General features: G+C 44.8%; 1 protein-coding gene and 1 non-coding gene across 24 annotated transcripts; one reads left to right on the forward strand and one right to left on the reverse strand.

The window, feature by feature from the left end:
* Window positions 1–14,243: 14,243 nt before the first annotated feature.
* IRF2 (interferon regulatory factor 2) lies at window positions 14,244–100,284 on the reverse strand. Of its 23 annotated transcripts, none has more exons than XR_010587098.2 (11): window positions 100,113–100,284; window positions 82,036–82,137; window positions 54,958–55,050; window positions 45,483–45,582; window positions 44,546–44,722; window positions 44,181–44,227; window positions 34,215–34,332; window positions 25,054–25,218; window positions 18,976–20,117; window positions 17,201–17,247; window positions 14,244–15,569 (listed from the first exon to the last, which is right to left on the reverse strand). XR_010587098.2 is itself a non-coding variant. In XM_074040807.1 (11 exons), exons 3-11 carry the CDS (start codon window positions 78,777–78,779, stop codon window positions 15,261–15,263), a joined length of 1,071 nt encoding a protein of 356 aa, XP_073896908.1. In that variant the 5' UTR covers window positions 78,780–78,957; window positions 79,613–79,839; window positions 79,975–81,452; the 3' UTR covers window positions 14,244–15,260. The 23 variants fall into 23 exon arrangements, 18 of the variants coding, with proteins under 18 accessions (XP_073896908.1, XP_065401803.1, XP_065401802.1 ...); XR_012435264.1 differs by lacking the exon at window positions 82,036–82,137 and adding an exon at window positions 99,844–99,991; XM_074040807.1 differs by lacking the exons at window positions 18,976–20,117; window positions 82,036–82,137; window positions 100,113–100,284 and adding exons at window positions 78,765–78,957; window positions 79,613–79,839; window positions 79,975–81,452.
* Window positions 57,881–57,964, forward strand: LOC123573781 (small nucleolar RNA SNORD79). Its single transcript, XR_006698515.1, has one exon. It is a non-coding gene; the product is annotated as a small nucleolar RNA SNORD79 (small nucleolar RNA).
* Window positions 100,285–124,408: the final 24,124 nt, after the last annotated feature.

A 124,408-nucleotide genomic window follows, 5' to 3' on the forward strand; every position in this document is an offset into this window, starting at 1 on the left:
GCAGAAAGCATCCAGCACAGGAGAAAGATGTAGGCTGGGAGGCTAAGCCAGTCTAGTCTTTTCATGTTTTTCTACCTGCTTTTATCCTAGCTGTGCTGACAGCTGATTAGACTGTGCCCACCACAGATTAAGGGTGGGTCTGCCTTCCCCAGCCCACTGACTCAAATGTTAATCTCCTTTGGCAACACCCTGATAGACACACCCAGGAGCAATACTTTGCATCCTTCAATCCAATCAAGTTGATGCTCAGTATTAGCCATCACATATACTTTATAATAAACGACATAACCGTTGTAGCAGAAGCAGCAGTACTTCTGTATGCTCTGTGGAAGGACTGCTCAGCTTTTCTTTTCTGCACTTATTTCATATGCAACTAACCTATCATGTCTCGTGTTTCCCACTGACCCTGCCGAAAAGCCATGTGATGACATCGTACATCTCGCAGGCCATAGCACAGAACACACAGCCCAGCTGACTGGCACGCCAAATGGCTTGCAGGAGAAGCAGCATCAAATATTAATACCTTTCCAACTAGGCCTGCAGACGTGAAGGAGTTATCCATCCCTTGACACTTGTATGTGAAAGCACATTTTATTTGCAATCATCCCACATCCTGTGCTTAAAAAGGAGATACTCATTATGCTATGTCTGGAAAAGGTCAGAGAGAAGAACAGCATTACTTGTCAACTTTTGGATTTAATCACACATTGAAGTGAGAACTGTTTTTCTTGCACATGCAACTCAGACTATACTAGAAAAGACCATGGCAGAAGTTAGAGTAAAAGCAGAGGTCTACCAAGCCTATCCAGGTTAATTTAATGCAACCATAAATACAAATATATGATGAATTTTCTTTTTAAGATAGGGTCTCACTCTGTTGCCCAGGCTAATCATGCAATGCGTGATCACAGATCACTGCAGTCTCAACCTCCTGGGCTCAAGCTATCCTCCTACCTCAGCCTCCCGAATAGCTGGGACTGCAGATGCACACCACCACACCTGGCTAATTTTTGTGTTTTTTTTGTAGAGTGAAGGTCCCACTATATTGGCAGTCTTGAACTCCTAGGCTTAGGTGATCCTCCCACTTTGGCCTCCCAAAGTGCTGGGATTACAGATGTAAGCCACCATACCTGGCCTTATATGGCCAATTTTTCAAAATGATCATGTATATTTGAAAAGAAAATACATTCTCTATTATTAGGGCACAGTGTTGAATATGCGTAAGGTCTACTTTATTATTAAGCTATTTAAACAACTTTATTTTCTTCCCATTCAATCTGCCTTGTACTGGCTGTGATGTTAAAGTATCCTATCAATGTGTTTAATATTCTATTCCTATTCTCACTTTGTGTGATTTCTGTTTTATATTGGTGGTTGCTGTGTTATTCAGTGCATAGATAGTCATAATTATTGTACATGAACTGTGAAACCTGGTTTTCAGTATTGCATAGTACATTCCATTGTCTCATTTAAGGCTTTTTGGCCTGAATTAACTCATCTGATGTAATAACCACTATCCTATCTTCTTATTGTTTGTATTTTTCTGGTATATCTTTACCAGTTTTTTATATTTTTGGCCTTTTGAATCATCATGTTTGATATATGTCTATTAAATATAGCATGAGGTCAGGTTTTGCTTTGTGGGCCAATTTGAGAATGGGCTTATTCATCACTATAACAAGAAAAGAGAGGAAACCAGTAAAGCCCAATCCGTTTATTGGTATGACTCATATATTTGGTCTCAAGTATCATATTATTTTATAATTACTCCATGTGTCATACTTACCATATTTCCTTCTTTAATTGCCATATTTTATTTGCTATTTTTTTTTCATTTCTTTTGGCATTTCAGAATGTTTGTGTGTTTGTTCCAGTGGTTGTATTTATTCCATTTTCATCCCTTTTAACTTCCTTTTCTTCTTACTGAACATTCTACTGTCTGGTATGACCATTTATACTCTTCTCCTTCCCCCTTTATCTATGTAACTATTAATTCTACTTCTCTGCTTTCTCCTTTCTTTCTCTCTTCCCCTCTCTTTTCTTTTTGATTGCATAATTTTTGCTTTTCAGAACACATAATATATGTATACTACTCTTTAATCCCTGTCCTCGCCTGTGTTTTAGCTATACAATTAAAAATATTAAATTTTCACCACACAATATACTCCACTGTATTAGTTCATTTCATGCTGTTACGAAGAAATACTTAAGACTGGGTAATTTATAAAGGAAAGAAGTCTAATTGACTCACAGTTCCACATGGCTGGTGAGGCCTCAGGAAACTTACAGTCATGGCAGAAGGGGAAGCGAACATGTCCTTCCTGACATGGTGGCAGGAGAGAGAGAAGTGTCAAGCAAAGTGGGAAAAGTCCCTTATAAAAGCATCAGATCTCATGAGAACTCACTCACTATCACAAGAACAGCATGGGGGAACTGTCCCCATGACCTAATCACCTGCCAGGAGCTCCCTCCCCAAACATGTGGGGATTACAATTTGGATTGCCATTCAAGATGAGATTTGGGTGAGACACAGAACCAGACCATATCAACCACAAAATATATTTTCACCACCAGTCCTGTTGCTAAAATTTTTCTACTTTTGCTCAAACAAAGCTCATTCTCTAGGAGAGCCCTAGTGTACATGTGTACAGTATCCCTCAGTTATTGTATGTTGAAACTGTTTTACTTTAATCTTGATATTTGAAAGAGCCTGGCTGGATATAAAAACAGTGGCTCACACTCTGTTCATAAGTCCTTTAAAAGGCTGTTCCATTATTGACTTGCTTTGTCTGTTGCTTACGAGAAGTGTGATGCCAGTTTAGTATTCTTATCCTTTTAAGTAATTTGAGCTCTTTGCCTGGAGGCCCTGTAATGGATTGAATAATGGCCTTAAAAAGATATGTTTATGTCTAGGTCCCTGCAACTTGTGAATCTTACCTTATTTGATAAACCAGTCTCTGCAGATGCCATTAAGTTAAGGATCTTGAGACGAGATCATCATGGATTATCCAGGCGGGCCCTAATTTCAATGACAAGTATTCCTATAAGAGAAAGGCACAGGGGGGATTTGAGAGAGACAATAGAGGAAAGAGACAGGGATAAAGAGGAAAAGTGCATGTGAAGACAGAGGTGGAGTTTGGAGTCAGGCACTCACAAGTCAAAAGAACACCTGGAGCCACTGGAAGCTGGAAAAGGCAAGGAGGGATCCTTCCCTGGAGCCTTCGGAGGGGACATAACCCTGCTGACACTTTGATTTTGGACTTCTGGCCAAAAGTGAAATAATACATTTCTGTTGTTTTAAGCCACCAAGTTTGCGGTCATTTGTTACAGCAGCCACAGGAAACTAACATAGGCCCTGAGGATTATCTGTGTGTGTGCGTGTGTGTGTGTGTGTGTGTGTGTGTGTATCTTTAAAGCCTCATAGTTTACTAAAAATATCTCAGTTATTCTCTCTAGGTCAGTTTTTCTAGATATACAGTGGGCCTCTTCAATATGTAAATTATATTTTCTCTTCTTTCTGGAAAGTTTTCTTGAATTACAGTTCCATTCCATTGCTTTGCTTTTCTTCTCCAGGAGCTCCTATTATATGTATGTTGGATCTTATTTGCCCATCCTCCATTCCAATCACTTGTGTTTAACCCTGTTTATATCATTCTTTATTCTCTTTGTTATTTTACTGCCCCCTTTTCAATGCTGAAATTGTTCAATGTTCAAATCTATTATCCTTCAGTACCTTGTAATCTATTCTTCATTTTTGAAATGATTTTGTATTTTTCTTGAATTTCATTCCATAGCTCAATCAACTCATTGCATGTCTTCCTATTTTGTGCTCATTATGGCCTTAGTTATAAAATTTCTGATTCTGGGTTTCTTTTTTTTCCTAAATATATCCCATTGTTTGAAGATAACTACTTCAGTTTGGAATGTTGGGTTACACTTTTCTTCTGCTCTTTGGTTGGTTTTGGTTAAGAATTCTCATCAGTTAAACTGTGATGATTCTCATTTTTGCGTGTATGTGTTCTTCTAATAGCAACTCTTAATGGAATTAGGTTGATTTTTTAAATTTAAAGTTTTTTGGACAGGTTTCTAATTCAAGAATATCCTCTCCTGTCAGTGCAGTGCAGAAATGGGTAGTAAAATGGGATAGTGGGCCATCATGTCTTATTTCTCTCTACTTTCTGCAAGGTCCTCCATTTTTCCCTCTTAGTTCCTTCTTTCTCATCACTGTCAAGTCTCTAAGGGGCACTACTCTTTCTTAGTTTATCTGATTCTCCCCAAGAAGCAATGCTTCTTTGAAGTTGCTATTTCTGGTTCTGCTTATTTTCAATCCCCTTCCCTTTAACTGTGCTGTGAATGTGTCACTTAGCAGTGAAACTTTTACTTTCTGGAGGTGATTTTGTTTATGCTATGTCTAAGTTTTCCCTGCCTCTTTACTCTTTTTCCTGGGGATTTTAAGTCTTCTTTCTCCCACTCTCTGCACACAGCTTACAGTGGGTATAAGTGATGGGAGTTCATTTGGAATATGGCGTTTGTTTCTCTACTTATTGGTCACTTAACATTTGTGGTATCCTCCATCTTCCACTAATGCTGAAGGCATGGACCATAGGTGATTATCTTGTGCTTCTGTTGAATTTAAGGGTTTTGTGAGGAGGTCCAAATTAGATGGCCACAATTATTCTGGAAGCTCCCTTGGATTAGTGTTTCTTAACCTTTTTGAATCCATTTTCTCTTCATCAGCATAAAAATCACATACACTACTGTCATTTTTATAAAATTCAAAATAGATGAAATATTATAACTAAAAACAAATCAAACCAATGAGACAAAATACCATTTTCTTTCTAGACACACATTCTCCCCTCCACAGATTCTGATGTGTAAACATTTCTTTACCCTCTTCTCCAAATCACTGAACTGAATAATTTTCATAGGCATAATACTGAATCAGTAAAATTTTGCCATAGTTGTTTTGATGCATAAATATTTCAATACCTCTGAATGTATATATTTTATGATACCTTTGTCTTTTTTTCTTCACTTTTTACTGTCCTGTTCATTTTAAGTGGTGTAATTTAACTCACAACCAATACCTATAAAATTGTAAACAATATTGTTTTACTTTCCCTCTTCTTCTGTATTATTTAGTTGCATTCTTTCTACTTGGTGAGAACATATCATATTTACTTAGTATAATTCCAACTATGTTCCCGTTTTAGTCTTAGTTATATAATCAAATACAGCAAATTTTCATCAACAGTCTTTTTGCTGAAGTTTCCCAGTAATCTTTTGTTGGATGAAGCTCGTTCATTAGGGGAGTCTTTGGAAGGGCATGTAAGGATGGTATTTATTCGGTGTGGGGGCTTTGATGTGAGCAAAGGCGAAAGCCTCAGAGAAGCATTCCTTCTCGGAGGAGAATCAGATTCAAAGAAAAGGGGTGGTACTTCTTACAGAGTTGGCAATGAAGAGAAAGATGAAAGCAAGTTGGGGGGAATGTTAAGAATTTCTTGATGAAATGAAGGAGATACAGCTTTACATCACAGTGGTCACGTCACAAGGAAAAAACTCTGTTTTTATTATCCAGTTGTAATTTCAGTGTCCCAGGGCTTCCCAACCTGTAGGTACACATGATGTCATATTACTACTATATGAGCTGTCCTAAACATTCAAGTCCTAACCTTGAGAGCCCAGCCTATGAAACCTCAGGAAATCAATAGCAGCACCCCCTGCCGCTACCTCTTTTTTTTTTTTTTTTTTTTTTTTTTTTGGTCTCACTCTATTGCCCAGGCTGGAGTGCAATGGTGCAATCTCGGCTCATTGCAACATCTGCCTGCTGGGTTCAAGCGAGTCTCCTGCCTCAGCCTGTTGAGTAGCTGGGATTACAGGCACCTGCCACCACGCCTGGCTAATTGTTGTATTTTTAGTAGAGATGGGGTTTCACCATGTTGGCCAGGCTGGTCTCAAACTCCTGACCTCAGGTGATCTGTCCACCTTGGCCTCTCAAAGTGCTGAGAATATAGGTGTGAGCCACTGCACCCAGCCTCCACTACCATTTTTGAGGTCCCTTCCACCTTTAGTATCCAGGGTTCTCTGCTTTTGTGTGTCAATCCACTAAGTACACTTCTGCCCTCCCTAGCCCTGGAGCTGCCACTGCCTGGGCCAGCGGCCTACCTACTGCGTTTCTGCTTTTAGGCAATTTTCATTCCTTAGCTAAGGCTTCTGCTTTCCCTACTGTCTTAGTCAGTTTGGGCTACTATAACAAAATACCTCAGACTTGGTAATTCATAAGCAATAGAAATTTATTTCTCACAGTTCTGGTGGCTGGGAAGTCCAAGATCAAGGCATAAGCAGATTCGGTGTCTGGGGAGGACCTATTCCTCATAAATGGCACCTTCTATCTGTCCTCACATGGTGAAAGGGGCAAACAAGCTTCCTCAGGCCTTTTTAATAAGGGCATTAACCCATTCATAAGGGTGGAGTCCTCATGACCTAATCATCTCTCAAAGGCCCCACCTCTTAATACTATTGCATTGGAGATTGTGTTTCAACATATGAATTTCGAGGGGACATAAACATTCAGACCATAGCATCTACTGATGCAGTCCTATTCCAGGATGTCTAGGAACTTTTACTGGGACACATGCCTCTGTCATTACTGGGGAAGTTCTCATCTTCTACTTAATCTGCCACCCAGGCTCAGGCCACTGAGAAATAGCCATGGAAACCTCTGCTTAATAAAGGTGATATGGTTTGGCTCTGTGTCTCCACCCAAATCTCATCTCATGTTGTAATCCCCATAATCCCCACTGTTGAGGAAGGGACCTGGTGGGAGGTGATTAGATCATAGGGGTGGTTTCTGCATGTTGTCCACGAGATAATGAGTGAGTTCTGACAACATCTGATGGTTTTGTAAGTGTCTGACAGTTCTGCCTTCACTGGCTTCTCTCACCTGCCACCATGTAAGACATGCCTGCTTCCTCTTCTGCCATGATTGTAAGTTTCCCGAGGCCTCCCCACCCATGCGGAACTGTGAGTCAATTAAACTTCTTTCCTTTATAAATTACCCAGTCTTGGGTATTTCTTTATAGTAGTATAAAAACGGGCTAATACAAAGGATAACCGGGACCGGAAGTGGCAGTTTTACACTCCCAGCCATTCTCTCTTCAAGGTATGCACACCCCTTGAAGCAGGCAGGTGTCTTCACAGGTTCAGGCAGCAGTCAAGACACTGTACCAAGAACACCTCCTACCACCTTCAGAGCCTAATTGGCCCCAGCTGGTCACATCCTCAGGCTAGATTCTTTTCCTGGGATCCATTCTCTGCACGCTCTTCTAGCTCTTTTCCCAGGAGCCTCCTCAGCCCCTATGTTAATCTGTTTATGCAAACAGATAACACAGAAGGCCTGGCCCTGCCCTCATGTCTGGCACAGGTTAGGCTCTGACAAAGCACCTGCCATGTAAGCTCCCTCATTCTGTCCTGAGTGTGGGTAAGATTCTAGCATAGGGTAGAAAGATACCAAGAAAGCACAAGAGCTTAATGTTTGTGGCTCTGTTTTATGAATATGTTGAAATATTCCCAGTTTTAAAATTGTTGAGTCAAAATGTCATGAATCCCAGCATCTAGTGGGAATTATAATGCCAACTGGTCCAAAGGGAAACTGTATCAATGGCCAGAATGAAGCAAATCAGAATCACTTCAATAATCAAAAGTTAATGTAATTCCACTGGGTGGCTTTATGAAGCTTAAAAAGTTTGTTTGAATCTATGTTGTTTAAAAAATAAAATTGGCCAGCCATGGTGGCTCACACCTGTAATCCCAGCACTTTGTGAGGCTGAGGCGGGTGGATCACTTGAGCTCAGGAGTTTGAGATAAGCCTGGGCAACATGGTGAAAATCTGTCTGTACAGAAAACACACACAAAAAAAACTAGCTGGGCATGGTGGCATGCACCTGTATTCCCAGCTACTACTCAGGAGGCTGAGGTGGGAGGATGGCTTGAGCCCAGGAGGCAGAGGTTGCTGTAGGCCGGCACTCCAGCCTGGGTGACAGAACAAGACCCTGTCTTAAAAAACAAAAATCAAATTAAATTAACTGCCAGCAGGTTTATATCCCCTTCAACTTCTACCAGAAAGGAATAAATTCTCAGCTCCTTCTATGCCACTTGACAACAGAATTAGTCTTGCTCAAAAAAAGGATAGCTCAGAGAAGGAAAGACTAATTTTAGCTATATAGAAATTGGGGTCACATGTCTGAGCTCTGAGATCCTCAGTGGTCAAATCTTGAATTCATGTAAGTCTGAGAGAGGATAGGTAGCTTGGAATCAGTGCTCTAAAATATGGATCTTAGCTATTTTATATGCAGATGGTGTGGCTGATATAACTGAGTGCTTATAATGTACTTCGTACTTCAAACTTTACATTATCTTATCTAATTCTCACCTTGCAAGTAAGGTGTTAATATCCCCATTTTATATGTGAAGAACCTTTTTCTCATAGATACAAAGAGATTTTCCCAAAGTCGTCCGCAAATAAGAGCAGACTGAACCCAGGTTTATCTGATTTCAAAAAACGTATTCTCTTCCCACTACATACGTTGCTTTCCCATCTACGCTGGAAGGTATGGGATGCAGATTTCATTCTCTGGATATTCTTAACTTGGATTTTTCACTCCCTTTGTTTCCTGGCAGGTTTCCTGAGGTGTGACAGACATCCTGAAGAGGCACTCAGCACCCATTCTCAACTCCTTCTGGAGTCTCTTCCTGTACTGCAGAGGCGGGAACTCTGAGGGCCATTTCTCCAGTCTCACTTGCAGCTGGGGTTCTAACTGTGAATTAGGTTCAACCAATTATATGCAAGAGATTTGGAAGTCAGAATGGAGGCAGAAGCCACCTCCTCCTGATTGACTGTAAACACTGGCAAGCATGATTGTGGTAACACTGGGGCTTTCTGAAGCCATGTCTCAAAGTTCAGCCACTGATTGCATGGGTGTTGAGAGACAGTTAAAGTGGTGGTGACAGAACTTTCTAATAAGCAGCTTTCAGCTAAGACAATGTGTCTTCAGAGTCACTATTTCCAGCCACAGGCTCCTGATTTCCTCCCTTTACGGTGGTGGCAGATGTGGAAGCACCCGCAAGCCGGCTCCTCCAGCCTTCCCAACAAAGTTGTAAACACCTGCTTCTCTCTAGACAATGCCTTTCTGCTTAAAATAGCTGGCGTGGTTTTTGTTTCCTGCAACTAAGCCCCATTGATATATGCTGTTTTCCTTCTTTCCCTCTAACTGCTGGTTTTCACAACCGCCAACCCTGCAATCAATCCTTTAAGCTCTAAAATGAAAGCGTTGAATATCTTCATCACTCCATATTCTGCTTTGTTTTTCTCCATAGAGTTGATTGTCACCCAAAGATTATTTTTATTATTTGTTGACGGTCCACCTTACTAGAATTTAAACTCCATTAGAACAAAGACTTTGTTTTGTTCACTTCTGTAACAATTCTCTGACATTTAGAACAGGACTAGAAAATAGTGGGAATTCAGCACATAGGGTTGAATGAACGAAATCTACTTTTTTTTTTTTTTAACAAAACACTACTTTAAATTAATGCATGAATAGGGTCATCAACAAGATATTCTCAAGAACACCTCCTCATGAAACACTTACCTGGGTTTTAAAAATCTTCCAAAAACAGAAAATATCATTTGTGCTGTGTAACTCAGCATTACATTTAGGCGACATCCCCTCCCAGTTTGCCTGAGACGTTCCTGGTTTTAGCACTAAAAGCCCCAGATCCTGAGAATCCCCTCAGTTCTGGGCAAACGAAGATGATTGGTTACCCTAATTAAATATGTTAGTTGCTGAGAGAGGCACTGTAATTACATTACTTCAGATCAATTTTGCAAATAAAAGTTTGAAAACACAAATCCACCTGTGGTCTCCTTCCCATATCAGCTGTGTTGCACAGGATCCCTGGAACCATCAGGTAAAATCCAAGCAATGGCTTTGGGCTGTATTTTATGATTTTTACTACAATGTCTATTGCTTGTACCCTGAGTATTGCAGAGCTGAGCCTGTGACATCTTTCCTGCATCTCAGTTACATTCAAAACATGAGCTTCCCAGAGAAAAGATACTGCAGCATAAAGATATGCTCTAGAGTCCCAGCACTGGGCAAGTCCCCTTGGGAGACAGCAGAGTGAACTCGGCAAGAATATGGATCAATGTTAATTCTGGGGATGAATAAAGGCTTAGTCATCACCTTCCCCCAATTAAGGAACTCACTCCCATCTCGCTGCTAACATTATCCTGAAACTTCAGGCAGTCAGTTCCGGTGCCATGTGTGGATTTGAAAATGTCAATGCCTTTGAACTGGCACATTAGAGAAAATTTGGAGCATAAGAGTATTCTCAGATACACAACCCAAGCTGCCAGAACATCTTGGATATCCTCTCCCTGATGATTCACGTGGAGAGATATTTGTATTTTAAAATGTGCTTCTCAACCAAAAGTGAAACTTAAAGCTGCTATCACTGTGGAGTTATTTTGCACCTGCAGGAAAAAAAAAAAAAGTTGCGTTTTTTAAATTAACTGTTTTCGCAACACAGGCTGTTGCACGTGATATTGCTGTTTCTCCGGCCACGCATGTAAGGGGTTAACTGGGCAGCAGTTGCACGATCCCAGTGCACTACATTCCACAGCACCAGCAACCTCTGTCTGGACGTGTTTATAAAGCAGATATGGGGAAACCGACCAAACCTCCAAAGGGCAGTGTGCTTACAGGAACTGAAGCACACACACTGCTTTCCTTCTGAAGAAACCTGGTCAGACTCCAGAGCGTGCTCTTTTCAGACTATGTGAACTCTGAAATGTGCTACATCTTGATCCTTCCACAGCACAACCCAGGTTCTTGGACAGACTTAACATTTTTGCTAAAACCAGCTATTAGGCCTGACCACTTCCTTCCTTCCAGGCACTATTTTCGGAAGCAGAGACACAGTGCCTCTGCACCTGCTGTTCATGTGGCCACAGAAGAAAACCCTCTACAAAACCCTCATTTGTCTGCACAGCAGGACCAGTGATGCCCAAGCCCAGACAGGGAATGGGGAAGGTACCAGTGTCCCATGGGGCCAGTGGGGACCCAGAGGCCAGGCAGCCTCACAAGAAATCATCTCCCCGACTCCTGCCAGCTTCCTGCATCTCCTGACCTGAGACCTGACGGCTTCGCACAGCTGGGCTCTCATCTCCAGGCCTGTGGTTAGACACATTCCTAAGGGGTGAAGCCAAGAGTCCCAGTCCTGTTCTTTTGACACCAGGATGGTGGGGCTCAGGGAAGGAGGAGATCCCGGGTATGACAGCCTAGTAGTACCCAACCTTGATTCACATGTTGGGGTGCAAATGAGATTGAGAAACAGCCTCAAGAAGCTGATGGTGTCACCCAACTGCCCTTGGGAGGGGTCCACTGCAGCCTGGGGACAGAGGGAGGTCAGGGTCATGTCCTGCCAGCTCTGATCACTCTGGTCCCGGGCATGTCACTGTGCTGTGGGATGGAGTTTCAGGGTGAGGGAGGTGGCTGAACAGTACCACATAAAAACCAGTTTCTGCCTCCAAACCACACTGGTACTCAGCCATTAGCTGTTTGACCCCTGAATGCCAGGAACTCATCTTGGCCACCTGTGTGTAAACCTTTCCCTAGCTTTTGTCTTTTATCAGGAGAAATCGGGCAGAACAGTGGGGTTCTTTTTTTTCACCTTTGATCTGGGCTTATTTGTCCATAACTACAATAGCAGGGGCCTTTACAGCCTAATGAACGCAGTGCTGCAGAGTGGCCTCAAGCAGAAGGAATGTCTCATGTTCCATCTCTCGGAATTAGGGGCAGGAGGCCATTTGGGGCTTACCATCTTTTCATTCATATGCAAAGTACTTCCAAAAGCACAAGTTTGAAAACTCAGACTCCTGAAATCAAATCACTCATCTTCTTCACTTCTAAAATCTGTCTCAGTGGTGGCTACATGATAGCATGGTACACTTTGGATTCAGGTGGGGAAAGGGTGTTGTGTTAGGGTTTTGATGTCTCAAGAATCTGTGTTCCACAGCCATGTCTCTCTCTTCTTTTTTACAAATCCTTTTCAATAGACTCAATATCACCTTTGGCGGTGGTTCATCAAAACACGGACAAAACGGTGCGGTTGAGGGTGGATTTATTTAGATACGCAAATGGCATACCAGAAGCCCCTTTGGTCAAGGCATGTGGATGTGCTGGGTGCTGGCAATCTCAAGGCTGGGCAGACGTACACGTCCCTGAATTCACAGTTCACAGCTGTACAGCGAGCCCGTTATCAAGGGAGTGACCCAGGAACTGGCTGCAGAGAATGGAAACTATTGTTCCAAAGGCAGTTACACTGAACTTGAACTTGCTGTTAAGTGCACACGTGCACACACACACCCAAGCCCATCATAAAAGCCTATCAGCTCGCACAAATACCAACCAGAAGCATGTGTCCCTGGTACTTCCTCTAAGTGACGACAAGGTCTGAGGCTTGGGTCCATGAGCTGCTCTATCGCCTTTTTCTTCCTGTCAACCCTAGGCACCCTGAGACTAGCTTGTTTTCCTACGTTGCTCACAAGGATCACTTAGAAACAATATAGGCTTTCTCAGAAGTATTTTAAACATGATTCTGTTTTTCATGGCCTTATTGGCAATGGAGTATCATCTCTGGAGCTTAAATGATGCATTTTCAAGTCCTGAATTTTATTCCACTTGATGGGGTTTGAGAAGTCTGGTTACACTACAGAAGCAGGGGGAGGGCGGCAGGAATGGCATTTGGGACCTGAGATGCAGGAAGAAGCCCTGAGCCTGTGTTGGGAAGAAGGAAGGGGGAGGAGGGGGAGAAGACCTGAGCCACCTTAAACCCGTTGATAACCAGGTCATGTGACTCAGGGCAACCTTCCATTACTGTTTTGTTAATTTATTTAAGAACAGGATGACTCAGCAAAAGGTTTTAGATGTAAGTCTCAAAGTGAACTCCTCCATTTAGGACCTGGGGGAAAAGCAGGTCTTCACTGAAAAGCAGGGTGCCAAGGAGCCAGGGAGCATCCCTTTCCTCCTGGTAACTCCCCTTTCACTAAGAAACTGAGACAGTCAACGAAGGTGCTCTTTCCCGAAGCAGCCCTGCCTGTGTGTGTGGCATTTCCACTACAACGCATCCGCCAGGAAAATGCTCCAGTCGATTTCCATTCAGGGCTGGATAACTTTATGGCCGCTAATTATATCTGCTGCCACACATGGAGAGAGGCACAGCAATAGCCTTTTGTCCTTTCATTAAAGGAACCTCTTCAAATATTAACTTAGCAATCTCCTCCACAACCCCCCAGAGGTAGTAGGCAGGTAGCGAAGGTTTCATATTCTGATTTTACAGAATAAGATACTGGGGATGCAGGGGAGGCTGCTGCTGTGGCTTTCTCCAGGCCAAGACTATACCTTCAAACACCAAGTGGATGATAAAGACTGGTGTTCGTGAAGTCACCCCTTTTATTCCACAAGACAGACCCCAAGTTTTGAGGGCAGGGTCTATGTGCAAGGCCTTGGGTCCTAGGAAGAATAGCGACGGACATGGTGTTGGAGCCCAACACATAATTCCTGTTGTGGAAAATGTCTTATCCATGCACCCCTCTAAGCGACATAAACACAAAACGTCCGTCGTACGTGTAAGCCTAAGGATGAAAACAGGAAAGACACAGAGGTGGGTGAACCTCGCTCACAGCAGAGAAGGTAACCAGTGGAGTAGCTAAAACACTCCCCTCCCTAGGGAACGCTCCCAACACAAAGGAAGACAGACACTTGAGATAACAGATATGCTTACAAGAAAAAAGACCCCCTTCAGAGCACAGGGAATTGGGCTCAACTTGTGCCCAACTTGTGCCTTTGCCTCTTAGTGCCACTGTGAGCCGAGTAAAGGCATCTTTGCGTTGTCTTCATTTCCTCCACGTGAAACGGAGATGAATGCCTATTCTACAGCACGAGTGTGATGAATGAAGACGGGAACTCATGGAAAACGCTCAGCACAGGCCCCTGCTCAGGCGAGCACTCAAGAGAAGTCATCTGCGGCCTCACAGTAGGAACCTCCAGGGTTTCTTGTGGTCAACAAGGGAAAACATTTTGGTCCCCAAAAAGAAACAATACTTTGTCAGTCCTATTCCGTGATTGTGCTCTTTTAAAGCAGACACAGACAAAGCCAGGAGTGATGCCCCTTAAAAATTTAACTATATATCATATTCATTTATTATCAATCCACAGGATAATCTGATTGCTACATGAGCTCATAAAAGCTTTTCTCACCTTTACAAAATTAAAAAAAAAAAAAATGTGCCACAAGGATGTAATAACAACTGCTGATAAACAAGAAAAGGAATCTTAAAATTATAAATTTGCTGTAGAAAAGATAAAAAACAATTATATTTTATTTAGAATTTTACCTTGAATAAAATATTCCCCTGTATAAAAAATAAAAAAGCTTGCTCTGGTTAGAATTAGAGTATTTTTGTCTTCAAATCTGGGAATTTGCATAATATTTCCATGATAGTTTTTCCTTTGTACCGCGTGGCATTCAAGCATAGCAGATTAGAAGGATTTTTTTTAAAGCAGTCTTAAAATGGGACATCTGTAGAGAAATTCATTTCCTTCTTCTCCTCCGGATGTGGAATGGAAGCTTTGAGGGAAGGAAAAGTAGGAAAAGAGTGGGATGGGATGGGTCGGGATGGGATAGGAAGAGAGGCTGGGGAATGGGCAGAGAAGGGGGTGCTGAGTGTGCTGTGAAACAGAGCAAGATCACAAGAAGGCCTATCTGTAAGTGCTTTAAGATAAGGTGCAGAAGCAGACTGCAATGTCGCTAGTGCTGCCTATGTACATATTCACAAGAATAAAAAATTCCAGCTAGTTCACATTATCTCGTCCATTCTGAGGCATCCACTCCACCTTGCTGGCCGTGACCGCAGGCAATGCAGCACCTCCACTGCCCTTGTTGGTCCTTGAACTTGAGCGAGTAGCCCTGGGAGAGCCAGCAGGCTCTAGAAACACACGTCTACCAATGGGCTGGAGTCCTGAGTTTAAGAGAAGCTCCAGTACTGGAGTTGGACACAGCAATCAATGTTCTATTGTCAAGGCTTTTTCCCTTAGATTTGTCTAAAATAGGTGTCAGAGAGAAAAAAATAAAATACAAACAAACAACAAAACAAAGCCAAGAAGCCCCAATAACCACCGGGGAGAGTCAGAGGCTTAACAGCTCTTGACGCGGGCCTGGGTGATATCCGATGTTTTCTTGATGACACTGGCCCGGGTCTCCCGGTCTGGCCGACTGCTGCTGGATGCTGGGGTCATGGAGGAAGAAAGGGGGAGGTCTTGAAAAGGGGGCCAGGAGCTGTTGTAAGGCACCGGATTGCTCTCCTCTTTGATGGTGACCTGGAGGTCCGGTTTGTTGGAAGTGACGAAGGACGCCATGCCGGGCAGCAGGTAGGAGCCTCGAGTCCCCATGTTGCTGAGGTACTGTTTGCCTTCAATATTCCTCTTCCGCCAGTGTGGCCGCCCCTTTAAAGAAAGTAATTAAGATATGTATTTCCTTCTCCTTCTATTGGATGGCTTTTTAAAAAATGCATCACTGGCCAGGTGTGGTAGCTCATCCCTGTAATCCCAGCACTTTGGGAGGCTGAGGCTGGAGGATCACTTAAGCTCAGGAGTTTGAAACCAGCCTGGGCAATGTAGTGAGTCCTCATCTCTACAAAACATATTAGTTAGGCATGGTGGTGCACACCTTTAGCCCCAGCTACTCGGGAGGCTAAGGTGGGAGGATCACTGGAGCCCAGGAAGTCAAGGCTTCAGTGAGTTATGATTACGCCACTGCACTCCAGCCTGGGCAACAGAATGAGACCTTGTCTCAAAACAGCAACCCACAAATAAAATTTAAAAATGAAAAATGTGTCACTGTTTCCATGTGTTGGTGCTTTAGCTGAATTTTTTAAGAACTGCAGAATGAACAAAGGCTTAGCACTTCTATATCCTTCAAGTGAAATCTATTGCACCCAGCTATTCACATGCCAAGTAATGGTTTTTCTTCCCTTTTCTTTTTTTTTTTAAAATCAATTCCCATTTGCTACCTCCCAGAAATACTTTCCAGACTACTCTATGAAGGCAAGAAAAGAAGGCAGCAGCTTGGTTTCTGGTTCCCGTATGCTCTGCCGCTCGGCCCGATTACTCGATAGGTTTCAGGTCACCACAGCCAGTGTGGCACAGTGACTCAGTCCCTCAGAGCTGGCCCAGTCAACCTGAGCCAACCTGCATTTGCAGAGAAAAGGTAGTGAGGAACTTAGTGATTTGCAATGTATGCTCCTTGACTGCTTTCAAATGGGGGTGGTTTAGAGCTCCACAGTGTGGAGCTCTGAATGAAGGGCTGGTTTCATTCAGAGAAGGGACTAGACCTGCAACCTTGAAGAAATCAGGCCAGGGTGTATGTAAGTGTGTACATCTGTCTTTTCAGAATGCCTGCACTTTTTCTGAAAGTGTTTAGTACATGGGAAACCACTAATTCAAACAACCATGAGCTTCCCTCTCTCTTTCTCCTTCCCTCTTGCTCTCTCTCATTCACTCAAGCACAGACCCCCAGCAGGTGGCCAGCATGCTTTCCATCTCCATTCCAGCCACTCTCTGCCATTGTGCATGCCCCATCTACGGGAGGGAGAGGGGATGGGACCCACTCGGAATCAAGATGGGGCACACAACCAGCTCTGGGCATGGGTCACAGAGGGAGGGAACCCACGCACACGTGGAAGAGGCTTTTGCTTAGCATTTTCTGACGTGTACTGGTCACTGCTTTTGGCTGGGAAGGCTGTTCTATTTTTGCCAGTGAAGTAGGATGTTTAAGTGGTAAGAGCATCAGCATTTCCTGGCCTCCACTTCATTCCCTTTTCCTGCCATCACAGCTTCTCTACCTGATGGTAACATTTAACTCCCTTTCCTCCCATTCAGTTCCAACATCGAATTTTATAACCCCAAACCCAAAAGTATGGTAAATTTTAGGTGATGCATATTTCACCACACAAGAAAATCCCAAAGTGAAGCTTGTGATCTGAAGGAAAGGTGTGTAACCAGCAGCAAGGAAAGCCCGGAGCTGGTGGGGAGGCTTTTCCTCGGCAGAATCGTAGGCAGTCAGGGCAGCGGCTTACCTCAGCGCTCTCTTCATCGCTGGGCACACTATCAGTCGTTTCGCTTTCTGTTCACAGAGAGAAAAACACAGGGCCATCATTCCTGTCCCTCAAGCCATGCCCAGGCTCGGGCAGTGTTTATAAAAAGGAGACTGAGTAACTAAACTCATCACCTCCTCCCTTTGTAAAGTCAAACATTCTACATGGAAGAAGCTACAGTGAATTTCCACTCTGTAATCTTCAGAGAACCAGGCTTGAGAGCTGCGAGGAGGCTCCCTTGGCCAGGGCCGGGCTGTGTCTACACTGGGCACTACCTCCCAGGAAGGGGCACTGGTCCCTGGGGCCCTCCTCACTGCAGCTCTGTCCACAATGCCCACACGGGTCCTGTCTTCCAATCCATGCCAACCAATTCATTTAAGTTCCAATGCAGAGTTGACCATTTTGAAAAGGTTGTCCTACATTATCCCCATCACACTCAGATCCTTCCTTTACCTCTCACCCCTTCAGGACTTAGATCCTGGATTTCTAGAGTTGCATCTGCCATGTGGGTTACCGTAGGTGGACAGACCTGGGGTGCTCCCCATGATCCTCACCTCCTCGGGTTCACTTTCTTTGGGATTGCCTCCCTTGAGTGTGGATGGAATGTGTGTCTGCTTCTAATAAATAAGATGCAGCAAAGGGGATGGAATGGATGTGATCCTGTGTCCATGATCATGTTACATAACACAGAAACCTGTTGGGAGAGGAAACACTCTGCCTTGCTGGCCTTGCTGAAGCCAACAACCATGTTGGGAAGGCTCCCATGGCAAAGAAGTAAGGACTGCTTCCAGCCAACAGCCAGCAAGAGACTGAGGTCCTTGGTCCAACAACCTGCAAGAAACGAAATTTTGCCAAAACCACGTGAGCTTGGAAGTGGACCCTTCCCCAGTTGAGCCTCAGATGAGACAGCAGCCCTAGCCAACACCTCCATGGCAGGTTTGCAAGACTCTGCAGCAGAGGACACAGCTAAACTACGCCTGGATTCCTGACTCACAGAAACTGTAAGATCCAAATGTGTGTTGCTTCAAGCCACTAAGTTTGTGGTTTCATGGTTATGGCAGCCAATCAGTTACCATCCCCATTTGGCCTGCCAGCTGTGAGACACTGGGCAAGTTTCTCAACTTCACTGAGCTGCAGTTTTCTCCTCTGTAAAATGAGGGCACTGCCACCTGCTAAGAGGATTACATGGAGAGTGAGTGAGAGGGTACATGGAAAAGGCCTAGCAAGGGCCTGGCACACAGCACACACTCCGTACATCAGCACTGCTTAACCCTGGATTTGCACAACAGGCTGGATTAATGAAATTGAAGTCTAGTGATTATACACAACCTATGCTTATAAAAATATTTTTAAACATAAAAACATTTTGATTTTGTAAAATAAAATATCAATGGTGTGCTATTTTTCCAGTGTCCATAACCACTGAGAAATAAAATCACAGAGGGCAGAGCTTGTGCAATATTTAGGCATTTAGAGATCACTTAACCTGAGCCATTCACTGTACAGACAAGGCCTAAAGAGTAACTGCAATAGCTTCTCTTCCTGATGGTAACCCTTAACTGCCTTTCCTCCCATTTAGTTCCAACTCTGAATTTAATAACCCCATACCCAAAAGTATGGTAAATTTTAGGTGACGTATATTTCAAAACACGAGAAAATCCAAAAGTGAAGCTCATGTTCTAAAGGAAGCGAACATTCTAAAAGAGGGGAGCACTACGGGTCAATGCCATGCCACAGGCTTTGCATGCAGGTCTCACAGGGGTCCTACGTCAGGAAGCAGCTGCTCTTATCCCCCGTTATGCAGAAGAGCTCTTATGCTCCAGTGCCTTCCAGCTTTCCACCTGGTCCCTGCTGAGGGGCTGGCTTCTGTCTCACATCTTCCTGGTGGCAGCGCTGGGATGAGATGGCTCCAGCCCAGATAGAGCCCTTTCTTCCACCGAGAGCATTAGCCCCAGACCAGGCTGTCTATCAATTAAAGGCAAAAGAACAAATGGACAAACTGTGCCACAGGTGCATTCCTTAAACAAGGAAAGTAAGAACGTGGACTCCACTGGTCCCAGCCTGGAGTCTCTGGGCCTGTTTGTCAGCCACTGTTCTCCAGTGACTTCACACAAGCCTGAGTGATCGCGGGGGGCTGGCCATGAGCATGCAGAAGGCAGATCTCTCCACTCCTCGGACTGGGCATGTTTCCCCAAAACATCCCATGCTGGGAGCCACAGAGGCCCAGAGAAGCCCTCAGCCTCAGCTGACGAAGATCCCAGCTATGAAGATGAGCTGACAGTGCTAAGCACAAGAACTGTTTCCACGCAGAAACACATGAAAAACAACAGAAAACAGAATTCCCCTCCTCACAGAACTCTCGTGTTGGCTCAGTATCCCGAGGAGGCAGGAATCGGAACAGCCACTCCCAAGAAGAAAAATGAGGAACAGAGATGTTGAGAAACTTGCCAGAGTTGCCAACTGAGACAGCACAGAGGAGAGAAAACAAAACCGGACTTCTGACTCCGGGGCCTGCACACTGCACACAGCAGCCCTGCTTCCCTGCTCTTCTGGCCTCTGACGAAATTTCAAGATCCGCTTTCCATTTTATGCTGAGCTTTCTTTGTGCTCCAAAGCCAAGGTTTCTCTTCCTTTCATATGGGTTCAGAGGCTCTTCACTCCTAATGACTTTCCATAAATATCACGGTCTTCTTTCCTTTCCCCTCCAAATACAAACAAAGAAACGCCACCAAGCATGCTTTGGGGGCTGGGATTCCAGCACAGCCCAAGTCGCAGGTGCAGGAAGGGCTGGAAGTCAGATCCTGGGGTAAGGCTCCTGGGCGAGACCTTGCACAGCCCATGAATGTGACTGGGATGCTAACTTCCTTTAAGTACCCAGTTTTCAGCTTCAGGGAAATAGCTGCAGATAAGAAAAGATACACACGCTCTGAACTTCTGTTTTCAGCTGACACAAATGCGAGTTAAAGAGTGTCATGTCTAGATTAAGGTCCACAGCATCTGAAGTCGTCAGGAAGATGCGCCATATTAGGACACCGACAGTTTTAAAAAGGGGCCTTGAGTACCTTAGGAGCAGAGAACCCTGAACCTCCCGCTGAGGGCAGCAGTTCTCTCTGCGACCCCAGAATCAGTGACTCAAAGTGCTTTGGTGGATGCACCGCGCCCCATGTCCTCTGTTTCCTTGGTTTGACTCCACCACTCCCACTTCCACGCTGACTTCTTACACAAGGCAGCTGACTGCAGCTGTGCCTCCAGATCAGTGCTACTATGGAACTATCAACCTAAGTTGTTATTTCATTTTCCCTTTTGATTAGTTTGAATTTCCTTTTGCTTTTTGTTTATTACTTACTTCAAATATAATGGAATAAAGAAGTCTGGAGTTGCCTCTCTAGCAACTCCAAACAAGCTGAATAAGCTGAAGGTGTTTACACGGCACCAACAGGCACATGAGTAATTCACTTAACCTTTCTGGTCTCAGTTTTCCTGAAAGCATCTGGGCTGGGAGGGAAGGGGAGTATTTGGATTAGATGATCTCCAAAGCTCTTCCAGTTCTAGGGTGACGCTGGTTGTAGTTAACTCTCTATTCCAGACCAGTTTTTAATGCCTCCCTGAGAACACACATATTGTCTAACCATCTCAGGAATACTGCTGGAAGGGAGATGATACATTTTTACCTGAAAGCCTTTTTGCCCTCTGACATTCTGCTACATTTTCTGGAAGGCTCTTGTTCAACAAGTTTGATTTGAATGTCTTTCTATTGATCATATTCTCAATTACTTTTACCAGGAGTAAATTATTTTCAAATCGGAGTACTCTTAATCTCAAAGCTATTGTGTCTTTGCTCCGCCCAACAAAATGCAAGCCTGGTGTTGTTTCCCGAAGGATTCAAAGCCTTTACTGATGGCTGCCGGTCAGTAGAAGATCTCCACTCTCTCATTATAGCCAGTGAGTCCTTCAGATGATGCTTTCTTCTCGAGTCTACTCTCCAGCCCCTCTTACCCATCCTCCCCCATTATTCTACTGTGGTTTTCTTTTATTAAACCATCAACCACCTAATACAATTCTGATGCCACAGATCAGGCAAGCGGTCCCTTTGTGATGGATCTTTAAACATGACATGTCTCTCCGCCAGAGCTTCCCAAAGTGGCACTTTGAAATGTCCCTCCCTAGTACGAAAGGTTTACGAATCACACTAGAAGTGTATGTTGTCTTAAAACATCCAATGCAAGTACTGTCTCTTCTCTTTCTCACCATAATATTTAGACCATAGAGGAGAAGACAGACTTGCAAAACTGAATGTGGTTTTCTACTATACTACTGGGATTATAGTTCAATGAATAGTAGAGGGGAAAACGAGCAAACAGCAGCCTCTAAATACCAGTTTCCCAAACAGATGAATAAAGATGGTCAGAGGAGGTTGACATGCAGATGAACAGCCCAAACAAAGGAACTCCATCATGAAAAACAGGCAAATGGCCGGCTCTACTGGAGAACACAAAGCAAGAAAGGTGAATACACGCAGAAAGCCGCCTTTCCTGGCAGCACGCTATGCAATTTCTGACGGAGGAACTAAAATTAGCCACAGTCAGTAACGGGGAAATGTTTTATATCAGTGTGCGCTCTAGAAAAGCAGCAGCGACGGAACACTGTGGTCCCATCCAGTAAGCCTCCCTCCACAAGGTTCTGGAGAATCCAGACAATGAAAACAACGGAGAGAACCCAAGGCCAGGCTGAAAAGCCAGGCTCCAGCCAAACCTCCTGTTGACGGCCATCCTGGCACTGAAAGCCTTCCTTTCAAATCTATGCAAATGTCCTGAAGACAGTAACAAAATTTTCATTTCTCTGCATGGATCTGCTGTTCTCCGGATTCTTTTGCTTGAGCAAATGCCACTGCTGGCAGAACGGCAAGAAGAGGCCTTTCCAGAATCCCCAAGAAGACCTCAGAGAAGTCTTACTCAACAGATAAACATAGAAGTCTATTCTAAAGCTCCAACCCCCTAAAAAAAGAAGAGAAAAAGAAAACCACATGGAGCGTAACGATGCCTGCAGCGGCAGGATACAGAAGAAAGTCATGGGTTTTTAGCCATAACTATGTAAATATAAGTGAAGTGGCTGAGTGTTTCACGCTTCAGTTAGCTCTACTGTAAAATTAAGGCATAAACATTCGGCTTTGCCTCCTTCGGTGGGTCCTTGTGAAAATCAAATGAGATCACGGGATGTGGCTGTGTTCTGAATGGCAGAGCCCGTGCAGCTGTCCAGGGCAGCAACACAGGCTGGGGGGTTAAGGATCAGCCTTTGGCATCAACGGCTCATGGGTTCTAGCTGTGCTCCCAATCGTTCCTCCCTCAGACACACAGCTTTACCTACGACAGCCGTAGATCCATATATATATATATGGTTTTTAAAGACAGGATCTCACTCTGTCTCCCAGGCTGGGGTGCAATGGTGCAATCAGGGCTCACTGAAGCCTTGAACTCCTGGGCTCAAGTGATGCTCCTGCCTCAGCCTCCCAAGTGGCTGGGACTACAGGCACAGGCCACCACACCCAGCTAACTTTATTTTTTGTAGAAGTGGGGTCTCACTATGTTGCCCAGGCTGGTCTCTGATTTCTGGGCTCAAGTGATCCTCCCATTTCAGCCTTCCAGTGCGGGGATTACAGATGTGAGCCATCACACCCAGCCAGATTCATCACTTTTAAAAAGGGGATGATGATGATACCTGGCTGACAGGGTTACTCTAATTATAATTAAACAAGTCAACTTGTTTATACCAGGCTTGGCAGCTCAGGCCTGTAATCCCAGCACTTTGGGAGGCTGAGGTGAGCGGATCACTTGAGCCCAGGAGTTCTAGACCAGCCTGGGCAACATGGCAGAACCCTATTTCTATTAACAACAATAACAACAACAAATAGTCCCCTGTCCCGAAGCACTGAGCATGGTTCCCAGGGCATGATAAACTTGCAACAAATGGTGGTTCTTGTGACTGAATACTGGCAAGGACCAAATAGGGACTGGCACGTATAAGAGTTCAAAATGCATTTGCTGAATAAATCACTGATGACAAGCTTATCCTGTTTGACAGATTATAGTCTTCCTGTAGCCAAGGTTTATTCTCACATCCCACTTACGTTCGTTCCTAGCATAAATGTACACTAGAACCTATGCTAAGTGAAGTAAGCCAGTCACCAAACAATAAACACCATGATTCCACTCATATGAGGTACCTAGAATGGCCAAATTCATTGAGATAGAAAATAGGTAGGAGGTTGCCAGGGGCTAGGGTGGAGGAGGGAAAAGAGGACTTAGTGTTTAATGCGGACAGAGTTTCAGTTTTGCAAGATGAGAAACGTTCTGGTGGTGGCTGCCGGTGACAGCTGCACAACATTAATGCCCTTAACGCTACTAAACTTTGCACTTCAAAATGGCTAAAATGGAAATTTTATGTTAATGTATTTTACCACAATTTTTAAAAGTGAAAAAAAAGAAAAAACAAGAAAGTTGGCATTCAGGGAAAATGAGATTAGATTTAGTGGCTGATAATTCACAAACAACGGTCCTTAATTCCAGCGCGGGTCTGAGCCAGTGTTGGGGGTGGCACCTACTGGAGGACACCCCATTTGGCAGCGTGTAAAGAGCACAGGGAAGAATCCCTGAACAATTTACTAGAACTGAACTGCAGTTTCCTAGGATGGGGCCTCTGCTTTTTATTTTTAATATCTGCAAGCAGTAACACTGACTCAGGATTTATATTTCCTAATTATGGTTGATTTCCACAAAGTTAAACGGAGATCATCAGGAAGAGAGGAGAAGATGAAGTCATGCCGGTGAACAAGAGGAGCCGTCCTTTTACTCTGTAAGAATCAAGAACCAACTGGATCTGTTCCTTCTCCTGTGACTCTGCCCGGGCCAACTCCTGTCATTATGTCGCCAGTTCCCTGGGGAATTGGCAATGGGCTCAGTCATCTGGCCTAATTAGAACCTGTACTAGATATAAAAAGAAAGAGAAAATATGTGGAAAGGACAAGTACGCTTGCTGGAATGGAATGGATCTAGCAATGAGCTTGGGGTCTGAAGGTTGAGGTCAAGTCCTGGCCCAGACACGTGCTGACTGTAGGACCCCGAGTAAGTCCCTTCCCTTTCAGAAATGAAGGAACAGGAAGAGATCACCTCTAAGGTCCTATCCAGTCTGCTCAAACTGAGAATCCATTAAAGCACTGCCAAATTTCTAGTAACTTGGACTAACAAATTAGACTCTGATGAACCACTGCCCTAAAGAAATCTTATCTGTTAACAATACATGAAAATGTTATGGGAGGCCAGGCACGGTGGCTCAAGCCTGTAATCCCAGCACTCTGGGAGGCCAAGGCGGGCAGATCACCTAAGGTCAGGAGCTCGAGACCAGCCTGGCCAACATGGTGAAACCCCAACTCTACTAAAAATACAAAACTTAGCTGGAGTGGTGGTGTGTGCCTGTAATCCCAGCTACTCAGGAGGCTGAGGCAAGAGAATCGCTTGAACCTGGGAGGCAGAGGTTACAGTGAGCCGAGATCATCCCACTGCACTCCAGCCTAGGCGACATAGCGAGACTCCGTCTCAAAAAGAAAAAAAAAAAATGTTATGGCCAACGGAGTAAAGAAATGTTGTGATCCTGTCCTCTACCTGAGAACAAAAGTGTCCAAGAAGATGCTGATCAAGATAATTAAAGTATGAAAAACTCCAGGAAGAATAACTCCTAGGACAGAGGAGAGATGCTCCGTGGAGTGGTGAGATGGGTGACCCTAGACCAAAGCACTGCGCAGCCGGTTTCCAGGCCTCCCAGAGCCTCCCGCTGTTGCTCACCTGCATAGGAAGACACGGGGGAGATCTGCAGAGGGTAGAGCTCGCTCATGCTGACCGGCTGCTCGTCGCTCTCCGTGGTCACCTCTACGACTTGGCAAATGTCCGGCGGATTGGTGACAATCTCCTGATCCTCAATGTTGCTGTCCAGATGGGACTGTCCTACAACTTCAAAGAAAAGACAGCCATCATGCAAAGTCTCCTGACCTCACAATTCTAGCACACTTTCTCAAGAAAGAAAGTCTTCCCCAAAAGAGCCAGGTTGCCAGGCTCCCATCACTATCTGTCCCCCGCCATGGGGCTGAAGAACAAGCCTGAGCTCTGTAGCTCTGAGGTGATGTCTCCCAGGGAGCAGCCGGCCAGCACTTGGCTCCCCAGGTCTGTCTCCAGCATGCCTGCCAATGGCATGCACCGTAACCATGTCCTATCCAGCTCAGCAGAATTCCACACTCAACCCCGTCACAGCCAAGGCCACAGGACCAGAGGGAGCATCCAGCCCCAGCCCCAGGGCCAGACATGACAGTATTTTGAACCTGACCGATTTCTGCTCCCTGCACTTGCTCCAAAAGAAGGCGCTGTGCTGATTTTCTGGATTCTATGATCCAGGGAGACATTATCAAACCTTACCAAAGAGGAAGGACCATGAAAATCACCCAATTGTGTCACATCTAGCTGTGGGGTGCTCTGCTTACGCTCCCAGCTCCCTTCCTGCTCTGCAGGCAACATGTCCAACTGGCTGAAATATCAGCACAGTGGAATAGAGTCAGATTTCCAATTCTGGCAAACATTAGCAGCATCAGCTCCCCGGAACACTGGTAAGACGGAATCTGACAACCCTAGCTCTGAAATCTGCCTCAATTTTTAAAATTATATTGTTTATTTCGAGATCATTGTAAACTCACATACAGTTGTAAGAAATAATACAGAGAGATCCTGTGTGCCTGTTACTCATTTTCTTCCAATGGTTATATCCTGCAAAGCTAGAATACAATATTGCAACCAGAGTATTGACATTAATAACAATCCACCCATATTGTTCTGATTTCCTCAGTTTTACTTGCACTCTTTTGCGTGAGTGTGTACCTGCGCCAGGACTAAGTGGTTTTATCACACATGAAGTTTCATGTACCTACCACCACTGTCAAAACACCAAACAGTTCCATCACCACCAGTCTCTCTCATGTGACTCTTTGTAACCATAGCCACCTTCCTTCAGTAGCTCCCCATCCATCTCTTTGTCCAGGACCCCTGGGCAACTATTAATCTGTTCCCCGTTTCATTAATTTGTTCATTTCAAGGATGTTATATTAATGGACTCATACAGCAACCTTTTGGGGCTGGCTTTTACTCAGCAGAATTCACTGCAGAGTCACCCAAGTTGTGCGTGTCAGTCATTGGTTCCTTTTCTATTGCCGAGTAGTATTCCACGGTATAGACGTACCAGTGTGTTTATTCTCCCCCGAAGGATGTCTGAGTTGATACAAGTCTTTGACTATTACAAATAAAGCTGCTATGAATGTTTGTGTTCAGGTTTTGTATGAACATCAAGTTTCCACTTCTTTGGGATAAATGCCCAAGAATGCAATTGCTGAGTCATATGGTAATTTCATGTTTAATTTTACAAGAAATTGCCAAACTGCTTCCCGGAGTGACCGTGCCATTTTACATTCCCACCAGCAATGTCTGAGTGATGAGATTTCTCCATAGCCCCGGCAGCGTTTCATGTTGTCACTGTTTATTTATTTTGGCCATTCTCATAGGTAAGTAATGATATTTCATTGCCATTTCAATTTGAAGATCCCTAAGGTCCTGCCCTAATTTTAAACGAAACTGACCTCATACCACTGTCAGTTGGATGAAATGTCCCTGAAAATTAGCTTCAAGAAATAAAGGTGAAGAAATAATTCCCAAGGTCCTCGTATATGTTATTTTAACATTTTATCCCACAAGGATGACAGAGAAAGCAGCGTTATCCTGTTATAGATGAAGAAACTCAGGCACAGAGAGGGAGAGTGACTTGTCCAAACTCACACAGCTTGGAGTATATGCGGTGCTCTATGTTGCTGACATTTTCTCACCAATCGGCAAAGTATTCAGGTTAGAATGCATTCCAGTCTCCTTGAGACGCCAGGCGTCATGGAGAGGCTCCTGTTTTAATCACTCCAAGTATTTTATTTTCTGAAGTATTCTTGTTCATAAACAGGTTCCTGTTTTAATTGCTTTCTGTGGAGTGATAAGCACATTATCTGATTGCTACGCAGGGAAGGTTTTAGAGGGCAGTGGCCATTCATAGGTTCTTTAATAAAGAAAGCAAAGGCACAGAAGAGGCTCAGAAAGGGGATTTGGGGCTGTGATAAGAGTCCAAAAGCCACAGCATACAGAATGGAAGGAAACCGGATCCTGTTTAGGTTTTCCGGGGGGGGATAAAATTAAAGAAAAGGCAGGCAGGCTCTATATGGCAGGCAGATCCCAAGCCTGTTTATTTCATCCTTTGGACTATCCTATTTGAGGGTGAGGACATCAATTATGCAGGTCACTAGACACAGACTGACGTTGACCTACACTGACCTCTCTCAAGTTTCTTCTGCCTCTTCCCTCCAAGTAAAATAAAATGGCAGGAAAACAAGATGATGTCCTGCCCTAGCCCAAGTCCTAAGAAGCAGCTGGTGGGTGGAGGTAGAACCCAAATGGGTGAGTTTGAGGAGGGAGGGCACAGTGATGCTTTGCATACTAAGGCAATGAAGGCCTTAGATAAATGTGACTTAAGGCGAAGCCATTTAAACTTCCAATACTTCAAAACTCATCTCTCCTTTGCATGTTGCTCCTAATAGAAAGACAGCAAGCTAGCTGGGACTACAAACAATGGCAGCAGCTCAAGTATCCCCCTAGTCAGATCCCTTTGTTCCAACCAGGAATTCTTTCTCTCACTGCTTTTCCCCATGACATCCAAGTCGGTTATTCAACTAACAGAGATTTATGGAACACCTGCTTTGCACCTCCTGGCCTCCCAGGGCTAGAAGGAGCAGCGGAAGATCGATGCAGTCAAGCATCCGGCTTGTAAGAAGTTCATAAACATGGCTATAGGCCAGCGACTAACCATCTAGAGAGTAAGTTTAAGGCCGTGAACACAGAAAAGAAAGAAAAGAAAAAGAAGGGGGCCATACGATGGAAGCTAGAGAAGTGGGGTGTTTTTTCTAGTTGGAGGAATCAAAGACTTCAGTGAGGCAGTGGCACAGGGGTGGGGGTTGAGCAAAAGGCAGCATGCACCATGCCCCTGACTTCTGGAGTCCCTTCCTGACCCGCCAGCACAGACCGGCCTCTGTCCCCTGGGTGCCTCTCACTCACTGTCCCCGTCGCTCGGCCGAAACTACAACGGGGCGTGACCTTGCGACACTTCTGGACTTCCGGCCTTGTGTTGCTGGTTAATTCTATATACCCGTATGGAACTTTGAACTGGTCAATGGCATCTCTCCTCAATGAAAGCATGAACTTTCTGTGTCGTCATGACACACACTCACAACTCCCACCAGGGAGGCACTCAGGGACTCTCCCCTGAGTAAATGGACACGTGAAGGGGCCGAGGCTCACTGACTGGAGCCAGAGAATGGACACATGAATGGGCTGAGGCTCACTGACTGGAGCCAGAGAATGGACACATGAATGGGCTGAGGCTCACTGACTGGAGCCAGAGTCGAGTCCTGCAGGAGACTGTGACAATCTGCAATTACGAGATGTGACGATTAATGTTTTCTAGACAATGTCAAGACTTCTGGCAAGCGGACTCTTGAAGCCTTTGGGAAGTGATAAAGACAGCCGGCTGCGGGTGCGAGGGCTAGGGGCCAGGGAGGAAACGTGCTGGGGTGATGACAATGTTCTGTCTTGAGTATGGTGGTAGTTACATCACTGAGTGCATCTGTCAACATTTATAGGACTGTATGCCTTAAAAGGGGTGACTTCTACCGTATTTCACTTAATACACATGACCTGGGATAAAAAGTAGATAAGCATGTCCACGCAGATTTTAGGTGTATCCTGAATGCGGGTGACCAGGACAGAAAAGTCAATCTTTGTTTTCTGGGCTAGGATCTGGATACCAAGTTAATATAATGATGTTATCTCTCAGGCCAAATTTCCCCACAGGCGTGTGCTGTTTGATGCCCTGGTAAAGGACAATGGCTTCTCTCCATCCAAACATCCTGGGTACTTTAGAAACTTTCCAGCTCCCGAGTGAAAGCCCATGAGAGAAGCAGGGAAACCCCAGTATCGAAATGCTCTCTAGATGAGCATCAACACTATCACTAACCAGTCTCTATCTGTCTCTCTCTCTGTCTCCTGCCATGTGAACTGATTTCCCTGAACCGCTCACAGCAACACTGACTCCTGACAGCTGAAAAGACACATGAATAACAAACTTACCTGCTACAGCAAAGAGAGTCAGAAGTGGCACTCCTCTGGGTACTCAAGAGTGTCCTGACTGATAATAATGACAAAACCTGACTTTCTGAGCACCTATCTTTGCCTCTACCTACCACCTCCCAAGACCTCACAGCCCATGAGGAAGGCACAATAGTGATCCCCATTCCAGACATGCTGAAAGAACCGGACAAGACATAACCACATAACTAATTCAAGGTCAGACAGCCAATCAGCAGCAGAACCGGGAGTCAATGTTAGCCTTACCTGACTCCAAATTTCAACTCTTTATAATATGCTCTCCCTAACAGAGAGAGTTAATGAAGTCCGAACTGAGCTACTGTTGGCTTTCTTAGCCCCTATCAGCATAAAAAACTTTTGAATCTCACCTTAGTGAGTCTTCAGGCTCATAACTAATAGTGACATTTCTTTTCAACAGTTCTCTGTTGTGTGCTAGGAAAACTCTCAGTTAGAAGAAGGAGAAATCCACCAAGTTTCTCCAGTTTATTGAAGTCAGCACATCTGAAAAGAGTCACCCACAGGAATGCAATTTTAACTGAATCTAGTTGCTGAGAATTATAACAATATTATTTATGGCTGGTTACCGATGAACCAGTTTGATTCCTTAAAAGGTCATTCTTACTTTATTAGCCATTGTTGACTTAATGTAGGTCTCCACCTGAGAAAGCAGCTTGCTCCCACGCCTCAGAGAAAGTGCTTAAAAGCAGATTATTAGAAACAGAGGGGTCCTTGGAGGGGGTTTGGTCCTACCATTTTACAGCTGAAAAAAGCTGAAACCCAGAAGTCAGGTAGATTGCTAAGGTCACCCAAGTAGCTGCAGAGTCAAGAATGAAATTGATTAGCACGCATATAAAATCAGGCCATCAGCAGGGCCTCACGCAGGGAACTTCCCCCCGCCCTTCTGAAGGTTTCAGGAGTTAAACTTCACACCCGCCCTGATGACACAGCACAGATGGAGGCTACTTTCTTAATCAAATGTATTTTAATATGATTTTGGTAATATCATAATCATATCATTTTACCCCCTTCTAGCCCCAGAGTGATGTATCTGTACATTTCACTTCATCCTCACAGTAACTCTGTGAGATGGGCCAGATCCGTATGATTATTTCCATTTTCTATATAATTTTAAATTTTTCCATTTTATAAATAATTATATATTATTTCCAATCTATCTAGACATTGAATTTCAAAAGATTAAGGAGTTTGCCCAAAATCACATGGTAAATAAAAAACTTCAGAAGCAGGTCTAGAACCCACATCTTTTGACTTCCAATCTCGTGCTCTTTTGGTATAAAATACAGCCATGATTTGATTTAGGCACTCGAGAGCCATGGTGGGAGAGACAGTCACCGTGGGGTCGGTGATTCAGAGACAGGGATCTGTAGGTGCCTGGGCCATGCTGTCCCATGCACACACCTCACCAGGGTGACAGAGTGCAGTAGTAGGCAACAGTAGGACAGGGCACCGTGCACCCTGCACCCCGTGAGAAAACAGCATCTCAGGCTACTACACGAAGGGAAGCACAGGATGTATCCCAGTAAAAACTCAGTAGAGGCCAGGCGCGGTGGCTCACACCTGTAATCCCAGCACTTTGGAAGGCCGAGGCAGGTGGATCATTTGAGGTCAGCAGTTTGAGACGAGCCTGATCAACATGGTGAAACTCCGTCTCTACTAAATACAAAAAAAATTACCCAGGCATGGCGGCACATCCCTGTAATCCCAGCCACCTGGGAGGCTGAGGCAGGGGAATCGCCTGAACCCGGGAGGCGGAGGTTGCAGTGAGCCGAGATCGCGCCACTGCACTCCAGCTTGGACAACAGAGTGAAACTCAGTCTCAAAAAAAAAAAAAAAAAAAAAAATCTCAGTAGAGGTAACCAGTGTCTCAAGGGTCAATGTCTCAAAGGGAGCAGAAGTGTGGATGAGACGTGTTGGGCTAGAGCTACACCTCCTGTTGGAACTGCCACATGTCCACTCCTCACTGTGCCCTGTGGACAAAGCCTTTGCAGCTGCTCCACCAGAAAGAGGCCCACCGCCAACCTCACTGTCTCCATGAGCAGCCACAGGGAGCTGAACTTGTTCAGAGTAATTCAAGTTCAAAGACAGGTATGAAAGCGGTGGGCAGGGCCCAGGTTATGCCAGACCGCGGGGACCTGGGGGAACTCAACTCCTTTTCTTGGGGTCAGTGGTGACATGATGACACTGGCATTCTTTATTCTGTGAGAAGAATAAATGGGGGGCAGAATGGAAGCAGAGCCCAGCTGACAGCCAAGGCAGGCCCACACACAGTGTCTGCAACAGAAGGGATGGACTTGAGAAGTACGGTGAGGGAAGACAGGAGGAGGTGACAGTTAATTATAAACGAGGTGGTGGCAGCCAGGGAGAGAAGGAAGAAGAAAACAATATATAGCATCACAAAAAGATGACAGCTTTCTTGAGTAAATAAAAACTTCTTAAGGCTGAAAACACAGCAGCCCAACTCCACTGCCCAGGTCTCTCGGTTGGCACCTGGTGACTGAGGAGCGGCCCCACAGTCTCACCTCAGTGCCCAGGCGCTCCAGGTCCAATACAGCCAAGAATAAAGTATGTTGTTGTGGGTTCTGTGTCTGGGCATATTGCAATGTAAGGGTTCACATCTCATATGGTGTTTCATCTTGCTAAGAGCGTTCTAGGGGTGTGGATAAAATCGAATGCCTTGTCTCAGGCCCCTTCTCCTAAGGGGTGAACAACTCAGCTTGCAGGAAGAAGGCATGGGCATGGCTGACAGCATAGGTGATCTCTTAGAGGGGGTGCCCTCCATCTAAAGACTCACCCAGAGTTACTTTTTAATCTTTGTTTTTTTGGCAGTCTCCCTCTATCACCCAGGCTGGAGTGCAGTGGTGCCATCTCGGCTCAGTGCAACCTCCACCTCCTGGGTTCAAGCGATTCTCCTACCTCAGCCTCCTGAGTAGCTGGGACTACAGGCACCTGCCACCATGTCCAGTTAATTTTTATATATTTAGTAGAGACAGGGTTTCACCATGTTGACCAGGATGGTCTTGATCTGCTGACCTCGTGATCCACCCACCTCGGCCTCCCAAAGTGCTGGGATTACAGGCGTGAGCCACTGTGCCCGGCCCCAGAGCTACTTTTTATCTTATAAATAAAATTTCTATCTGAAGCATAATAAAACATGGCAAAAATAAGGGGAAACAAAGGATATGGGAAGAGATGAAGACCCAGTGCCACAGCCCTGTGTCACCTCTGGCCATCCTGAAACCATGGCAAGTGCTGGGGCCAGAGTCTGCCAACCTTGAGTTCAACTGGGTGGCCCTCACAGGGACCCTAACACTGGCCAGTAAGCTGTGGATCTGCTCTCCTGCGCCTTCAGGAGCCCATGTTGATACTTGGGTTTGCAGGCCTGCCTTAAAAAGCTGCTTGAGTTTTACTGTAGATAACGACAGGCAAGCTTGGAAACAATCACCAAAAAAAGAATATCCTATGGGGGCACTTTGGGCAGCCAAAATTAAGACAAAAATCCCAACTCCGTGACTTCCTAATTGCCATATGTCTAGTCCCTACAGACTGCTCTATTTACTCCAGAGTAATGAACAGACTCTCTGGTTTCATAGCAATCTTTGCTTTATTAAAGGGTGGGGCTGTGTTTTATCGTGAAACACAACAGGGTTACAGAGCACTGCCTAGGCCGGTCAGACAGAATGTCCGCACCTGCAAACTTTTTACACTGCCGGGGAGATGGTTTCAATACAAAAAAGCACTGCTAACCTCGGCAAGAGGCCAGCGGAGGCCTGTCAGACAATCCAGTATGCTGCTGGCTTCTTCCGTTTCCTAAAAACAGAAGTCGCCACGCACACAACAAAAATTCAATGCTAAAAGAAAGTAAAAATAAAAAGGAGTTTTTTCTTCTCCTTCCCCTTAAAGGGAAAGCAGGCTGAGGTCTTTTGGGCACCACACCTGTGCATTTGGCCACACGGGAGAGAAGGAACATCATTGTAAAGACCCTGCCCTCCTCGGGGGTGGGCACAGCTAGCTACATCTGGAGGTTGTTCAACTGTCACGAAGGAGGGAAAACACTGCTCCTCTGAGACCTCCAATCTAAATTTGGTGCCTTGGTTTTTCCCTCTCCTTTCTTTTCTTTTGCAGTATCTACCACACATGGTAACACTGCAGTTATCTGTGGGTGTCTTTGTTTACTATCTGCATCCCTCCATGAAAAAAGAAATCGGGCCTCCTCCATCTATTTCCTGCTCCTAGTACTGAGTCTGATATACAGAAGGTGCTCAAAAACATCTGCTGAACTAGAGTGGGCCCTTTGGCAACACGTCTCTGTGCCTCAGTTTCTCTGTCTGCCAGGAAGCAGCTGCCGAGAGGACTCGTGAGGACCGTCTTCCCTCTCCTTGGTTCCCGAGTTAAAGAAATACTCTTTTGTCCATGTGAACCAAATAGTGAAAGACTGGGATTGCTAGCCACGAGCCGCCGGGAAACAAACATTTCTCCTGGGAGGTCACCCCAGCTTTCTTCCACGGAGACTGACCCGTCTCAGTTCCTTTATCTGATCCTCAAAAGCCTTCGTTTCTCAGCCTTGAAATCCGGGGGCTGGAACTTGCATTCTGAGATGATTCCAAGACCTCCTCCCCCTGACTATGTTATTTGAAGTTCACTGTTTTACAAATTTTAGGCCCCAGGGGGCTGCTCGTATGTATAAAAAATGAGATGTCAAAACAGTTTACCTATGATGTTCACCGTACTATCCACTTCATTTTTTATAGTTGAAGTCAGGACCGCACACTCAGGAGAAAGATCACTTACTCCATTACTAAGCCCCAGAGATGACTCAACTGGTTCTTGCTAGGAAGAAGAAAAGAAAAAAGAATTGAGAACACTTCCTTTCCCCTCCCTTCTCTTAGCTGAAATTCTACCCTCGGCCTACTTTCTTTAATGCTAGGGTCATTCATGTTCAGCTGCCGAATACACTCATTCCCTGCTTCTTTAAGCTGGCCTGTTTTAAAGCACATTTCTGCACACGGTACACTGCTGGGTATTCAGCTCCTTCCATTTTCCTTCAAGGAAACGGTACCGGCCCATCTGGCTCGCCTTTAGGAAGTGCTTCCACCTGCAGACAACAGCTTTGGGGCTGCGCAGAGCTGCATCGCCGTCTCTGTAAAATGCCGCACTGTGTGGATTCCACATTCTCCTCCTCTGAGGGAGTGCTCAAAAGAATCAATGCCTGGCTTTCTCCTAAGGGGGGAATCATGCCACCTCTTTCACAGTTATTTCTTAGGAAAAGCTCTGCCCCAATGACTGGCCCAAGAACAGGAGCCTAGGGGAAGTTGTAGATGAATTCTCTGCAGATAAGTTTTGCCATGGCCTCCGGCCACCTGAGGCCCTGCACTGGATGGTTGGCTGATCACAAGGGCCGTACCCTGGCCTGAGCCCAGCCAGGCTACCCCATACCATGGGGTTTACGTAACTGCCCTTCAGGTGGCTGAATATCCCATCCAGCCCAAGAATTTTGCGCGCGCACTAATGAAATAATGAGAACAAATTCCTTCCCCTTATTGGAGCTCTGAATGTGTGCTTTTTTCAAGTGCACCAGAACCCTCCATTCCCTTGTACTAAACAGCTCTGCAAAAGCCAGCCCTGAGGTGCCTGTTGCCGTTCAGCTCTCAAGGTAAGCTTGCCTCTGCTGCTACGATAGCAATCAAGTCAGACAAAAGCCACGCAGGACAACACCCAAGGAATCCAAAGCGGAAGAAGAGGGTGGAGAGCAGAAGGAACACAGGACTGGAAGCAGAGGATCATGCAAGTAGATGTGACTGCGTTTGGAAAAGTCAACAGTGGTCGGCTCTGAAACATGGTGGGTGTTCTCATCAGTTTATTTATACACTAGCTGGAATCAATCCCCCCAAAATCCTCAAAAAGTCACTAACGGAAGGAGGGGAAATAACCTCCTCCTTCATAATCCCACCTGGCAAACTCCCACCTCAATAACATGACTTCAAAGGCATCGCTCCACTGTATAGCTCGGTTTTTAAATAAACGATACGCTGCCTGCTTTACCAGATGTCCCGAAGGTCCAACGTAAGGGCAGGCCCAGAACATCCATCCCTACCGGGCACGATTTTTACTCCTTCCTCCCCCAGCATCTTGCATCTCTTCTCTTACAAGTTCTAAAGAAGAAGTCTGCCCTTTCTTGGGTCAAGCACGGTGGCTCACCCTGGAATCTCAGCACTTTGGGAGGCCGAGGCTGGAGGATCGTTTCAGCCCAGGAGTTGGAGACCAGCCAGGGCAACATAGCAAGACCCTGTCTCTACAAAAAATAAAAGCATTGGCCGGGTGTGGTGGTGCATGCCTCTTGTCCCGGATACTTGGGAAACTGCCGTGTTGGGAGGATCTCTTAAGCCCAGGAGTTCGAGGATGCAGTGAGCTATGATTATGTCACTGCACTCCAGCCTGGGTGACAGAGTGAGAGCCTGATTCTTAAGGGGAAAAAAAAGCCTGCCCTTTCTGGGAAAAAAACAAAAAAAAAAACAAAAAAACAAAAAAACACTTGCCTGTGACGTGGGTGAGTCAGCAGGTTTTCCCTTCCTTCACGGCCAAACTTCCGATCCCCCGTCTGCCTTTCCGGACTTGGCCTCTCCACCTGGGCCCCCATTAGTTCCTGCGGTCTCGCTTCCCCTCCACCTCCAGAATCAAGCTCCCAGCGGGTCTTGAGAGCTCAGGCTTTGGAATCAGAAGGGCCTGGGGCAAAGTCTGGCACCTCCCCTCCTCACTAGCTGCGGCTCCTTATCGAACCTCTGTAAGCCACCCTAGGGCACCGCGGACAGTTGTAAACTGAGGACAATAATAGGACCCACGTCATAGGGATAAGGTGAAGATTAAATGAGCTAACCATGTACATGGCACTTATTAGTAAATAAGTACTCACCATTACCAAAGGTCACCGACAAAACTCTGCTCTCCCAAATCCAATGGCCTTTTCTCAAATCCCTTCCCCCGGCCCCATACTCTGACCTCTGATGGACCGTGCTGTCCCTCCATGGCCGCCTGGACAGACACTGCTGCAATTCTCCACTTCTCCGACAGCAGCCTCCTTTCTCAATGGCGTCCTCAATGACCCTGGTCAGTTTCCCTCCCCCAAGTCATGCCCCACCTTTCACTCTTCCACCTCCATTTCTTCAACTCCCTCTAAAAGAACTAAGCACAGGCCTCTGAAGAAGTGACGAGAGAATTGCTCATTTGTATGGGTTTCCTTTGCTGTCTGACCTTATTTTTTTATTCATTCTGTTTCTAGGTTTCTTATAAAACTAATGAGGCAGTCAGGCTTGCATATATTTAAAAAGCTAAATTAATTCTGATTTCTCCATTGAAGACCTCTAAATGTTACACATTATCTACAGTTTAATTAGTGACAAGTGATACTTTTATCACTTGAGAAAACGATGACTCAGAGTCTAAATTAGTTTTCCAAGATCATGCTACTTTTAGCCTGCAGAGACACCGGAACTGAACTCTGTCCTTGGTCACGAAATATGGTTCAATTCCAGGAGCTTTCTGTCTTAAGAAGCCCTTGTATCCTGCCCTAATTCCAGTGGAGACTGAGACACTCTTTTAAACAGTGTTCTACTCTCTCCATACTTTTTTCTTTTTTTCTTTTTTTTGAGACGGGAGTCACACTGTCACCTGGGCTGGAGTGCAATGGCGCAATCATGGCTCACTGCAACCTCCACCTCCCGGGTTCAAGAGATTCTCCTGCCTCAGCCTCCCAAGTAGCTGGGATTACAGTTGCCTGCCACCATGTCTGGCTAATTTTTTTGTATTTTTAGTAGAGATGGGGTTTCACCACATTGGCCAGGCTGGTCTCGAATTCCTGACCTTAGGTGATCTGCCAGCCTCGGCCTCCCAAAGTGCTGGGATGATAGGCATGAACCACTGCACTTCTACTCTCTCCATTCTTACCCTGTATCCTGCACTGACCACTTCTATAATGGCATCATATATTCCACCGATGGAGGCTGGGAGAGACTATTCCAAACACTGTGTTACTCCCTTCACCCCACTTCAAAAGAAACCGTCATTTCAAAGCTATCATCTCACTGATACTGTCACTCTGGACGGACAGTACAGTCAATGGCACAGTAAAATGGAGCCAGCACCTCCTGAAACGCCTCCATCCAGAGTGCAGAACAGGCCCAGGAGAGAAGGATCTTCACGAAACAGGGTCAAAATTTTTGACATGATTGGAGGTAGAAACATCTAAATCTAAGCTATATTAAAAATCCAAGGATCTCAAATGAAGAAAAGGGGTGTGGAGTTCTGTATGTAAAATGAACATAGAGATCCTGCAGCCCCTGAACAGCCTTCACCCGCAGCCTCTCCTGGACCCCCGATGCCCCACTCCTGCCCTGGCTCAACTGCCTCCTGCTTTGCTGCACCATAACCTGGCCTGGTGAATCCTGGCCAGGATTCATGTCTCCTCTTTCTGCTCCCTTTCTCACTTTAGATAGAGGCTCTTCTGTAAATCAAGTAACCCATAGCTTTCTTGACTTTTAATTTTCTCAACTTACTCCAAAGATTAAAAAAAATTAAAAATAAAAAAAGAAAGAAAAGACCCTGCTTGGGTCCAGACTGCTCCACGGTGCATAAACGCCGCCAAACATTTATGTTCAAAACCTTTGCTCTAACTATAGAATCCAAGGTTTGGTCTACACGGGGGCATGAACTCTGCCAAACACTGACGCTCAAGAACCTTTGCTGTAATTACAGAATCCAAGGTTTGGTCTATGGTTTAAGGGATTTTAAGCAGAAGCAAACTGGCAAAAGAGAGAGTTCAGGGGCAGGAGCACGCTTCTTTAGACCTGTAAAATAATACACCTTTAGTTGGTCTTGAAGCTACACAAGCTGAATGGGCTTGGGGATGGACCAGAGTTAGAGGACAGCAGAGGGACTCCCCTCTGCTCCAAGCCTATGCCGTCTCAACCCTGTGCTAATGCCCCTTGTCCCTGAAGCCCTGTTTAATGGGCCTCCAGCCCACCTCCCACCTTCCAAAATGCTCTAATTCATCTGTGCAAAGCCAATCTCTTTGAAGCCAGATTTAAGAACATCAAATTTAAGGGCATCTCTAGGTCTCTGCTAACAGAACATGTAGGCTGAGAGCTGGACTTCACAAGTAGGTCAGGGAACTGGACCCTGGCGAGTGCACGCACCCAGCACAGAGGCTGCAACGCCGCTGAGAACAGAAGCTCTCGTAAGACAGGCTGGGGCCTCCTGCCCGGTCCCAGAACCACCTTCCTTCCACTCCTTCCTTAGAATGAGGCCATCGTCATTCTCTTTCTCCCTTCTCTCACTGCAGCTTCCCCCTTGACTTTCTCCTTAGCTCGCTTTTCTCTGCCTCTTCTCTGCAGGCCTTTGTCTGCATCTCACACAGCTTCTCTCCTGGAGAAGCCATCAGGTCCAAAGCTACCAACGCCATTCTCAAGTAAATGACCACACGTCTGCCCATGGGGCACTCACTCAAGTGCTACGCTCTCCAGCTTTCTAGCTGGCATTTACTTTCAGGGCTCTCTGTCACTTCAAAGGCAGCATGTCCAAAGCGAAACACCCTCTCCACAAAACGACCTCCATTCCCAACACTCCCGTCTGAAGGTGCAAGACGCAGGGACCTCCTCTTTAGGCCACTCTTATCTGCATCCTCCGTACCCTCTTCCACTTTCTGGAGAAACGTCTCCTCCCTCCATGCCAGTAGCACCAGCTACTGCCTTTCCACAGCAGTGTCTCCGCCCCCACTCCTTCCTATCCTGGTGAGAAAGGCCTCCCTTACACACCAGTTCCCTCCTGCTCTAAGTGTGCTCGAAGGAGTTCAACTGCGTCTCATCCCATAAAACTTTTCAAATTGGGCTCGGAGGTCCCGTTCTGAGCCACCACTGGGAAGGGAGGATCCCGGGCAGGCAGAATAAGCCTGATAACCCGCTTCACCCAGGGCATCTCTCATCTTATCTGTTTTTCAAGTGAGTTGCTGGCGTGTGTTTTCATTTGATTACAATTTAAAAACTGAAGACCTCTTCCAACCAGTGAAGGGAACACTCCAGTAGCAGCCCTGCCAGGGAGTGTCCCGTGTTTTAATCCAGCTCATGTCACTGTTAGAGCCAACAACTCTATGAGAAAGAGCAGCCGAACCCCTATCTGCTTTTCTATAACTTCCGCCCATAGGTCTGCGCTCAGAACGAATACAGACCAGGCCTAATCTTTTCCAAGCGACTTTGGCAGCCCTTCCCAATTCTGTCTCCTTCATTACACTAACACTTTGATCTGGAAGCACTTTGCAGTTTCAAGGTACGTATGTTTCAGCCACAAACAACCCTCCGAAGCAGGAAGTACCCATTTCTATTCGCCTCACCTACACGCCTGTATTTCCCATTGTCCCCTCGCACAAACTTCTGCTCTAATTAAGCCAGTTTCCTGTCTCATCCAGGAAAGACAAACCAACTCTAATCTCCAGGCCTTCATTCTTGATGCCCCTAGTGTGGGGGAAGGACCATGGTTTGACCCTGTCCACCCCTCAAGGCCTGGCTTAGGCCCCAAAGGCTACAAGGCACCCGGTGGACAAACCTGGACTCAAATCTCAGCTCTGTAAAGCAATGCAGCCTTGGGAAAATGAATCAGCTTCTCTGTGCATCCATTTCCTAAATGTCTACAAGGGAAACGACCTGCCCATCACAGGGAGAACTCAATGAGACAATAATCATAGCTGGGAACTTGGAATCAGCTGAAAAATATCAACGAGCACCCCTCTGTTTTAACTACTTCTGTCCTTATTGTTCTTGGCCTTGTGTGAAGTCTCACAGAGCAAACCATTCCATGATATTTTCTGAAACATATGTATGCACTGATGATGTAGCATCCAGGATTTCTCACTATTGTTTTTCTTTCTTTTTTGAGGTGGGGAAGGGGTCCTGCTCTGTTGCCCAGGCTGGAGTGCGGTGGTGCAATCATGGTTCACTGCAGCCTCGAACTCCTGGGCTCAAGCCATCCTCCTACACCTCAGCCTCCTGAGCAGCTGGGACTACAGGCATGTACCACTGTACCCAGCTGTTTTTCTTGTTTTCACTTCCTTAGATATCCAGTTACTGCCGCACAGGTGGGGCTTAGCTCAAGGAAAACATGGTTCACTGAGTATGCAGGGATATGCTCACAAAAGGAAATGTCAGAGGATGCTGAGGCCATTTCTGCACATACCACATGGCTACTGGGCCTTGGGTCTCCCAGTCTCGGGGAGACTATTTGTTGGGGGACATACAGCATGGAGATGAATCATGAGTGACCCCAAGAAAATTCTAACACTTGGCCTACATGTCGTAAACAGTTTGCTAATTAAAACTTCAACTTGAATTGAAGATTGGGAAGAGCTTGCTTCAACAGCAAATTTTCATACCTAGTTACCACATGAAAGACAAATTTCCTCAGAAGAAACCTGCTTAGTGTATCCGGTTACATATTTGGATAGACTAAGTAGGTTTAGTATATTTGCACAGGGTGTATTAACTCAGTCCCTGGGTGTTTTGATATACAATTAAAAGGTAATATATTAACAGCTAGTAATTGTCCTCTGACTTTCCAATTCCAGACGCCCTGGGGAGTTCACTTTTCAAACACTCTGCAGAGACAGAGTCCACACGATGGCTTGAACAGCCAGGAAGCACAGAACTCGGGAAGCCCACTGGCCTCTTCCGAGCTTCCCTGCTTTACCGTACAGCACAATGCAAGTAGATCGAAATTCCGAAGTTAGGCTGTGTGTAGGCCTAATGAATCACCTGCCTTCTTCAAAAGAAAAGTTTCAGGTGTCAATCCTATCCTCATGGCACAAGGATTTCATGAAACACACTTGGCTAAGGTGGCTCTTGACCCACATGGCTGCACATAAGGGGATCTCTCACTTACTTCCCTGGGCCAGGATGGTCAAGCCCACCTAGGACTGTACCTTCCACAACTTGCTCATTTTAGGGCCATGTGAAGACACTGCTGGTGCCGATGTGGCTGCAGAGATCCCGGACGAACGGGACCACCACGTGGCAGGAACTACTAAGACGGACATTTCCTCGCATTGCCACATCCCTGAAAGAGGACGTGCCTTTCAATCCAGTATGTGTCCTGGTTTCATTGGAAGCAATTTTTCTAAGAGATACACAAAATAACAGTGCATCTTAGCATCATTGGCATCTGGCGTTCGATGGAATACAGTGGATGCATGTGAGCAACGTGTGCTGAAAAGGCAACATATTTCTTCATTAACTGTGATTCGGAAATTAAATCTGCATCCTAATGGAAAACCCCTCACTCCCACCCCACATATCCTACTTATTTATGCATCTATTTAGTCAACAAACGCTGATGCATCTATTCAGTAATCAAATACATATTAGTGGTCTGTTCCGGGCCAGACACCGAGCTAGATGATGGGAAAACAGTAGTAAATACGATTCAGTCACACTTGAAATTGTAGCAAATTCTCACACATTGGTGAGAAAGGTGTACTTTTCTGACTAAATAACATGAATCAAAATGTAGGCCTTAAAAATACTAAGTCAGCCAGGCTCACACTTGTAATTCCAACATTTTGGGAAGCCAAGGCAAGAGGATCACTTGAGGCCAGGAGTTTGAGACCAGCCTGGGCAACAGAGTGAGATCTCACCTCTATAAAAAAATTTTTTTAATTATCCATGCTTAGTGGCACACACCTGTAGACCCGACTACTAGAGCGAGGCTGAGGTGAGAGGATCACCTGAGCCCGGGATGTTGGGGCTGCAGTGAACCATGATCGCGTCACTGCACTCCAGCCTGGGTGACAGAGTAAGACCTTGTCTCAAAAAAAAAAAAAAAAAAAAAGATCTGTGAGAAATGATATGGCTAACAACTAGGTTTGTTCAATTGTAAAAATATATATATATATTTATATATATATATACACTTAAAAAATATATATATATATATACACTTAAAAAATACTTAAAAGACATTCAAAAACCACATGTGAATTGTATATGGGTCTTAAGTAAACAAACCACATGAAAATTATAACATGTATGAAAAAACTGAAACTCTGAACACTGGCTGGATATTCACTGATACTGAGAAATTACCGTGCACTATTTCAGGTACAATAATGACATCATGGTATTTTTACAGAGCACTTATCTTTTAAATATATATACTGAACTATTATGGAAGAAATGCTATGAGATTTGGGATTTGCTTCAAACATTATATTAAGCTGAACTATAAAGAATTGTTTTTGGGCCGAGTGCTGTGGCTCCCGCCTGTATTCCCAACACTTTGGGAGGCTGAGGTGGGAGAATCGTTTAAGGTCAGAGGTTCAAGACCAGCCTGGCCAACATGGTGAAACCCCATCTCTACTAAAAATACAAAAACTAGCCAGGCGTGGTGGCGTGCGTTTGTAGTCCCAGCTACTCGGGAGGCTGAGGCAGGAGAATCGTTTGAACCCGGGAGGCAGAGGTTGCAGTGAGCCAAGATCGCACCACTGCACTCCAGCCTGTGCCAACAGAGTAAAACTCTGTCTCAATTAAAAAAGAAAATAAATAAATAAATACACAAATTATTTTTGTAAGTCAAAAATGGTTGAAGGGCTGCAATTTCATGTTAGAAGTCAGGAAATGGGAAGAGGTATTGATGAAGCAAAACTGGCCGGGAGCTGATTAAGGTTAAAATTAACCTGAATGATGGCCTATGGAGTAAATTTTACTCATTTGTCTCCTTTCTATGTGCATAAAATCTTTCCACAATGAAAAGTTAAAGCACAATCAGGCCTTTAATACAGTGCAATATTTAAATTTAGTTAAAAATAAAAAATAGTGAAAGTGAAACTGAAAGTATCAGTGCAGAAATACGCTGCCTAAATTTCTTCATCTGCAAACGGAGGCCAGCGAGCTAGACAATCTCTCTGAGATCCCTGGGTCTGTGGCTGCAGTGTCTGCTCTCTGCTCAGCCACTGAGGTTTGTCCCCAGTTTTGCGGGGCATATTCGGCTCTTCTCTCACTGTTTACCAAGGGCCACCTCATCTGTGCACAGAGACCCTCAGACCGCAGGGGACTTCAGACCACACAGCCTCGTGAGAACTCACACACACACGCACATCCCACGGGAAACCCTTGTGGGGTGCGAGCGATGCAGGGGGCAGAAGGCAGTCATTGAGAGCTGTGCTGATGGAGCGCTGAAGCTAACCACTGGTCCCCCACCGAAGGGCCCGTGACGGATGTCTGTAACATACAGTTCACACATTTTATAGAGGTAGAGAACATTCAGTACATACTAACGTATATTTAATAGCCTGAAAATATGCTTAATAGTATGAGCCACAAGCTGTTGTGGAGCTTAGCTGGCACAGAATGACCGCTGGCAACGGCCGTGGTGGCCAGATGGAGGCCGCAGCCTGCCGAGCACAGTGAGAATCTCTGACTTCATTCATAAATTTCCCAGGGAAACGGGATGAGGCAGGGCCCTGTGTACCTATGTCTGCAAGTGGATACATGCCGAAGAGCAAACATGTAAAGCGCAGAAGACACAAGCAAAGGAAGAAAGATGACACACTCCGCAGAGGTCCTGTGACTCGTCTTTACGAGGCAGAGTATGAGTCATTAATAGGAACCCAACTTTGGCTTTCTCTCTGAAACACCCAAGATTACCTTGATGTGCTTAACTTTGTCTTCTTTTTCTGTCTTTGGTTTCTTTCCTGTGGCAACAAAAATGTAGTTTTGTATTAATTCATGAAGGGCCTCCAGAGAAACATTTCCCTCAAATTAAATTCTTTCTGAAACTCTCAATGAACTTGTTGCTTTACTCTGTACATGATCAAAATTCCACATGTATCTTTTACTGCCTTTGGTGAATTGAGAGTCTTGTTTCCAAGCCAGGTAGGGGCGGAATGATCCCCCACAGCATGAACAGGCTATTCTACCTGCGAAGTGACTGCAGATGTAGAAATGAAGAGGTCACGAAGGCACGATGACATAAATTGAGTGATCTTGTTTTAGTCTGTAAATGCCTTTACCTTTCTTAGAAGGCCGCTCCGATAGGGGCAGCATTCGGTAGACCCTGAAGGCATTGTTTCCTTTCTTTATGCTTTTATCCTTGACTTCTTCAATATCAGGCAAGGAATTCATGGCACATCTGAAATTCGCCTTCCATGTTTTGGGATCAGGTTTATCTACTCCTGGTTGATGCTTTCCTAACAAAAAAGATAAAGATTAAGAAAGAGAGAGAAAACATTAGATACAGAGGAAGAAATTTCTGGAAACACAGTATTGCTGGTCAGGCAGTATGAGGAAACCTTTTCACTCCAGGCTATACCTCCAGTGACCAATCGTCCTGGTGTACCTGGGGGTGAGAAGGTTCTTGGGATGTGGGAATTTTGTTTTTAAAACTTGAACAGTTCCAGACAAACTGGGACAAGCTGGTCACCCTGGTTCTACTGAACAGCTTGAGGAAACTATAAATGCTGGAAGAATGGAGCACCAGCGTAAGAAAAATACAGAAGACCGAGAGGCTGCAAAGTCAACAGGCAGAGGGAACCTGAGTGCCTCTTTTTCATCTGACGCTCCAATAGAGTCCATTCCTGTAAATAGCTCCCTATGTAAATGTTGTAATAAATAAATGTATTTCTGACTACCTTTTGTAGGGTAGATAAATTGGATCAAAGTTTATAGCATCAGAACAAATGAGTTTCTATTCCCCTGGTAACACCTAGGGAACTTCTTAGAATACCACATTTATAGGAAATTGAAGGACTAAGAGTCTACGAGATGAGGGAAGCATTACTTCTGACGGCTGTAGTTTGCACCCCATGTGTCCTGGATGTGCCTAGCAACAAGTCACAGGTTTTTCACAGCCATCTTCATGAGGTCATAAGCCAGGATATTTTATGTGTAATAAAAACAAAACTAAGCAAGAGTGCCCGCCTCTATAAACGCCGCAGGGAGTTTTAGTACCTGTATGGATTGCCCAGTTTCTAAAGAGTGGTGCGTCCTTTTCCACGTCCCACCCATGTCTAGCCGCGTGCATCCAGGGGATCTGAAAAATCTTCTTTTCCTGAAGGGAAAAAAAAAAGGTAAAGAACAACCGCAGTCACGGGTTTTGACCCCACCACTGCAAAAGGTTGTGAAGGTCTAGCCAGCAAGATTCCCCACCAAGCATCACTGAATGTGTTGACTGTTGACAAGAAAATCTACCGTAAACCAAACCCACTTCCCCCGCTGGATCCCAAATCCTGACAGCCTACCCCAAGTGACAGTCAGTCCCATGAAGTCTTGCAGAGCAGGAATGTTTTCCAAGGTCAAAGGTGATGATTTGGGATATGCCAGTGTGTTCCATTATTTGTGCCACTTTTCTGTTTTTTAATTTTCTTTTTGGAGACAGAGTCTCGCTCTGTTGCCCAGGCTGGAGTGCAATGGCACGATATTGGCTCACTACAACCTCCATCTCCCGGGTTCAAGAGATTCTCCCACCTCAGCCTCCTGAGTAGCTAGGATTACTGGCATGCGCCACTACACCTGGTCACTTTTTGTATTTTTAGTAGAGACAGGGTTTCACCACGCTGGCCAGACTGGTCTCGAACTCCTGACCTCAAGTGATCTGCCCGCCTCAGGCTTCCAAACTGCTGGGATTACAGGTGTGAGCCACCACACCCGACCCTGTGCCTCTTTTTATAAAACCACAGAAAAATGGCCACCTACTGAAACTTCTAATGCTTATTCTTATAATTTATTCTCATCATTTGGTAAATAGTAACTCCAGCTATCTTCAGTAAATTAAAAATGAGACAACTTTCCAAAACCCTTGATGCTGCTACAGAGAAGTCGGGTGTATCTGGGCCACTGTCGCAGAAACCGAGTATCTCCATTTGCCTATGCATCCAACAGAAATAGAAAGTAATGCTGGAATCCCCACGGGTCCACCGCCTGCAGGAAATAGCAAGGAGTGCAAACAAAGAGGTAGCGGTTATGAGATGACACATTTTCTGGAGAAACATCTCTCAATACAATCCTTATATCAGACTATCTCTACATCTCTCTCAATGTAACTGAGGTTTGTAATTCAAAACTGCCTCAAGCAACCCTGAAAAACAAATGATTGGAAATTGGAAACGCATGGTTTACTAAGAAAGCCATCTTCTGAGTGAAGCTACAGATGAGGAACCTGGCCCAAGCAGCTCCTGTGGCGGTAGCGGCAGGTGCTAAGGTCCCACTGGCACTGTGCATCTGCCTACACGTCCACATGGACCTCAGGTACTAAGGTCCCACTGGCACTGTGCATCTGCCTACACGTCCACATGGACCTCAGCTTTGTTTTCCTCCTACAGCCTCCTGAGCGAGGTATATGTTACGATTTCCATTTTACAGCTGAAGAAACCGAGAAGCAGATTTTAACTATTTGGTCAAGGAACTTGCAGGGTAGTAAGTGTCTAAGTTCAAACTCCAGGTCATGCAACTCCATATACTATTACTTAATCACCCACTCATTATCTCCCAGCTTTTAGATTTGGAAGAGTCCCTGTCCTATGACAGACCGGTTGAGACCTGGATTCTGTAGATTAAAGCCCAGGAGGCCGTACTCTTTTAAAGCTCTCAAGGCAGTTCTGGTAATTGCCAGGTATGCGGGTCCCCACACTAGACGCTGAGGAAGGAGAGGAAATGTCAGCAGGGGTTTCCACCTCTTCGGTCTCACAGTGACATGCAGAAAGGGTCCAGCTGTCCCCAAAGAGACTCAGCACCTCTCCACAGAACCAATCACAAAGCCAGAACTAAGACTATTTCAGAACATTGGAGAGTTTCCCAAAACCTGTTAAAAGGAAAATTCTACCATCTTCTAAAAAGTCAGTTATTAAAGGAGAACTGAAAGTGAGAGACTCTTCCAGAAATTCCCTGGTGTTCATTCTGTACCATCCACAGAGAGGGCTCCAGGTTAGCCAATTTCAAAAGACAGTGATCAGAAAGGGGCTGAGTAACATCTGATGCTTTAATGTAGATGAAATCGACAGCAAAATCACTTAATGCCATTTATTGATGTTCACATGAAAATGAATACAAGTGAAAATTGATTTCAGTGAAAGAACTTTTCCTGAAGTGCATGCCCAGAATCTAAAGCTTTATGCTTAAACACCAAGATTCTTAAGAATTTGCTGTTGCACTTTTTTCTAGATCAAAGGAGTTCTAGGGTGACACAATCTGAAATCTAACTTGCAAGACACAAAATTGATACCGATAAAGTAGATCTTTTTAAGCATCTGCACGCATGCATGCATATACATACACACACACACAACCAAACCTAGTCCCACAGAAACCGCAAAAGTCTTGCAACTACAAAAGCACTGACCGAACCTAGCAATTACCCACTATGGATCCTCCTGAAATGTGTGACAGGCCTGAGTAGACTGGAAGAGTTCGGATGTTTGTCCCCTCGAAATCTTGTGTTAAAATGTGATCGCTAGTGTTGGAGGTGGGGCCTGGTGGGTGGTGTTTGGGTCATGGGGCAGGATCCCTCATGAATGGCTTGGTGTCGCTTTTATGGTAATGAGTAAGCTCTCGCTCCATTAGCTCTGTGAGAGCTGATTATTCAAAAGAGCCTGGCGCCTGCACCTTTCTCTCTTCCTCCCTCTCTTGCCATGTAATGCCCTTTGTCTCCCATCCTGAGGCCTTATTAGAGGCAGATGCCAAGGTCATGCTTCTTGTACAGCCTAGAACCCTGACCCAAAGAAACCTCTTTTCTTTATAAATTACCCAGCCCCAGGTAGTCCTTTATAGCAACATAAAACAGACTAACCCATAGACATGTCTCCAAAAACAGATACACAAATAACAAACACTGGTGAGGATGTGGAGAAACTGGAATCCTCATACATTGCTGTGCGAATGCAAAACAGTGCAGCCAACTCTGCAGAAAAAGTCTGGCCATTCCTCAAGAAAGTGAAACACAGAATTACCTGATGACCCAGTAATTTTACACCTGGATATACACCCAAAGAATTCTAAGCCAACATTCAAACCAAAACTTATACACAAATGCTCATAGCAGCACTACTCACAAGAGCCGAAAGAGAAACAACCCGAGTGGTCCATCAGCTGACGAATGCACAAACAAAATGTGGTATATCCATACAATGGAATATTATTCAGCCACAAAAATGAATAGAGTATTGACACATGCTACCATGTAGATGAACCTTGAAAACATTATGCTGGGTGAAAGAAGCCAGACACAAAAGGCCAAATATTGAATGATTCCATTTACATGAAATATCCAGAAAAGGCAAATCCATAGAGACAGAGAAGAGATTAGTGGTTGCCACAAGCTAGCGGGGAGGGAAATGGGAAGTGACTGCTTAATGGATATAGCATTTCCTTTTGGAGGGATAAAATGTTCTGTAACTGGACAGTGGTGATGGCTGCATATTTTTTAAACTACATGTCACTTTTCACTAGTTTTTCATATTTCAGGAAAAAAAAGAAAAGACTAATAAACTTATCAGAAATATCTTTAAAATCGTATCACAGATTCTTTTTTTTGAAGAAGACCATATGAAAAGGTAAGAGAAAGCATGATTCATCTTAAAACTGAAAGAGATTCTGACCAGCAAACATTCTGGTCACAAGCTGTGTGTTCCACGGGACATGACGGTGTTGCTATGTGTGTGTAGATCCTATGACGTCAGTACGTGCTAGGTGTCCCATCCCCGAGTGACCAGTCCTGCACATGTGGTGGTGGTACACGCTGTGCATGGATACACGCCCCATGCCAGGGCCCACCATTTGTACATGTGTGCAGAACTCTGCCCATCTGAAGGAAGGCAGGAGAGATGAGCACTGCTTGACTTCAGAAAAGCATCTGAGATTATCTTGAGCAATGTAGAACAAAAATGTTCCTTGGCCCCACATGGAAACTAGTTCTGTTATCTCCTCTGCCTCTTCTTCCCCCCAGCATTTGCAAGATGTTCCAATTACTGTGCTGTTTTTGTTTGGACTCCTTACCTCAGTCAGAGACAGCCTGATGTTTACACAAACACAAGTCTACTTTCAAAGTGAAAACAAGGGAAAGGTCTGATGATTCCCCTGCCTTAGTGCATGGATCCAGGAGGATCTCCCCCAGGAAATAAGAAATCAATAACCCCACCAGTGTTGGGGGTCACACGGAGCTGTGAGAGAAACTGGGACCCCGGATGTGGCTGCCTCCTTCCTTCCTCAAGAAATGGCCCAGGGAACCACAAGCAAGCACGTGGACAAACCCAAAACTAACCTGGTCTCGACAAGTCAATGGCAAGAAGGAAAAAAACAGAGGGTGCCCACAGTCAGCAGAGACGTAGAGTCATAAACACGAAACACAGCCTGTGGACAGCCTTTGAATTCTGATTTGAACAAATCAACTGTAACAAGATTATTTGGGAATACTCAAGGCATTTTGAATATGAATGGAGCAGTGATGATATTAAACAGTATTAATTTTGTCCAATTAACAATGGTATATTGTGGATATATAAGAAAATGTCCTTATGTCTTACAATGTACACTGTCAGGGAGTTGCTTTAAAATATCACACAGATACACACAGACACACACACACACACACACACAGATAAGGCAAAATATTCATACATCTAGATGCAGGCATATGAAAATTTGCTGTCCTATTCTTTTTTTTTTGGTCATTGGGCTACTCAAATATGCTATGCACATTTGCAAATACCTATAACCAAAGGCAAATGGCCCAGCCAAGGCCTCATTCATAAGCTGGTTATAAAGCACTTTTCCAAACTTCCTCGCTGTTCCTTCAGAGGAATCCAAGGGACCCATTCCATTCCCACCCTCCTTCAAACTTATTAAAAGTAGGTGCTATGGCTTGAATATTTGCCCCCTACGAAACTTATATTGACATTTAATCCCCCATGTGGCATGACTGAGAGGTGGGGCCTTTAAGAGGTGATTGAGTCACGAGGGCCCTGCCCTCATGAATGGATTAATCCATTCAGGGATTAATGGATTAATGAGCTGTCATGGGGGTAGGATTGTGGCTTTTTAAGGGGAAGAGAGACCTGTGTTCGCACACTCGTCCCCCGCACCAGGTGACATCCTGCACTGCCTCAGGACTCTGCAGAGGGTCCCCACCAGCAAGAAGGCCCTCAACCAGATGCAGCCCCTCAACCTTGGACTTCTCAGCCTCCATAACTGTAAGAAATAAATTCCTTTTCTTTACAAACTATCCAGAGTCAGGTATTCTGTTATAAGCAACAGGGAACAGACTAAGACAATAGGGGATGGAAACAAATGTAAGGCATTAACGAACCAACTCTTTCTCTCGTACTAAAAATGGAGTAGGTTGAACGGACTTTCTGAGAGCCATGTGACAACTGCCAACCCAGTGTCCATAAATCTGATTATCTTAACAGAACAAAAATACCACCAACGTTGCTCCCCTTCAAGACCACGACATTCATCTGCGTATTCCCAGAACAATTTTGACAGAGGGCCTCCCACTTACCAGGCACTAGGCCTGGCCCTGAGCACGCAGACACGATAAAGACGGCCAAGGCACCAGTGCATGCGGCTTCCAGCCTGGAGCACTTCACGGTAAACACAAACACATCCTGAATGCCGACTGAAGCAGAAGTGAGTCCCACAGCCCCAGGGACAGTGTTTTCTAACAGTCACAACAGTCTTCAGTGGCAAAAGGTATCTTGGAATGATCTCAAACCACTCAAAATATAAACAAGGATTTCCAGGCAGAATGCTTGTGAATGGGAGGGAAGAACATTAGGCTCTCCGTTAAGTATTTATATGGACGGATGAATGCCAACAAGCCTAAGTTAGCGGAAACCTATAAAAAGACGCCCTGTGGGAGTGTAGGTATGGAGAGAAGAGATCCTGACCCCAGCCGAGGTCTGCAGTGACAGTGATGGCTGTGCCCATGTGCACGAGCAGCACACGTGCCCACTCTGGCTAGGCCTCAGCAGGATGCAGCTTGACAGGGCCTCGGGGCCACAGTGCAGGCCTTGGCCTCTGTGCCAGGGCGGTGCTGAGAGGCGGCATGGGCCGGCAGCCACGGGCACGCTCTTCTTCATCAGCCTGGCTCACATCCAGCTCTAGCGGAGGAGCCCAGTGAGATGACAGAGGTCTCCTTTCCTTCCCTGCCTCGGGAAGAGAACTCTCGAGCCAAGAGTCAGATGAGCGACGCTCCGCAGGGAAGGGCTGCCTGAAAGGAGCCAAGTGTTCATTTGCACAAAGAGAAATCCATTTGCCTTCTGGTCCTGTACCAGAAAAACACGGACAAAATAGATGGAAGAGAAGGCATCTCAACCGAGAGTCCCAGTAAGGAGGTGACCCTTAGAGGGTGCATCAATCTCCTAAGACTGTCGTGAAAAATTACACAAAATGGGTGGCTTACAGCAGCAGCAATGTATTCCATCACAGTCCTGAAGGCCAGAAGTCCAAAATCAAGGTGTCTGCAGGGCTCACTCCTTTTATTTATTTATTTATTTATTTTTGAGACGGAGTCTTGCTCTGTTGCCCAGGTTGGAGTGCAGTGGCACAATCTCAGCTCACTGCAACCTCAACCGCCTGGGTTCAAGCGATTCTCTTGCCTCAGCCTCCCAAGTAGCTGGGATTATACGCACCCCCCACCACACCCAGCTAATTTTTGTGTTTGTAGAGATGGAGTTTCACCATGTTGGTCAGGCTGGTCTCAAACTCCTGACCTCAGGTGATCTGCCCACCTCGGCCTTCCAAAGTGCTGGGATTACAGGCGTGAGCCACCGTGCCCAGCCAGGGCTCACTCCTTTCAGAGGCTCTGGGAAGATTCCTTCCTCGCCTCTTTTTGGATTCCTTCGGCTGTGGCTGCCTATTTCTAGTCTCTGCCTCAGTCCTCACGCCCCTCTCCTCTGTGTGTGCCTTCTCCTCTTCCGTGTGTTATAAAGGCACTCCTCATTGGAGTTAGGGCCCACCCAGAAAATCCAGGATGATCTCATGTCAAGGTCTTTCACCATATCTGCAAAAACCCTTTTTCCAAATGAGGTGACATCCACAGGTTCTGGGGGTGAGGATGTGGGCATATCTTCTCGGGGAGCCACAGTTCCATCCACTACCGCACCAAGAAGGGACTAATGGTTAGTCTAAACCAATCACAGAGGTCAACATACCAGGCACCTGTGCAACACGATTGGTGTGAGACACTGTCTGTTCTCCACTGCATCAAGCCAACCAAAACTGGTGCAGGTATTTTTAAAAAAGGAAAAGCAAAAACAGACAACTTACTTCTCTTTAGAACACAGGAGCATAGGCTTTCCTCTTCCACTCCACATCAAACAGTGATGCTACCTGTTCCTCAAGACAGAATCCTACCTAACCTCTCTGTGCCTCGGTTTCCTTGTCTGTAAAATGGAAAATATTAACTGTACCTACCCCGTGGTGGCAGAAGGTGAGTTAATGCATGTACCTTGCTTAGAAGGGTGCCTGGCACACAGTAAGTGCTGAGTACTCGTCAGCTTTCATTCAGTGTCATTTGCTACCCTGGCTCCCCAGCTCCCCTTTACTCTGGTCCCCGCTTCCTTATACCTCCATGGCACCCCTGCTAACTGAGCTGACCAAGGAGCACCTCCATTTCTTGTTTCTTTGGAAGAAGCTGATTACACATGTAAATCTAAAACACTATAGATAGAGCAACTCTAGAAAAACACATTGTTTGCGTTAAGACCTTGAGATATGTGACAGGTCACAGGGAATAAGCATATGGTTTCTTCATTTCTATTTACTTAGTGCCCCACCTTGTTTCAGAAAGGCTCAAACAGAGCTATTCAACACAGTAACATTAAATTCAAAATAAGGCTGGGCACTGTGGCTCATGCCTGTAATCCCAGCACTTTGGAAGGCCAAGGCAGGCAGATCACTTGAGTCCTGGAGTTCCAGACCAGTCTGGGCAACATAGTGAAACCCCATCTCTACAAAAAAAATTCAAAAATTATCCAGGAGTGCACCTGTGGTCCCAGCTACTTGGGAGACAAAGGTGGGAGGACTGCTTGAGCCCGGAGGCAGAGGTTACAGTGAGCTGAGATCGTGCCACTGCACTCCAGCCTAGGCGACAGAGGGAGAACTTGTTTAAAGAAAAAAAAAAAAATCTAAATAAGTGGATAAAAGGAAAAGGACAAAAAGAAATAAGATTTAAAAGATATCTGAAAAGACCCAATAAGGCCAGGAATGATATTAGTTAAAAAAAATTATACTGCAATATCCTGTTCCCTTGTTGGAAGCAAGCTACAAACTGCAATCTGGCTCTAAGCTCTTGCACCTGATACAAAGATAAAGCCTGGCCAGCTAAATTATTCATTGTGTCCTTAAGATTAAAAAAGAAAAGGGGAGGGAGTGGAGAAGAGGAAAAAGGCATTTACTCAGAAGTGTCCCTGGTAGGAGAGGAACTTCTCTCCTGGGCCTCCTTAAAGAAGGCATGATATATATTTAGTTGTTTTTCTAGATTATATAGTTCTAGAAGTTTTTCATTTTTACCTACATTATCTCTTTCTGATTCACCCCTAATAGCTAGGATCAATTAAATTCAGAGTGTTTAGGTTAGCAAAGTAAGGGAGGGTTTGTGCATGGAAGGGGCAGGTTGTAAAGGACTGGCTGCTTTTTCAGGAAAGGTGGGCACACAGATGGGCTTCATTACAGAGGTAAAAAGAAGGTTTTTTCTTAAAGACAAAAACAAGCTTTCTTTAAATAGAGAACATTGAAAAGGAAATGCTCCATTCCTAATATAAAACCCTGGAGTTCCCATGTCCTCTAGTCCTAAAAGGCCAGGAGAAGCAAAAAAAAGGAATTTGGAGAAGGAAGAGGGTAAGAATCCTCAAAGAACAACACAGCAAGGAGCTTTCCATAGGCAGTCAGCCAAGACACCAAAGGTGAGCAGACACTGGAGACTCCAGGCTGAGGCTATAGTCGGAGAGGATACAAATCCTTTTGCGACCGGGTTCAGTGGCTCATGCCTGTAATCCCCACACTTTGGGAGGCTGAAGTGGGAGGATCACTTCAGCCCAGGAGTTCAAGACCATCCTGGGCAACATGGTGAGACCTCAGCTCTACAAAAAAAAAATACAAAAATTAGCCAGGTGTGGTGGCGTTTACCTGTAGTTCCAGCTACTCTGGAGGCTGAGGTGGGAGGATGACTCGAACCCAAGAGGTCGAGGCTGCAGTGAGTCACAATCGCACCACTGCACTCCAGCGTGGGCAATATAGTGAGACCCTGTCTCTAAAAGAAAAAAAGCCTTTGAGATGATAACTTGATGTTTTATGATCATTTTGCATTGGCTGTTTTTTGTCATGAATGAGCCTAAGATTTTGAACACAAACAATTTTACTTTCGGCAGTCTGCTTGGGCGTGCTTCAGCCAGGACCTCTCTCACACATACACCCATCCTGATCCACTCACCTTGTTAAGCCACTTGAGCCCTGGGATCGTGTTGGAGTTTATCTGCTCCTCCAGCCACGGGCGCATGCGCATCCTTTCCACCGGCATGGTGCCCTTGCGGGAGAGAAACACAGCATCAGGCGTTGGTGCCACTCAATGTGGTGTCCGCGCTGCAGAGTTCTACACCCCGCCTGACCCTTTCCTTCTCTCCTTTCCTGGGGTGGGGACTGGCGAACTGGGGGGTTGGTGTACTCAGGGGCTGTGTCCTAGAGCCACCTGTGCAAGCCCAGCCCTCGTGCTGGCCAGGAAGCTATCTGGGGACACAGGGCGGTCCAGGCCTGCCCTCCACTGGGAAGGTCCTATGGACATTGGAGACGAGGACCGGCACTCCTCCCCGGGACTTTGCCTCGAGGGGGGCTTTATCCCCACTACCCTGGCCGTATTTTGAGGCTTCAGTTGCTCGGAGGCCCCAATGCCTTTGGGGATTATCCTTCCAAGAGCCAGGGGTGGGCAGAGCAAAGCAGTTGTGGGAAAGCACTGACAGTCAAGCCATTCCTTTTGAGAATCTGGGTTATACAAACGCTTTCAACCCCCAATATTAACATTTAAAGCTCGAAAGGAATCAGTTAATTTGGCTTTCCCAAAGTTTTCCACCAATTACCCATCCCTCCCAACTTTATTTCCAGAGCCCCCGGCACCCTGCACAGGTATCTCCTTTGGTTTTGCTTTTACCCGAGTGCAATCTCTCACCCAAGTGTCTTTCTTCAATGCCAGCCTCCCCTCTGACCTGACATCACCCCCTTTTCCTTTAACTTACTTTCCCTTTGAAAATCATTCTCCTAGTCTGACCGCCATTCCTCCGCCAGCCCACACAATGCCCCCCGCTGCTTCCAGATGCCTTTCTAAGATAGACTTCCCCTTGTCCATCGGAATAGATCCAGAGGGGAATCACTAACAAAGTACCTTCCACACTGCCCCCCACCCATCTTCACCCTATCTATGCCTGCATTTACTTCTAATCTGGGGTCCAAAAGTGAAGACGGTTCCGGTGCAAGCCTCCATTCTATAGGACCTCACGGACAGTGTGACACTGTAATCCTCTTCTCAATCCTGATGCGTCCCTTCCTTCTTTGGTTCATTTCCTCCAAAACTGAGCTCTGAAAATTCTATTCATTGGCATTTGGGCTGATGTCTCAATAACTCTCCTTTCCAGCTTGCCATGAACTTCCTCTCTCCTCTATTCCCTGTGCCCTGAACATGCCAGAGTTACAAGCATCCTTCCATGACCCCCCCCCGGCCTCACCCCGGGCCTGCAGGAGTCCACAGCCTTTTCCTTGTACGCCTCCCGCAGTCGGGCCCACTGAATACTGCAGACACCTCCTGCTCCGTGCTCATCCCATGCCCTCTGCTCTTCATTCCCTGGCCTTGCAGGTCCTTATCCGCCCTCTAAGACCCAGCCTCCTCCTCCACAGGGGCTTCCGAGACCACTCCTGCCTAAAGCAGTCCCTCTGCCTCCAGCTCCTACGATACTCACTAATCCTACACTGCTCCTCTGAAAAATCAAACATTGCTTTAGGGCAGTTGTTTTAAGTGAAGTCTTTCATCTTATCCCTTGCTTTACCTATATACTTCTCAGCTGTGTACACTCCACTCTCTTTTCCTAACCAAATTTAAGTTCTACATAGCAAGAACATCACCTTCTTTTGTTCTGGAGGCTGGGTCTCACTCTGTCACCCAGATGGGAGTGCAGTGGCATGATCACGGCTCACTGCAGCCTCAACCTCCTGGGTTCAAGCGATTTTCCCACCTCAGCCTCCCGAGCAGCTGGGACCACAGGTGTGAGCCACCACGCCCAGCTAATTATTTTTAAATTTTTGTAGAGATGGGGTCTCAACTCCTGGGCTCAAGCAATTCTCCCACCTTGGCCTCCCAAAGTGCTGAGATTACAGACATGAGCTCCCATGCTCCGCCTTCTTCTAGGTCTTTTACTAGTCCTACAAAGCCCAAATGTTGCCACAGGAAACACTCACTACAAGGCTCAGGCCAGCTCTGAAGATCGCTATGACAGCCTAGGTGGGGTGCCGTCAGAGGCTGGCCTCATCCACTCATATGGAGGCTCCAGCCACCAATCTTTGAGACACAAACAGGAACCTTAGAGACACTTCACGAGGACATGGAATGGCCGCAAGGAGTTGCAGATACTGCTGCTCTTGGTCTCATTCATTCATTTGTTCCATTCATTCATTTGTTCACCCACTCATTCAAAGATCATGTATTGAGAATGATGCTCCAGGAACGGGGAAAGATGACATTCCCTACCGTCTAGGCACTCCCGATCTAACAGGACACTGGAAAGAAGGGAGGTACCATGCTCCACGAAGACTCCTGGCTACAAGATGATAAAGAGTTTCAGAAAAGTCTGGGGAGTGCTGGGGAAAGCTGTGCACAGACGAGTGCACTGGCGACCCCTCAGAGGCTTACCCTGCAAGAGCTCTGCCCGCCAGGGTGGTGACCACCAGCCCAGCCTGATCCTCCCTCTGGAAAAGACCTCAAGACACAGATTGGAAACCACTAAATCCAGAGCAGTCAAGAAAGTAGAGGGAAGAGTAGTTACAGGATAGGGGTAGGTACAGTGGTCACGAGTGGAGAGCAACAGATGCCAGTTCTCCTGGCAGCCTGATGTGCAGAAGCGCTGTGTGTGGTCCCTGGCACTGCAGCTGAGCCTGAGCCTAGCAATATGGAAACATGAGCGGAGTGTGGAAGTGGCCCTGCTTCCAGCTAGTACTCAGAATAATATCACATTTCCTCCATTATCTTTCTCACAAATAACCCAGTTGGGCAGGGGGCGGGGGGTGGGGGGGGAAGTCCCATCTGAAATAGTTCAAAAAGCCATATGGTATGGTTCCTCTCAGGTGCCCCCACCAGCCCACGGTGGTTCCTGTTCTCATGTTAGTGATGGCTTTCAAAGTTCACACAGACGAGAATCTCTCTGAAAGACAATGAAGATCAGTTTGAAACGGAAACAGTAGTTGAAAAGTCAATTGTCAGGTAAAGCAAAGCACCAAGACAAAAAACCCAACTTTCTGTCTTTAAAACTAAAGCCTGTGTGTGAAGACACATTCGATCCACGCCGTTCGCAGATTCTGTATCTGTGAATTTGCCTACTCACTAAAACATCTCCGCAACCCCCAAATCAATACTTGGTGCGTTTGTGGTCACTTGCGGACGTGTGCTGAATTCAAGTCATCTGACGCACGTGTTCCCAGCTGAAGCTGGACAAGGCCACACTCTGCCTTCCTGCTCTTGCTCTCCTATGGCAAACAAGTGTCCTTTTCACAGGCTACGGAGTGCGACATTTTTGCATCTTTGTGCTTTTTGTTGGTGACTTTGTTGTTTCAAATGGCCCCCAGGCATTGTGCTGAAATGCCTTCCCAGGTTCCTAAGAACCAGAAGGCTATGATGTGCTTTACAGGGAAAATATGTATATTAGATAAGCTTTCTCAGGCATGCATTAATAGTGCTGTGAGTTCAGTGCTAATCAATCAACAGTAAATATTACAGAGGGTATCTTCAAACAGAAACACGTAAGACAAGGTTATATACAATGATCAGCTGACAAAATATTGTGACCAGTAGCTCGCAGGAACCGAATGTCCTCATAAGAAGAGGGAAGTGTGGACACGGACACACAGAAGAATGACGCGTGAAGACACAGACACAGGGAGGATGGGCACATGAAGCCAAAGGCAGAGACTGCAGTGAGGCTGCTGCAGCCCGCCATGCCTGGAAGCTGGAACGGGCAAGGAAGGATTCTCCTGAGAGCCGTGAGGCAGAGCAGGGCCCTACTGATGCCTCGATCTGAGACTTCCGGCCTCCAGAATTGTGATGGAATACATTTCTGTTGTGTGAAAACCATCTGTTATGGCAGCCCTGAGCAACTAACACAGAAGGGAGAGCTGCAAAGGCCCCGAGGCAAGGTGGCCCCTGTGAACGGCAGTCAGTGACAGGGAGGGCCCAGAGACCCAGCTCACCCAGAAGACCATGCCTAGGATTTTGGTCATGACCATGACCTAAGACTAAAGAGGAAACCGAAGGATTTTAGCAAAAGAATGATAGGGTCAGTTTGGCCAATAGTAAAGGGAAGAGCTGACTGTCAAATCCAGACCAGCGCTTCATCAACTTGAATGCACACAGGAATCCCAAGTCAGTGGATTCCAGGCAACCCCTGTGGTCTGCATCTCTGACAAGCCCCTAGGTCCTTGGGTCACACTCTGAAAGCAAAGCTCCAGAGTCCCCTTATCTCCCATGCTCCTGCCGTGTGGTCATTTTGGCTATTCTGATAGACTCCTCCGCTGGTCGGCTTGCCGGGCTTGTCATCCACCGGCTGGGTCCGCTCCTCACTTGCGCAGTGTGCCTGTCTAGTAAGGATGCAGCTCCACCAAACCTCGAGCTTATTGGAAAAGTTCATAATCTTAAATCAGGACTGTTATTAATTATAAGTAACTTTTAGAAAAGGCAAAAAATCAAACAAGTATTTTATCAGAGTAAAAAAAAAAAAACTTAAAAAGGTCTATACTTATTTCAGGTTTTGTTTGTGTTTGTTTGTTGGTAGGACATCTCCAATGAGACGCAATGAAAAGCTCACCCAGTCACATGGAGGCCCTTCTCCTTTGTGACTTGATTTTTTTCTCCCCTGACTCATCTCCCACCCTAGGAAGGTAGTGCATTACCAGTGCGCTTGGCATGCGAGAGGTTATAAAGGTTGCCATTTGACATAGGTTTCTCTAGACTAGCAGAGGGTGAGCATACATCTTTACTTCTGTGAAAAACAGCAAAGGCAGAATCTACCTCAAGCCTAGCACCAGAAACGGATCATTTAGTTGGACACTAAAAATAGATTAATTATGCTTCCAGAGATTAAAAGACTGAGATGACAGGCACAGAGGGTCAGGGGACTGAGGACTGGAAAGCAAGATGCTTACTCGGTAGGTATCATCCAGCTTCCATTACTGAAAGTCAGGGTGACGTGCTGGTCTTTCTGTAAGGCAAGCCTCCCACAGGCACTAACAGCCAGGCCATGTGAACCTCGAACCGAGTTAGAGCAGGCAGGTAACTCAGTGGAGATGACACAGAGCGGCTATGTTTGTCTAAGAACAAAATGCACAGAAGTCAGGACAGTTGTGCCACGGCCCTGACTCTGCCATTGCTGGTGTGTGTCCTTGGGCTAATCACTCCATCTTTCTGTCCACACTTTGATCATCTAGAAAAATGGGACGTTTTAAACAGATGATTCCTGGGGTTATCCATGATACGATGAATCATAATTTGATATTTTTTTTTAAGCTTCTCTTCTTGTACATCAGGTTGTTTTTAGAAGTAAAATGCTAAAATTTTATGGTCCTACAAACCTAATATATGAGCAACCTGTACTTCAAAGTAGGTAAAAGAGTTGAAGCATCTACCCTGGAGCCTGACGAAAGGCAATCTATAAAATCACCTTTGAGATTTGAGGTTGGGACTGGTTTCAAAACCGTGGCATCTGGCCATAAGTCAATTCAGCCCACGGTGGGTACTGAGAATATCACTGGTGCCAAGCCTGCTATATAAGGCATGCAAGCTATTCGTTGTGATTCGTAAGTCACGACTGATCCTCCATGAAGTTGACAGTACTATGGCCATGATTAGTGCTATTAACAATGAAGTTGAATTTTCACCCAAATAACTGAATTTTGGTTCTTGGAATAGTAAGAGCAACGGTGACCACTTATAGAGCACTTAACTATGTGCTAGGCATTAAAACTAGGGTTTTCTTGCTAGGTATGGTGGGATACTCCTGTCGTTTCAGCTACTTGGGAGTCTGAGGTGGGACAGTCACTTGAACCCAGGAGTTCAAGGCTGCAGTGAGCCATGATCACACCACCGCATTCCAGCCTGGGTGGCAGAAAGAGCCCCTTTCTAAAAATAAAAAACCTAGGCTTTTCTACAAGTTTTGTCATTTAACCCTTACAACCCTAGGACGTAGGGACTTTATTATCCTTTCCCACCTGCTAGTAAGTAGAGAGCCAAGACTCTCATTTAAATTCAGGCCTGTCTAACATGAAAAGCTCAGGCTTATCCACTCTAACCTCTGCCTTCATCTTACTTTAGAAAGCACTGAGTTATGATGACCTCTTAATTGTTCTACTTACTGAGACTTCCCAAACTCCTCTCTGTCTTGCATACCACTGACAGTCATCTTCCTAAAATACCATTTAATCATGTTAATTCTCTGTTCCAGAGACTTCTAAATGTGCCTGCTGGACTTAAGGTAATAAATTCCTTAGCTGAGACGGGGGTGGTGCTTCTGGTAATGGTGCAATAGGTAATTCAGACCTGACTCTCAGGCTGACTAGCTAAGAAACATGGACAAAATATATTTTTAAAATCCATTTACATGCATCAGAGAGCTAACAAGGTAGTTAAAAATTAGGGGGGCAAAATCTGGGAGAAAAAGAACCCCAGGACGGTGAACCTGACATTCAGGGCTGCTGTAATCCTAGCGCGGGGACAGCTGCTCATTTCTGAAGAGGAGGCTGCGGGGCTTTGAAACTGAGCAGAGCGTCTGACACACTCAGGTGACTAAGGAGACAAAAATCGAAGACAGGACCCAGCTAGGAAAAGGGGTTCCTGGAAACACCCCCATAAGCTTTGTAAGTAATACAACTAAGTAGAAATAAACTAATATCAAAGGCTGAAACCCAGTTTTGAATCATCTCAATCCCTGATCAAATGAAAATGACCTGGAACTACCAAAAGCAAATATAAATCAAATCTTGAGGAACATAACATTATCCTAGGATTCATATTATCTCTGGAGCTTTTCTTTTTCTTTTTTTTTTCTTTTTCTTTTTTTTTTTTTGAGACAGAGTCTCACTCTGTCGCCAGGCTGGAGTACAGTGGCTCGATCTCAGCTCACTGAAACCTCTGCCTCCCGGGTTCAAGCTATTCTCCTGCCTCAGCCTCCAGAGTAGCTGGGACTACAGGTGCCCACCACCATATCCAGCTAATTTTTGTATTTTTAGTAGAGACAGGGTTTCATCATGTCGGCCAGGATGATCTCAATCTCTTGACCTCGTGATCTGCCCACTTTGGCCTCCCAAAGTGCTGGGATTACAGGCGTGAGCCACCGTGCCCGGCCATGGAACGCCTTTTCTTGGTACCCAGTCACCCAGTGGATCAGCAAAAATTCATTAAACACACATTGTCACAAGGAACTGTGCTGAGTGCTGTGGGGGATTCAAAGATGGGTGAGATATGATCACTACCCTCAAGGAACAAATAAGTTAACTAAGGATATGAGAGATAAATCACATAAAGCGAACTAATAATCCTATAATTATAATAATCAAAGACTATGCAATAAAGATCAGAAGGTAGTGTATTATTAATTGCCAGCTAAGTTAGCTAGTTCATAAGGAATACATAAATCATTGTTAAATGGGCTTGTAAGAGAAAGCTTTATGGTAAGGGAAAGCTTTATGGCAAAGGAAGACCTTAATGGATGGGGAGGTGCTGTCTAGGCAGGGAGAAGGTGGCAGGCAAGCCAGGGGAGGTAAAAGGTTGGTATCGGCGGCCAAAGCAGGACTGAAGATGTGTTTGCTGATGTGAGCAGAGCAACTGTCTTATGAACCAACATGTGTGTCTTCTATATAAGAGTCACTGGTGTGTGAGAAGCAAGCGCTGGGTATTTCACATCAATCATTTTTAACTCTCATAACAGCTCTAACCAGTTAAATACTAGTATCCCCATTTTATTTTTTCATTTTATTTTTGAGACAGGGTCTCACTCTGTCACCCACACGAGAGTGTAGTGGTGCAATCCTGGCTCGCTGCAGTCTTGACTTCCTGGGCTCAAGAGATCCTCTCACCTCAGTCTCTCAAGTACCCAGGACTACAGGTGCATGCACAATGCCCAGCTAATTTTTTGTTTTTGTGTTTGTGTTTTGAGACGGAGTCTCGCTCTGTCACCCAGGCTAGAGTACAGTGGTGCAATCTCGGCTCACTGCAACCTCTGCCTCTCGGGTTCAAGCAATTCTCCTGCCGCAGCCTCCTGAGTAGCTGAGATTACAGGCACCCACCACCACATCCGGCTGATGTTTTGGTATTTTTAGTCGAGATGGGTTTTCACCATGTTGGTGAGGCTGGTTTTGAACTCCTGACCTGATGATCCACCTGCCTTGGCCTCCCAAAGTCCTGGGATTAAAGGTGTGAGCCACTGTGCCTGGCCTAATTTTTAAAATATTTTTGTAGAAACAGGGGTTTCACTACCTATGTTGCCTCAGGTGGTTCGAACTCCTGGCCTCAAGCGATCCTCCTACTTCAACCTCCCAAAGTGCTAAGGTTAAAGGCATAAGCCACCATGCCCAGCCTATTATCCTCATTTTAGAGATGAGGAAAAGCATAACCAAAAAGGCAGCCCCCACAAAAAAGAAGAAGTCAGAAAGAAAAGAAAATGTCCAAGACACCCACGCCTCTAGATTAGGAGCCAGGATTTGAACCTCAGGAGGGTCTCGGATGCCCAGCTAGAGTCTGAGCTTGTTTACGCAGGCGGCTAACAGCTTCTGAGTGCGTGACTTGGGAAAAACCATGCTTAGTTTCATGAGCCATCCAGCACTCTATACAGAGCCAAATGGAGGGAAGGAGGGGAGCTAGAAACTACTGCTCCAGGTCAGGACAATGGCTATGGAAATGTACAAAAAAAAAAAAAAACAACACGCGATGACGCGCGTATAGGAATCTAACAGCAGTGTTTAGTAGTAATTTTTCCTGGGCACATAACAGTCTTTTCCCAAATGCAAGTTCTTCTTGCAAGTCCCTCACAATGACTTCTGTGTGCTTCTTCAGCAAAAGTAAGAATTTCCATGAAAGTTATGTAAATTGAGAGAAAGCTGGAGTTAGAAATTGAACATCATCATCGTCATCCCCATCACTAATACCATTCCAGCCCTTACTAGGAGCCTGACCCTCAGCCCAAATGCCTTTCATGCATTATTTCATTTAATCTTCCAACAAGCTACATAAGGCAGAGTAGCTACTCTCCATTCTACAGATGAGGAAATGAAGCTACTTACAAAGCTCCACTTACAGCCATTAAGTGGTAAAACAAACATTCAAATCTAGATCCGTCTGACTTCAAAGAATATGCCAGAAACCTCTAGACCAGTGCTTTGCAAGTCTCTGTTAACAACCCATCAGAGGGTCATGGGATCGTTTATTGCATTAAGATCAGCACTTTTAATTTAATTTTAATCTACAATATGATAGAATGGAAAATGAGGGAGCACCCCAAACAAAGTGAAGTAAGCATTGTTCTACAAAACGTTTGCTTCCATTTAATGTCACATCACATTATATTACACTGGTCCTGGGGTCAAAGGGGTATAAAAACATTGAAGTAGGCTGGACTGCCTCCCGAGGGTGTGTGTGCAGGTGTGTGTAAGCACGTGGATGGTGCAGACAGGGAGGGGACGCTGTGGGAAGCAGAATGCAGGAAAACAGGATATGTGAAAACAAGGAGAAGCAGACCCTAAGAGCTGTACTGAGTGCTAAGAGGTAGAAATAAAACGGACGAGAACTTCATGGCATGAAAATAGCATGTTCAGAGCAAAGATAATAGGACCTGTATATTAGAGAGGTGGCCTGAGACCTTCCTATGTGGCCATGCTTAATCCTGCTCTGCCTGTGACTTTCAAATCACTCTCCAGACTCTGATGGAACCCTGAAGGCTGAAGTCAGCCATTGCCAGTCCTGAAATCAGAAAGACGTTTAACGTTTAGATGGAGGGCCAGATATGGTAAAAAGCATGCCTCTCAGTGTACATATGATCTGCACCAATGCAAAACTGATTTTTATAAGTTTTGTTGAACTTTAGAAAGTCATAGATTCATTTAAGAACGGGAGTCTCCAGCCAGTCTTCCTCAGAAGGTTTTAAGCAATTCAACCACGAATTCTCCTACTCTGTAGATTTCTCAGGATGAATGATGGGGCAGGACTGCTCTCCAAATACATCATAACCCACCTTTATTCTTTTCTGTTCTGGTCATACCACTAGCCCAAAACTGTCTTGCAACGCTATCACCTTAAAACTTTAAAAAAAAAAAAAAAAAAGGCAGGGGGGAAAAATAAGTCCCTGACCCCACTCTAATGAAATAAGAACCGGATTTTTTTTATTGTCCTAGAGTAATTTTGATAAGCAATTCACTGTTATTTAGTATCCATTAACCCAATGGACTTCCAGATTCCAGATGTTTAATAAACACCTCCAGCTGAGTCATGGGAAAACAGGAGGCCAGTGGTGAATAGATTTCATCATTAAAGAAATATAAATGTATATGAAATTAAAAGTCTAAAATGCTTTTAAATACCACAAAACTAGTTTTCCAGGCTGAAAATCATCCAGATCATAGTTTTACATATTTGCCATTCTATGCACAAGTTTCCTATTAGGTGCGTTTTCTATATCCTTTTGGAAGCTATTCCCATAGCTACTTTCTAAAATTTACCTTGTCTCTGACCACAAACTCCTCTGGTACCTGAAATGTGGGCTGCATCACAACCCCAATCGAGCCAACTGACTTGGGGCCCCTATGTGTGTGTGCACAAAAGTCACCTGCCTATCACTGGCTCTTGGTTCTGCAGACGACCCAGTGGTCACTCTAGAGAACAGTTCTCAATGCAGACTAACAAGAACAGCAGATCTTCATCCAGAGATCAAGCCTTGAAAATACATGCAATGTGTTACGTTCACCCAGATGTGTGTTCTTCTGAGAAAGGCCCCCACAAACTCTCAAAAGGCAGTTCCCTAGGCAGATATAAGAAACACAGTGCAAGAACACGAATGGGAAAGCAGCCAGACCTCTCTGCTGACACTCTCTTGACTTTCCCTGGCTCAGCAGCCACTTCCCTGGCCCCCCCACCCATTGCCATGTCAGCCACCAAGGGGTGCAGTCTCCATCCACTGGACCATCCCTGTTACCCATGGCCTTCTTGCATGCTCCCACTGCAGCCTGTTCAGGGGCTGCTCCACTCTGCCCCGAGCTGCTGCAGCATCCCTGTCCTGGCCACCCGCCCTGCAATCCCCTTCCACATTCCACACAGTGGAGGCCTATACTTACTCAGACTATGTAGGCCCATATATTAACACGGGCAGCAACGTTAACATGGATTCCAGCTACAGAGGCCTCCTGCCCTGCTCCCTAGAATGCCCATGCCCTGGCCCCATTCTGCTTCCCACACAGTGGCCTGACCACTTTCCCACCACAAACGGGCCTCACGCCTCCGTCTTGTTTGCTCACACTGCAAACATTTGTGATAGGCTGGAGCACCTTAAAACAGATGGACGGTTGATCGCCTCATCTGAGCTCTCAGAGTCTCTGCAGATCTTCCCGCTTTCCTCTCCTCAGGTGCTATTCCCGTTTTCCACAGGTGCAATTTCAGATCCCTCCCTGCCGCCAGCTTCACAGAGAAAAGAGATCTGCGAGGCTCTCCTTTCTGAATGTCTGCCTCCCCTCCCTCTTTACACGCATCTGGGTGTGACCTTTTTCCCTTTCTTAGACTATAACGCGTGGGAGTGCCACTCCGCAAGAGAAGATGCGGAATGTTTGAGGAGAGATACTGAGAGTGGTTTGGGGACTACTGAGTTGGAGATCTTTGGGATTCCCAAAAAGAGGTGGTGGCTGCGCTATTAGCTGTGCGAGGCTGGAGCTCAGGAGAAAGGCCCAGCTTGGAAACGTCCAGCCATACCTTGAAAGATTGTTCAAACGTCATCTTTTCCACATCACCTGGCCTGGCCAGCACAAGACACATATATGCCCCTTTCCCTTGAAGTCAGAAAACTCACTGCCTCTAACAGTGAGTTAGCACGCATCTCACACTGCCCTAAAGTCACCGGTTCATTGTTATGTGCTTTAATCCACTGAGACCAACGCTCCTTAGGCCTAAACAGGCCTTGTACTCTGCACCCAGCAAACACCCAGTGAGTGTAGACCAGCACTCTCCAGTAGACGTTTTGCAACAATTGGCTTGTTACCTATCAGGGCAGTCAACAAGGCGGCTCCTGAATGCCTGAAACGTGGCTAGCATGATGAGGAAAGCTTTGTCATCAAAGATGGAAACATAGTTTCCAGGCCAGTTCCAATCTTTCCAAATCATAGGGAGTGGTCAGGTGTCCGGTGGAAAGAAAATACCTGCTGGGGACACCCCCGTAGAGCGCCTGACACTGAAACTGCTTTGTTTTGAGAAAAGCTTCGTTTTAAAAAGCCTGATGCACACTCTGCAAACTTCATCACCTTTGGAACACAACCTGTTGGTAAGCAAGGGAGCGTCTGTGTGAGTAACTGCCTGATCCAGGTCTAGACCTGCAAACCCTTGGAAATGATACCAGCTGGCCAGAAGGGAGTGTCCCACTTGCCAGGATATTGTCAATAACCTCCACCATGAGGGTACTAGCAATAGCTAAGAAGTATTAAGCGCTTAACAGTGTTAGGCACGTTCTAAGCACGTTAAGAGGATAAGCTCACCTGATTCACAGCGTCCCAAGAACGTGGGTACCACTGTGGTCCCCATTTTATAGATGAAGAAACTGAGGCACATAAGGTTAAGTAACTTCCCAAGGTCACAGAGCTACTGAATGGCAGAACTTGTATTTGAACTGGAGTCCTAGGCCCTTACTTAGCCTTTGGATATGAGGCTCGCACAGGCAGGCCAAACCGGGGTTCACATCAAGAGGCAGAGAGGGCCCCATACCTCCGTCTGACCTGGCATCTGCACTGGGAGCCCGTGTGGAAGGGGACACAGCCAGGGCCGCAAGATCCCCACAGCCTGGCAAGCACCGTTCCAGCCCCTGAGCTGGCCCTGGTGCACAGGAAGCAGTTTCCCAGCCTCCTTTATGCAGCCCCTTCTAAAGTCACACTTCCTTCCCCGTTCAATACTTCCCTGGCGAGTTGGCATCAACAACACATGCTGCGTTTCCTGTGGCCAACCCGGGCTTTCCTCTTGTAGTCCGGACCAGGAAAACACTCCCATACTCCAGAATAAAGACACTCGCCCTCTCGCCACCCCTTCCCCTCCACGCTGTCTTTAAGAAAACAAGAGAGAACTGCTTTTTCCTAGCTTTGCATCACCTGGGTGTATTCTCCAGTTGTTTCATGTTAGTTGCTGCGTCTGCCATAAAGCAGGGTCACCTGGGTGCTTACAGGGTCTTTTGAAGGCAGAAGGGGAGGAAAGTGTGCCCTGCCCAGCCCATAACTGATTAACTTGAAGAACTATTTCAGAAGCACAAGTAAGTCCCACAGAAGGCAAACACTCCACTATCTTAATGTTAATGTCACATGGGCATTTATTTAAGGTGCTGAAAACCACTGAAGTACTAATAAGCATCTTCAGTATTTGTCAGTTTCCACCTCCTGCCATTTCAGCGCATATGAAGAGCAAACACTTCGTTATGGGGCCATTTTGCTTCCCACTCTAAAAATGACCTCATTTTTAGTATCAAGACCTCTAAGAAGTACAAAACCCCTGTGCCCCAAAACTCCTTTCTCCAACCTACTTAAATCTCTCAGCCCTGTTTGTTTTTTACCACTTGATACCAAGTACTTCTCTCTTGGTCTTCAGAAGATAACTGTGTGTGTGTGTGTGTGTGTTGGTGGGGAGGAGGTTGTGTTGTTTTGTTTTGTTTAAGATGGAGTCTGGCTCTGTCGCCCAGGCTGGAGTGCAGGGGCGTGATCTCGGCTCACTGCAACCTCCGCCTCCCAGGTTTAAGCGATTCTCTTGCCTTAGCCTCCTGAGTAGCTGGGATTACAGGCATGCACAACCACCATGCCCGGCTAAGTTTTGCATTTTTAGTAGAGATGGGGTTTCACCATGTTGGCCAGGCTGGTCTCGAACTCCTGACCTCAGGTGATCCACCCACCTCAGCCTCTCAAAGTGCTGGGATTACAGGTTGTTTTTGTTTTTGCTTTTAGTTTTAAATTCAGGGGGTACATGAGCAGGTTTGTTATATGGGTGTATTGCATGATACTGGCCAGGGTTTTGGCTCCTAATGATCCTGCTGTCCAAGTAGTGAACATAGTACCCAACAAGTAGTTTTTCAACCCTTGCCCCACTTCTACTTCCTCTCTCTCCCCTTCTGGAATCCTCAGTTTCTTGTTCCCATCTTCATGTCCATGTGTACTCAGTGTTTAGAGCTCCTTCTTATAAGTGAGAACATGTGCTAGTATTTGGTTTTCTGATTCTGTGTTAATTCATTTAAGATAATGGCCTCCAGCTCCATGCTTGTTATTGTGAATGATTTCATTCTTTTTATGGCTGCGTAGTATTCCATAGTGTATATATACCATATTTTCTTTTTCCAGTCCACTGCTGATGAGGACCTAGGTTAAGCCCGTATCTTTGCTATTGTGAACAATGTTGCAATTAACATAAAAGTACAGGTATCTTTTGCTAGAATGATTTCTTTTCCTTTGGGTATATACCCAGGAATGGAATTGCTGGGTCGAATGGCAGTTCTATTTTTAGTTCTTTGAGAAATCCAGGAGACAGTTTTAAATCTACCCATCCCAGAAAGCTTTCCCTAGCCAGTGTAGACTCGTCTATGACCACAACTCCTGCTCAGATGACAGCCCTAGGAAATGGTTTGTTGCAGCTGCCATCCTACTCCATGATGAATAAGGATAGGCCTGTGAAGGGCCTAATCACTCACTGGGAAGTTGCATGTTGCCAAATTAATGATCAATCATGTCTGACCCTTAGCTCATTAATTTGGCAACACGCAACTTCCCAATGAGTTGATTAGGCCCTTCACAGGCCTATCCTTATTCATCATGGAGTAGGATGGCAGCTGCAATGCAGGATGCAGGATGGCACCCGAGGTCTGACAGCCACATGACTTCAGGACAGCACAGCCACCTAAGGGCAGGGCAGAGAACAGGGAAGACCTCAGCGGCTCCTGCATCCATGACAAGTGGGCAGGAGCCAGCCTTGGCTAGTGACGCTTTTTTATCACTATACTGTACATAAGATAAGGTCCCTATCCTTATCTCATGTACAGTGTAGTGATAAAAATGAGACCTTAAATGAGAAATCAACAAGCCATTGCCCTAAAGCTTCAGAAATCCCCTAGTATTGGTCGCCGTCTCCACATCTGTAGAAGCCATTCAGGTCTCCATCTGGCAACTATAGCCACTTCCCAGGGAACTGCTTCAGGAACCAAATGCAGAAGGTAACAGAACCCAAGACCCTTATGCCTCAGTTTTCTCCTCTGTAAAACGGGATAACTTCCACACAGTTTGTGGTAAGGATTAAATAAGATGTGTGACGTGCCTAGCCTGGTACCTGATCCATCAATAGTCAATATTTAACAAATAATAGTTTCTGCAGACACAAATTTATAGTCAATGATGCTCAAAGAGCATTATTTATAATAGCAAGACTAACCCAAATACCAGACAGTAGGAAGATGTGGAAAGAAAATGTAATAGAGTCAAATAATGGAGTATGGGGGCTACAGCAGATCCCGTTATCTCAATAAAGGGATGATTTATGTCCTGGGCAGGAAAAGGTGGGATGTTACATTCCATCATGCTACTTGCAACAGTGCACAATTTAAAACTTACAAATTGTTTATTTCTGGAATTTCCCATTTAATATTTTCAGACCTCAGTTGACCATGAACAACTGTAACCACTAAAAGCAAAACCACAGATAAGGGAGAACTACCCTCTAGAATATTTAATTTGTGCAGGAATGCACAGAACATCATGTGAAAAAAAGTAGGGAAGCAGGTGGTTTTAACCATCAGGGCAATCAAGGACTACGCACAAACTTCCAGGCCCTCCACACCATGGTGGTTTCCCCACGGCTGAGTCCACGTGCTGATACACTGCTCTCTTCCCCCACAGCACCAACGACAGTCAGAGTTCCCCGTTCACTCACACTTACAGAACTCAGAGCCTGCACCGGGCTGACAACATGCACCAAGAGACAGCTGTTTGACCTGGAACTGGGCCTTTGGGGGTCGGGAGTCGGGGGTGTGCCCCAACGCCAGGATGGCACAGAACAGAAGGTGAACATGTCTCCTGAACAGCCCAATGTCATCACACTAAGTGCCATCCTGTGCTCACTCTTAAGTCCTGAGTTTTCTAAGACTGTCCTGATGTCAGCAGGGTGCCCTAATTTTAGATGAGAAAATAAGAACAATAGGCCAGCACAGTATTTCACGCCTATAATCCCAGTACTTCGGAAGGCCGAGGCAGGTGGATCACGTGACCTCAAGAGGTCGACACCAGCTTGGCCAACATGGTGAAAGCCCGTCTCTACTAAAATATATATAAATTAGCCAGGCATGGTGGTGCGTGCCTGTAATCTCAGCTACTTGAGAGGCTGAGTCAGGAGAATCACTTGAACCCTGGAGGCAGAGGTTACAGTGAGCTGAGATCATGCCACTGTACTCCAGCCTGGGCAACAGAGCAAGACTCCATCACAAAAAAAAAAAGAAGACGAAGAAGAACAATATAGTAATAGAGAACATTCTTCTCAAAACAACTGAGTTTCCTTCTACCCTTCCTTCCTCCACCCTTCCTTTATGAATGATTTACTCCAAAAGTCCATTCGATGCAACACAGCAAAGATATACTGGGTTGAACAGTGGCCCCCCAACATTCGTGTCCACCTGGAGCCTGTGAGTGTGACCTTTTCTGCATATGGAGTCTGTGCAGATGTAATCAAATTAAATGAGGTCATATCAGATTAGAATGGGCCCTAAATCCAATATGACTGGCGTCCTTATAAGAAGAGGGAAACTTGGACACAGACACACATAGTAGAAAGGAGAATGTTTAATGAAGACAGAGGCAGGCATTAGAGTGACTCCTCCATAAGCCAAAGAAGACCAAGGATTGCTAGCAGCCACCAGAAGTTGGGAGAGAGGCTTGGGGCAGGTGCCCGCTCAGGGTCCCCAATAGGAACCAGCCTTGTCCATACCTTAATTGCCAACTTTTGGCCTTCAAAACTGTGAGGGAATAAATTTCGGTTGTTTCATGCTTCCCAGTTTGTGGTAATTTGTTATGGCAGCCACAGGAAACTAACAGACACTAGGGGTGGAGGGGCAGGTGCAGCCAGGGTAGGTATTGGCAGAAAGAGGGCACCTGTTAGGGTGGCTGGGGCAGCAGCCACCCAGCACACAGAATATGAAAGCCCATGTGGGCAGTGAGGATAGACATAGGAGGGAGACCACAGCCCTGTGCAGGGGCTGGGAGCCAGAGCAGGGAGGTGAGGAGGGCGTCATCACTGTGGTGGGCAGCAGTGGGGACACAAGACCACATACACACAGGCAACTGAGTGAATTATATTATATACCAGGGTAATGGAAGCCAGACTTTTGACTACTGGAGAAGGAAGCTACAAATACAGAAAGAAAGAAAACTATAATAACCCAGGCTGTGGCACTAGAAGAGGAGGACTTCATTGGAATTTGTGCTTTTTCATTTATCTCAATAAACACAGAAATAAATACAGAGGTAAAAAAAGCATGCATAGGAGGCGGGCGGATCACGAGGTCAGGAGATCGAGACCTTCCTGGCTAACATGGTGAAACCGCATCTCTACTAAAAATACAAAAAAAAAATTAGCCAGGCGTGGTGGCACGCGCCTGTAGTCCCAGCTACTGAGGAGGCTGAGGCAGGGAGAATTGCTTGAACCCGGGAGGTGGAGCTTGCAGAAAGCCAAGATCGTGCCATTGCACTCCAGCCTGGGCAACAGAGCAAGACTCCGTCTCAAAAAAAAAAAAAAAAAACATGCATATGTGTAAGTATGTATGTAACTAATACACATATTCTTTAATCTTGCCACTAAAAGGGCCTGGGAACAGCAAGACCCCAACAGCAACAAGCACAGGCAGTGTCCAAATCTTGGTTTCCAAACACCATCCTCCACCAAAAGGAATCAAGGGTCCTTGGAGAAACGGCTGACTCCAGAGCTGGGGCAGGGAAAGCAAAAGATAAGACCGGGCCAGAAAACAAGGAAGGGCTCAAAAGATAATAGCAACATAAGGAAAAGAGACACAGAAGCCAACCTGATGGGGCTCCCACTGGCCACACCTAAGAAAATCTGAGCACCTAAACACATGACTGAAATGTATTTGTCATTGAACAAAATTGGAATCTATGAATAAATACAGGGGGATGAGAAAGTTTCCCATAAAGTAGAATGCAAACGAATAAACACAGGAAGAATGATGGACTTAGAAGGTCGACATTTGGTAGCTATCAAAGTATACTCAGCCAAGAAATACCAGTGGATGCTAACCAGTGGGTAAAAGGTTGGTGAAAAATGGGATACTTACATAGGCTCAAAAATACGTCCCACAAAATATTTTTTACGACAAAGGGAAAAAGACTAACTTTATCATGGAGAAGCCTGACTGATGGCTCCTTAATTAAAAGATCAAATGAACGTTACCAATTAAGGGACAAATCAAAGGCATGTGTCACCTATAAGGATGCGAGAAGATGAAAGCCTCACCGCCGTGATATTCTTGTAAGAAATGCATAACCTGAAACGTCAGCAGGCCCAAACGGATAGACATTCTCTAAGATAATTGCCTTATCATTGTCAAAAGTGTCAAGTTCATGGAAGTCAAGGAATAATGAAGGAGGCAGGGCACCAAAATTCAACCCCTAGCCCTGCATCAGATTCTCCTGCTACAAGGGACGTGCCTGAGACATTCCAACAGGAACGGGGTCTGCAGGTGGGGGGTGGCTCACGCAGTGGTGCTGGTTTCCTGATTCTGATGGCCATGCCTGGTTCTCAGTGGAGAATGTCTTTGTCACAGCAAAGATACATTGAAGTACTCGGGAGTGATGGGGTATCAGTACTGGCAAGTTACTCTCCAAAGGTGCAGAAAAATAATTTTTGGTACTATTGTTGAACCGTGGTGGAAGTCTGAAATTAGCTCAAAAGAAAACGACTTGGCGAGAAAGACAGTGCCAGGTAGGGAAGTAATTTCCAGTACAGAGGGAAAGACCACAGCCTTTCTGCAAATACAACAAACTCTAGAAACCCCCTCTGTGGTGCTTAAATTAAGCTGCTGGCGGTTTATTCTCCATCCGCCCACCAGGACGGTATTAATAAGCACATGCATCAATCACTTTATCTATCCGTCCATAAGGGGCAGCTTCATCAAGCAACAATTAGCTGAACAAGGAGCCTCTAAGCTTCATTTCCTGGGGAAGACGAGGAGTGATGGTCCATAATTCATTTAAATTGTTCGCTTGTGTAGAAGAGGAAAAACAAGACCACCGAAGAGCTCTCCTGCGTATTTGAGAGAAAGCGCTCAGATTTAGGCGTCAAACTTCTGTGCGAATTCAATAGACGTTATTTATATTTTATATTTTAAAGCCCAGAATTGGTTTCCAAGTCACACTGCCTCACCTCAAAGTTAAGGTGGAAGAAAATCGCCAGAAGTGCCATCGCTGGTCACTGATAGATTTGCAAATTTTAGATGTTTATCCTCCAGAGGCCCCTCCACCCCCAGTTCTCTGCAGGACACTTCAGGGTTCCCAGCGCCCCAAAGCTGGCATTCCCAGCATAGTTTCATTCACTGTCACGACAACAGTTCCCACTCCCACAGCTTTTCAAGCACTTGGCTCGGAGAAGACCTACTATGAGTGAGGGCTTTGCTTTTAGTTTCTTGTTTACAACGTTTCCTCGACGTGTACAAGACGGAAGCCTGAATAACCAGCAGTTCCACTGGCTCGTACTTGGCTGAACACTGCAGTCACTCCCCTGGCCTCAGACTCCGGAGAAGAGCACACAGCACTGTCCAAGAACAGCTACCACACTCAGAACAGAAACCGAAACCAGGGGTGAAGAACCGCTCCTTCCTTCCACAAAGCCTGGACCAGGCAGCCATTCAGACTGCTCTCCTCGGCCGCCAACCCCACCCCAGCTCTGCCCTGCAGCCGGAACACCCTTCCAAAAGCAAAAACAGACTCTCGTCATTCCACAAGCCTAAAGCCTTTCCTTACCCCACAAGCCTCCAGCGAGGGGTCTGTCCCAAGGCTCTGCGTCTGTCACCCCTCAGCCTCAACAGCATCCCCTCTCACAGGCTACCTCTTACTCATTTTTCAGATTTGGCTTCAAAGTCACTCGACAGCAAGCCTTCTCCATCTCGCCAGGCCAGGCCCCCAAATCTGTAGACAAGAATCTCCATGAGAAGAATGGCGTGAACCCGGGAGGCGGAGCTTGCAGTGAGCTGAGATCCGGCCACTGCACTCCAGCCTGGGCGACAGAGCGAGACTCCGTCTCAAAAAAAAAAAAAAAAAAAAAAAAAAAGAATCTCCATGAGAACCAAAGCCAATTCTGTTTTGTTCAGCATGCTATTCCTAGCGCTCAGAGTACGGCAGAGGCCAATGCTCAATAAATATTAGTTGACTAAATAATGAACTTGCTATACACGCCCAGCATAGCGATATGCAATGGGAGAAGGAGCTTGCAGCCTAGAAAGAGAAGACAGGGACACAGGCAATCACAGTGAGGAGAAGGATGAACTGCCATCAAAGGAAGCATGCACCAATGCATGGGAAATGCTGTCTAGACAGGCAGTCGGGGATACCTTAATGCTTTAAATTATTTTAGGTTTTCAAGATACAATCTGGAATCTTGTTTATGTAGATCTTGTTTATTTTATACATGGGAATTCATTAGAAACGTACTGATGTTCACCAACACCGCGTTGGCCGTTACCAAGAACTATGGTATGTGGTCAGTATGGTGACCAAGCCAAAATGCAGCACTTCTGACCGTGAATGGGGTCTCATTAATACTAACACCTGAAACAGATATAAAGAGCGACTGTTCCTGGAAACACCAGGATGTGAGAAGCCTCTAGTTGTAGGGGCCAGGTGTACTGACGCAGGCTCGCCATCTTCTATTCAAAATCTTGGGGCCAGATAAAGTCTTCAGAATTCAGAAGTGTGTGGATGTTAGCAACATAATGCAGCACATATACCATATACCCCAAGGAACATAACACCCCGGAAAGTATCTAGGGCGGAACCCCTTAATCCAACACAGTTAATATTTCTGCAGCGAAACACGAACATTCACATTGATTGGGATAAATAAAAGCTATGAATAGCTTCATGTCAACTCAGGGCAGACTACCCTGCCAAATGAGTCACGATAATCACTTTCAGTTTCACAGCGTTTTGGATTGCAAATAAGGGATTTGGGGCTTGCAGTAGATTTCAAGTTATTTCAATCCTTGGAATATATTATTGTTATCATGCTATACAGAAAAATCAGCATCATTTTCCTTAAACTGTATTTATATTACAAATTAATCTGGCACACACTATGCTTAATGTAGTGAATAATAGCACTGTTTAGTTCTGAAATGAAAAAAGTGTAATGCAAACTATTTCTGCTTATTAGAAAGTGGAAAAATACTTTTCCTGAACATTTTTATAAAATTTGATATCTTAAGCAGCCATTTACAAGTATTATTTCCTTTAAATCAGGTTTACCTAACAATGTGTATGTGCTTTAGCTTACCAATCAAATACATAAAATATTTACTTATAAAATAAGAAAAGCTTTAAATATTTAGATTCAAAATTTCTTTGAAATAGTCTCCCTAAGGTTCCTTTATGATGGCATTTGTAATATCATTGTTCTTTCTCCATGACATTCTAAATATTTGATTTAAAAACTAAAGTTATTTAGGGCCGGGCGCGGTGGCTCACGCCTGTAATCCCAGCACTTTGGGAGGCCGAGACGGGCGGATCACGAGGTCAGGATATCGAGCCCATCCTGGCTAACACGGCGAAACCCCGTCTCTACTAAAAATACAAAAAATTAGCCGGGCGTGGTGGCGGCGCCTGTAGTCCCCGCTACTCGGGAGGCTGAGGCAGGAGAATGGCGGGAACCCGGGAGGCGGAGCTTGCAGTGAGCTGAGATCCGGCCACTGCACTCCAGCTTGGGCTACAGAGCGAGACTCCGTCTCAAAAAAAAAAAAAAAAAAAAAACTAAAGTTATTGTAAAAATACCCTTCCAAGTATCAAGTTAAATGACATTTGTTTATTTGTTGGTTGCTGTGCGTGCACTATGAATGACATCCACGTCATCCACTGAGATGAGCACATAAGCAACTGCTCCATTTAACATGCCCTACTCCTCCGCGGAAGCCTCGGTGCAAACCGAAAAGACTCAATACCCAGAGGCACAAATGCAAAACCATACACAGGAATTGTCTGGCAAGTTTACCTCCTCCATTTCTTTTATCACGTAATGTTGAATCAAACGACAAATATCATGCAACGTGAGAAGTATAAAAAGCACTGAACTGTTTAGGTTCTGTGGTGCTTGGGAAAAACTCAGTTCAGAGAGGCACATACTTCCCCATGAAAGTGTGAAGAAAGAAAAAACACTAAAGGTAATGAGGGTCAAGGTGAAGGAGCCCCGAGACCTTCCTACCATAACAGCCAAGGTACTTAAATCAGCGTCTACATTTGCAGGCACTGAATTATTTATTACATGCAAAAGTCCAAAGTGGCTTCACAAAAATGTTCTCCTGATGTCTAGGAGATAACAGTGGTGGTGGGGATCATGACAGCAATGACTATTTACCGAGCACCCATGGTGCACCCAGCATTAAACTCTATACATTATCTCATGTAACCCTCACAGTAACCCGATGGGGTTGGTCTCATTACTATCCTCATTTTAAAAGGGTGCTCTGGCTTAGCCCATGCCAAAGCTGATTCTAGGTCATCAAACTCCATTATCATGAGAACTGAGGATCCAAAAATGGGCTTCATCTTCAGGGGTATTCTTGGCAATATAAAACCCCTGGGAAACAGTATTTTTCTACATGTGCCGTTGATCCTCAAACAGAACTGCTAGGAAACTGGTGTGCTTCCCCAGCTGGCCTTGGACACCACACTAGTCCCCAGGTTGTCGCCTCCTCTCAGGAACGTGAGCACTGAAGTCCCGCAGGCCAGGCCGGCAGATCAGAAAGAAAACACAAAGCCAGAATGTTCCCTGGGGCCCTTCTCAACACTTTCTGCTTGCTCAGTCTTTGTTCGGAATGAAAGACAATTAAAAATACAAATCCCCCACAAGCAGGGAGGGAACAAGAAGATAAGTGAGCAGCTGTCTGGGACTTTTCCTAAAAGAGGAAGCCTTTTGACCCAATATGACCCTACGCTGCCCCGATGAAAACAAGCACATTTTTTGCAAAATCCATCACACCAAATGCAGCAGCAGAGACAAGCATGGGTCTAACGCCTGCAATCCCTACAGAAACACTGTGAAACCTTCACACTTCTATTTGGAGACCCTCCTCAGGTGATGTAGAGACCCTAGGCCAGGCCCAAGTCCCCCCCAGCACTGCAGTCATGGGAAATGATGCCAGCAGAGGTGACGGGGCAATGACAGCAGCACAGGGGCACAGGAGAGCTGAGGAAAGGGGCTGGCTCTCCAAAGTGACCATTGCTTCTTTCCAAATTACACCGTTGCACACAGAATGTGAAGACCATAGGCTTTGGCCCAGGAAAAGCATTCTGCACCTGTCCTATCTGATGAATCAAGGAGAGTGAAAGTCGAGGCCATATCCATATCTAAGGGCTCCCAAAAGGAAGGGGTCTCATCACAGCCTCTCTTTGCTCATGTTCTCATGTCTGCTGCCATAGAAGTGCAGAGTGGGCAACAACATGGACCGTGGAGCTCTGCTGCACTGCCTGCTTTCACCCCCAGCTCTATCATTTAGCTGTGACTTTGGGCAGGTTACTGACCTTCTCTGTTCTCATCAGGCTTTGTGAGGATTAAATGAAGAAGCATGTAAAATAAGGCAATGCGGTGGCTCACACCTGTAATCCCAGCACTTTGGGAGGCCGAAGCAGGAGGATCACTTGAGCCCAGGAGGTAGAGGCTGCAGTGAGCTATGATCATGCCACTACACTCCAGCATGGGCAACAGAGCAGGACCCTGTCTCAAAAAAAAAAAAAAAAAGAGAGAGAGAGAGAAGAAAGAAATAGAGAGAGAAGAAAAGAAAAAAGCAAATAAACATATGGAATATCTAGAATAGTGTTTTGCATCTTACATGCACTATGGGTGGGAGTATAAAATAGGTACAAAATTTCCAAACAGCAGCTAGGCCATAGGTATCAAAACTTTTAAAAACACACCCTTGGACCCAGCCATATCACTTCTAGGAATGCTTCCCAAGTAATCTAATCATGTGTGAAACATGCTGTCTTAAAATTAAAAAAAAAAAATCTACAAGGATCATGAAATTTGATGCAGATACAAATGTAATATTCTTTTCTGTAAAAAAACAGATAACGAGAGAACTGTGAATTGCAGATAAATTACCTTCCAGATACATTTAAATTATGAAAATCTAAGAGTCTTTTTTACTCCATCATTTTTTTAAAGAGCATTTTCTAGAAAAATTTATGCAAGGCCATTAAGACCTAAAAGGGTAGACTGACTTTTAAAAGTTTTCATAAATGTAAACTCATGCTGGGACCCTTAGGTGTGTCTGGCCCTGGATCGCAGCATCTAGATGGCATCAGCCTCTGCAATTCAGCAAAGCAAGAATCATGCACAGATTTCGAAGCATATGGACTCGAACACATACTGCATTTTCAAAGCTTCTTTCCATATGGAAAATGGGAAAAGAAGTGATCCTATATTTCCCTTAATCAGCACGTCCTCTGAGCACTGCCTTTGCAGTACAGGAGAAGTAACGTGACCTCGGGAAGGCTCAGCTCCTCCTCCTCGGAGTGCGGTGGGGAGTTCCTTTAAGACTGTGTCAGCCTGCAGTATGCAAGCCGGAAAAGACCGCTCCGTCCTCTAGTGCAGACACTGGAGAGGTAACAGTATACAGAACAAGTTCAATAGGAGGAGGCACGTGGGAAAAGGGTAGACATCAAAGTGGATAACTGAGCCATGCTGGCTTGAGGAGGAGGAGCATGGCAGAAGCAGCAGGACCTGAATTACCTGAGCTGTTTATGTCACCCAGTCACCTTTGACTTCATTTTTAAGCTCCACAGACCTCAAAAGGTGTGTTTTGCCCCTTCAGGAACACAGAAAAGACAAGGGGACAAGAGAGAGGAGATGTCAGTGTGGTCAGTATTTGTGAAAAGTCAAATAACAGAAACTCAAAGAGCCAGCATACTGGAACCGGAACCTGAGCAACAAAATTGCTGCTTTCTTGATTTCAATCACATCACTAGCAGACTACCTTGAAAACCAACACCTTCCCAAAAACCAGCTGCCTGAAAATAACTTGTTCTGAAAGGTTGATTTTGAAGGGCACTATCTTTTCCCCTGGATGACAAAAAATGATTTCCTCCCACACTCCACATGCACAGGCTGGCCCTGACGGTCTGCTTCTTGCTACCACTTTTCCTCTGAGGATTTCCTTTGAGCTGTCCCCTCTGCCAGGAAGCTCTCCATAACGGTTACCAGCTATTTTTGGTGCTATGATCACTATTAATTATTATGGAGATATCCAATTTAACTCTTTATGTTCAAATCTGGTCAAGCTCCAGCACACAAACTATAAACTCACGCACTACAGTTTCCGATAGTTTGATTCTATTCATGGGATAAACCATCCCAATCACCAATGAATTCCAACTGGAAAAAGAGCCAAAACTGCTACCCACTCTAAGTACAGGAATACCTCCAAAGCAAGAATGCACGTCTCCCCTGCAAGCTGCAGAACTGTCTTCGAATATTTTTGGAAGATACCCACTGCCTCTCACCAGTTTCCGAATGGTAGCCAGAGGTTGGAGGGTTGGATTCGGCATCCATCGGATGGTCACTATTTCCCCTCTCTGCCAACCCCTCCCAGGACCACAGTGGTTTCTTTTCTTTCCCTCTCCTTGTTAAAGCATAATACGGTGGTGGGAGCTCAGATTTGGCTTCAAGCCCACCTGAACTGGAACCTCACTGCTCATAACCTTTAACTTGTCCAAGCCATAGTTTCCTCGTCGCTAAACAGAGCTCTTAATAGCAATTTAGCAGAGCTACCGTGAGAAGAAATAGATAAAGGATAGTTTATGTTAGGAGGAAAAGTATGAGGTGAGATTTCCTTGGTCTCCCCTAAGACTTCCTCAAAGAAATTTCAAACAGTAGGGCCCGTGCTCCACCTAACAGCATTGACTAAGCCAGAGTGTTCCACAAGGAACAAGACAATGTCCAGGGTCCACCTTCTGTAATAGAAGCATATTCTCCACCCTGCACATTGTTGGCCAGATTAATCTCCCCAAATGGCTCCTCACCTTGCAGAAAATCCTTCCATGGTTCCACAATGCCCACTGAATAAAATACAGACTCCTGGCCACCATAATTCATCCCCATCCCACCTTTCTAGCCTCTTATCCCACTGATTCCCTCCACCTTTTTCTTCTAACCCCTTATCCCACTGATTCCTTTCTTCTTCCTTCTCCCCCTCCCCGCCCCTCCTTCTTCTTTTTGTTCTTTTTCTTTCCCTTTTTTTTTTTTTTTTTTTTTTGTAGAGAAAGGAGTCTCCTCATGTTGCCCAAGGTGGTCTCGAACTCCTGGCCACAAGTGATCCTCCCATCTCAGCCTCCCAAAGTGCTGGGATTGCAGGCATGAGCCACTGCACTCAGCCTCCTTCCACCTTCTGATGCAACCAAAGCTTACAGCTCCACGTACTTGGCAACAGGCTTATCTCTGTATAAAGTCCTGTAAGGAGGAATCCCATCTCATTCATCCCAAAACATCAAGTACAGTAGCTTGCACATAATGACATGTAGTAATCACTCACTGATAAGAAAGTGGATGAATTCCTCTTGGGAAAACTCACTGAGGGCAAGGACTGAGGAGGATAAAGCAGATGATATTAACTATATGTTGTGATGGATAAATTTATGAACAAATGATAATCAAGGAAAACAAAATGACTACAAAAAGCATGCAACCGAAAAATCAATTTTACTATGTACATGCCATTTTCCGGGTGAATCCAGCTAAGGATGTTAATACACTTTTGAATTACGTTGGTTCAACTTTTCATTCCAAAAACCTTACCAGCCAACCACATGAAAATCGCTGTGTGCCAAGCATTATCTAAAGCTGTGTGGAGTATGCAAAGATGATGAAGACATGATCTCTGGCCTCCAAGGGCTTACCCTGCAAAGACGAAGGCAGGCACGTCAGCATTAAAGCAAGCTTTCAAGCAAGACGTGGTGTCCTGGAGGTGAGTCGAAGCCCCCGGGATGAGCACACTGGAGCGGGCGGCTGCCCTGCGGCCACGCACCCACCGCCACTGCTCACACTGATTACGGGCGTCTGACACATTCGGTTTGGGTTCCCTCTCTGCATCAGACTCACCCCCACTGGTTCATTCGCCTCACAATAACGTGACTCTGCACTTTAAATAGATGAATTTTTTCAAAGGCCTATGGGGGAGTTTTAATATTTTATGTAAAAACCCAGAAGAAAGAGAGGACTCTGGAAGGCTTCCTAGAAGAGGGGACATCTGAACTGGGCCTGGAAGCCGAGGGATCGTCAGGTGGAAGAGAAGAAAGAACATTCCCAACAAAAGGAAGAACAACGACAAGGGCAAATGACCGGGGACGACCACATGTTTGAGCCATTGGTGATACAAAGAAGCTGCTCCACAGGGAACATGAGAGCCGCGGTGGAGAAAATGCTGGAAGGTTTCCCTGCAAGCTGCTAGTTCACAGTCAGCCATGTGTCCTTGCACCTTAGCGAGGGTCCCTGCCGACTAAGTGGAGGAAATCCCCCAGTCCAGCCAGGGCACACACCCGCTGACCGCGCTTTCCTCCTGCTGCCCGGTCCGCCTTCCCTACCGGGAAACACCAGTGCCTGAGCCCAGAGGCACCAATGTCCTGCAGGCGTCTTTGTGTCTGGACAGGAAATAACAGTAGGAGGACCGAGTGAATCACTGCAACTGAATTCAGCCAACGCGTATGAGGGTACCGAGTCCACGCGAGTCATGTGGCTCAGCCCTCCACAACACATAACCGGTTCAAAACAGGCAGTTACTGACAATAGAGGGGAGACAGTGAAATACCGAAATAAACCACAGAAATATCTAGGCCTTTGAATAACACCTTCCAATTTATCCCCCCAGGGAAGTGAAGAGTCTGGCAAACGTCCAATCAATGCCATCACCGCAGCCGGTCACCCCAGCTGTGAGGGCCTCGGCACCTGATGGTCACACCTCCCCAGCCACTCTGTAGCTGCATGGGATGAAGAGTGTGAGGTGGTTTGGTTAAAACACGATGCAGGTGGAATAATGCGTCCCAAGTATCCCACATGCTAGCCTCTGCGACCTGTGAACAGACTGTATTATGTGACAAATGGGAATTAAGGAGGCAGTCGATTTAAAGGTTGTCTGTTGACCTTGACAGAGGTGAATTTTCCTGGATCATCCATGTGGTCACAATGCAGGGAAGAAGCCTCAGTATGGCATGGCCAGCTCCGGGGCTCCCTCCAGCTCCTGAGTCCTGCTGGCTAACGTTTGCACCTTAGGTGTTCTCCCAGCCCTTCCATGGCCTGGCGTGGCGTCACTCGGAGGACCTGGGGACACTCTGGGCGGATAGGAAGACCTGTCTTAACTTCTGCCCTATGAAGGCATTGTTTCTGGGGGGTCTTGCCATTATCTTTGATTCTCTAACTTGGGTTTCTTACCTGAATTGGAGCCCACTGTCTTGAATTCCTCCTCACTTGGGGATTATAAACTCATCCATAAACACTCTCTTCACAAACCGATTCAAACCAAACAAAAGATAGTACAAAAAATATTTTTGTACCTATTCATCATTTCCTCTTAGAAACTTATATAAAAGCACCTCAAAGACAGGCCTGGCTATTATCAAAGGCACGACCCAGTCCTTCCCGCAATGGACCACAGACTACAAATGCACACGCCTTAGAGCTCCTCTCCAACACTGCAGGTGCACAGCTGCGACACGCCCTGCTGCTCGCAGTCATTAGCTATCATTTTCTGAAATGCACAGGGGAAAATGTTCCAAATCCTCAATAACCTTCCAAAAGAAAAAAGAAAAAAGCTGGCTGTATCCTCGGAACAAAACCGTTTCTTACTGGGAAACAGGAACACATGCCCTGAGTGAGATATTTGCGGCCACCAGGAACTGGCTCTGACACTCCCTCCTTCATCTGTTTGTCCCAGCCACCCTGGAGAGCGGTCCATGCACCAGGAGCGGAAGGAACTGTCAACCCTTCATGTCTTTGCTCTTGCTGTTCTTTCAACCAAAAATGCCCTGTTCACCCACTGGCCACCAGATGACATCGCCTCCCTCCTTCCGGCCAGTCAGAAGTCAGTGGTGAGGCACGCCCCAGTTTCTCTGGTCAAAGAGATAGCTCTTAGTTCATGATGGGTAACTCCAGTAAATTAAAAAGAATAAAAAGAAGATACAGCTTCTTCCTCTTCTCTCCCTTAGCCTTTGGCTTGCTATGCTTCCATGAAGCCCATCTTTCATTCTTTTCACGACCAGGAATGCTTATTTACCTGCTTGTCTCTCTAACCAAACGATAAGCTCTTGGAAAGCATGGATCCGAAATTTTCAGCTTTACATCTTCACAGCACAGGGCTTCACGCACAGCTGTTCAAAAATGTCTGCTGAAGGAATGAATTCCTCTGAGGGTTTTATTTAAGATATTTGTTTGCAGAAGAGAGTCTTCAATTTAATTTCATCATTATCATGTTTGTTTTCACAGTACTTAAAACTAATTTTAAGGATTTTTAAAATCTTTGCCCCAAACCTAAAGAGAACAAAAATTTTTGCAACTCCTCTTACCACTCTGCTTCAAAACACATATATTATGCATCTTCTTCCAATTATTTACAACTCAGTTATAATCCGCACATGACCTTGCCGGGTTATATTATTCAATAAAGTTCAACTTTTCAAAAGGATTGAGTAAAATGAAAAATTTCCACAGGACATAAAACTAAACCAACAATGAATTTGCTTCCTTACAGTTGTGATATTTCACTGAATTTCTTTATCTACTATAGCTCTTGGAAGAACAAATGAATGGCTTCTCATGCTGTGAACAATTCACAATAAATACACAAATGCTTTTATTCATTTTACTTAACAGATCTGTCATTATGACAATTTTTTTTCATCTACTCAGTAATACTATTGAACCATTATTGAATGGATTATATTTAAATTCTTAAGCCTCCAAATGTTATTCTGAGGCTGCTTTTACTAATTTTTATCTTGAAATACCACAGAAGTGAAGAACCCTAAGGCCTTTTTCATGAGTCCCAAGCAGAGCGGTTACCACAAGGGCAGCCGCGACAATAAATTCACTACCACATTCAAGCACTGCTATTTTTCCTCTCACAAGACATTTCTGGATTCAAAATACAACAGAAAAAAAATTATTTACTGCACAGTTCGACAAAACATACTGAGTACTTAACCTGGTCACAATACACTGAGCAGGTTACTTGATTTCTGCAGCTGAAAAAATGAAGGGAAGGGGCTGGCAATCGTTGCTACGGAAACTCCCAATTGCAGCATGGTGCAAGAAGGGAAGGTACTTTCTATCGGATTCTCGCTTACCCATGCGCTCCGATTTACTTCACTCCAGCATAAGTGAATTCCCCACACTGTGCTTCATCAGCTTTACAGCATCTCAAAATTCTAAAACAGAACTTTTTGCCACATGCTACATATATTGTAATGGGGAGAATCTTAGTTTCTCAGACTTACTAGTGTGTCATTTTCAAAACCACAAAAGGAATGACTCAAACCTACAGCTCAACAACAACAAGAAAATCAAAAATGAAGAAAGCCCTTGAGACACTCCTCCTAAGAAGATGGACAAATGGCTAGGAGCGCATGAAAAGGTGCTCAGCATCATTAGTTACCGGGGAAATGCAAATCAAAACCTTCATGAGCTACCACTTCATACCTATTAGGGTGACCCTATCCAAAAAAAAAAAAAAAAAGATAATAATAACAAATGTTTGCAATAGGTGTGGAGAAGCTGGAACCTGTGTGCATTGCTGGTGGGGATGCAAAATGGTACAGCTATGGAAAACAATTTGGTGGCTCTTCAAACAGTCAACATAGGATTACCGTATGACCCGGCCATTCTACAGAATTGAAATAACTGAAAGCAGGGACTCAAACAGATACTTTTATACCAATGATCACAGCAGCCTTATTCACAATAGCCAAATTAATAAGAACCCCAGTGTCTATCAACAGATGAATGGACGAACACAATGTGGGAATATTACTCAGTCTTAAAGAGGAATGAAGTTCTGATGCGTGCCACAACATGGATGGACCTGGAAAACATTCTGCAGAGCGAAATAAGCCAGACATGAAAAGACAAAGACTGTATGATTCCACTTACATGAGACACCCCGAGTGGTCAAATTCACAGACAGAAAGTAGAATGCTGGCTGCCAGGGGTTGCAGGAAGCAGAGTTATTGTTTAATGGGTATAGAGATTCCGATCCAGATACTGAAAAAGTTTTGGAAATGGATGGTGGTGATGGTTAGGCAACCTTGTGTATGTCATTAACGTCACCAAATTATACACTTTAAGATGATTATAATGGTAAATCTTGTTATGTAAATTTTACCACAGTTTAAAAAAGAATGCTTCAACATGCATTTATGACTTCCCTACTTGCTGCCACTGTTTCCTTCAGTCCTTTCATGGATGATAATTATTCCTTATTTCAGGCAACTCAATATTCACTATGGTCAAACACACACACGCACGCGCACACACACACGCAAAGAGAGAAAATAAGGCATTTTCAAAATGAAGTAAGGGCCACTTTTCCCTTCAAGGTGAAAGTAGGACCTACCTAGAAAAAGAGCTACATAAAATCCCTTCTAGATCCATGTGGGGAAGCAAACAAAGGAACTTACAAATATACTCTATTAGGCTGTTATTTTAAATAAGCAACAGTAACTCTAGAGCACTAATGGGAAGCCTTAAAAAAATCTTTTTATTTTGAAATTATTTCAAATCCACATAAAAATTTCAAAAATAGTGCCAAGAGTTCCTGGATATCTTTCATCAGCTTCCTTCAGTTTACCGTGGGGGGCAGGAGTACTGATTCTGCAGCTCTGCTGGTTACAGTGTCTCCCCACAAGGGAAGGGGAAGTAGAGAGGGGAGATAATTATCAGGATTTAACCGCATCAGTTTTCCTTAATGACAAAAGACACCAGACCATAGTTCCACGTTCCAAACTCAATGTGAGACAATTGTGGAAAACAGAAAGAACAACAAAACAATACATTGTTTTATGCCTATTTTACAGTCTATTAATAATCTGTTCTTAAAATAAAATAAAATAAAATGTATACACTTGGCAAAAAATCTGTCACATTAGCACTGTGGCTTCCCCTACAATCTGAAACAACCCCACAGGGCCCATGGAAGAACTCTAAAAGGGATTCACAGATAAGTAAAATCGTTTCTGGAACTATCATCTTACTTGCCTCATTGTGTTTTCTCTATGTGGATAAATTAGGCTCCTCACTCTAAGGAATGCAGACCATCTACCTACCTGGCTACCTCAAATCCAAAAGGATTACTTTTCTTTCGTTTTATATCTCCCTCTACATACAGTTAGCACGGAATAAACACCCGCTAAATAAATGACTGAATGGATGCATGATCAAAATAGTCAACTGTTTCAGTTGAGCACTCTCCTCTACCCCATCTCCCAAACTGCAACGACTTTCAAGAAAAAAAAAAAATCGTAATGCATTAAAAGCACCTGTAAGTTAAGTAAATCCTCTCCTATAACATTTTCAATTCGCCCTGACTTCACCAATCGTCAGGATGACGGCACCCAAAAGTGGAAAGAGCAGGTCATCTACATTCCCTACAGGGGCCTTCCTCGCAGGCTCCGCAAGTTTCCAGCCTCTACAATGGAGAGAAGAAAGAGGAGCAGCAGTCCCGACGCACATCCCCAGGTGTCCAGCCTCTGTCTGCCTTCTAGGGCCTTACCTTCAAAGGTCAGCTAAACAGTGTGTATGAGTTAAGTTTTCCCATATGAACAAAAATCCCAGCATCCCAAGAAAAAGCCAATAAAGATTTACCTTCAGGACTATTATTTTAAAGTGAGATTATGCTTTGCTGTTCTTCTGTCAGTTGCAAATCCCCAAACCTACTAGAATTCACTTAAAACTAATCTACAGTGTTTTCATTGGAAGAAAGCAATCAGGAAAGCTCTGAGCCACTGAGCAGCTGGGAATTTCGTCGCTGAAGGTTTGGTTTAGTCTTTATTTTTCTAGCTGCTGGCCCTGCTAACATGATTCCATGAAGGTTGCATTTAATCTTGCAGAGAAAAGCTACCTAAGCAGTTCTTAGGTAGTCTTCAGTAAAAATAAATTGCCTTGGCTCTCTGGTAAGTCTGTTGCTTCAACCCAACAATTACAGTCAAAGAGAACAAATGAAGGCAACTGTAAAATACTATACTTGATTTCAAAAGAATTTCATGGCGTAGATGTCATGGGCTGTGTTTGTTAATAACAAAGTTATTGTTAACAAAGAACCCATGGAAAAAGTTGCAGCTTCCAAATGTTTATCTCTGGTTCATCACCAAATATAGCTTATTTATACTTACAAGAAGGTACTAGTATCATCATTGGAACTTAAATATCAAAGGAATGAACTGATAAGATTTTTTAAAGGTCTGGATACAAAGGAGAAAAACCAAACAATTTTTCACCTTCTGGGTATGGAACCCCTAATACAAAGTGACAAATCCTAATGCAAAGTGACAAATCCTAATGTTTATGTGTTCAATTCATATACCATTAGGTTTCCAGTACAAACTAGATGCCATCCTTCCTGAGCTGGAATTCAGCCTTTCAAGCTAACCTTTGCTTTACAGCTGAAAATCAAATAAACTAATATTTATCTAGGTCTTAAAGGTGTCAAACACTGGTGAGGAATGCAAATAAATTGGACTGGATCCCGGCTCTCAAATAACTTACCACATAGGTGATACAAATGGAAAAATCCAAATAATCAAAGATGTTCTTAACAGTTCAAGAGTCTAGAAAACATTCATCTCATCAAGATGCAGATCGCTAACTACCCTAGGAATGGGACGTATAGTATGCTGCTTCTACAGAAATTCAGAGCATTTCATTGTTTTAGGCTAAAGAGATCAGGTACGGTTTGTGGGGAGAGGCACGAGGAGATTCATACAGTTGTGATCAAAGCAACCACTCCAACTCTCCTTTCCTTCAGTCCTTTCAGGACTGCACTAAAACTTTCCCCCTGTATTCTCTTCACCCCTTGATTCATTTCCTTATGCTGCACCAACCAAGATGGTAGCCACCAGCCAGATGGGTCTACTGTGCACTTGGAATGTGGCTGGGCTGAATTAAGACAGGCTATGGGTGTAAAGGACACATAGGATTTTAAATACTCAGTATGAAAGAAGAATGTAAAATATCTCATTAATATTTTTACATTGACATACTGAAATATTTTAGATAAAATGAGTTAAATGAGAAATATTATTACAATTAATTTTACATACTTTTTACTTCTCTAAGTGGCTACTAGAAAATTAAAACTATACATGTGGCTCACATTATATTCGTATTGGACAATGTGTGTGTATATATATGTATACATATGTGTATATATGTACATATGTGTAATGTGTGTGTATATATATGTGTGTATATATATGTATTTTGATGGGCTATGCTACGGCACTCAGCCTCTGAACTCATAATGGTCACGCCCAATCCTACTTCCATAGCAATCTAAAAACGTCTCCACATTCATAAAGAGAGTGAAACTATTCTAATATTTTTTTCAGATAAAAATTGGAGATTTGAGGTCTTCAGTTGTGAAGAGTCAGAGGTCACACTCTGATTAAGTTCTACTGTCATTCTCCAACAGAGGTCTTTTAAAGGCAGGTGTGAGGGGAAAATAAAGCTTCCCAGGCTTCTTTCCAGACTCCTCAGAGTTCCTATAAAATGCCTTCACCTCCTAAGATACAGAAATGAATACAATACAAAGGGAAAGAATGTATAGGACATGAAGCTAGGGAATGCATATGATACAAAGATAGGGACCGTTTAGGACATGAAGATGGGGACCGTATAGGACATGAAGGTAGGGACTACATAGGACATGAAGATAGAGAAGGTACAGGATATGAAGACAGGGACCATTTAGGACATGATGGTAGGGAATGTATAGGATATGAAGATAGGGAATGTATAGGACATGCAGATGGGGACTATATAGGATATGAAGATGGGGAATGTTTAGGAAATGAAGATAGGGAATGTATAGGATATGAAGATGGGGACTGTTTAGGACATGAAGATAAGGAATGTATAGGGTAGGAAGACGGGGACCATAAAGGGTCTGAAGGTAGGAACATATATGACATGAAGGTAGGGAATGTATAGGATAGGGAATGTATGGGATATGAATATAGGAACCATATAGGATATGAAGATAGCGACTGTATAGCATATGAAGACAGGGAATGTACAGAACATGAAGATAGGGACTATATAGGACATGAAGACAGGGAAAGTATAGGATGTGAAGATAGGGAAAGTTCACTCTCACTTCCCCTACAAACATTTGATACTTCACTTACCATGAGAATTAGATCTGTAGCCATTTGTGTACATTAAATGCTCTTTTCCAAAAGGATAATAAAACCTCTAATCTCCTCAAGAGGACCAAATAGTTTCAGCCTGGACTGGTTCCCAAGGTGCTAGGAAGACCTATCTCCCTAGGCATGTGTGTTTCAAAAGGAATGAAAAACAGACCTTGGAGACATCCCCAGGTTGTAAGTGTCTCACATTCTAAAAGGTCAGGATAAGACCCCTGGAACCTTTTCATCCCATGTCAGGGGAGCTAAGGTGTTTTTTGTTTGTTTTCTTTTTCTTTCTTTTCTCTCTCTCTCCTTTTGGGACGGGAGAGGGACAGCTGCTCTGTCCCTGTCAACAGAGTGCAGCCCACATGTACATTCCATCAGTTTTCAGTGTCACCTAAGGGTCCAGGTTTAGGGGCCTGACACAGCAGTGTCACTGAGACTGCTGCCCCAGTTGTAAATATCAACAAGGCACTCTCTTCTCCTACCCAGGTGTTTTGTGTTTCTGTAGTATTCATATGTATAAAGAATGTTAACTGTAAAGTGAGATCATATCTCAAGCCCTTCACAGTTACTGACAAAACATTATGTCCCAACTTCACCAAAAAGCCACCCATCTAAGTGTCTCCAAGTAGCCACAGCTGTCTGAGGACAAGGGCTTCCAACAGCCCCGCTAGGAAAGCCCTGGCTCTAGAGCCTGGTCCACACGTGGAGGCAGAAAGGCTCGAGAATGGCCCGTCCCTGCACAGCCTCCTCCTCAGCAGCACCCAGTGTGTTCTTCCTAACCTATCGTGGACCAGAGGTCAGGGCAGAGATGCCCTATGAGCACTGTCTTGAGAATATTTTCTGGTTAAAAGGGTAATTGGTAATTGTGCTTGCTGTTTTAAATTTGGAAAATACAAAAATGTTTCAAGGAGGAAAAAAAAGCTAAACACAATTCCACCATCAAAAAGGTATGTTTCCTTCCAGGTTTTTTTAAATACACCAATATACACACACGTTTTTAAAATAAAATTAGAAGCACAATTTCACATTCTTTTTTCCCCACCCAACCAACATAGATCATAAATATTTTCCCGTCACTAAATGCTGCTCGAAAACACGAGCTTTGTAAGTTACCTATACTCTGTCTGGATGTGCCGTAATTCGTTCAAATGTATCCCTACTGTTGGATATTTAAGTTGTTTCCAAGTTTTTATATAACAGAAGCTAATTCAATAAACATCCTTGTACATAAATCTTTGTTCCCATCTCTGGTTACTTCACGTAAGTAGGTTCCAAGAAGCAGAATTACTGGAACAGAGAGCTTAATATTTTTAAGACTTTAAGTATATAGCACCAAGGTAAATTCCAGAAAGTTTATTTCAATGTAGAATCCCGACTACAGTCACTGTGGAGTACCGAGTGCCCAACTCAGGGACCCACACTACCCAGTTATGGAATTCACAGTTCAGTTTTAACTTGTCCCATCTGTTCTTTAGGAAAACACATTATCAGCCCATTCTATGTCCCTGATTCCATATTTAACTCCCATAATCGGAATGGCACAATTACATTGATTTATCATTACAAACTACAAATATGAATGCATTAAATTATTACATGTGCCCTGAAAATATGTACATCTATTATGTATTCTTTCAAGGATTTAAAAATAAAATAAAAACAGTACCAAGCAAGATTGGTATGGGGGGAGAAGGGCCTAAGAGAGCCATTACGGTATTTCCGTGGATGCCTCCAAAGGCAACTTTAGATTGAGTTTGGGGCCTCACATAGTGAGTATCAATTTCCCCATCCTCAAACAATGCATCAACACCGGCACAGTTATACATTCTGAGATGTGCACCATTAAGCAATTTTGTCATTGTGTGAACATCACAGAGCGTACTTACACAAACCTAGATGGTGTAACCTCCTACACACCCAGGCTTATGGTATGGCCTATGGCTTCCACGTTGCAAACATGTACTGCAGGTTACTGTACTGAGGCCTATAGGCAACTGTAGCACAATGGCAAGTATTTGTGTATCTAAACATAGAAAAAGGTAGAGTAGAAGTCTGATATTATAACCTTATGGGGCCATAGTCATGCATGTGGTCCACTGTTGACCTAAATGTCATGATGCAGCAACATAACTGTACCCCTAAGGTGACTTCAACCACGTCTCCAAGTGACAGCTACTCACAACTTCATGTTTCCTTGTAGAATAATGTCAGCAGCTGCCTAGCAGTTTTCCCATCAGTCTTTATCATCCCCAGGATAAAAGGGTCTAACCCCAAAGTCAGCAGTGGACGGTCCTCCAGTCTTTTGACTGGTCCTTGGGTTATTACTAATTACCTAACCAACTTCAACTCACCCCTCCGACCTCTAACACTCTTTCAGTGACATTTGTGCAGAAAATCTTCCTGCCTGATTCTCTCTTCACTCTCTCCCATTCAAGAATCCAGGAGGCACTAGTCACCCGTTTCCTTTTCATCACCCCATCCCCCAACTCTCACTTTCCAACAGCCTCCCATTCCTATCACCCAACACACCCATCATATCTAGGTGTTAAGACGCTCTCTTATCACCACTGTAATTTTTCTCATCTTCTCCAATAGATCTAGGATAAAAGGACAAAAGAACTCTTTCAAAAATAACAAGGTAGATATTACTTGAAATAAAGCAATTTGTATGCAGTTCCTCCTCATCTGAAAGGTCAATCTCATGAAATGGGAAAATCGGTAGGATTGTAAGGTTAGGGGGCCAGGACAGCGTATTCTATCTACAGAGTACTTCTTTGGATCTTCCCAAAATCTGACATTCATAAGAACAATTAAAATGTACGCTCAATAAGAACAAATTAAAATGTATGCTCATCTCTCCTTTGATGGCATTAGGTGTGCGAGTATCAAATGCCTTCAGCAGATAGCAACAGAGTGTTAAGTATGCCCAAACGAAATTATTTATGAAAATTACACAGAAAGTAGTTAATTCTCAAAAAATCTTCATTTAATGAAAACAGGACAGGCTTTTATCACACAAAATCCTAAATTAAGGTATTTTGCTGAACTAGTCTTGCCTCTGGGATAAAAATACTTAGAATCCATAATCAGAAAGAACCACACATACCTGCTTCTCATCCGCAGCCATTCTCTGTCAACTCTGCTCTTTCTTGCTTATCAGAAGGGAACACTAAACTGATAAAGGAGTTATAAACCAAAACAGAAGCAAAACCAAACCAAACACCTAATTATCCATGGCCTTCCTGGACAAAGAGGCAAATACATAAAATAAAATAAAGTCCTTCTTGCCTCTTCAAAATGGAAAATTCAGCTGGGCGTGGTGGCTCATACCTGTAATCCCAGTACTTTGGGAGGCCGAGGCAGACAGATGACCTGAGGTCAAGAGTTTGAGACCAGACTGGTCAACATGGCGAAACCCTGTCTCTACTAAAAATACAAAAATTAGCTGGGCATGGTGGGGCACCTGTAATCCCAGCTACTCAGGAGGCTGAGGCAGGAGAATCAGTATAACCCAGGAAGCAGAGGTTGCAGTGAGCCGAGATCACACCACTGCACTCCAGCCCAGGAGACAAGATCAAGACTCTGTCTCAAAAAAGAAAAAAAAAGGAAAATTCAATGTATCACAAACTTAACATGAGTCCCATTTCTGTAGGGCAAGCAAGGTCGAGTGGGCAGAGCCAACACAGTGACCACAGGCCCCTGTCCAAAGAGCTCTTTAAAATGTGGAAAGAGGTTTAATCTGAGCCAAGGAAGAGATCAACTATTTGGCCCTGGGAAGAGATCCTTGATTCAGTGGCTTTCCATTTTTGCTCTGGCCACACACCTGAGGGAGACTAGGGAACAGGGATCCAATGGTGAATAAGAGGCTCGCTATTCAGGGCAGGAAGGGGAAGGAGGGGAAAGGGGGCTATAGATAATCTCAAATCTAAAGGGTCCTGTGTAATTTCTAAAAGTCCCCTCCCCAGGCAATTTTCATTACACACATAGGTTGTCTCCTAAGGAAGACAGAACTATCCAGCCACGTTTTACAGAGTGAAAACTTCCAAAGGGGGAAGTGATTGGATTACTAAAAGGCCACTCTAGGCATCTGAGTTCATGCACCTTCCACCACAGAGCCTTGTACACTGCTGGCTGTCAACAAATAGTTAATGAACAAATGAAATAATAACACAATGTCTGCATTTAAGAAAACTGTTGAATGTGTTACTATGTTTAACAAAATCAATTATTCATTTAAAATAATTGCTTGGGGTCCCTGGATCCCCAAGCAGACCTCAAGTTATTGATGGATGGCCCCAGCTAGTCTCAGTGCCTCAGAAAGCCTCACGGGATGGTGAGTTTCTCTACACAGAGCTGGCCAGCCTGTCCAACACACCACGGGTCTCTACATTTGGCTAAACAAGATCAACTAGATTTGATAACACCCGTTTTTCTCAAGGCATTCAGGAGTTCTGACTGAAAGTCATATGTGTTTCTGAGGAATAAAAATGGGCACAAGGGCCAGGTGCAGTGGCTCACGCCTATAATCCCAGCACTTTGGGATGTTAAGGAGGGAGGATCATTTGAGGCCAAGGGTTTGAGACCAGTCTGGGCAACATAGCAAGACCCTGTCTCTACACAAAAATGTATGTCGGGCTTTGGGGTGGCACATGCCTGTTGTCGCAGCTACTCAGGAGACTGAGGCAGGAGGATCACTTGTGCCCAGGAGTTTGAGCCTGCAGTAAGCTATGATCGAGCCACTGCACTCCAGCCTGGCCGACAGAGTGACACTTTGACTCTAATAAAAGAAAAAGGGTACATGAAGTCTTCTTAAATAAACACAATTTGTTTTAGAGACAGTTTGTCATAAGATGGAGCTTCTGAGGGGAAACGTTATTTTGAGGGGATCTTTGAAGGTCAATGCCAAGACTTCAGGCCTGCTGCTTGCTCTGAATCCAAAGAGCCCCAGATGGAGTCCCAGGGACAAAGGGGACCTGTGAGCTGGGTTTCCTGCTTGTGTGTTTTCCTTGGTACTCTATAAAAAATACTGGCTTCATGTTCAAATCTGGACCCTATATGTTATTCATCATTCTTTGTTCTTTGGTGATAAATTAAAGTTTGATGGAACCTCCTCACCCACTTTTCCATCAGTCATTCCTGCCACCAGAGCCACTCCTCAATTCAGCACACTATGCATTAAGCTGGCATCGTGCACCGACCACTGATTACACTCAGGCCAAACACAGGGGGCCAACGGGGCAGGCACAGACGGAAGGTCCTGACCTCCTATGCCTGTGCAGGAAGGAACATCATGTCCCATACAGATGAAAAGAAGAACTAATTTTTACTAATAACTGACATTTCACCACAGTTTTGTTTATTTGCATATATTATGTATTTTAATATAGGTTATAAATATATACTATCAGTTAGATTTACTTTCATGTATGTTGTCACATATACAGTGTTGGGCACACAGTAAGCATTCAATAAATGCACATGAGCCAAGATGGTAAAGCAGGCCGGTGCGGGGGCTTATGCCTGTAATCCCAGCACTTCAGGAGGCTGAAGTGGGCAGATCACCTGAGGTGAGGAGTTCGAGACAAGCCTGGCCAGCATGCTGAAACCCTGTCTCTACTAAAAATACAAAAATTAGCCAGGCATGGTAGCACACGCCTGTAATCCCAACTACGCAGGAAGCTGAGGCACAGGAATTGCTTGAACCTGGAAGCAGAGTTCTGCAGTGAGCTGAAATTGTGCCACTGCACTCTAGTCTGGGCGACAAAGCAAGACGCTGTCTCAAAAAAAAAAAAAAAAAGATGGTAAAAGCAAAATACTAAAATCAGCCCAGTGCACACCTGCAATGGCAGATAATGAAGAAGCTGACACGAGAGTGAAGAAGATTCAGACTAAACCACAGAGAGGCTTGGGAAGATTTTCTTATCTGATAGAAAGAGGGAAAATACATTGGTCCAATCACTATTATTTCCATATCATTTGGTCTCCATGGATACCACCTAACTTTTCTTCTGAAAGGAAGAAATTCACTGACAATATCGGGTTTCACTGTTAAATATTTTTTGATACTTTACATAAAACAGTTATTCCATGTTTAATCTTTTATCATTATTTATATACGCTCAGAAGTAAAATCCCTCCTTGCTGGAAATTCCATGAGAAAGACAGTGTCTAATCCAGTCATGATTATCTGGCCCTTTTACATTAAGAATAATCTGATAGAATTTTGAAAGTTAACGCCTTACACATTTGTAGACTGCCATAATTTATGCATGTTCTTTCATATACAGTATCTCAATTGTTCATGAAAGCAACACTATGAGACATAGTTATGAATTATTATTACCCTCCTTACAGGTAACCCCAAAAGGTAATAACTGTATGTATTTTTTGTTGTTAATGATCAGCTCACTAACCAGAACACAACCTAGCGTAAAGATACTGTCTTTCTCGCTGTCAGTTGAGTACACAGAGGCTAGCACTGTGTCTGGCTTTTAATAGATGTGCTAAGGATATTTATTGAGTGTCTACCTAAATTATCTCATCTGCGTTAAGCCCTTTTTGGTATAAGGTAGATAAGGGAACTATAACCCAGATACTCAATTTAGATAGAGTACAGTGGTTTTTCACTATCAAAAGCATATTATGTGAAAATGCTCTAAAAACAACAGAGTTTTGTACGAGATGAGGTTAAGAATAAAAACATAACATCGTTGGTAACATGAGAAAATTGATGCACATCAAATGTGGAGTATCCAAAGTTTCTATTTTTCCAGTAAGTTTAAACATCTTTCGCTCTGGTGCGCTATTTGCCTAATAAAGTGTTTCAGAAAGTGGGATAAAGGTGGGACCATTGTTCATAGGGCTGTCAGAACTTCATGGCACACATGTGTTTGCCATAATTTGCTTCCAGTTTGACTACAAATCCTTGCTTTTGATTATGATGACATTTTTACAGGTAAGTAAATCTGAAGTAACTGGAACTTTCTCTAACAAAAAAATGACAACTCACTGAGAATGAAATATGTAAATGTTTAATTTTAACAAGCAGTTACAAATCGTAACAGACAAGAACTCTTGGATCTAAGAGACCAAAATGTAATTTCTTACACAACAAAGTTACAAGTTATAATCGTTCACTAATTACGTGAAATTCCGGACTTTGACACATCAATCAATAGATGTTCCAACGTTCCCCCTAGAGATCCCAGTTCAAGTCTTAAATATTTCATCTGCTGAAGTTTCCTCAGAAAAGGCTCCTTTTCCCAGGGTTTTTTAGGTTTCTATTTTTGCCCCTTCTCCCCCTAAAAGAAGAATAAAGGAAAGTTGGGGAAATCAGAGAATCCTGAATCTTCGTGAGCGGTGAAGTTAAAGAGTCACCCTCTGGGCCTGGTGGGGATAACTGCATCTGCCTGGCATCAAGGTTATCCGCCGCCTGGTCTAACCCCAGACCCCCTTGTGCACCTGCCCTTAAGCACCAAAAACTGAACTGCTCGAAGAGAACCTACAGTAGATAGGAAAACTAGTAACTGACTGCAGGCTCGACAGCAGTCTCGGTGATTCCTGAAAATCCACAACAGGAAATCTAACGATCCTCCATCCCTCCTGGCCATTCATCAAAAGCAGACGAGTCACAGCCATAGGGAGGCCGGTGGCTGAAGACGAAATGCCAGCACCACTTTTCCTCATTTAGAACTGAGTTTTCTCCTTCCATAACCAAGGACAAGGAGCAACGGGAGGGAGGTGGTTGAAGAGGGAGGGGGCGGGTAATATGTCCCCAAGTTTCAGACAGTAGCGGGTTAGAAACGAGCGAAAGCCACCTCGCTCTTCTGAGCTACCTCGGCTGCCAGTCCCCGGGATCACATCCGCAGCCGATCGCCAAGGGTCCGGCCTACACAGACTGACCCGGGCGTTTCACCTGGTGCCCGACCACGGCCCTGGCGCCCGGCCCAGGCTGCCAGCCTCCTTCCCCTCCCCCGCTTCTTAGGGAACAAGGAGGAGACGGTGGCAAACGCACCCAGACCGGGGGCCAAGGGGAGACGCCGGCGCGTGCTGGGAGGGGCATGAGTTACACCCGCGACCCTTGGAACTTGGAACGGCTTCGCCAGCCCTGGCGGGCGCTGGCCCCCAGACGGTGCCACTGGAAGCAGGCGGGCGCCGCGATTGGCCGCCGCCGGCTTCACTCGGTGGGCGAGCCCTACCGGCGAGGCGGAAAGGAAGTGGCGGCCGCCGCGGCTTTGCACCAACCATGTTCGGCCAGCGGGCGAATGTCACCCGGCGCCCGGAGCCGGGTCGGAGGGCACGGGGCGGGCACTCGCGTCCCCACCCCGCCGCGGCCCGCGCCCCGGGACCCCGAGGGGACGCTGGCCCCCACGGCGCCGCTCGGTCCCCGGAGGCTCCCCGCCCCCACCTCGCCCGCTCCGTAGCCGAGGCGGGTCAGGCCCAGCGCGCGAGGCCGGCCGGGGGCGCCTGCGGGGACCCGGGGGCGCACGGCGCTAGGCCGCGGCCCGGGCGGCTGACCCCTCGGCGCGGTGCCCTCCCGGGACGCGCCGCCCGAGCCCCTCGCGCGCCGGGACAAGTGCAATGACAAAGCCCCAGGGCCCGACCGGGCGCTGGCCGGCGGGAAGGAGGACGCGGCGTCCCTTCCGAGCGGCGGCGGCGGCGGCCCAGCCCCCAGGAAGCAGGGCGCGTCGGCCAGGCCCGGCGCCCGGCCCGGCTCGGAGCCCGCCGTCCCGCCCGGGCCGCTGGCACCCGACGCCTGCGACCCGACTCCGAGCCCGGCAGGCAGGCGAGCCCCGGGACCGCCGCGGGGCGCCCCAGCAAGTTTCCTCTGGCCGTGGCTGGAGGCGCTCCTCCCGGCCGGGGCGCGGGCGCGGGCAGCCGGGCGGGCGGCGGTGCCTGCTTATTTACGCTGGAGGCAGCCTGGAGAGACGCCGCCGCGGGCACCGAGAAGGACCCGCTCCCCTCCTTCGGATCCGCTGACGGCGGTGGCTGCACACACACACGCGCACACACAAACACGCACATACACACAATTTTGTTTTAAATGAGGCCCGACTCCAGCGGACCTGCACCCCCACACACAACACCTGGGGCGCAGAAGCACACACAGCAGGTCTGTGTCCATGGAGCCACCTCTCCGCATCTGCAAATCCAAAAGTGAAATTAAACCTCCACCAACCTCCTCCTCCTCCTCCTCCTCCTCCCTCTCTACCTCCTCCTCCTCCTCGCAGCCTCAGCAGCCCCAGTAGCAGCAGCAACAGCAGCAGAACCTGCTTCCCCTAAAATCAGGCGATCCATAATTGCGCCGACTGTTCCTCCAAAAATCGGTATTAATATTTATGAACCCCGGCATTTTCCGTCTGCAAAACATCGTGTCAAGGCATCAGGACACGCATACACACACGGCCCCCCACAGTCCCCAGAAACATGCCCTCGAGAGAAACACACGCACAGTCACAACTATTATTTGAAAAATGTTACCTCTCAGTGTGCTTTTTTCACGCTACCAATACAATTCCGCAAGGTATAAGTGTTGCTAGGGTGTGTGAAATGGAAATGAAAGCCCGTCAGTTGAATAATCGCAGGAGCAAAACTAAAAGTTACTCCCCGGCTTGCCTGAGAACAGTCCAGATCGAAAGCAAAACAAGGAGAGGAAACTGCGAAGAGCCGCGGCTGGAAATCCCCCCACCCCCCGCCCTCCTCCGGCCGCGCTCCCTCCCTCGCCTCCCCTCTCCGCCCTCCTCCCTCCGCCCTTCCTCCCCAGTGTTTGTTTCAAGCTTGTGCAACCAGGAGGTGGAGGCGGAGGGAGGGCGCGAGCGGCCCGGCCGGGAGGTGCGGAAGTTCGCCGCCGCAGCTCATTGGCGGGCAGCGCCGCTTTCATCATTTCTCGGAAAAGTCAATTTCATTTTCGCTTCCCCAGGTCGCGGCGGCGGGAGCAACAAGCAGCGGCTCGTGAGTCGGTGGCTCGCACCCAGGGGCGCCCGCACGCGCCGCTAGAGCGCCCGAGTCGCGGTCCGGGGTGGGGGGCGCAGGCCCGCGGCGGTAGGGGAGGAGGGCGGGCACCCGACTGCCCATCCTCAGGGTGGCCTGAAGGTTCCAAGAGGGCGTCCGGCGAAAGCACGGGGCTCCGACCATCCGGTTAGCAAGGCTGGTGTGACAGCTTAGAGCGAATGAAAATTCGTTTTGTGACGCTGACCACTTGCAAGGAATGAAAGGAGCAGTCAACCGAAAGGACAGCATTGCTTGCGTCCTTACCTAATTGGAACCTTATCCGTGGTTGAGGGTGCCACCATTGGAGGGGCCGCCCCGCCCTCTGACACCACCTGGCACTCCGCTCCACTTGGTAGCTAGAACGAAAAGGAGGCCCATCCCCCAGTAAGTCACAGCTCACGCCAAGATGAGTTATGGAGCCTGTGCGACCGAAGTTTCTTCATTGCAGGGCGAGGTGGACAAGGGTGTGAGTTACTTTGACTTCAAGACGTCTTGGTGGCGGCTGGTTCTGAGAGAGGCTTTATACTGGAGCACTTCCAGCAAAATTCGGCTTGGGCCTCCTTAACTCAACGGCTGGGCACCCTTGGCCTCGGTTTTCAACCAAAGCCTAAGGCCTCAGTTTTCAAGGCTGTAAATGGAAATAAATGAGAGAAGGTACAGCCCGCGTGACAGGTGCAGCAAGCAATGCAGCTTCCTTGGGACCTACCCTTTGTGGTTCCTTGCTTTAAAAAAAGTATACATTCACATTTAGTTAGACCTGTTTCTTCCTCGCATGCAGTTTCATCAGTCTTTTCCCAGACTTCTGTATTCAACAGAGAAAGTTCCTTCCTGGGAGACCATAGCTGTTTGTATGTAACCAGTTGCCTAAAAAAAAAAAAAAAAAAAATGAGAAAAAAACTCCAACACCTCTCTGTCACAAAAGTATTGAATTATATAGACTGGAAAAATGGAAGTATCCAACACCTGTGTGGTAAGGAAATAGCTAAGGGTTCAGGATTCTGTTTTGTGACTCTGGTCTCAGAAATAGACCTCACATACACATTATTCCTTATCCCCTCTATTGTAATATTCACTTTTTTTTTTTTTTTTTTTTAAGAGACAGGGTAGGCTGGGCGTGGTGGCTCACGCCTGTAATCCCAACACTTTGGGAGGCCGAGGCAGGAGGATCACCTGAGATCAGGAGTTCGAAACCAGCCTGACCAACATGGAGAAACCCTATCTCTACTAAAAATACAAAATTAGCCAGACATGGTGGTGCATGCCTGTAATCCTAGCTACTCGGGGAGGCTGAGGCAGGAGAATTGCTTGAACCCAGGAGGCAGAGGTTGTGGTGAGCTGAGATGGTGCCATTACACTCCAGCCTGGGCAATAAAAGGGAAACTCTGTCTCAAAAACAAATAAAAAAAGAAGAGAGAGAGAGAGGGTCTTGCTCTGTCACCCAGGCTGTGCTATATCATAGCTTACTGTAACCTTGAACTCCTGGCCTCAAGCAATCCTCCTGCCTCAACTCCCAAGTAGCTGGGACTACAGGCCTGCAACAGCGCCTGGCCCAGCCACTGACTGTCTTATGTCATATAGCAATGATCACTAAGGTAAAGTCTATACAAACTGTAGAATAGTTGTCATTCTTTACCCAACCCGGGGACACAAGTTAAAAACCTAGTATTTTTTTTTCTTTTCTGTACCAAAACAATCATCTTCCTTTATTTTCCCTGGAGCGGGAAGAGGAGAGTCGAGAGGAAGGGAGGAATGCAAGGTGTCACTTTGAACTTCTCATTCACCACACACGTGGGATTCCACTCTCATGTCATCAGCCTCCATGCACAGGCCCCAGGTGAAAGAAATAGAGTTCTAGTTGGACCAGCTAACACCGCCTGCCTTGTGTTTATAAAAGGCAGCTGTCTCTGTGGTGTGATTTCAGGGGAGCCAGACGGAGCTGGGGCCATGAACCTGTATCCTGCATCCTAACCACTTATCCATGCATGAGGCTAACTGGAAACTCACTTGCTGGGTACAGATAGCTTCTGTGATGCTCATGCTTGACTTCCAAAGGAACATGTTTCAGGAAAGGCAATTGCCTTAATTATGGTCTTTGATAAGCAGGAAGTTTGTTGTTCCTTTTTTTTCTTAATGTCCTACTTTGTGCAACATACATCCAATCAGTCATATCCTATTGACACTACCCCTAAATATCTCTGGGCCTGGCCTATGCCCAGGGCACTGCCTTCATTCAGTTATTGCACTTGCCTGCTGCCTGTGCTCCTGGTCTCCTGTTTGGACTCCCTCAGGTCAGCAGCCACACTACTGCCAAAATTCAGTGGAAAATTAACTTCAGGTAAAGCACAATTCCAAACCTAACACTGCCCCCTCAAAAGCCTCTCTGTAACCTTCAGAATAAAGGCCATATTATTTGACAAGACACATAAAGTCCATTGTAATCTGGCACCAAACGACCTTTCCAGCCTCATCTCCTGCCACTGTGCCCCACAAGCCCTGCATCCCTCCGTTGCCAAACGAGCCTCCCTTCCTTTTTGTCAAACAACAGAGCTGTCCTCTTGTTCATTGTTTTATCCTTAGCATGGGGCCCGGCACACAGGCACCGAAATACTTGTGAATTAATAAGTACTTGCTCTTTTCATCATGCTCTCATAAAATATTTCAGACTTGATCAGAGCCTTGTATTATACTTTAATAGCTTTTTAATATAAATGTAACAAATTTTTTTTGTACAGAATTTGGAAGATGCAAGAATGGTGAAAGAAGAACATAAGCCACCTGACATCTCACTAGTCAGGAATAGACCTGTGGATATTTTTATGTATTTCCTTCTAGTGATCTTTCTAAGGGACCATTTCCAATCGTCATCTCCTCCGTCTCTGTGTAGGATTTAAGAATGCTGACTGTGCAGCCTGCTCTCCGCGATGCCCATGTGACAGCCTGCTGTCCTATTCTAGTTCTTGGCCGGCTCCTCGTCTGCTGCCAGCCCCCTAAATTATGGTGTTTCCAGGCATTCTATCCTCAACCCTCTTATTTTCTCATTCTACATGCTTTATCTTTGGGTGCTCTCCTCCACGCCCAGGGCTTCAGATATCACTATTTGCTGATGACTCCAAAATCTGTAACTTCTGAGCTCTGGACACATTAACTCCTACACATGCCTCAGGCGCAACAAATTATATATGTCCCAAATCAGAGAGAACATCTTTTCCACAACCTTGCACTGTTCACTTCATTGATTAGCTGGGAAACTGGAGGACTCACAGACTGCCCCCTTTCCTTAGTCCCGGGGCCTCCCTGAAGCATGGGTGTTGCTTGCAATTTTCCAGGCCCCTAAACTCATAAAACATAAGATAGAATGAATTTCTGTTCTTAGGCCCTTGATGACATATCACTGCAAACCAAATATGTACCAATGAACCAAAACAGCCGCATGGTACTGATATAGTCAAGAAGTATTTCTTAGCCCTTTGATGAGATGCATATAATAATGAATCTCTGTGGAAACTACAGCCTTTCTGGAAGCCTGTGTAAAAAAGTAGGCACGGTGGCTCATGCCTGTAATGCCAGCACTTTGGGAGGCTGAGGCGGGCAGATCACGAGGTCAGGAGATCGAGACCATCCCAGCTAACACGGTGAAACCCCATCTCTACTAAAAATACAAAAACTTAGCCAGGCGTGGTGGCAGGCACCTATAGTCCCAGCTACTCAGGAAGCTGAGGCAGGAGAATGATGTGAGCCTGGGAGGCGGAGCTTGCCGTGAGCCAGATTGTGCCACTGCACTCCAGCCCGGGTGACAGAGCCAGAGCAAGACTCCGTCTCAAAACAAAGAGTCACCTTTGCCATACTGAGGAAATCTGACCTAACACTTCAGTCTAATGTGGAAAAAGTTGAAGGGTCTTGTATAGTGAAACTAGAGTCATCTCCTGGGTGAAGCATGTTTCTATTTCACTTGTGGGATGGAACATCCTAAAAGATCTGCCTGGCTGCCTTAGGACTCATTTGTTTTCAGCGGAGTCGGGTAAGGACAGTATTACTTGACCACAATAGTGCCGGATCTCTCCGAGTAGATCTTAACTAAGGAAGAAATGTAAAGACACTTCAAAGTTGACCCCTTTCAAATGGGTTTTTAATTTAGCTTCCTAAAATTGAAACAAAGTTTCAGAAAATAATCATTCAAGTCATATTTGTTGAGCGCTCAGGAACATTTCCCAGCACTAGGGATACAGCAGTGAACCAAATGAATGAAAGTCCCAGCCTTCTAAGCCGTTTGCTTACAGTCTGGTAGGTTGACATGTTGATTTCCACCGTAGCATCCGAGTAATGGCACCAACATCATCTCCACCTATAATCACAGACTTTAGAACTGTACATTCAACCTAGGAATGTGTAACGTGAAGGCATATGCGTGAAAACCTAAGTATTTATAACTATGATTAAATCAGGAACTTTTAGGTCTGCAAGCTGATGCTCAGTTTTCTCCCCAAGATCACTAGGACCACTTCTGTCTTGGCCACTGGGGCTCCCCTCCGAGGTGCTGCAATTCAGGGGATTAGAAAGTCATGGAAAACGAGAGTTCCACGCTTGCCAGAGCAGTCGCCAATACAAAAGCCACAGATAACAGTCCTGCCTTGCAAAGAACATTATTGTGAAGTCCAAGTTGAATAAACACAAAGTCAAGTTAAATTTTGTGCGACAGTAGAACAGTGATGGGATTGAAAGAACCATCAGTCAAAGTTCAAAGGTCATTGGCCTCAAGTCGAACCATTCTTGAGCATGTTTGACTATTACTTTATGTAATAGTTCCTTCCATTTTATAAGAAACCGGGAAGTGGGGTCATTTCGTTGCAACTGGTTTCTGAAAATCATGAGTTTACATTGAGTAATATATTGCCCAGTTTTGGGTAATACTCATTCTGCCCTGAAGGGAAAACACATTCTCTAAAATTGCCTGGATTTCTGTGTGTGTGTCTGTGTCTGTGTGTCTGTGTGTGTGCGTGTGCGCGTGCGTGCGTGCGTGCATTTTTCCCTCCCCAAAGGAAGGCTTTCAACTTTGAAAACTTCCTGAAGTGTTTTTTGGCATAATTTCCCAAATGGCTGTGAAATATGTGAAATATTCATTATTTCTCTCTGGTGACAAACTATAAAGTAGTCCTTTTACCTTTAAAGACAGAGGGACACAGTGTCTCTAGCTTTGCCTTGACGTCCTGCAGAGCAATTACTAGAATAGTGTCGGGTATTAAAGATAGTTTAAAGAATACATTTCAAATTTGTAACCTAAATTTAGGAGACTACTTGGTTCACTGGTCATCTGTATATTTGAAGAAATTTTTAATAGTGTTTATGTTTGTTTTCTTATTTTAAAATATTTGTCGCCCAGGCATGGTGGCTCATTCCTGTAATCTCAGAGCTTTGGGAGGTCAAGGCAGGAGGATGACTTGAGGACAGGATTTCAAAACCAGCCTGGGAAATATAGCGAGACAGTCTCCACACACACACACACACACACACACACACACACACAATTAGGAGGGTGTGGTAGCGTGCACCTACAGTCCTAGCTACTTGAAAGGCTGAGGCAGGAGGCTCCCTTGAGACCAGGTGTTCAAGTCTGCAGTGAGCTGTAATCATGCCACTGAACTCCAGACTGGGTGACAGAAGGAGGCCCTGTCTATAAATCAATCAATAAATAAATAAATAAATATTTTAAGTAAGTAAAAATAAAGTATGTAATTGTCAAATACAGATTGAACATATTCAAAGTAAACATGATTATTTGAGATACATATATTGTGTAACAATTACCACAAATGAATTAAAACATCCGCGAACCCCCTGCTGTGATTAGCTTCCCAGAACTTACGATATTATACATAACTAAGTTTTTTATCTTTTGGCTAACATCTCTCCATTCCACTTCCAATCCCTGGCAACCACCATTCTACTTTCTGCTTCTATGAGTTTAACATTTATAAATTCCACATGTAAGTGAAACCACACAATATTTGTCTTTCTGTGTCTGGCTTATTTTACTTAGCATAATGTCTTCCAAGTTCATCCATGTTGCAGATGAGATAGGATTTCTTTCTCTTTTTTATGGTTGAATAATATTCCATCGTATATATGAACCACAATTTGTTATCTGTTCATCTATTGGTGGACACCCGGTTGTTTCCACATCTTGGCCACTGGAAATAGCGCTGCAGTGAACACAAGGGAGCAGACATCTCCGCATGATGTTGGTTTGATTGCGTTTTGATATGTACCCAGAAGTGGGATTGCTGGATTGCATGGTGGTTTCATTTGGTACTGTCATACAAATGGTAATTCCATGTTAATTTTTTGAGGAACCTCCATACTGGTTTCCATAATGGCTGCAACTCTCTATATTCCCACCAAGTGTGCAAAGGTTCCCTTTTATAGCCCTTCTAACAGGAGGGAGGTATATCTCTTTGTGATTTTGATTTGCATTTCTCTGATGATTCACGATGTTGAGCACTTTTGCATACACCTGTTGGCCATTTGTATGTCTTGTATGGAAAATGTCTATTCAGGTTCTTTGTTCATGTGCTACAACGTTTACTATTTCTCTGTAAGCCTTTGGTCTCAGCATATGAAGCGTGATGATGTTCAGTGTGTTCTCTTCCTTCCTAAACTTCATAGCATTCTGAATAATACACCTTTATTCTATTTGAAAATGTTTGGAAATTTGCCAATCAGAAAGACAGAAGAGTGTCATAAAACAAAGGATTGAGAACATTTTAAAAGTTCTCACTTCCTTAAAGAACTTTATCTCTGCTAAATACCAAATGTGCATGGCAATTCACATGCACAACTCTTGGCACAGTCTCCTTAACCTTTGATTCATCTTGGCGTCATTTACCATCCATGTTTAGTGAGCATTGGGATGCTCCAGGCACTCTGAGAGCTGCTGTGAAGACAGCAAGAGCTAGACAAGACCTCTACGCCCATGCCCCTGATGCTCTAGTGAAGGTGAAGGCAACAGACAAATAAACAAGCAAACCAACACAATAGTCACAGGTTGTCTCAGTGCTCCGAAGGAAATCAACAGGAGCTTTGGTAGAAAATACTGTGCCAACCAGGTGGTCAAGAAGCTCACTCTGAGGAAATGAGATTTAAGTCAAGACGTGAAGAATGATGTGGTCCTGTATTAGTTTGCCAAGGCTGCCATAAGGAAGCCCCACAACTGAGTGGCCTAAATAACCAAAATGTATTGTCTTACAGTTATGGAGGCTGGAAGTCTGAGAACAAGGCATCCACAGAGTTGGTTCCTTCTCAAGGCTCTGGGGGAAACTTCCACACCTCCTGGCTTCTGGTGGTTTGCCAGCAAGCTTGGGCTTGCTTTGGCTTGTAAATGCATCACCCCGCTCTCTGTCTTGATGGTTATGGGGTGTTCTCCCTGCCCATGTGTCTGTGTCCACATTTCCTTTTTTTATAGGGACACTTATATTGATCATATTGGATACGGAGCCCACCCTACTCCCACAGGACCTCATTTTAACTAATTATATCTCCAAATACCCTATGTCCAAATAAGGCCATGTTCTGAGGTACTGGGAGTTAGGACTTCAGCATATGAATTTGCAGGAGGAGAACACAATTCGACCCTCCACAGATACCAACTGCACCCAAGCAGAGGAAAGAGTGGGGACAGAGGTCTGGGAAGCAAGAGGGCCTGGCAATATTCTGGGAACAGACAGGAAATGACTGACTTCAGAGTTATGTGACAGAAAGAGGACAGGCATGTGGTGAATAGGTGGAAGAGACCAGAATAAGGGGTTTGCATTTTATTTTAAGAGCAACAGGAAGATTTTGAAGGGTTCTAAATAAGATCAACTTGTGGTTTTAAAAATTGACACTATATTTCCCAATTGTCTCTCCAACATCAATGAAATGCAAGGATTTCTTCAGTTGTGATTTTTTTTAAGTTTTTTAGAGTTGGGGTCTTTCCCTGTCACCCAGGCTGGAGTGCAATGGCACAATCACGGCTCACTGCGGCCTTGAACTCCTGGGTTCAAGCAATCCTCCTGCCTCAACCACCTGAGTAGCTGGAACCACAGGTGCGCACCACCAGGCCTTGATAATTGTTGTAGAGACAGGGTCTCATTATGTTGTCCAGGCTGGTTTCAGACTTCTGGCCTTAAATGATCCTCCTGCATCAGCCTCCCAAGATGTTGGGATTACAGGTATGAGCCACTGCACCTGACAAATCATTGATTTCTTAGAGGAATTTCCAACTGTTCTTTATTGCCCTCTCAGTCTGTTGCATGACACATTTATAACACTCTAAAATAATTCAGTCTTTTTAATTCTATTTTTGAATTCCTAACTCAAAATATTTATTCCCCTTTAACTTTCTCTCCAATTTCCATTTCCACAAATAAATAAAGTTAATTAATGTTATTTTACGAAACACACCCACACAAATACACAACAACTTTAAAAAGAAAAAAAAAAGCTAGGCCAGGTGTGTGTGGTGGTTCGCGTGTATAATCCTAGTACTTGGGAGGCCAAGGCAAGAGGATCGCTTGAGCCCAGGAGTTCGAGACCAGCCTGAGCAACACAAACAGACCCTGTCTTTACAAAAAAAAAAAAAATACAAAAATTAGCTGGGCATGGTGGCTCGAGCCTGTGGTCTCAGCTACTTGGGAGGCTTAGATGGGAGGATTTATTGAGCCCAGGAATTCAAAGCTGCAGTGAGCCATGACCATGTCCCCAAAATGCCAGGGGTTCAGTCTAGGTCCCGCTGCTCACCTCACAGAAAGCTAATCACTAGACAACAATTATTGCCAAGAAAGAAGGTTTTCATGGGGTGTTGCAGCCGAGGAGATGGGAGATCAGTCTTAAATCCATCTCCCTGACCACCAAAATCAGGGGTTTATGTGGCAGGGAAGAAGCATAATAATGTGTAAGAAAGCAGAAACTAGGGAGGAGCAAGGAAGCAATCATGATGAATGAGGGCCTGGCATCTCATTGTCTGGATACGATTATCTGGTAAGTTTCAGTTCTTAGGTACTTTTTGCCAGAACTAGAGGTCCTTTCCTGAGGAAGAAGCTCAGATAAAACAAATATAAATTTCAAGCTTTAAGAACAGAAGGATCAATGTATATGGTTTTCCAAGAAAAAAAAAAAAACTGTCTATGGGACTATTGGGTCAGTTTCAATGGTGTCACAGTACTCTAGCCTGGGCAACAGAGCAAGATCTTGTGTCAAAAAAAAATAAGAAGAAGTATATTCAACTGTGGATTTCAGGCACACACAGTTTTCCTCATTCCATCTTGAATGAACAGTAATAATTTTCAGAGATTGTGTCACCACAAAACCAACATTCATTTCAAACTTTTCAAATGTATTCACTTTTTTGATTTCTAAAAATTTTCAGATATTTCCATCAGAAACTCTGTGTGTGATAAATGGTTTATGCAAAACTGAATTTTTGTTGGCAAAACAATCAGCATAAGTAAAATTTGAATGCGCTGTAATTTGAAAGAAAATACTGGTTTCAACAGCCCATCATGTATTTTCTCAACCTAAAACTGTGGATCCTGGCTTTAGGCACCGCTCCTTTCCAAACAAAGGTCTGCTTTTTTCTGTCTTACATATTGAAGTTCTGGGTAGACTGTCATTTAGGAAAAAGATAATGTTTCTTAAAAAAATAGGAAAAAAATCAAAATCATTAATATCAACTATTAGTTTTACTTCATTTCAAATAGAGAGAAGAAAGAAAACACAGCCAAACATGACTGAAATGCTGTAAGACTGAAGGAGAGAAGAAACAGTACTGCAAACAGCAGACGGCTTGGCCAGCATCACCTTAGTTAGCAAGTTCGTGTTGGGCAGCCAGGCAGAGGCAGTCACTTGTGAGATACCCACATTACAGGGCCATCATCGTCAAATTATGCTCAAAATGCCTCCAGTTTTCTTTAGTTTTATTTCCTATCTTGATAAGATCTTTTGGTCTTTCTGATGATGCAGAATGTGTCATGGGTGCTACTACCAGGGCAGGCTTCACAGTTGGTAAAGGATTTACCAAGATAGTTGTAGGAAAAAAAAAAAAGGCAGATTGATTAGAGAAAGTGTGAAAATACGTTGCAAGGTTGCAACAGGCAGCACAGCAGAGAAGGGGCTGTCTGCAAAGAAACGGGCTGGAGGGAAATCTAATAGGGTCGTGCTGGAGGGGCTACGTGCAAAACAGAGGTCGTTGTGCCCACAGATGTTTGTGATTAGCCATCTCTTACAACTGTTCATTGTTCTTCCCCACTTAGGGCCCTCCCCGACATGAGCCCCCACCCCCCATGGGGCCCCTTCCTCGTTGCTTACTTATCCAGACTCCACAGAACCAACAGCATTATGGCCACTTGTGTCACAATGTGTGCAGTGGATGTCACACTGTTAAGACAGTTTCTGACAAACCTTTTTTGCTGATGGAGAAATTAGAGGAACGTTATCTCTCATTCTATCATCTCTCACAATGCTTAGAAATATCTTACCACATAGATAACATTTTCATTTGTTGATACTTTTGCTGATTATGAGCTTAAGCATGTTAGTTGGAAATATTTCTGCTATACATTGAGAGTAAGAGGAGAAGAGTATGACCACCGTAAAGATGGGCACATACATGAAACCACAGGGAAGTACATCAAAACATGAACAGTGGGTGTCTCCGAGTGATGGGCTATGGGTGATTCTTGTTCCTATTGAAAAGTTAATATTTTTGAGAATAGATTTGACTTTTGTTAAGACAAAATGCTGGCCGGGCACAGTAGCTCATGCCTGCAGTCCCAGCACTTTGGGAGGCCAAGGAGGGCAGATCACGAGGTCAGGAGTTTGAGACCAGCCTGGCCAACAGTGAAACCCCATCTCTACTAAAAATACAAAAATACAAAAAATTAGCTGGGCATAGTGGTGGGTGTCTGTAATCCCAGCTGCTTGGGAGGCTGAGGCAGGAGAATCACTTGAACCTGGGAGGTGGAGGTTGCAGGGAGCCGAGATTGCACCACCGCACTCCAGCCTTGGCGACAGTGCAAGACTTGGTCTCAAAAAAAAAAAAAAAAAAAAAATTACATAATTTTATAGGTGATTTCAGAACCTATTTCCTGATATGCTTACGATTTTTTATATTATCTGTCTGTAATGCTTAGCTGGTTTTTCTACCATGCTTCAAACCAGAAAGCACTGATTAACACATCTTTTAAGAATTTTTAAATCTATGTGTATATTCAAGTTACATAGATGAAAATTTTTTTCTACAAGTGCTGTATAGTTTCTCCCAGTCTTTCATTTCATCAAGATACTTCCTTTTTAGAAGCATTTGTTTTTATCTTAGCAGTTCAAATATTGACTCTCCGAAGGAACTTATGATAACATATAAGAACAAACTTGCTGGGATTCAGTGCTCCCAAAGTATAAAAATAATGTATCAATTAACGTGTGACCAGCTCAATAGCTATTAATAAATGATGCATCCCATGCTCATCATCAATATCTAAATAATATTTTGTTTTGATGACTATCATGTTTTAAATATGCTTAAGAATTCCAAGAAATCTGTAACAACTAAATGTCTTTTCTAACTGTAAATTTCATTTCGCTGACATTAAATTTCAATTACTATATTCTTAGCAATCAAATTCAAATTCTTAAATCTCAAAAATGAATGAGGACTCAAAGAAAAATATCAGACATCTATGTTAAATTTGCTCTTTGGCTTTCTTTCTGGCATTTTCATGTTTACTTATCATATTGTCTATTTCACTCGCTCCATGTCCATACCCAATCAGATCGGCAGAAGAGGAAAGACAAGAACATCTTGTTTGAGGGCAGTGAGGGAAAGGACTTTCCCCTTCTCTGTCTCTCACACACACGCAGACACACACACACAGACACACACGAGACACACACACGCATATACACACACACACACACAGAGTAGGGCTCCTCTGCCCAGATCCTCATTTGGAATTCAGAACATTTTTTTCCCACAGAAATAATAAGAAACTATAATATTATAAGTACATAGTTCAGCTTCATTATGGGTTAAAAGAAGGGTTTGTGGGCTGGCATGAGACTATACCAGTTTATAACATTGTATACTTGGGAAAATTTCATTCTGAAGTCTAAACTGCTATTTTTTTAGAAGAAACTGTTAGGGCACCGTGGGATGTGTGGGCCTGGGACTGTTTGCCTTTGGCAAGGCTATGCTCAGAGCTTTGGAGGAGCCAAGGAAGAAAGGCCTGGTTTATGACCTTAAGGTGTTTGCAGTGTGCATTGGGAGACATACACTGCAATGAAAAGATCATTATTGCAAGAGAGAAGTGGCATGGAGCTCATTCCCAGGTAACATTTTAATGCATTCTTCTATGTATTCATTCCAAATCATTGACTTTACAGTATTACATAGTATGGTGTTTCCCAGCTTCATAGTATAATTATCTTTCTTTTAATCTCTTTTTCATCAATATATTTTAAATGTTTTTCTAAAATAAATAATACATAATTATAGTAGAACATTAGAGCACTACAGACTTATTTGTAATGATAAAATCACTGGAAAAAACTTGAATGTCTGTTTGTAACTAAATAATTGAATTAACTGTGGTTGATCCATTCTCTGGAATGTTATGCACCAACAAAAATGAACAAATTGAGACTATGTGTTGACTGCGTGCGGTGACTTACACCTGTAATCCCAGCACTTTGGGAGGCCAAGGTGGGTGGATGGCTTGAGCTCAGGAGTTTGAGACCAGCCTGGGCAACATAGTGAAATCCCGTCTCTACAAAAATAAAAAATAAAATAAATAAATAAAATTAGCTGTGTTGGTGGTGTGCACCTGTAGTCCCAACTACTTAGGAGGCTGAGTTGGGAGGATCACTTGAACCCGGGAAGCAGAGGTTACAGTAAGCCAAGAATGCACTATTGCCCTTTGGCTTATGTGACAGAGTGAGATTCTGTCTCAAAAAAGAAAAAAAAATCTGTTGATCTAGAAAGAGGACAGGATGTAGTGTAAAGAATAAAAGTCAAGATGCAAATAAATGTTCAAATTATAATCTCCTTTTTGCAAAAGCAACAGTGACACCCCCCAAAAAGTTTGAATTAAGAAAAGATAAAAAGGTGGACATGCCAAGCTATTAATATTGGTTACCTTGACGATAGGTCAGTTATTCTTTTTATATTGAAAAAAGTGAAATTTTTAAAACAAAATGAAAATGTGAAAATGAAAAAATTAAAAAGATAAAATCACTAGTTTCTGATTTCTGTTTTATTAGGTTGTGTGTGTGTGTGTGTGTGTGTGTGTGTGTGTGTATTTGTGTGTGTGACCTGCCCTGGGTAATTAATTATAAATATTTTTTTACTGCCAACTATGTTTATATCACTCCAAGGGCCTTCTGGCAGAAGTTCCTTTTTTTGCTTGTTTTTTCGAGACAAAGCCTGACTCTGTTGCTCAGGCTGGAGTTCAGTGGCGCAGTCTGAGGTCACTGCAGCCTCGACTTCCCAGGCTGAAGTGATCCTCCCACTTCAGCCTCCTGAGCAGCTGGGACCACAGGCGTGTGCCACCACATCTGGCTAATTTTTTGTATTTTTCATAGAGACAGAGTTTCACCATGTTGCCTAGGCTGGTCTCAAACTCCTGAGCTCAAGTCATCACCCACCTCGGCCTCCCAAAGTGCTGGGATTACAGGTGTGAGCCACCGTGCCCGGCTGCAGGAGTCCTTTTACCCAAAGCCACCCAGTAGATCCACACGGAGACTTTTAACCAGCAATCATCTCGGTTCTCTCTGAGGCTGCCGGCTCTCCCTGTGACAGCGGCCCAACTTAGCCCTTCCTGTGTATCTCTGCTGTCTAAAGGATGAGAATTTCCTAACGTGTAGAACTGTGAGGAGTGAAGGGACATTCCTCTCATGCTGGCCTGAGTCCTGCACCTGCTCTGGAAGTCCTTTGCCTTATACCATGGAGTTCGCCTACATCACCTTAGAGAACTGACCTGGCACCTTCCAGGCCGGCTGGATGCATCCCCAGGAAGGAAGCCGCTGGTGGGGCCGGGTGCACTGAGTGTGCATGGAGAACAAAGTGCTATGTACATTTCTGCTCAACACTACTCTAAGCCCACAGCGCCAGCTCAGAGGCTTCGGGAAGAGCACGTGTCTTCATCCAGTTTCCACTGTACCCTTCTGAGGTACAGGAGATAGAGGTCCCTCATTTCAAGGTGACACTGGCATCAGTCAAGCACAGAGCTGACCAACTGCCAATCGTAAACAAGGAAGCCAGTGAGGACACCCAAGGAAAGGTGCAGAAAGCTTCCCCCAGGGAGTGGGATTTGAGGTCTACCTTACAAAACAGGTTGAAAATAAAGAGCAGAGTAATTGAAAATCGATTTATGTGTGTATATGTATCTGTTGCTCATATCCAGCCTTAAAAAGCCTTGACATAGCCTTCAGACTTAAACATCTCACTCCACCGAGAGCACCAATCTGACAAATGTATTCAGTCCTCTAGTCCAATCCAGCTCAGTTTTCAAGCCAAGGGGATTTTGCTGAATTATATATTCAAGATATCAGTAGAGTTATAAAAGAAGGGTTGTTTCCCAGTTAAATTAGGGATGGTAGGAGGAATCCTACATCCAATATATAGAAGAAATATGTGCATTTAACCAGTTCTCTAAGGCAGCTCTTCAGCCTCTGAAAGCATAGATGGAAACCATCTCCTTGTGATACTTTAACAGATTCCTTAGGAATGAAAGAGAATTGAAAAGTTACAGTTACCAGATCAGTGCCCGCAGACATGAATTTCTTGGCCCCTCTTACAGCATTCATCAGTGGATGGGCTGACGTAATGAGAGGCTCACTCATTCATGGTCACACACAGGATGTACAGAAGAGTAGCTTCAAGTTATTTGTTAACTCAGTGTTTCACTCATGAGTTAATTTAATTACATGGCTATGTCTATTCCATAACACCAAACATCTGGCGAAAACTAACAAAGACAATATCTAATATCCAGATGCTTACCTTGTGGTCACACAGGCAGAACACCTGTGCACTGAAGTAGTATTCTACCCAGATGCTTGGTGGTATGTGTCCATAGTCTTTTCTCTATAGAATTCATCTCTTCCAGTTAGCCAATGTAAGCCCAAATTAGATTAAAAGTTTGTTTATCTCTAACTTTAGGCTTTAAACTTTAAAAAACAAAGGAACTATAGAAATCCATGACAGGGTGGGCCATGTTTTCTGCTATAAAAATGTAAGAGACCTGGTTTCAGAATGGCAGAGTAAAGACATAGTCACTGGCTGCCTTCTCTCAAAAATAACTCAGAAACAGCAAGGAGAACAAGTCACAGAAATACACCCCATCCTTAGGAAACCAAGAAATATCTATAAACATGAAATGCGAAGACAGAATTTTGGAAGAAAGTTAAATATTTAAGGTCATGGATATCCCAGTTACTCTGATTTGGTCTTTACACAATGTATGAATGCAACAAATTATCACATGTACCCCCCAAAATATGTACATCTATTATGTGTCAATGAGAAAAAAAGAATTTGGAAAAAGGAATGACAAATGATTTAGCAGAGAGAAAGAAAGTCAAACCTTATTCCCCACAAAGGGAGTTGAAGGGCTTTCTATGGGAAGTGAGTTAATTTTCCATATAGAACCTTCAAAGGCAAAAGGCACGGGAATAGGGGAAACTAAACAGAAGGACAGCAGGATTAAGCTAAAGCCTAACAAGGAACAGTTAGATCACTCCAATTCTCAGCCTCCATCCAGTTCTCAAGTGGCTGGTTGACTCCTCTCCCTGCAGATACTGAAGAGGACAGAAATGGAGTTCTTTCTAGGCAAAAGAATTGAGGAACAGTCAGCTTAGTAAATACTGAGGTATCTCCATCCCCCTCCCGCTGCTCAGACCCAGAAAAGCCACCAGAGGAAAATCCTCAGAAAAGAAATTGCAGGATGCTATCCCAGAGAAAATACTTGCAAACTCATAATATTTGGAGACCCTCAATTTTCCTCAGTGGAGTTGATCCCTCAATTTTCCTCAGCGAAGGCCACCAGCGTCATAAGCCCAGCACATGTACACAGAGCTTTCTGGTCAGCCTTTTTGATGTATTATTATTATTATTATTATTATTGAGACAGGGTCTTACTCTGTCACCCAGGCTAGAGTGCAGTGGCACGACCACAGCTCACTGCAGCCCCAACCTCCTGGGCTCCAGCAATCCTCCCACCTCAGCCTCCCAAATTGCTGGGTTTACAGGCATAAGCCACTGCACTGGCCCTTGGTGCTCTACTTTTAAAAAGTGAACCCCCGCCAGGTGAAGAGACACTCAAGGAAAAACTCTTACATGACCAAGATGAAAACAAACAGAATAGAAGAACCAGAAAAAAGCAAGATGATACAAGGAAAAAGACTGAAAAAAACTTTAATTAATATCATTAGTGATGTGAAAGAACATATTGCATCTGTGAAGAGCAAACTAATATAAAAATGAATAAGAGAACAAAGAAAAGCTCTTAGAAATAAAAATATGATAGAAATTTAAAATTCAATAGAACAATTGGAAGATGATATGGTTTGGCACTGTGTCCCCACCCATATCTCATCTCAAATTTTAACCCCTACGTGTCGAGGGAGGGACTTGGTGGGAGGTGATTAGATCATGGGGGTGGTTTCCCACATGCTGTTCTCGTGATAGTGATGGTGTTCTCACGAGATCTGATGGTTTGAAAGGGTGGGGTGGCACTTCTCCCTTTGTTCGCTCTCTCTCCTGCTGCCATGTAAGGCCTGCCTTGCTTCCTCATCACCTTCTGCCATAATTATAAGTTTCCTGAGGCCTCCCCAGCCATGCATAACGGTGAGCCAAATAAAATTCTTTCATTCTTAAATTACCCAGTCTCAGGCAGTTATTTATGGCAATGTGAAAACAGACTCATACAGAAGGTAATCTCATATAAGATATAAGGAAATAAGTAGAATACTACTTTAGTGCACAGGTGTTCTGCCTGTGTGTCTATTCCATAACACCAAACATCTGGTGAAAACTAACAAAGACAATATCTAATATCCAGATGCTTACCTTGTGGTCACACAGGTAGCACAAAACTTTTTTTAAAAGACTGAAAGAAAAAAGGCACAGAGACTGAGTGATTCTCGGGACAATGCAAAGCTGTCTGAAAAAAACATATAACTGAAGTCTCAGAACGAGAAACGGAGGCCAGAGAAAAATATTTGAAGAAATAATGAATAAAATTTTTCCAAGTCTGATGAAAGTATTAAGATCACAGATCCAAGAAGCTCAACAAACCCTAAGCAAGGTAATCAGACAAATAAAAAACACAATAAGGCATATCATAATTTCTGAAAACTCATGATAAAGAGAAAAATTTTTACAGCAGCCAGAGAAGAAGAGAACATATTATATACAAGGAATAAAAATAAAGTTAACAGAAAACTTATCAGAATCTTGCAAGCCAAGACAATGGGATGATACTAGTTCATAATTAGATTAAGGAATTCAATTTTAAAAGCCCTGGACATAGAACTTAGAACTTAATCAAAGAGGTAAGATTTGCATACTGGAAACAATTAGGAAATGATTCCAGGGCAATGCATCAACTTGCATCTTATATGTAGACAAATTATGCTGCTCATTTCCTAAAGTAACCTTTTGTCCAAGACAAAGTCTATAGTTGTAGCAGGTTGAATGGTGATCCCCTCAAAATATATGTCCATGTCCTAACACCCAAAACCTGTGAACTTCTATGGGAAAAAAAAAATGTCTTTGCAGATATAATTCAATTAAGGATGTTAAGATGAGAAGATCATCCTGGATTACCTGGGTGGGGCCCTAAATCTAAGGACAAGTGTCCTTATAAGAGATAGAAGAGAAGACCCATACCCAGAGGAGAAGTCCATGTAAAGATGGAGGCAGGGATTGGAGTGATGCAGCCACAAGCCAAGGAACTGCAAGAGCCACCAGAAGCTGGACGAGGCAAGGAAGCATTCTCCCTAGAACCTTTGCAAGGATTTGGGCCTTAATGGCACCCTGATTTCAGATTTCTGGTCTCCAGAACGGTGAGAGAATAAATTCCTGTTTGTTTTTTTTTCTTAAACCACCAAATTTGTGGTAATCTTTTACAGCAGCCCTAGAAAACAAATACAATCAGTCATTCACCCTGAATCTCCCCGAATCTGTGACCCCATAAGAAATTCAGTAAGTCGGATCAGGTTTGAAGCCAAGAATAAAGGTCGTATTTATGCTTTTGCTGTGTACTTAACATTAATAACTAATGATTAAATGCTTTTATCTTTGTAAGTACACAAAATGAAGTAGGTATAGAACCTATAAAGGGGTAGGCCGGGCGCGGTGGCTCACGCCTGTAATCCCAGCACTTTGGGAGGCCGAGATGGGCTGATCATGAGGTCAGGAGATCGAGACCATCCTGGCTAACACGGTGAAACCCGGTCTCTACTAAAAAAAAAAAAATGCAAAAAATTAGCCAGGCATGGTGGCGGGCGCCTGTAGTCCCAGCTACTCGGGAGGCTGAGGCAGGAGAATGGCATGAACCTGGGAAGCAGAGCTTGCAGTGAGCCGAGATCACGCCACTGCACTCCAGCCTGGGAGACAGAGCGAGACTCCATCTCAAAAAAAAAAAAAAAAAAAAAAAGGAACCTATAAAGGGGTAAAGAATTCGCAGCACGAGTCCCAGAGTCTGATGAGCGAGCAGGCCAGGCCTCTCTGCAGGGTGTTCCCTCTACTCGGACTTAGGACATGTCAGTTTCCCCTCTTGACCTCCATATTCAGATCTAGGCATAAGAGGAAGTGGGTAAAGTCCCCTCTAGCTTTAACACCCCTGCAATACAGAGAGAACTCGGAAACCAGAACCAGAAGCTGAGGAATGGTGAACGGAGCATTCTCCCCGGCATGATGGAGGGACCTGCAGGTCCAGCTATTAGGGTGGCGTCTGACCATTTCAACGCCTCTGCAGAACTGGATCCCAGCTTCCAAACCAGACTCAAAACTCATCTTTAGTGTTGGTGGGTGTGTGTTTTTTTTTGTTGTTGTTGTTGTTTGACTGTTACTGACACAACAGCTTCTGGCTGGAACTCCTTCACGGAGAGTATGGGGGCTTCTTTGGCCAAACCGGCCGGGTGCAGGTTCCATCTGCTTGGCAGCCTCTGTGTGGGCCACAGCGTGTCCAAAGCATCCTGCTCTTCTACAGAGGTTTCTTCAGACATTGCAGTGTGTCTGGCCATGTCATTTGTCACCGGTGTGAAAACAACAACCTAGAGCCTGCAGCTGCTGGCTGAGGGCCTGCGGCGGAATCCTGCTCCTCCCAGGCACAGCTACAAGGCGCCCCTGCACTCCGGCCCTGCTCCTTCCAAGAAGACAGGTACAGGGACGGCCAGGATCCTACTTCCTCAGCCACGGCAGTCTGTGTGGGCAGCAGGCCCAAGCTCTTCCCCAGGACCTTCTTCTCGACTTCCCTTCCCCCCATTCCCACCAGGCAGTAGCGCGGCTTCTCTGGCACGACTGGGGACGGGGTGCAGGGAGGGGAGGGGTGGCCGAGGGCCTGAGGCAGGTGGGCGGCCTGTGGCCCCCGAAGGACACCTGCTGTGGCTAAGACACCTCCTAGGGCCACCTGGCTCCAGGCCTCAGCCTCTGCTGCCTCCAGGCCTCAGCCTCTGCTGCCTCCAGGAGCCCCAAAAAATTGTTTCAAGAAGGGATGAGACAATGCTGAAGATGAAGCCCACAGCAGCAGACCATTCACATTAATTTGCAAAGAAAAAAAAAATCTTGTTCATGCCCTGATTAAAGGGGACTGACAATTTACAGCAAAAACAATAGCCAACACTACAGACATCACAATTGGTTCAGCTTACACAATTCTGACTAAAAAATGAAGTTGAGCGAACTTTCCCCTTAATGGGTGCCAAAACTGTTGCTCCAAGATCAGCTGCAAAGAAGAGCAGAGCTTTCTATGGAAACTTTAAACAAGAGGGATCAAGAATCTGAAGCATTTCTTCAAAGAATTGTAACAGGAGAGGAAACATGGCCTTACCAGTACAATCCTGAAGACAAAGCACAATCAAAGCCATGGCTACCAAGAGGTGGAAGTGGTCCAGTCAGAGCAAAAGAGGACTGGTTAAGAGCAAAGGTGACTGTTTCGGGGAATGCTCTAGGCATTTTGCTTGTTGACCTTGTGGATTCCCAAAGAACAATAACATCTGCTTATTATATTTTGAGAAAGTCAGCCAAAGCTTTAGCAGAAAATTGCCAGGAAAGCTTCACCAGAGACTCCTTCTCCACCCGGACAATGCTCCTGCTCATTCTGCTCATCCAACAAGGGCATTTTTGCAAGAGTTTAAACGGGAATCATCAGGCATCCACCTTACAGTCCTGATGTGACTCCTTCAGACTTATTTTTGTTCCATAATCTTAAAAATCATTAAAGGGCACCCATTTTTCTTCAGTTAATAGTGTTAAAAAAAGACTCAATTGACATGGTTAGATTCCCATGACCCTCAGGGGTATTTAAACTATTGGTTCTATTTCTGTAGAGAACCCTAATACCATATATCAATAGGTATGTGTGTCTGTGTACACACACACACACACACACACACACACACACACCCCATATATTTATGAGAGAGAGACAGCAATTTATTACAGGAATTGGCCCATGCGTTTATGGAGGCCAAGGAGTCCCACCACCATGTGTAAGCTGGAGAAGCAGGCAAGCCAGTGGTATAATTCAGTTCAAGTCTGAAGGCCTGACAACCAGGAGAGCTGGTGATGTAAGTCTTGGTTCAAGTCTGAAGGTCCAAGGACCAGGAGCACTGATGTCTAAGGGCAGGAGAAGATGGATGTTCTCATTCAAACAGAGAACGTTTGACCACCTTTCCTTTGGCTTTATGTTCTATTCTGGCACTTCCTCAAAAGAATGGATGATGCCTGCCCACATGGATGAGGGAAGATCTTCTTTTTTCAGCGTACAGACTCAAATGCTAACCTCTTCCTAAAATACAGTCACAGACACACCCAAAAGTAATGTTTTACCAGCTATCTGGGTATCCCTTAGCCCAGTCACTGACACCTAAAATTAACATACATATGCGTGTGTGTGTGTGTGTGTGCATGTGTGCCTGAATTCTGTCACAGAGTCATTAATAGAACTTAAACATATGTCTACTTGTTTGTAATGACATTATCTCACCAGTTTTAAGTACAATGACCCATTTTAGAGATTTGGACAAAGCCAAGTATCCTTAGCTTTTTCCACCAAAGAAAGGAAAAAAAAAAAAGCACATGGTGCTAACATTCTGAGTATAAAGTATATGCCAGGCACTCTTGGATACTTAAAAACACTCTCTCACCCCAAGACGTCATCCCTTTTGAGGCTGGGGATGGAATTCCCAGTGTCATGTTTTATCATTTTTGCCTGGTCTGCTGGAGCAGACTCCTCATCAGTATCTCTGCTTCTACTTTTTTTTCCCCAATAGTTCAGTCTGCTCAGAGGCACCAGAGTGTGATTCAAATATATCATGTCACTTTCCTGCCTAAAGTTCTTCACACATTTCCCACAGCAATTAGAATAAAATTCACACTCCCTTCAATGGCTTACAAACCTCTCTCGGCATATGGTCTGGCCTTTGCCTAACTTTCTAATTTCATCTGCAACTATTCTTTTCCCTGCTCACAATGCTTAGCATAGAGGTCTCCACACGACAGCCCACAGGCAAAAGCCAGTCTCCTGCCTGTTTTTGTACAGCCGCTGAACCAAGAATGATCTTTACATTTTTAAATGGCTAGAAAAAAGAAAACAGAAAAGCAATATTTTGTGACACATGAAAATGAGATGCAATTCAAATTCCAGTGTTGATAAATAAAGTTTTGTGGCAACATAGGGCATTGTCCAGGGTTGCTTTTAGGCTAAAGAAGCAGCTCTTATTTTTTGGAGCTCAGCTGTTGCAGCCACGGCTAAATGGCCCACAAAGCTTGAGATATTCGCTAGCTGGCCCACTACAAAAGAAGTTTGCCAACTTCTGCTTTAGCCACACTGAAGACCTTTCTGTCACTGAAACTCACTCTGTGCATTCCTTCCTCAGGGCTCCCTGTTTCCTAGTCTCTATTCCTGGTATGTTCTTCTCTAGCTTTTCACGTGACTGGTTTGTTCTCATAAAGTCTGGCTTAACTTGGACAAAACCAGCAGAAGGTCATATACTATCAGATTGTATCTCCTTCCATAATGACCAGTTTCCAAACCCTGCATAGAGAGAGATTTGGTTTCAAATTCTCTCATTTTTATCTGGCAGTAGCGAGGGAACGGGAAGCTTTCTTGAGGCCACGATTGGTTCTGAACTCCATCAACCTAGTGATTTCTCCTGCAATTGGTGTAAATCAAGCTTGTCCAACCTCACAGCCCATGGGCTGCGAGAGGCCCAGGACAGCTTTGAATGTGGCCCAACACAAATTTGTAAACTTTCTCAGAACATCATGAGATTGTGTGTGTGTGTGATTGTTTTTTAGCTCATCAGCTATCGCTAATGTGTTTTATGTGTGACCCAAGACAATTCTTCTTCCCAAGGAAGAAGAAGCCAAAAGATCGGACACCCTGATGTAAATGGATGTCCCTCCCCTCTCGCACCCAGGAGACTAAGAAGCTAAAGGAAGAGACTGTTCTGTATCCCAGACTCGGGGGAACAAACGAGATGTTGCTGAAACTCTCCCCATGGTCGTTTCAGCCACATCTCCATCACATTACAGCCAGCAAGGGAGCAAGAACAGGCCAGAATTCTTAACGGAATTGTGGACATGGAACTTCCAACAGAGGATAAGGTGTGCTTTTTATTACAGGGCACTGGTCCACCAAAGAGGGCGTCCATAGACCCTCTGGATAAAAGCTACATTTATCCGTGATGTGGAGAGAGGTCTTCTGAGCTAAAGTCAGTACACGTTGTCTACAGCCCGTGTAGTGTGGCGTGGTACAGACGATGCGCATGGACCTTAGCTCAGAAGACCTCTCTCCACGTCAGCTGTGGGGTGCTGCAAGTCACCCACCCACTCCGAGCCTGTTTCCTCGTCTGTAAAATACCAACCGGCCTAATCCTCTTAGAGACTGTTTAAGGATCTGGTGAGAAAATATTTTTACAATGCTTTTTAAGCTAAGTCTTAAAGAAATACAAAATATTTTACTAGCCCTTTCTCGATGGCATGAACAGAAAATTCTGCTTAAGAAGTGCCACCATGGGGCTGGGCACGGTGGCTCATGCCTATAATCCCAGCACTTTGGGAGGCTGCAGCAGGTGGATCACCTGAGGTCAGGAGTTCCAGACCAGCCTGGCCAATATGGTGAAACTCCATCTCTACCAAAAATACAAAAATTAGCTGGGTGTGGTGGTGGGCGCCTGTAATCCCAGCTACTCGGGAGGCTGAGGCAAGAGAATCCCTTGAACCCGGGAGGCAGAGGTTGCAGTGAGCCAAGATCGTACCATTGTACTCTAGCCTGGGCGACAGAGCTAGACTCCATTTCAAAAAAAAAAAAAAGAAAAAGAAAAGAAAAGAAAAAAAGAAAATACCACCATGGACAACTTCCATGATTTTGTGAGTATCTCAAGAGTATTTAATTAAGTTGTCACGTCCTTAAATGTATTACTTTTAAATATATATAGGAGAAAAAGATATGTGTGAGGTTTGAAGGGGTGTTGCTTAGAATGCAAATACATTCTGTGAGATGTGGGGTGGGGGCCGACCGTGGAGGCAG

The sequence above is a fragment of the Macaca fascicularis genome, chromosome 5 (genome assembly GCF_037993035.2).
Source record: "Macaca fascicularis isolate 582-1 chromosome 5, T2T-MFA8v1.1".
Taxonomy (NCBI): Eukaryota; Metazoa; Chordata; class Mammalia; order Primates; family Cercopithecidae; genus Macaca; species Macaca fascicularis.

Excerpts from the sequence above, each read along its gene's own strand:
- IRF2 (XM_065545730.2), bottom strand. The coding sequence starts at position 82,071 with ATGCTTGGCACACAGCGATTTTCATGTGGTTGGCTG. Across the intron at positions 55,051-82,035 it reads GATTTTCATGTGGTTGGCTG|GGCACCATGCCGGTGGAAAG; the intron begins GTAAGGTTTTTG and ends CTCTCCCGCAAG. Across the intron at positions 34,333-44,180 it reads ACAAAGTTAAGCACATCAAG|CAAGAACCAGTTGAGTCATC; the intron begins GTAATCTTGGGT and ends TCTTCTTCCTAG.